Below are 121,896 nucleotides of genomic sequence, written 5' to 3' on the forward strand. Positions count from 1 at the left end.
GGCAGCAAAACCCCCCTGCTAACCTCTCATGGTCCCTTTATAATTTATTATTGGCTATATGCAACCATACTAGATGTGTTTGCTTATATCTTTTCTTAGAAAACTCAAGATTAGCGATGCCTTACAATCTTTACTACTTAAACATAAATGCATATTTGGATCCCAATTTTTCTGTGGGAACTTAGTCAAATTTTCACAATACATTAGGTAAGAAATAAAGCCTACTTTTGTTTTTGGCACCCCTCAGTATCCATCGTGCTGCTTTCAAATTGAAAAACATGTAAATTCATTTTATGTAAAACCAGAAAACCTCACTTTTATGGTAGAACAAAAGTTCATCAAACTCCTAGTCTAGTTTTCCCAAATTCTAATATGTGGCTTTAGCTCTTTCAGGGTGTAATAGCGGCAAACAAAAGTGCTTCAGTTTTTCTCTCTGTAAAATAAGAATTTTGTTATTTCTTTCCCATTTACTTCACAAAAATCTCATGGGGAATAAGAGTTAAATGATTAATGACTGAAAGTTCTTGGACAAACACAAAATGCTTAATAAAAATAATCCTTCATTGCCACAGTGATAGGCACCAATGACATGATGCTAAACCTTGACCGAGATTGAAGGCAATTCAGATAAACCTTGGGATCTTTCCATGAATCTGGATTCCTTTTCCCCTTGTGAAGATAATCGGGGCTCATGTTCCTTGACTTCCTTCACAGAGAGGCCCTACCAGACTCAAACTCAACCCCCCAAGTAACATGAAATCTTGCTTCCTGGTTGTGGAGAAGCGAAATGTGGGGAACTGTAAAACGCACCATCATGAGGTCAATATAATTTTATCCTCCCTTTCTCAGGGAACATGCCTGCTCAGTCCATACCACAATATTATTAGAAAAACTATTTGAGATCAGAACTCAATTTTTCATCTAGTGCAAGCCCTTCCCGAGAGAAGCTTTTGAGTAACTCTGAAAAGAGTCTCCAAGTGAAATAATGTTTCCTGTCATGACTGAAAGAACTGGGGTGTGCTTGAAGAGTAAATCCATCTCTATTGATAGAAACTGCAAAAGTTATTTTAAAAGGGAACAAGGGATTCTGGCGTATTCTTAGTTTATCGTGTTTAATAACATAATCTCTCCCTGGTCTTCAGGGATAAAACAGCCACATGAAATCACCCAGGACTTGAATCTGATCCCCGAGAAATCCAGAAAACTCAAGATGCATATTTATTCAAACTGCCTTGTCCTAAAATGACTTTCTTTTTATTCCCTTCTTTAAAAGGATGAAAGAAAAATAAGAGAGAAGAACCTGCTAAGTTCTTTCCCTTTTCGAGAAAAGAACCACTAAGTTTCATTATGCATTATTGAATGGGACAAAGCAATACAAGAAGCTTGGGATTTGGAATCAGATAGAACTGAGTTTGGAATCTCAACAGGATCAGTTACTAGATGTGGGACCTTCAATAAGGTTTATTTAACTCCCCTGAACCCATTTCCTTGTCTGTTGTGTTCAGCTGCTTCAGCCCTGTCCGACTCTTTGCAACTCCATGGAATGTAGCCCACCCGGCTCCTCTGTCCATGGGATTAGCCAGGCAAGAATACTGGAGTGAGCTGCCATATGCTTTTTCAGAGGATCTTCTCCACCCAGGGATCGAACTGCATCTCCTGCACTGCAGGCAGATTCTTTACCACTGAGCCACCAGGGAAGCCCTTCTTTGTCTATAAAAAGGGACTAAAAATCTCTATATCATAGAGCAACAGTGGAGACTGAACGAGATACTGTATAGAGTTCCCAGTAGAGTGCCTAACATAGACAGTCACCACATCATAGCTAGTCATCATCTTACTAGTGAAGACAATAATATATTCCTGGACTAACAAATCTATTATAACAAATCAAGACATTATTTTGAGAATCTACATGCTGGGCACTACAAAGGAAATAAAATGACTTATACAAAATGAAACCTACCCTCAAAAATCTGACCATTTATTTTCAGTTTTGAAAATGTGAGTAAATTATCAGTGACTAGATTTACTTTGCTATGTCAAAAAAAAAAAAGAACAACAATAGCAACAAAAAGCTTAGACAAATATATGAATCAAACAACAGCTCTCAAGATATTGGAAATAAGCAATGAAGACTAATGATCTCTGAGTGAACCCTAGGATTGCTTAGCTTACTGTCTGAAGAGTTTCCAGTCGGTGACAGAGAGAGAAGAGTTGCGGAGATGAATTTGGGAGTCCTGGTAAGCTGACATGGCTAGAATTCTCAGACAGAGAGCAAGAGGAGAGAACTGCTCAGAGAACTGAGAACTACTGAGAGTCCCTTTCAAACTTTCAGTAGGTAACTGATGAAGCATGTCAGTGAGTAAACTACCTAAGACTAGGTAATGAACCTGCCTTATGGAATAAGAGCAAACTATTCAGGGGTTCATACAGGGACTGGAAAGTGGCCATTCCCATCAGCCAGCATGGAAAGTTTCAGAATTCCTGAGGCTGAGATCAGTAACAAGAAGTTTCTTGCCTCAGTAGTGGGGAAAAAGTAACCCAAGGCTAAATATTGTTCTGGTCCCACTAAACAAAGCCTAGAAGCAAGACCCAAAATTATCATACTGTTTCCAAATAGTTCAACCACATCTCAGAACAAAGTGGGATGATATTTTTAAGAATACAAAAATGTCTGATATCCCACAAGATAAAATTCATAATGTTGGGCATCTAATAAAAAATGCCCAAATACGCAAAAAAAAACAAAAAAAAAGTTAGAAAAATAAAACCCATAATGAAGAGGGAAAACCAATCAGTCAAAATATACCAACAATTACGCAGGTAATAGCACTAATAAAGGACAGTAAAACATTTATGATAACTCTAGTCCATTGTTCAATAAAACCAAAAGAAAGATTGAACAAGTAAAGACAGGGAAGATTTTTTTTTAGCTGAACTTCTACAGATGAAAACTAAAATATCTAAAATAAGAAATACCCTAGACAGGATTAAGAGCATATTAGATATCATGAAAGAAAAGTAAGTGAACTTGGAGACATACCAATAGTAACTATCTATCGATAAAATGAAGCACAGAATTTTTTAAAAGAAAAGAGCAAGAGAAAAATAAACCACTCAGGTTACAGTGTTCAAAAGTTACCTTAATTCTTTTTAGCTGCAGGGTTATCAACTTGATAAAGGGTTAGGTTTATTTTTTGTGATTGTATTCAATTTTAGGGGTCTCTTCTTTCAGTCTTTTCAAATTAATCTATTTTTGAATTTGGAAAACATCTACGTAATTCAAAAATTCAAACTATATTACAGACTTCCTTGGTGGTACAGTGGTTAAGGATCTGCCTGCCAATGCAGGGAATACAGGTTCAGTTCCTGGTCCTGGAAGATCCCACATGGCACAGAGCAAGGAAGCCCATGCACCACAACTACTGAAGTCTGAATGCCCCAGAGCCTCTGATCTGCAACAACAGAAGCCATCACATGAAAAGCCACGCACAACTACAGTGCAGTCCCCGCTCGCTGCCACTGGAGAAAGCTCACCCACAGCAGGAAAGACCTATCGCAGCCCCAAATAAATTAATTAATTAGACTAAGACTACAGTAAACATATACTCAGGGATAACACACTCCCATCCCTATTTTAATGAACTCATTACCTACCCTTTATCCTATATCAGGTACCATTGTCATTTTTTATTTTTACTCTATTTTGTGCAAAAATAAGCAAATACCCACATATTTTTATTTTTCCTTCCTTCTAACACAAAACATAATATACTACATATATGCTGTAGCATCTTGCTTTTTCATTTTGTTTTGTTTTCACTTAACAGGATGCCCTGGAAATCATTTCATAGCAGTTCACAGAGGTCTTCCTCACTGTCCAGCACAGCTGCATCAGACTCCATTGTGTGGATATACCATAGCTTACCAATCTCTTGTGGAGGGAAATTATGATGTTTCTGCTTTTTTGCTATCACAAATATTATCACAATGAACAATTTTAATTATACATTGTTTCATTTTTTGTGGTAGAAATATACTGAGTATGTATGTATGTATCCAAGAGTGTATTAGTCTGCTATGGATGCCATAAAAAAAATACTACTGACTAGGTAGCTTAAACAACAGAAATTAATTTTTTCACAGTTCTGGGGGCTGGAAATCCAAGACTGAGGTGTTGGTGAGTTTGATTTCTTCTGAGGCCTCTCCTCGGCTTGCAGATAGCCACCTTCTTGCTGCGTGCTCACACGGTCTTTCCTCTTTCTGTCTGTTGTCTGTGTCCTAATATCTCCTTACATAGATAGCAGTTGTACTGGATTAGGGTCTACCTTGCTGTTGTTCAGTTGCTAAATTGTGTCCAACTCTCTCTGACCCCATGGGCTGTAGCCTGCCAGGCTCCTCTCTCCATGGGATTCTCCAGGCAAGAATACTGGAGGGGGTTGCCATTTCCTTCTCCAGGGGATCTTCCCAATCCAGGGATCAAACCCACGTCTCCTGCGTCTCCTGCACTGGCAGGAGGATTCTTTACCACTCAGCCACCTGGGAAGCTGAGGTAGCACCTATATAACCTAACCTCATTTGCCTTAATTATTTCTTTAAAGATCTTATTTACAAATACAGTCAAATTCTGAAGTACTGGGGTTAAGAATTCTAATATATGAATTTGGGAGGGGACAGTTTCTGGCCCCAAATCAATGCTAGGTACTGTTAAATTCCACTTCATCAGTTTATACAGTTTGCGCTACCACCAGCAATCAAGCACTTATTTTTAAATTTCTTAAGGTACAGCTGAAAGAACTATTGCTTAGCAGTAGCCACACTAAAATTTCTTTCTTTCATACCGAAGGTTACAATTTTCTTCCAGCTACTCTAGGTCTCCTTATCTAGGAAAACCAAGTTTCAGTTCCACTAATCCCATGTTAGTTTCTTATTTACCAATTGCATATGAGATACTTGACGTGGCAGAAACATCTTTTGTAGCAGACCAAGTTGGACTTTAAACTGTTATGACATGGATGTCTTATCCTGAATTTGAGTATTGTTTTACAAAGAATTCTTGCCCTGAATAAAAACCTCTTCTACTACAGTAGTGATTCTGAGAGTAGGACATGTTGGTTTTCTCAACTAAAGAAAATGTATAAAGCTGGGGATAGATCCAAGTTTTCCAGCCTATGTGAGGGAAAAGGAACTGAGCAGACTTTATTCCCAAAGAACTTAAAATAAGAAACACAGATTGTACTGTCCTTAAGCTTGTCCTTTGCATTATATGTGTAGCTTATAAAAATTTTTACAGTAAGCCCTATTCTATGGATAACAACCTCATGGGAAAAGAGCAACACTGCAAGAGATTTACAGCTGTCTCTGGGCTCCTGCATCTGGGTACACAGATTATCTCCTCCAGTTGTCACAGGTGAGTAGCCCATGAAGTGTATTCCTTTCCCCTCCTTCAGCCTACCTGTATCAGACAAAATTCTGCCTCCAACTGCTCTCTCCCATGGTCTTCTTTTGAGAATGGTCTCACACTCTGGGTTTTACAAGTGAAATTCTATCCCCAAATGGTTACAAACAAGCATTTGGAACCTTTAATCTTTTTTAATTACAAAAGAAAACATTGTCACTGTATCAAATTTGCATAGGACAGATATGTATGAAAGCAAAAGGTGCAACCTATGAGAGTGTTTGTATGTTTTTTATAAAAACAAATTTCTAGTGATGAGAGCAGGCGGGAAACATACTGTCATGCACTGTTGCTGGATGTACACATAGGTTAACATCTTTGGAGATAAGTGAGGAGATAGTTTTCAAGATGCAAATACACGTTATTTCAGAATTAGTCATTTCATTTTTTGAAATTCACCTTGTAGATATTAGATTTATTTTTTATATGTACAGACATGCATTTATGAAAGTGTTCACTGAATCACTGTTTGCAATAGTAACAATCTAAAAGCCAATCCAAATGTCTACCAAAAAGAGATTGTATAAACCGATAAAGATACTCTCATTCAAAGGAAAACTATGAAGCATATCGCTTTTTTAAAAACTGAGTTATAAATGTTTACTGATATGTTAAGATGCTTGTGACACAATAAGGGGAAAAAATGAAGTTGTGGGGTTTGTAGGGAAAGAAAATATGTGGCTATTGTGACATCTCTATCATTTACATAGAATATTTTCAGAAGGATGCATGACAAATGGCTAATACTTCTTTGATTCAGGATCTCAGACAGGATTGGAAAAGAGAATTTTTTGCTCTTGTTTTGTATTTTTCTTACAATTTGAATTATTTTTGTTTACCTTTTAAAACTGAAAAAAACCCAGATATTTTCAAGAAGCCATTTCCGTGTTCTTGGGCACGACTCTTACTCATAGTCCCAAGTTAAGTAAATCATAATGCATTTGTTTCTCATTTTTCCCTGAAAGCTTTTTTTTTTCTACAACCTTCCTTTTCAGTAGCCATTCTACATAATGTTAGAAAATGGTTAAGTTTTGTCTAAGATATAGTAGGAGTGGAAGGGGAAAGAAAAGCAAGTTGGGGTTTGTCTTACATAATTCTTTTCTGTGTTATAATAACACATCTAAACTCCCAGGCAACACACCAAGATATGCTTAAATAAAAAGAGTAAGAAATTTGAGGTGGAGAGCTTGGGATGGAGATGCACAGAACATCTGCCTCCCCAACCATGATTCTAACATTCCTAATTATTTGTTAAATGTTTACTAAATAGATCTTGGAGACCAGGAAATAGTTTTCTCATACTAAAATTACATTACAGCTATAAAATGTGGATGCTTAGTTATTTTGTTATTGGAGAATATCTCACCAGTATTTATTTGAGAAAGATTAAGAACTGCTAGAACTCATTAGAATAAGACTTTATGGAATAATATCTGACCATCTTGAACCTACAAAATTTTTTTACAGCCCCACGGAAAGATAATATTTATCTTTGTGTGGTTAAACCTCACAGCTGGCCAAGGTGAAAATCAACGCTGTATCATAGGACTATCAGCATCTTATTCTGAGGACTCACAGCTGTATGTCAGAATTGAAACATACGCTGGCTGGCCGTGTCATTCCACAGTACTGACATCTTGTAAAAGTACTGGATGGCATACGTAAATTAAAATAAAATGAATATTTAATTTCATTTCTAGAATATTTAAAAGTATTTTGCAATTCCCCTGGAGAACTGCAGTCTCTCTGGACTGTTGCAAAGCCAGAGCTAGCGATCCCTGCCAGGGAAGACAACTGGCGCCAACTGCTTCTGAGAAGTCAGGGATGGGATGAAATGGCACCAAGACATGTCACCGTCACTTGTTTGATTGGAATTTAAAAAAAATGAATCAAGCAGTTGATCTTTCCAAGTAGGTACCTGAACAGTGTTATTGTTCAAAGATTTCTTAAAAGCCTGCATTGCCAATTCAGTGAAAGCACAGCCTAAGCGCTTCCCCCACCAATTCCAGCGATGGAAAACCATCTGCATTCTGGCTAAGCCCAGAACAATTGAATTCTCTGTGCGGAAAGTATCCATTCCTCCCACCATTCCTGTATCCCATCCAAACACTGATGTCTGCTTCAGTCTGCAAGGGAATAAGCACACAGAGGCAGTTTGTTTCAGTTGTGTGAAACATAAACCAAAGTCTGCGGCCCACTTGAGAGTTCTTAAAGCATTTCCCCCTCAAATATTGTGTTCCTTCTTTACATACAACCACAAATTAGAGGGCAATTAAAATATAATTTTCTATTATGTGTGCAACCGACCTTTCTTCCTCAGTCTCTCAAGTCAGGTTGAAAATGTCATCAGTCTATATTAACTTGAGAATTGTGTGAACATTTTTATGTTTCCTTATAAATAATAAGGCTTCCCAGATAGCATGATGGTAAAGAATCCACTTGCCTATGCAGGAGGCTCAAGAGACACAGGTTCGATCCCTGGGTGAGAAAGTTCCCCTGGAGAAGGAAATGGCAACCTACTCTAGTATTCTTGCCTGGAGAGTTCCATGGACAGAGGAGCCTGGCAGGCTAACAGTCCATGGGATCTTGAAGAGTTGGGCATAACACAGCACACAAAAGTAATAAATTAAAATTGAAAATGATTTATCAGCCATCCAAAAAGAGAATTTGACTTCAGATGTTTCAAAATTTGCCCAAATTAGCATCTTTGTTGTTTTATAGTATTCAGTGCAACTAAGCAAATGCATTTTGAGCACTGCCTGCATGCAGGGCCTGCACCGTACAACCTCAGGTAAACTGGTGGCTGCTCTAGAAGGGTCTTGGGAGTCCATGGAGAACACAGACAGTCACGGCATTGGGACAGAGTGTGAGGGACCCTCTAAGATATGGGAGCATAGGGTGCTGAAGGGAGCACCAGCTGGCACGCTCACCTCATCTTTCGGAGGAAAACATGTCTCAAGGGGCTTTAAAATAGATGTTCACCACATCTTCACAGTATGTTAAGGAGAAACATACTGCTTGGATTATGGGAAATGGTGTGAAAGCATCCTGTTTGGCGAAAGCAAATGAAAACATGCATACTTCCCCCTTGAGTTTGTCCACGTTCATCATGTTTTCTTCCAAATCCCTCCCATATCTCATCATGAGCTGTGGTTCCTTTTGAGCCGCACAGGATGTTGGCTCTAAGTAAATTCCTGGGAAAAGGGCCTGAAAATGTCTGTGTCATGCCAGGGAATGGGCGGCAGGGAGTGGAGGGGCCAAGGAGGGACAGTAGGACAGCGGGGAGAAGGCACCCACAAAACAGCTGGCTCTGGTTAGCAAAACACCCGAGGCCAGGGATAGGCAAACTTTGATAAGGATCAGACCTCTGAATTGAGATATTACTTCTGGGATTCTCCAATAGCTACCCCTCCACCCCCGTGCTGTCCTCCAGGCAGAGTTCATTTCCCCCTCTGGGCCTCCACCAAAACCCTGCTTTCCTCCCTGGTGACACTTGCTTGAGGAGGGACAATCTGATTCTCTGCTCACTTGTCACCCCTATAAAGCTCTAAGTGTATGTAGCTGAAGAATTTTCTTTTATCTCTAGGATCTACCATAGTATGTGGCTCAGAGTACCTCTCAGAAAATTGTTTTTATGGGCTTCCCTGGTGGCTCAGTGGTAAAGAATCCGCCTGCCAGTGCAGGAGATGTGGGTTCGATTACTGGATCAGGAAGATTCCCTAGAGAAGGAAACGGCAATCCACTCCAGTATTCTTGCCTGGGCAATCTCATGAACAGAGGAGCCTGGCGGACTACCGTCCATGGGGGTCGCAAAAGAGTTGAATATGACTAAACAATGGAAACAACAATCTTTTAAGTTAAAAAACACTAGATATCTGCAAATTGAAACAGAACAAACACACATACTTAATCCCACAGCTTAAAAAAAAATTACACAGTGATCTAAAAATTCCTTTTTCATATCCTTCCTTTTTCTTTTGCTAAAATAGATTTATATATACATATATAGTAAATGTTGGTTGAGTGAATAAATAAATCTAAGAGTGGAAGAACCTGAGGGAAAGAATGTCAGAAGTTAAGCCAACAGTCCAAAGGATCATCTCCCCATCTCAAGATCCTTAACTTCATCACATCTGCAAAGGTCCTTTTGCCACATTTCTTGGCTTTAGGGTGTAGACATCTCTGGAGTCTATTATTCTGTCTACCATAGAGCCTAGGGAGCAGAGAGACAGAAGATCTAAGTCTTACTGTGTCCAGCCTCTCCTTCCAAGGAGTACTCTGACCTCATTTACTTTCCCTGTTTTGATGTTAATTTCTTAATCCATAAATAGAGAAATTCATCTAATAAGTATGTTGCTAGCCACACACTTTCTAAATTTTAGGTATAGAATAAAACAGACGAAAGTTCCAGCTCTTATGATGTTTATATTCTAGAGAATGAGAAAGTAAACTAAAATATGTTAGATGGTGATACGCACTGAGGCCTGTTGAGGAGACCAGTATGTCCAGGGTAGAACCAGGTAAAAGGAAGGCAGTGGGCCCAGAGGCCAGAAAGGGAGGCTGGGATGGAGAAAGCAGACCATGGGGGCCTTATAGATCTTGGCAGGGCCTTGGGTTTTTTCCAAATGACATGAGAAGCTAGCAGGTTTTGAACAGAGTGGCCATGATCTAACACAATTTTAAAGGCTTACTCTGGCTGCTGGTTGAGAATAAACTGAAGAGGACAAGAACGGATGCAGGGAGACGTGTTAATACCTTATTCTCCTAACTTCAGTCCTCTGTTCACTTTTACATTTGCATATCCATGCTTCCATCATGTGGTTATCGCTCCTAAAGGCATCCAGATCCTTTTTCCAATTTGAAATTCCACTTAGCTCCTCCTTCATGAGCCAGCTCAGCACTCATCTCAGAGCTGTAAGGGCATGTAGGAACTCATTATCTTTGGGTGAGGAGAGTGTGGTAAATACCCTGAGGCTGCCTGTCCAAGGTCATAGCAAATAGTAAGTAGTGGACCCAGGACTGTCCCTAAAGTGTGATTTGAAGAAAATTTTTAAGATCTTCTTGATGCAAAGATATTTTCCCTGAAATTGTTTGTGTTTGCAGTTTCCCTCATTAAACTGAACTGGAAGAGCATCGACACTATCTTATTCATTTTTGTGTACTTACTGCTTAGCATGGTGACTGGCATAGGCTAGACACCCAGTAAGTCTTTGCTAGATGAATAAGTAACAGAATGTCAAGCCCTGAGGAATGTGTTATTAGCATCATGTTGTCAAATTTCACCCCAGGGCCTCCTGGCATTGATTGTCAGACAACTTTAAAGGTCTAAGACTCTCCAAGACCTAGGTTGAGTGTTCTAGGAAAAGGGGTCTTATTATTTAACATATGGATCTGCAACAGGATTGGGGCAGGATCTTCCTGACACAGTAAAGATCAGAGCTAGAGAACCCTTTCTTTACCTTCCCTCCTTGATTCCCAAGTGGTTCTAAGACAACAGGAATAAAATAAGCAGCAATAAAATAAACTCTAATGGAGTGTTAGTCCTTGAGGAGAACCCACGGTCTTATTTTGTGTGAACTTCTGTGCCTTAGGCGTGTGGATTTTGTTTTTATTTAGATGTTGTTGTAGTTGTTCAGTCACTCAGTCGTGTCCGATTCTTTACCACCCTATGAACTGCAGCACCCTAGCCTTCCCAGTCCTTCACCATCTCCTGACTACAGTGATAATAGAACTGGTCAGTGTAGCTGGGGCTGGTATAAGAGCTGTGTGTGTCAACCAGGAGAGAAGTCCCAAGAAGTGCATCCTTGTTCTGTCAAGGGCTTTGGGGACTCATATTTAGTGATCTGGTTGCTAATATTTTAGAAATTGGGGTACCTGAGAATGGTTCCGATGCTGTTGTATTTTAACAAGTTTATAAGTAGGCTTCCCTGTAATACTCAGGTTCTCCATGATGGAATCCATGTCCTGATACTCTGCGGGTCCCCAGCACTTCAGACAGTCTCAGGTTAACAGTAGGTGGTCAACAAGTGTGACAAGGAAGTAGGAAGGAAGGATGGGAGAGAGGCAAGAAAGAATGCTGGCTTTCCAATTCCTTTCGTCTCTGAGGTTTCAAAGTGGGAACTAGAAAACTAGAGCCAAACAAAGGAGGTGATACATATGATAAAATATAAGAAGTATCACATGGTACTTGTAGGGACAGAAAGATTACATTCTTAGTCCTTTAGTTTTATGGAGTATGTATGCAGTAGGCACATATTAAATGATTTTTCAAGGCATGAATAGTATGAATCAATAAAAGTAATAGTACATTTGTCAGACAACTTTACAGCTAAATGGTTCTCCTATCTCTTCCAGTTCTTCCTCTGCCTCCAGGCTCTCTCCCTGGCACCAGCTCCCAAATACCACCTCCCCCTAACCAAGTGCATGTGATAATACTAGAAGACTGGTTTGTTAGAAGATATTAGGAGAAAATACTAGAAAATATTTATTTGTTAGAAAATATTAGAAGACTTTTTAAAAATTTATTATCTAATGATGTTCTCACTACCAACACTCTCTTCAAGTTAGTCACAATTTGGTTCAATGCCTCCAACACAGTACTCAAGACACAGTTCCTAGATCTTTCATAGACTTACAATGAAATGATGACAGAGTCACTGAGCTGCCAGTGGAACTATCTGACAAACTGTCTGACTATCTGACAGTTCAGCCTACTGGCCTGTAGACGTATTTGCAAAGCACTAGGAGACCTCTGGGTTGAACATGTAACACCTGCATGACTATAAGCTTATATAGTTAAGGGCTGGAGGGAGTTTTGAACACGATCTGGTTCAACCACTCCCATTTTTTTCAAATAAAAGGCAAGCTGAGAGGTTAAGGACTTTCCAGTGTCACTCTGCTAGTTATGGCAGAGTTGGGACTGGTAATGAAGTCCATTCAGAACTCTCATCACTTCCTGGAACAGTCTCTTCTCATACAATCTCATCTCTCTTGCTTCCCATTGCTTCAGCCTTCCTGATGGAAGTTTATCCTCTAAGATGCAAAACTGATACGAACAAATCCTTAAAAAGAGATGCTGGCAGAGAACTTGGTGATAAATAAGGAGATGATGCAAGCACAGAACTGAATCCAGAAATAAATCATATCTTCACATAGTGTTTACTGAAATTGCATTCTGAATAATTTCCAGAGAAATTATTTTACCCACCGCAGGAATGTTACTCCGTCCCACAGGGATCTGACCAAACAGAAAGAGAAGCAGAATGGAGGAAAAGAAGTAATTTATATTTATATATAAAACATTAGTTGGAACCTGAGTTATAAGCCTCAACTAATCAGAATATTTTATGCATTCTGCCTTTTAGTGGAAAAAGCGAACCACAAGAAAGAAAAGTATATATTAGAGATTTAAAAAATGCTTCCAGGACTTATTTTAGGCTTTACATTTTCCCCCCCAATTCCCTGTACTGTCTCTTTAAACTATCCCACTGGACACTCCCCCTCGTCCTTCTCACAAGTGTTCATTTATTCATTTAATTAATCTGCCAATATTTATGGAACCCTTCTCTGATGTCCCAGGTATTAGAGATGAAAACATGGTTTTCCCTCAAGTTTAATGCCCGATGAAATGTTATCCTAAGAAGACTGGGATTTTTTTTTTTTTTCACTTTTTAAAGTTATGTTTCTAGTTCTATAAATGGATTGTTCTGTATTGAGTATTTCATTTGGCCTTCCAGATCTACACTGTACCATTCTGCAACATGTTCTGTGCTTCCTGGGGAGTAGGGATCTTCATGTCCTTTTGCCCTGGAGTTCAGAGAATGACAGAAATCAACAGATCAGAAGATAAGAACGTAGGAGGAGAGACAGGCAAGGCTATTCTCATTCCCCATACCTGCCAAGCTGTGGGTGGACAGTGGCTACATCCCTCTCCTAAAGATTACAGCACCTGCTAGGTAACCCTCTCCTAAAACTCTTGGATTAGCAGCTGTCCTATAAATCACTGACATAAATACAGTTCCGAGAAATATAAAAAACCAATGTAGTTGGGAGCAAGGTGAACTGCTACCTAAAGTCACAGGTCAAGATACTCTGCCCGCCTACCCTCTGAAAAGAGATCTTTGCAAAGCCACTTCATGTTCACAGTTGGGTGTGAAAAGTTTCATATTCTCTGTTTTTCATAAAGATAACCCTCCCAAACCAGGATGACAAGTAGGTCCAATTTTATTTGGGTGAAAGTAGCTGCCTGGGGCACAGTACTGAAAAAGTTTTGAGGCCTGTTCTCAATATCTGTATCTCAGTATTATCCATGGGTATGGGTCAGGGCATAAGCTCTGAAATGCAGATCCTGACTGTATCTGATCTGGGACAATTAGATTCTCTGACAGAAACCAGTTCCTAGAATTCCAAGAGTTACAATGTGTGTCATTTAGCCCTCCTATTTTTTTTTTTTTATTCATTTTACTTAAGGAAAAAGAGGTACCTGATGATTAAATGGTTCACTGAGATCAGTAATGGAACTGCCATGCAAATTTTCTCCAAATTCATGCTCAGTTCTACTTATTAAGGACAAAAAGTGAAAAAACAATCACTGATTTTTAGAGAAATTCAGGTATCTTTTGAGATTGTTTTTAGAAAGATCAAGACCTAAGAGTTATGTCTGACTTTCTGTGCTCACAGCTAGGATCCTGGAATCACACCAGATGGGTACAGTGTGGGAAGGAATATGATGTAGTTTGATTACATAGACAAAATAGAAAAGAGCCTATCTAAAGACACTCCAGGAAGCTTTTTGGAGGCCTTGCTATAGTTCTTTTTGTAAAACATAAATCCAAAAGAAGTGAGTCTATTCACCCCAGTGATGAAGTAGCTGAGAGCGAAGAGTGGCGATTTAAAGACAGAATGACTGTGCATATTACATATAGAGCTTGTCTTTAGGGCCACACCACTTGGAAAAGATATGGCATGCAAAAACGGACAGCAAAGTAAGATGCTCCTTCAAAACTTTAATTTGCTCATTTCTAAGCTCCATTTCCTGCAAGGAACATATGTCCTACAATTGCGGGTAAACAGTGGGGGTGGGAAACATTGAAAAAAATCTTACATTTCTCCAAAATTATTCTTGTCATTCTAGACCCACTTAATTAAGGAAATTAAGGAAGCAATTCTCTATCTTCTCTGAAAATCTGTATCCTAATATTGAAAAGGCAGTTTGAAAAAGAATATGGAGAGAAAATATAGAAAATGAACAGGAATCCCAGGGCCTGTAACATCCTCATATAAACAGTTTTCTAGTATTGCACAAAAAGAATTCTACAGGTAGTGCAATTAGTTGTCTGAAGATCAATAAGTTATTCACTTATGTCTGCTCTGGCTTTCCCCATCCTTATCACCTTCTCCCAACCCCGATCAAAATGTCTTCATTGTTGTGCACTAAGAAAGAGTCCTTAAGGTAAGAAGTTGAATCTGAAAAACACTATGACCTTGATCCTTAAACTTTTTTTTTTTTTTTGATCCTTAAACTTAAGAAAAACATACTTTGAGAAAAATTCTACTTTGCAATCCACATCACCTAGCCTCTCCCTTGATTTTTACTAGATGGCATCTTCCAGGAAAAAAGTGATAGTACTGCACCCTTAAAGCCATAGCTTTCCTAAAGACCAGATAAGCCTCCTAATTACTACCTTCACTCAAAGAAGATGCTACAACCTGCACGTCCACAAAAACTACTAGGGAAAAACAGCATCTTTGAATGTTAGGGAAGGAAAGATGAGCCCATCAACCCTCTAAGATTCAGCCATTTAGTTACTCTGAGTTTGAAGTATGACAAGGATGTGCTTTCAGGTGAAGCTGTCCCCTGCTTGGACCAGCATCAGTCTTATCTCCTTCAGCTTCACAGTGGTGTCACTTAAAGTAGAGCACTCAACTGGAGAACAAATTCTTCCTATTTCTGCTCTTATCTGTTGTGTCATTATCAGCAAGGTACTGAGTATCTCTGGACCAGTTTCATCAGATATAAAATGAGGTGTAAAACTAGAATTAAACCAAAAGTATAAAAGAACATTGTTCAAATCACTGTTATTATTTCCCACGTATTTTAGTGACTCTTGGAAGCTGTCTCACTTTAAGGTAGACTCTGCCTCACTTTGATTTAGATCATAATGAGTCCAGGAAAAGATGGTATGACCAGAGAACTGTGGTTGTATATCCAGATTATGGAGAAAAAGGTTTGCCTTCATTGTGCAATTTCTCCCTCTGTATTTTAAAAACATATTCAATATAAATGAAAGGTCAGAGGTGAATGGATTGCGCTTCAAGTAAGTTTTGAACATAGATGCCATCTAGTCTTTGCATTCTGCAAAATTCTTCTTTAAGTGAATAAATGTGTAGGGGTAACTCTCCATTACCTTGATCAGCATCTAATACCAACCTGACACTTAGAATTAAATTAGAGAAAACAAAATTGGATACTTTGAGACTTGAGGGCTGATTATACTACAAGAGCTAAGACTGGACTTAAACTCTTTCCTTATCCCATTTAAATCTAACTAGATATAAACTCTCCATTACTGAGGAATAGAGGTGTGTCTACAGAGGTGGAGGTTTCCCCTTGATGTTCTTGGACAAGGAAACCTAATCCTTTCTTCTGACACACATGGTTGCAATAGAAAGCCTTCCCCAACTGCCAGTCTGGTTTTAATCTATTGTTTCAAGCAAGATGAGATTTGCAGGGAATGTTAAGGAAAGAGCAAAATTACCAGAACTTACTATAAAAGTGTTGATGAGAAATCAAATTTTAAACAAGCTTTCAATATTGTAAGCATGAACATATGTAGACATACAGTGCACGCTGCATATATTACACAGTAAAAGGTTTTAATTGTAAGTATATCTAAAGTCTGCTTTTAATACATTTATATCTCATTTTACTAAAGCTCTTTGGCTTACCAAATGATAGCCGTGGTAAAATAATACCAATAAATACAGTGGCACCTCATTTAAAAAACACTGTTGCACAATGAAATACTCTATAAGAGAACTTCCCATGTAACCAAAGGAACCCTGCCTTATACAAAGCTTTGAAATGTTAACCATTTTACATGGAAACTTTCCCAAAAGTTACAAATTTTTCTTTAAAAGAAGACACTGAATAACAAATCTTTCCCTGAAGTTTCAGGGTTAAGGTTTAAAATGCTTATTAAAATATGCTGAATATGCTGCACTTCTTAGAAGAGCAGAAGATGGTGAGCTTTCTGGTGACACTTTCACCGACGCCAAAATGTTTCAGAATGCCATTGTGAAAGTGTAAAAGCAGACAAAATTAGCTTGCTTTCACTAGTGTCTTCTCTGCTGTCAGTTGTCCCTTCGGTCTAAAGGTGTATCAGCCTGTCGATTATTTGCTTGCCTACTTTGTCAAAATAAAATTTAGATTTAAAAGATGTGCCTACTCTGTGCAAGGTACTATATACTAGATGCTGAGGAAATTTAAGAAATACAAAAGGAATCACCACGCTGGTTAAGTGACCTCGGTTACCAGGTCACCACTCTGGTGGGAAACACAATTTATTCTATGTTTGAAAATAACTTTTTTTTTTGAGAAATAGTTGATTTATAATGTTAATTTCAGAAGTACAGCAAAATGGTTCATATATATATGTGTGTGTATATATTCTATGCTCATGCATATATTATATATACACACATGTATATATATACTAGTTGCTCAGTTGTGTCTGACTCGCTGCAACCCCATGGACTACAGTCTCAGGCTTCTCTGTCCATGGAATTCTCCAAGCAAAAATAACTGGAGTGGGTTGCCATTCCCTTCTCCAAGGGATCTTACCAACTCAGGGACTGAAGCCGGGTCTCCTGCATTGCAGGCATGGGAAGCCCCTACACACACACACACACTTTTTAGAAGACTTTTTTCCCCTTGTAGTTATTACAAAAGATTCAGCACCCTGCACTATACAGTAGGTCCTTAAGAAAAGAACTTACTTTTAAAAAATATATACTTTAGTGATTACACTGCTGCTGTCCTGACAAACCTTCCCCAATGGAAGTGTGTTTTGGAAATATGTCCCATGAAAATATCATCAGTCATGTTGAGTCTTCAGAGATAAAAGAGTAAACTTAACTGCTTGAGGAAGTAGAGTGGGCAGGTCCTGTGACAGCCAAAACCTTCCTCTTCAATTGTTAGGCATTATCTTATAATTCAGATGGCTGAGGAAGTCAGAAGTCTAATTTTACTAATTCCTAGGGTCATTAAATCTAATTAATAATATACCAATAAAAAAAACCTTGTGTTTTAGAATGTTAATGCTTCACTGTACACACGAGTATAAAACATCAAGGCATTTATAAAACTGCACGTTTATAAGTTTACATCTTTATAAGGATCAATCATCACTTCTACTGGCAAGGTCTCTTTCCTGGGTTTCAGTAATATCACATTTGGGGGACTTTTAAACATATTTTGGCAACTCCTTTCAATTTCTATCATCTGACTACTTTTATTCCACAAACTCTACCTCCTAGTCTCAAAGGTTTCCTTGGATTCAATTACCATCTGTTTTGTAGCTCAGACCTCTTTCCTGAGGTCCAGACCTATCTATCTAATTGGTGCCATATTTGCAAGTACTACAAGCACCTCATATTTAACAGAGACAACCAAACAGATTAGTTCTGTCGAAGAATGAGACTTGATTTCCTTAGTGTTTTTGTTTGTTCTTTTTGCCCTCATTCCTATGATTCCTTCTCTGCTTATTTCCGAATTACATCAATTATGCTTGAACTTCACCAGTACTCTGTACCTCTCTTAGGAGACTTTTACTGTATGATTTTAGTTGAATAGTTTTGTCTTTGTTAGATTTCAGTTCCATTAAGTGTATCGGTATCTTTTTATCTCCTGCATTTATCTCCTACCTCTCGCTAATTAATAAATACAACAAAACACATAAAGGAATTCTAACAAATCTTTCCCAATTATATTTTTACTGACAGATTTTTGGGTGCATTAACAGAGTTAGGAGTACCCTGTTAACTCTTCTCATAATTTAAGCTAAAACTCAAAACACTTTCTTCTATAAAGTATCTTCTTCCTTCTGAAGTCTTCTTTAGGGGAGGCTGAAGCACCACAGTCTTTACCATCCCACTTTCCCAGTGTTGGCATTTACTTCTTTAACACCTACAACAGTGCATCATTTATCTGCTACCCCATTACCCCATACACTACTTGAAGGCAAGATTATGTCTTTCTTCGCACTTTTCAATACCTAGCAGACGGCCGGGTTCAGCAAACGTTTGCGGATCAAATGCATTAACGAGGCCACAGAGGTCTCAAAAGACCACCTACTGCCCTCTAAGAGGATTAGGGAGGTCCCACTGCCAGAGAAACTTCTTAAAAGCTTGCCTCAGGACGGTTAGGATCCGAAAGGCTTTTTTACTTTCTTCCAGTTTAAAACGCTGTTACTAATATCCCGTCCTTCAAGAAACCTGCACAAATACTAAGTCTCCATGGTAAATACTAAAGTCAAGACCCATCCGGACCCTAACCCACACCTGCTCTGCGAACGCCGGACTCCCCCAAGCACCAGCTCAGAGGACCGCTCGAGAGCAAGGGCGCATGCGCAGCAAGCACACGCGCGGCGAATCTGGGACTTCCTCTGACCAGATGTCACTCAAGACAAGACGGCTCCGCCCTTTTCAAGATGGCGCTGCACTCAATGCGGAAAGCGCGTGAGTGCTGGAACTTCATCCGGGCACTTCATCAAGGACCCGACGCTGCTCCCGTTCCCCAGGTAACCAATGCTAGCCCTTCTTCCGCCGGTTTCCCATCTCGCTAGGTCCTTCTCAGCCCCCTTTCCTCCCTCCCTTTGCTTCACCCTTCCCGTTTTCTCTGGAGAGTACCGAGCTCTTCCGTTCCTAAGGTTGATTCGCCTAAGACTGCCTTCCTACTCGGAGCGTGGCGACGTTGCAAAGATACGCGTGACGTAACGCGCCCCTGGTGGGAGGAGCGCGCCGCCGCTTGCCCACTTGGCCTTAGTGCCCTCCGCTGTGAGCGCCGCATCTCCACAATTGCCGGGCAACCCGGGAAGCTCTTCCCTGTGTGACGTTGTCAGACACCAGAGAGCTAGTCCCTCCGACACTGCGCACCTGGTCCTGATGTTGTTGCTGTTTTTACTTTCCTTTCCCGAACAGTAAGCCAAGGGACCTGGCGGAGAAATTGGAGAAGACATCTCATTAGTAACTAGACTGTTTAAGGTGCACCCTTTTGGCATCCTCCCTCTGGCAGTGCGATACTTGAGCAATGTCAGTGTATCTTCCACTCTTGATTTCTCCCCATTGTCCGGAAGCAGACCTGTATCTAGAAGGTTCTATGAAGGAATTTAAGCAAGCTTTCCAAAAGTGTGGTCTTGTCCTGGTAGCAGTGCTGTTACTAGACTCCTCTGTATATGGAATTCTCCAGGCAAGAATATTGGAGTGGGTTGCCATGCCCTCCTCCAGGGGATCTTCACAACCCAGGAACTGAACCCAAGGCTCCCGCATTGCAGGCGGATTCTTTACCATCTGAGCTACCAAGGAAGTATGACATGACAAATCACTTTCTCTCTCTGGACTTACTTTCTTTAGCAAAATGGTTGGAGGAAGGATTAGACTGATGGCAGTGTTACTTCACGCTTTGAAAAATGAGTGGCTCCACGATAATGAAGCCAAAGTAAAGCACTGATATTAATATCAAAACCCAGATATAAATTCAACTTGGTTTTCTAATCGCCCCATAATTACTTAACTTTCTGTACTTAAGAGTTCTTCATAGATATTGGCCTAACCAGATTCTTATAAGAATAGAGAATATTACGCTGGAAAGTTATTTATCAAAACAGTTATTTAAATGTGGTTTTAAATTGCGGGTGGCATAGTTAGGTAAGAATTAATTGCGAATTAGATAAATACAGCAAATATCCTTCACTTTGAAGTTTGGAGATTTGATTCTTTAGTACCAGAATTGGTTGATTACTGGGAATTCTTGGCGGTCCAGTGGTTAGGACTCTGAGGTTTCACTGCTGAGGGTGTGGGCTCAATCCCTGGTGGGAGAACTAAGATCCCACAAGCTGAGGGTGGGAGGAGATTTGGTTGATTGCTATAGTTATACTATATTTCTAGCTAATATTAGCATAATAAAACCTGTGAATCCAAAGTTACTAAATCTTAGACCCAAACTCCCTCTCATAACAAACTCGAGTTGTGAATGTCATGAGAAACAGAATCAAAGAGAAAAGAAAAACTATAGTCTGCTAATGCTTGTCCCAGGAAGTTTAGGGCATTAAATCAGTATAAACACTAAAGAATAGAATTTGAAATCTCTGCTATTGTTTCAGTGGCATTTATGAATACAGTTATCTTAATCAACTGTTAATCTAGATTGTTTCAAGATGTAGATTCTCCAAATTGGTGTTCTCAAACCTATAATTTAGCTTTTGGTAAATTAAATATAGGAAAGAGCACTTCTTAAAGCGTAATTCTACATATAAATTTTAAAATTCTTTTTCAGATTCTTTTCCATTGTGGCTTATTGCTGGATATGGGATATAGCTCCCTATGCTATACAGTAGGACCCTGTTATCTGTTTTATGTATAGTAGTTTGCATTTGCTAATTTCAAACTCCTAATTTATCCCTCCACTGCCTCCTATAATTTTCAGTCATTAAAAATGATGGTTTGAAGGACTTGTGCAGTCTTTTGAAAGACCAATTGAGAAAAGATATAAAATTACATTCACAATGTCGTTATAATATTATATTTGCAAATATTTATGTAAGTATCTATGTACAGGAAAAAAGACTAGAAGGAAACAACTATTCTTAACTTTTTTTGCTTTCTCTTTGTCTTCCTAAATAATGGATTAAAAGTGATTTAAGTGTTCTTCTTTAAACTTTCTGTATTTTTCACATGTTCTAAATTGAAGAGATACCACTCTCAGACCCAGAAAAAAGTCTTAAAACATAAATCTTCAGATGAATGCATAGGCATTATATCATCTGTGCTATTGTAGATCTCTGAGGGAGAGTTTGTGGGACAGTACTTGCCCCACAGTGCTGTTATTTAAAATGGCCTTAGAAAAGTTATTAAAATGGCTTTAGAAAATGAAAAATTTATGGCCGTTTTTCCTGTATGTATCTTCTTTTTCACTTGAAAAGTTTCCTTTGAAGTCAAAGAGATTTTGTGAACAGATGCAGAAATATGTGAAGGAAGAATTGGATTCTTAAACCAGATGCATTAGACACTTTTATGATATCTCATAACCTTTGTAGAAAACAAAAATTATTTTGCAGGGCTATAATATAATGGAAAGAAATGTATATTTATCACGTGAATGATTCTATCAACAAGTAAGAAATAGCAATTTGCTTCTTATTAGTTTTGGCTGTACAGTTACTTCCTGAGGTGAGGAGCAAAAGTGGATGAACCACGGCAGTACGTTGCCAGAGTATTGAGATTCATAGGTTGTTTTAATGATTTCCTATGAAAGCAAAATCTTGGCTAATAACCTTGGCATTGGGGACCTTTAGTTATCTCAAGAGGCTTTTGCCCTTCAAGGCTAAATGTAGAATCAAGTTTAAAATGAAAGCTAGAGAGAAAACAGAAATAATGGTATATCAAGCCTTACTCATTAGGAATGTCTACAATTTATATGATAGCGGTTTATTTTGCCAGGTGTTACCTGACAGAAAACCATTGAAATCTGACAAGATGAGAGTAGTCACAGAGTCAGAGGAATGGAGATCTGACATTTTATGCTTAAACACTGATGGCATTAGGTATATTTAAGCCTGTCATCATTGACCAAACCCAGAATCCACACTTATTTAAGCACTAACTTATGATTGTATTGTGCAAAGAGTGAAATACTGATGGTTCGTAGACTTTTGCAAGAATATTTGTTATCATTCAGGTGAAGTATAAAATGTCCACATTTTATAACTGTTGAACAACACTCTTCTTATTAGCTGTCCCATCCTGGGTTTGGCCAGTATTAACATACTGTTTCTACTGTTTATGGTCACTAAATGTGACCTGTGGTTATTCAATGAAGAAATCATGCCTGCAGAAAAATAGGCAATATATTAGATTTCTGATCTTGTGTGTAGTTCTTACAACAAGGCTTTTTCAAATTTGCTCTCTTTTTAAAAGCATTTAAAACAATCATTTGGGATAAAGAGTCGCAAAATTAGTACAGAACATTCCTGTATATGCTTCACCAAGCAGCTTCATCTTGCATAATATATTTACCAAAGCCAAGAAATTAACATGGGACAATTTCACTTTTCACCATTTTTTCCACTAGTCACCTGGTTTAGAATCAAATCCGGGATCCCATATTGCATTTAGTTGTCATGTTTCCCCCCAACCTATTGACACTTCCTCAGTCTTTCATGACCTTGGCCTTTTTGAAGAAGAGAATTCGTTATTTATTTTGTAGAATGTCTCTCGGTTTGGGTTTGTCTGATATTTCTCTCATGATTATACTGAGGTTATGGATTTTGGCAAGAATCCTCTAGAATACTTCATAACAAGGCTTTAAGATAGGTATTAACACCTTATTTTAAGCATCCAAAGTAGACTTTAGTTAAGTAACTTGCCTAATGTCACAAAGCTAATTAACTATGAATTAGGATGGTAAAATTGACTGTTGGCATTTCATTCTGTATTTTGCAATTAGTATTTGTTGTTAGAGATTTCTATGATCTTAATGGCATTAAATTGGTATAGTATTCCCAGTGACTCTTCCCTTTAGCTTTTCTCTGCCTTGCATTGTTTGTCCAACTGGCAACATGAACTAATCAGCCTGGAAAGCTGTCAGGACTGCTACGACCCTCTGGATTGTGCTAGCTGCTCACTGTGCCAGTTTGATTTGGCTACCTCCTCTCTGTGCTTTTCTTAAATAAGGATGTTGTGTGGATTGACTCTAAAGCTCCTTTTAAACTCAGTCTGAGTTCATTTGTTTAAAATGCTTTTTAGGCTAATTTTCCATGTGAACTGACTTAGCTTATTCAAAACAATAATATTTAAAAATCTTTGAAAATCTCTTTGTGTAGCTGATGAAAACTGAGGGTAACTGCTGAAAATACAGAGGAGAAAGTGTGACTCAATGCTGAGCATTTATACTAGCAGCCACATTCAGGAAATGCTGAAGAGGGTGAGGCTGCTGACTGCCAGAATCTTTCTCAGTGTACCTATTGCATGTCTACAGGTTATAGAACTGTCTGCGGAGGCTTATGCAAATGTGTGTGTGTGTGTGTGTGTGAGCACATGCATGCTAAGTTGCTTCAGTGGTGTCCAACTCTTTGCAACCCTATGGATCATAGCCTGTCAGGCTCCTCTGTCCATTGGATTCTGCAGGCAAGAGTACTGGAATGGGTTGCCATGCCCTCCTCCAGGGGATCTTCTCAACCCAGGGATCAAACCTGCATTTTTTACATCTCCTGCATTGGCAGGCAGGTTCTTTACCACTAACACCAACTGGGAAGTGTCTTTCTGTATATATCTATACACACACACACACACATATATACACACACACACACACACATATATAATGTATCTATATATTTAAGCCTATATGTATGCATAGCCTTCTGTTTTTCAGAGAGGGAACTAACATTTAGCTAAGGCTTGTTATGTGCTAAGCCTTCTTGCTATGTACTATACAGCTTTATCTCATTTACTTCTCACAAAAATCCTATAAATATTATTCTATTCATTTTATAAAACTGGAAACTAAGGTTTGATGAGGTTAGGAAATATTCCCATCAGAGAGCTGGTAAATGGCAGTGCCAGGATTCCCACTCAGTCTTTCCTGAGCTTTTCCTACTTGACCAGTGGTCTCTTATCAAATAAAATCCTGTATGAATCCCTCTTAGATAAAGTAAATTAAAGTAGAGCATTTTTCTCAGAATGGGTGAAAATAATTGCAAATGGAGCGATTGACAAAGGACTAATCTCCAAAATATATTACTACAAGCAGCTCATGCAGCTCAATATCAGAAAAACAAACAACCCAATTAAAAATGGGAGAAGACCTAAACAGACATTTCTCCAAAGAAGACATTCGGATGGCCAATAAACACAAACAATTCTCAACATTGCTCATTATTAGAGAAATGCAAATCAAAACTACAATGAGGTATCACCTCCTGCCAGTCAGAACAGACATCATCAAAAAATGTACAAACAATAAGTGCTGAAGAGGATGTGGAGAAAAGGGAACCGTCTTGTACAGTTGGTGGAAATGTAAACTGACACAGCCACAGTGGAGGATAGTATAGAGATTTCTTTAAAAAATATAGGAATAAAACTACTGTATGCCCCAGCATTTCCACAACTTGGCATATACCCTGAGAAAGCCATTATTCAAAAAGACACATGTACCACAATGTTCACTGCAGCACTACTTACTATTTGCAGCAGTTAGGACCTGGAAGCAATCTAGGTGCCCATCGACAAATGAGTGGATAAAGAAATTGGGGTACATATGTACAATGGAGTATTACTCAGCCATAGAAAGGAATGGATTCACGTCAGTTCTAGTGAGGTGGATGAACCTAGAGCCTGTTATACCGAGTGAGGTGAATGAGAAAGAGAAAAATACTGTGTATTAGTGAATATATATGGAATCTAGGGAGAATGATAATGATGAACCTATCTGAAGGGCAGAAATAGAGACAGACGTAGAAAGCAGAGGACACAGAGGGTTGGACAAATTGAGCGAGTAGCGTTGGAACATATATATTACCGTGTGTGAAATAGACAGCCAGTGGGAAGTTGCTGTTATAACACAGAGAACTCAACCCAGGGCTCTGTGACAACCTAGGAGAGTAGGAAGAAGATTCAAGAGGGAGGGTACATATGTATACTTACGACCGAGTCACATTGTCGTATGGCAAAAACTAGCACAACATTGTCAAGCAATTATCCTCCAATTAAGAATAACAAGTAGAGCTTTTCTGACTTAATCAATAGTAAAGTAGCTCTGGCCCCACTTACTTGGCCCCTCCTATGCCTTTCTACCACCTTCCCTCCACATGCAACCAGGGACTGCTAAGACGGTGCCATGGTGTCTTGGGTTTCTTAAGATGAAGTTTGAAAAATACTTCAGCTTCCTTAAATATCCAGGTGAGTTTGTTGGCTTAGGACCACATATGATGGGTGGATTTCTAAGGAGCTGCTCTATAAATGAGTTGGTATGTATGTATTTTTTTAATAAAATGCAACCTTTGTTCCATTTATCTTAAGCTAGGAGAGTACTTGAGATAATAGCAGTCAGTTTTCTTTTTTTCTTTTCTAACTTCTTTCTTTCATCCAAACACAATTTACTTCTGCATAGTGTGCAGGTGCTTATGTACAACCTAGCCTCTGTGCATGCGTGCTATGTTGCTTCAGCTGTGTGTGACTCTATGTCAGCCTATGGATTGTAGCCCGCCAGGCTCCTCTGTCCAAGGGACTCTCCAGGCAAGAATACTGGCGTGGGTTGCCACACCTCCTCCAGGGGATCTTCCCCATCCAGGGATCGAGCCCAGATCTCTTATGTCTCCTGCACTGGCAGGCAAGTTGTTCACCATCATCCCACCTGGCCTCGAGCCACCTCCCAAAGAGTACTTTCTTCAGCTCTACTCTTGATCCTGTTTTACCACCACCTGTCAGGGGTTCAGAAATCTCTTATATCACCGTGAGGCCTAAGCCTTCCTCCTGAATTTCCACAGGATAAATGTACAGGCTTACGATAGAAGCTGCTCTGCTCATGTGAGACACTAGATGCAGAAAGATAACTTATAGGCACAGAGGTGATACATTGACTCCAGCATGACTGAATTTAACCCTGCTCAGGCATTAACAGTTTTCTCTCTATATCATTTCTTAGCAGTGAAAGTGAAGCTGCTCAGTTGTGTCCAACTCTTTGCAATCCCATGGACTGTAGCCTACCAGGTTCCTCCGTCCACAGAATTTTCCAGGCAAGAATACTGGAGTGGGTTGCCATTTCCTTCTCCAGGGGATCTTCCCCACCCAGGGATCAAACCCAGGTCTCCCTCATTGTAGGCAGATGCTTTACTGTCTGAGCCACCAGGGAAGTCATACCCTACCTCTTATTCCCAGTCAGAAGCTTAACACTTTTTCTTTTTTTTAATTAATTAATTAATTTATTTTACTTTACAACATTGTATTGGTTTTGCCATACATTGTCTTGAATCCGCCCTGGGTGCACATGTGTTCCCCATCCTGAACCCCCTCCCGCCTCCCTCCCCGTCCTGTCCCTCTGGGTCATCCCAGTGCACCAGCCCCGAGCACCCTGTATCATGCATCCAGCCTGGACTGGCGATTCGTTTCACAGATGATAATTTACGTGTTTCAATGCCATTCTCCCATATCATTCCACCCTCGCCCTCTCCCACAGAGTCCAAAAGACTGTTCTATACATCTGTGTCTCTTTTGCTGTCTCGCATACAGGGTTATTGTTACCATCTTTCTAAATTCCATATATATGCGTTAGTATACTGTATTGGTGTTTTTCTTTCTGGCTTACTTCACTCTGTATAATGGGCTCCAGTTTCATCCACCTCATCAGAACTGATTCAAATGAATTCTTTTTAATGGCTGAGTAATATTCCATTGTGTATATGTACCACAGCTTTTTTATCCATTTGCCTGCTGATGGGCATCTAGGTTGCTTCCATGTCCTGGCTATTATAAACAGTGCTGTGATGAACATTGGGGTGCACGTGTCTCTTTCAGATCTGGTTTCCTCGGTGTGTATGCCCAGCAGTGGGATTGCTGGGTCATATGGCAGTTCTAGTTCCAGTTTTTTAAGGAATCTCCACACTGTTCTCCATAGTGGCTCTACTAGTTTACGTTCCCACCAACAGAGTAAGAGGGTTCCCTTTTCTCCACACCCTCTCCAGCATTTATTGCTTGTAGACTTTTGGATAGCAGCCATTCTGACCGGTGTTAACACTTTTTCCTAACTACCCTCCTTACTGAGCAAAGCAGGGTCATATATAGGTTCATCCCACTCCATCATCTGACTGTTTATGGTTCTGTAATCATTTACCAAAATTCATCTACTGCTCTCTTTTTTCTTTGGCACAGTCTTCCTCGCATTGAGCCTACTTCTGGTTGGCTAAGAACTGCATTGTTGACTGCCCTTTTGTCTCTTCAAAAGCACAGTTTGACTACCCTGATTTCTAACCATAGAGGTTCTCTCAATTTCCACTTTTACATTCCCTGCCCTCTAGGCTGGAACACCAACCAGTGGACAGACAGAGATGTCAGTTTCTCCTCTGCATTCCTGTCCTGGTGTTCTAATGAGATTCTACAGTCCCAGATAACTCCACCATGGATGGAGCCCCTAGTGACCCTGGTTACACTGCTTCTTGTTTAAGGTTCTTGGGATAATGATTGTAGATTTTTCATCAGTGCTTTCAGAAATATAAAATAACATCAGTTCAATTCAGTTTAGTCACTCAGTTGTGCCCAACTCTTCGAGACCCCATGAATCGCAGCACGCCAGGCCTCCCTGTCCATCACCAACTCCTGGAGTTTACTCAAACTCATGCCCATCAAGTCGGTGATGCCATCTAGCCATCTCATCCTCTGTCGTCCCCTTCTCCTCCTGCCCCCAATCCCTCCCAGCATCAGGGTCTTTTCCAATGAGTCAACTCTTTGCATAAGGTGGCCAAAGTATTGGAGTTTCAGCTTCAGCATCAGTCCCTCCAATGAACACCCAGGACTGAGCTCCTTCAGGATGGACTAGTTGGATCTCCTTGCAGTCCAAGGGACTCTCAAGAGTCTTCTCCAACACCACAGTTCAAAAGCATCAATTCTTCGGTGCTCAGCTTTCTTTATAGTCCAACTCTCGCATCCATACATGACCACTGGAAGAACCATAGCCTTGACCAGACAGACCTTTGTTGGCAAAGTAATGTCTCTGCTTTTTAATATGCTATCTAGGTTGGTCATAACTTTTCTTCCAAGGAGTAAGAGTCTTTTAATTTCATGGCTGCAGTCGCCATCTGCAGTGATTTTGGAGCCCCCAAAAATAAAGTCTGACACTGTCTCCACTGTCTCCCCATCTATTTCCCATGAGGTGATGGGACCAGATGCCATGATCTTAGTTTTCTGAATGTTAAGCTTTAAGCCAACTTTTTCACTCTCCTCTTTCACTTTCATCAAGAGGCTTTTTAGTTCCTCTTCACTTTCTGCCATAAGGGTGGTGATAAAATAACATAACGTATCACAAATAACAATTTTCAAGTGAAATCTGTTATTTCCATTAATAATATTCTGCTCTAATATAACACTTTGTAGTTTTCATAATGCTTCCCATATTCTTTTTTAATCTTGAGGACAACATACAATCTTTTGTTATTTAGCTGTCTAAAATTTTTACTTATTGATTAAATTTTCATTGTATCTTCCCATTTTTATTATCATCATCATTTATTGTTAGAAGAATCCACTGTATATTTATTTGCCTTTCTCTAAAAAATAAGACAAAAAATTAGCTTCTATGGAACAACAACACATTGGCCTTTTTAAACAGTCAGTTCTATATGTATTTCAGCAGGTGGGAAAACTTTTTAAAACAAAAGTATCCATATTCTTTCAGTTACTCAAAATCTTGGAATTGTGGAGGCAAGCTTCAAATGTGTTTCCTTGTAATATATATCCAAAGGAGGGTATGACTTTACAAATGTGTTCTTTTGTAACTAATAGTACATATATCCACCAGTGCATGCTCAATTTAGGATGATAAAAATAACTGGAACCAAATCAGCAAAATATGAAGCTGTCTTGAGGTTGAATGTAACAATTCCCAGAAAAGAAGCCTGGCGATATTGGCAGTTTCAATGATGAAACTTTCACTTCCCAGCAGCGGGGGTTTCTTGGAACTGTTTACATATTCAGTATTGGGACATTGCTAAAAAAGATAAACTGAGACACAGGATGGAGTCACCTTTGTCCTAGGGCTCAGGCTGAGGACACAGAGGGGACCTGGCCATTCTCTGGAGCTCTCAGCCAGCTGGGCCCAACTTTGAGCTGAAGCCCAGGGCACTCCTGAGCAGTAGGGCTATTAAAAGCCACACAGCCCTTCTATGCTTGACCTTTGTTTCTTCCTGGAAAGACTTTGTTCACTCTAGATATACATGTTTCTAGAGCATAGAATGTTCAGAATTGTGCCTGGCCCTCAAAGAATTTATTTATTTATTTTTTTACCAATTCTGTAACGATGATGAATTAAATAAGTCAATGTCAATATTCTTTAAAACTTTAGTTCAATAGGTATTATTTTCTTATTTGTACTAAAATTATTTCAATGTTTAATTCATCTTGGGACCCTGGTCTGATGGGACTGTGATCATTTCAGTTATTACGGAATATGATGAAACAGGAAATGATACCAGCACACTTGTATTGAGTGTTTACCATGTACCATACATTGTTTGAAGCACTTGACATGCATTAGCTTGTTTAATCCTAACAATGCAATGAGGTCATTGTTAATATTAGCCCCATTTTACAGATGAAGCTACTGAGAGGTTAAATAACTCACCCAACTTTACATAGCAAGTATCAAAGCCAAGATGGGAACCCTAGGCAGTACTGATTCCAAATTCTGTGTACTAAATGTATTAAAAGACGTTAAATTCTGAAGCAAATTACCCATGTTAATATGCTGATAACTGCCATGCAAACTTTTAAATCTGTTCTGTGAAAGTCACTTATATATCTTGCCATGATAACATGCAGAGTAGAAATTATAAATCATCCTCTGTTGTTGCTGAACCTACAGTCTTGTTTGGCTCAATGAGTTATGAGAAAGGAGCAAAGCTGTCTTATAAATTTATCTCCATGTCTCTCTTTGGCTACTGCCACTAGGATTACCCTGTGTAAAATAAGGGCTTTTAACACATAAGTCCCTAGGTGCATGTAGGAAGTTGTGTTTATACACAGTCTATAGCTGCAAGGTCAACCTGTGCAACCCCTGCAGGCGGAGGGGAGGTGGTGAGTGCTGAAGCTTATGGATGGCCAGGGGACCACTATCTAGGGTCTAGTTGGGATTTATGGCTAGAATACTTTCTTCAAAAGTAACAGAGGTGCAAAGTGAGAAGATGGGAAAGATTAAAGTAATTAGTGTTGTGTGGCATTTCTACAAGGAATAAGTAAGAATTTTATTCTAAAAGATTCTCATTCCAGTAAGTTCTTAGTAGAGTCTGTTATGAATTGAATTGAAGTGTTATTACTAATTAGTACATTAGTTGGGATGCTGTTGAGGCTTCACAATTACCAACATTGAATAGAATTTATTTTATACACCAGACAAAGGGCTTCTCATGAACATTTCCTTATAACTCCCATGAACAGAGACTTCGCAGGGGCCATTCTATTTTATATTCATTCAGCCTCACTCTTTTAATAGTTTGAGCCCCTTTTGGGGAGCAGGAGAATGTAATTGTGAAGGGAAATGGAGCTGTTTACTTAAATCCCTGATTTGGATTCCTGTCCTCCCAGGGGGAGAATGGTCTGAGCAGCCAGTTCATAAATTTACTGGAAGAGAAAAGAGCCTCTTGGGTTGGGGGTAAGTGTGCAGCGTGAAGGTGGAGTCCCAAGGGAGATGTTAAGGACCAGATGATGTGGAGCCCTTGCCAATTCTGGGGAGAGAGCCAGGTTGGCCCTCCATGGGTACTGGTTACCTGGCCATCTTGGTTGTGAAGGAAATTCCTTCTGTGCAGGCAATATTGGCTTCTCCCATGGCTGGCAAGCTTCCAGGCGCCCCCATGCTGCCAAGCTGTGAAACTCAGTAACCCAGAGAAGCCGGTGTCTAGAGATTCAACAGTCATACAAACATTACACTTGTCATCTTAAACTTGACTGACTGCTCACGAAGGGGAAGTGTGGTAAAGCAGAAGGGACATGGCTCTTGGGATCAGTCAGACTACATGCTGACTCTGTGATGTCAGTGAGTTATGCAACCTCACTACACCTCAGTTTCCTCATCTGCAGAGTATTAATAGTAACACTCATATGGTAAAACTTTTATGTGGATTCGAAGTTCTATCATATGTGTAAAGTCCTCTGGCCAGTGCACAACACCTGGTGGGTACGCTGTGCTTCATGATGATTATGTCTTCAATAATATATAATTCTTATCACCTACTTTGCTCTCCTCTACCTCTTAGCAATCTTAAGAACCTTGTGATTCTTCTCATCTCCATGCTATCCTTCCCCTCATCCTCCCCCAAAATCAATCTGAGCAGATTAGCCTCCCCAAAGCACTGTGCTAATGATGTTGTTCTCTTGTTCAGAAATCTTTGAGGACTTCTCATAAAGTTTAGACTCCTTATGACCCCACATGCCGACCTTCCTTCCACAGTCCAGATCCAAAACACTTCTCCAGGTCACTGCTGTCCTGCGTGGGTCCTCTGCCCTGGAGTTAATAGAATTTCCAAGTTTGCTCAGAGCTATTTGCTTTGACTTCTTTGTTAATGTCACTGTCTTGTTCTGCCCGTAGTCCGAGTCCCCGGTTGGGAAAGAAGACTCCTCGAGACAATGCAACTCGCAGTAGGGGAATTTATTACTGACTCGAGCCAGGGCCTCCCGCCCTCACCATGGGTGTGAGGAGGAAAAGGCCCCAAGCCCCAGTTCTCTCGGGTATTTATTGGGTACAATCGGGTGGTTGGCGCAAGCGGATTGGTTACACAGTTGCAAGGCAATTTTTGTTGGCCCAATCCTTGTGGGCTTTCAGCTTTCCCCTGATAGGTTCCCTTTTTCTTGCTAGGCACATGTTGATTGGCTGGCTCCAGGTGGCCTGATAATTATGTTACCCCGGGAAACCAGGCCTACTCCTAATCTAGGCTGCCTGCCATGACGTTAGCTGTGACAGCCTCATAGTCTCTCCTTGTAAAAACCTTTCTTCCCATTTTAATTTGTATGTACCCATCAATCTTTAAAGAGTGGTGATTCTTTAAAATAAAAAACAAGAAAACAACAAAAACAAAGCTCATGTGTGGAAAACTGTTCTTAAGCTAGAAATGATTGCTCCCATTTTGAAATTTTATAGGACTATGTACATTTCTTATAGAAATTAACAAATCCTTCCTTATATACTCTCTCTGTTTATGGACATTTGCTTTAAGACAGATGGAAAGCTTGATTTGGGGAGGGAGTTGTTTTTTATTCAGACTTTTTTGTGAACACTCCACTAAGAAACAGTTTATGATATATACATTGTTTCACAGGTGCAGCTTCCGTTTTTCATAAGTGTATCTAATTATACTGGGGTTTGCTAACTCTGTAAATTATACTAAGGTTTGTTACCTTTGTATATAGAAGAGCATAAACAAACTGAGAATTAAGATGAGAAGGTTTTATTTTGAGTGTAGTTTTGCCTCAAGAGACTGTCTAGTTCAACAAACATGCATATTATCTATACAACAATGACATCGTGCTTTGTGGTATTAAGAGTATGCTTTCAACTCCTGAAGGAAGTAAAATGTTCATTTATTGTATCAGCATTGCCTTTTTTCTTAATCGTTCATTGTAAGTTCCTTTAAAGCAACCTGTAAAGGCATGCCTCAGGACCTTTGCTCTACAGATCTTGATACGCTCTGCAGAGATACAGAAAACAGCCCTAAGCCTCATTGTACTGTTACACTGTGTAGACAGTAAGGCCATCTGTAAGCTTCTCACCTGGAGAAGGAAATGGCAACCCATACCAGGATTCTTGCCTGGGAAATCCCATGGACAGAGGAGTGCAGGTTACAGTCCATGGGGTTGCAAAAAACAGGCATGACTTCAGTGACTAAACAACAATAACAAGCTTCCCATCTAGTGCTATTACATTTTTCTTTGAACCATGATAGAGTACAGTGGGGCTTCCCAGGTGGCTCAGGGGTAAAGAATCTGCCTCCCAATGCAGGAAACGTGGATTTGATCCCTGGGTTGGGAAGATCCCCTGGAGAAGTGAATGGTAATCCACTCTAGTATTCTTGCCTGGGGAATCCCATGGACAGAGGAACCTGGTACCCTATAGACCATGGGGTTGCAAAGAGTCAGACACAACTTCCCGGAGTGACTGAGCATGCCACACACACACACACACACACAAGTTCAGTAGTATATGGTTCAAGAAGAATTTTTATCTACATTACAAAGAACTTGCATTTTCTTCTTGTAAAATGGCCTATTGACATTTTAGTAGTTCTTAAGGAAAGTTTATTGTTATACTTCCTTACCAATTTATCATGTACATGTTTAATAAAACCCCAAATCAACCTAGCATAATCACAGAACTGTTTTATGATAGGATGTCTGTCTGTTAGATGGGGTTTAGTTGCAGCATCTTCCTGATAAGTTCGTGACTACAGTGGCCAAATATCTTGTTAAACCCAGGATGAGTTGTACCCATCAATCTTTAAAATGTCTTGGAAATTCCAATGTTTCAGCATCCACATGACATCTCCCACATTGTTTTTCACATTCTAAAATAGAACAGAAATTCTTTAGCAGACCATGTGTCCTTAATTTTGATTGGGAATACATTAACATATCTATGACTCAAACAGAGACACAGCTTTCCCCTCATCTTACTTTCTGTCTAAATAGCAGACTCTTGGTCAGTGTTCCATGACTCCTGTCTTCCTGAAAGTCAAACGCCTGCCTTTACACTGACTGTGGAGAGAGGGTCACCCAGCTTCCATGTGGACCACATGGAAGAAGGAATGGGGAGAAAGAAGGGGCTCTTCCAAAGAAAAATAACAAAGCCAAGATCCCTGACAAGATAGCTGTCAGCTGAGTAGCACTTTAAATTATGTGTTTAGAGAGATCATCAAGAGAAGCACATAAAGTGGGGAAAATAATTTTCAAAAATTAGCAGTTTTTAACCCTTCATAGTGTTAAACTGAGAGAGATAGTCCAGAGTTGAAAAATCCAACAGAGAGATGAGAGAAGAATCATTAAATTGTGGGTCGAAGGATTCCAAGGGATAGAGAATTTCAAAGGAAAAATGAAGAGCAAAATAGTGCTATAGTATGATACAGACTAAAAATTAGCTCTCAGGGTTTATAACTGGTGTATCACTAATGATATCAGCAACAACAGCAGCTTTAGAAGAGTCATTGGTGCAAATTAATGAGATGAGAGGTGAGGAGTTGGGGACTGCTCTTGCGAGGAGCCTGAATGAGAATGACGTGCCAGAGAGGGAGAAGGGAGCTTTAAAGAATGGTCTGACCAAGAGAATTTTTTGGAGGTAAGGTCTTTGGGGATGGTGGAGACTTGAGCATGATAGCAGGAGCCAGTAAAGATGGAGAGGTTGCAGACACAGGAAAGAGATGGAAAGAAATGCAATCCAGAGCAAATGATTGAACACCAGGAAAAACAGATCAACTTTGAGGCTGGGAGAAAGGGGGTAGAGATGACTGTGGGTCTAGATGAATTTGGGGTGGGAAATTCAGGAACCCCAAAACCTGATGGGTGTAAATTCACTCAGGGAACTTAAGTCCTGAGATAATGGAATCAGGTAATGGTTTAGCAGATGAGCACTAAAAGTCAGACTGCCTGGGTTCAAAGTCAAGTTCTATTTGGCAATTGGAAGTCCTTGGGCAAGTTACTGACATCTATACTTCATTTTCCTCATCTGTAAGAAGAGTTAAAAGCTTGAACTCCATAGGCAGACTGCCAGAATTTGGAGCTAGTAAGCTCTCCTGCCAGCTAGCAATACGTACTTGGCAAGTCATTTAACTTTTCTATACCTTAACTTCTTCATCTGTAAAATGGAGACAATAAAAATGTCTACCTCCCAGAATTACTGTGAGGATTAAGTGAGTTAATATTTATGTGTCTGGATCAGTACCAGGCACATCGTTAGTACTACGTAAGTTTTTAAAAATGGTTCATTAACCAGTGTTGAGAGTCGAGGGTCTAAGAAACTATAACTTAGATTTATGGGTAGATTCTACATTGTTTTCAGATTTCTCACTAAAAGTGCTCAACTACCAAAATATGTAAGTGAAGAATGAGCTTTTTAGCCTTGACCCAGGATTGGAGTTTCTGCATGGCTGTCAGGACATAATGGGGGAATGAAATGAGATGGCTAACAGGAGGGTGGACGTGGGGAAGACAATTGTGTAGTATCTAGAAACAATTATAAAGACTTTGTCTTTTATTAGGATTGAGTTGCAAAGCCATTGGAAGGCTATGTTTAGGGGAAGGAAGGCTGACACAGGTTTTTAAACTTACCCTGGGTGTTACATTAAAAACAGAAGAGCAAGATGAAAGTAAAACCAATCAGAGGCCAGTACAAGATCTGCACAAGGGATGATAGTGGCTTGGATAAGGATGAGTAATAAAAATGTGCTTGTGTGTTTAGTCGCTTAGTCGTGTCCAACTCTTTGCAACCCCATGGATTGTAACCCACCAGGCTCCTCTGTCCATGGGATTTCCCAGGCAAAAATACTGGAGTGGATGGCTATTGGAGTAGATGGCCATTCCCTTCTCCAGTGATCTTCCCGACCCAGAGATCAAACCTGGGTTTCCTACGTTGCAGGTGGATTCTTTACCATCTGAGCCACCAGAGAAGTTCAGTAAGTTGAGTTTATCTAAGATGAGAAGTGGTCAAATTCTTGATATTTATTTTAAAGAATGTACAGTCAACACGGTTTTTTTTGTTTGTTTGTTTGGTTTTTACTGATTATCTAATCAGTACGATGGGAGGAAGGAGTCAAGATTGATTCCAAGGTTTTCGGCTAGAGTAAGTATAGGAATGAATTTGCCACTTGCTGAGATGGTAAAGACAGCAAGAGGAATAAGACGTTGGGGATTGGGTTGAAGATCAGGAGTTGAGTTTTAGACATTAGGAGTTTAGATGACTAGTTTAGATCAGGAATTTAGATGACTAGTGAACATTTGAATGGAGATGTCATTGTTGAATATATGAGACCCAACCTCAAGAGAGACATCTAGATGCAGACATAAATTTGTAAGTCGTCAGCGTATACTGTGCTTAAAGCTATAAAATTGGGTGTGATCATTTAGGCAGTGTTTTTAGAAAGAGAAGAGGTCTAAGTACTAAAGCTGTGAGCATTTCAACATTAAGAGATTGGAATGATGAGAACTAGCCAAGATAATAGTAGCCAGGTAGGTAGGAGTCCAGTTCACATGCATCTGTGTGTTTGCGCAGCACACACAGACAGGCACACACGCAAGTTTTTGCACATGCATATGTGCACACATCATATCCTTTATGAAGACGGAATGATCAGGGTTACCAGCTACTTTTCTTTACTGATTACTTGCAGGAAAATTTAATTTCTCTACTTGTAGGAAAAATTAATTGGGAAACCAGGTGATTAAATAAGGTAGCTTGATGGGTGAGGAATCAGAACAAGGTGTGTGGGAGTGGGAAGGTGGTCTTTGGGTCACCTCACTGGTGACTGTAATTAAACTGTGATAACCCAAAACTCCACCCTCACTTTGGAGCATACATGCTCCTTGGACAACATATTCCTGACTGGTGTCATAACACCATTTCCCTTGGACGTGGCTTTAAAACAGATGGCCGAAGTTTTCCCAAAGGAGCTGCTTTTTCTAAGCTTCCACCCCTCCAGGAGGCATATTCTTTCTTTAGATATGTTAATGTACCTCATCTTGTTTCCATTAGGTCTTGTCCTCAGAGTTCTTATACTTTGGGGGGTGGGGGCATGTCACTATTTCCTTTGATTAAAATATGGACCTTCTACCTAGAAAAATATGTACATAAACTCTCAAAATTTTGTGTGCAGTTTTACAAGTCCATGAACCCAGCTTAGGAACTCCTACTTGAAGTTGACCTTTCTCTTTTGTTGGCCCGTAGAAGGTAAACTCATTCCTTTCTTTGAAAGCCCTCTTCCTAATTGTTGTCTCCTGTACCACTTACTAGTTACAAAGCTGGTCTTATGATCTACACCATAGGATTTTTATGTGAAATTCAATAAGTGAAATCTTTTGTCTGAAGAAGGAGGTAGACTGTCATACCACGTGCCTTCCTGTACAAAAGGACTCAGTGAAGTTCTAGTATGTGTGTATACAATAACACAAATGTGCAAGGCTCATGCTCACCAATTCTGAAATTCAGTCTTTAGTAAGTGGTGTGTGACTCTTACTATAAAATTCTCCTGCCTAAACATTTAAGAATATATATATATATATATATATATATATACACACACACACACACATATATATATAAATAAAATTAAAGTTTAGAGGAAACAGAGGAAGATTGAAAATACTTGCTTAAAAGGTGGGGAAAAAAAAGCTGTCCAGAATATTAAGAGCAACACCCATCTGAACTTCACAGAAAGTGTCATGAGAGTGCCAGTGATTAGAACTGATCAGATATTTGGCTGTCCTTTTCAACCAGAAGATGGATTTGAACCAGATTACTACATCTATGGTTTAGTTTTGAAGGGGGGGGGGGGAGTCAATTATTTGTCTCTTTGTTCAAAGGCCTTTTTTGTATTGTAGATCCCTGAAAGCTGGTGGAGAAGCCAGCCTTTCACATCCATTAAGGTTAGCTCTGAAACTGTTGAATTTGATCTCTTCCATTTGCCATCTGGATACAGTAGAGAAAAAGCTATTCTGCATTGGGTTGCTGGACACCATCCAGAAAATAATATGTCAGGGGCATCAAAGGCTTGAGGCACTTGGTCCAGTCTGTCTAATGATCACAGGCAGGGTCTGCTCTCCAGTTTTGTAGTATGTTTTATTTTTGCAGTGACAATATATATCCCAGTAAAATAGATCACAAGGATTACTGCCAACTTGTCAAAGCTAGGATTCTTCCATCATACACTTCAAAAAAGGGGGCCAGATTTTAATTGGGCAAAGCTTGACTCCCAAAACCGAGGAAGCTTCATCTCATCACAACCTGTACCCTTTCTTAAGGAGAGCACTTAATACAAGGAGGATTTTAATTCCTCAGATTGTTTCATCTCACACCCAAGTGCCACATTTTTAAAGTCTCCTTAAAATTGACCTCATTTAAAGTTGTATTCCTTACCCTCTTTATAAGTGGGCCCAGTATCTGGCCAGCTAATGACCAAGCTGGCAGCTTTCCAGGATTCTGACAGCCCCATCTCATTATTCACACCAACTGGAGCCAATTGTGGCTGGATTTTTTTTTTTTTTTTTTTCCGTTTTATTCTGTTATTTAAAAATGTGGGTAGGAAGCAACAGCAAGCAATGGCATGTCATTTGGTATCCCCTGGGATTGGGAGGAGCCTTGCATAATAGGTTCTGTAATATCAGGGGCATATGGCTGTGTTTTAAGGTAGCTGGAGGCCATCTAACTCTAAGCTCTGATAAAGCAAGATTAGTTTGGGTCTTTGCAGATTGTACTTAGGGATGAATTTATAGCTTCTGCAATAGGTATAACTGTAGGACAATACTGTTCTGTCTCTTATGCTGGTAGGGGGCTGCAGGAAGAGTTGCCAAGCCCTAATCATGGACATTAATTTTCCTTGTGGACAGGAATGGTCGCCAAGCAACTCCCAAGTCTCCCATGCTGATCTCGGAAGCTGGAGAAACCTTGGCTGGATTCTGGCTAGCTTACTGAAAGGGGTGTCATGGACAGTAGCACTCTGGTTGTGTACCTTGTTCGGGTTATCCAGTAGATGGTGGTGGTGGTTTAGTCGCTAAGTCCTGTCCGACTCTTGTGACCCCATGGACTGTAGCCTGCTAGGCTCCTCTCTCCATGGGATCCTCTGGCCAAGAATACTGGAGTGAGTTGCCCTTTCTTTCTCCAGGGGATCTTCCCAACCCAGGAATTGAATCTGGGTCTCCTGCATTGTAGGCAGATTCTTTACTGAGCTATTATTCTGCTCCAAAATGGTACCGTCCACACTCTCATTGTTTAGGACTTTATTCTCAGAATCTTCCTGTTCTTTTCCATTTAGATACTGCATTAAGAACGACAAATACTTCTCCTCTGTTAAGAAACACATGTGAAATCTCCAAACCACACATCAAGCAAAGCAGCATAATCCCCACTGAGCTCTGTACATGCTCACAGCTTCTGTTTGGTTACTACCAGGATGGACTGGGGGCTTCCCTGGTGGTTCAGTGGGTAAAGAATCCACATACAATGGAGGAAACACAGGAGACTCAGGTTCGATCCCTGTGTCGGGAAGATTTGCTAAAGAAGGTATATGGCAACCCATCCCGGTATTCTTGCCTGGAGAATGGACAGAGGAGCCTGGCAGGCTACAATCCAAAGGATTGCAAGAGTCAGATATGACTAAGCACGCACACACTCATGTGGGCTGGACTAACCCTTTTTGTAGTTGGCGAGTTGTTTTTTCTATAGTTTTACCTGCTCTCAGATCTCCTCCCTCGCTTAAAAGCAAAATAAAGGGAAGGCGGTGATGTCAAGTCATTATCAGAGCCAGACTTCCTGGCTCAGCCACCTCCTTCCCAAGTTACTTACCCTCTTTGTACCTTAGTCCCCTTACCTGTGAAATGGGACTAGTTATAGCACCTACTGGTTTGTTGTAGGTTTGTTGCAATAGTTACACAGCAATGTGAAGAAAAGAGCCTGGCATACCACAGTACTAAATATATATTTCCTACTGTTGTTATTATTTGATGTACTTTAATACGAATGGATTTTATTATTTTTACTTCAACCAAATATTTAGCACTTTGAGTCCTTTTTTATTCATTGAACATGAAAAAGATTTTGAGTTCTGCTAAAATAATTTCAGGGATGCATAAGCAGGAAAGACTGGAGCTGGGGAGGGTCTTCAGATCACGTTATTGCCCTGCTGGCTCTGAAGCTGCAGTAGACCACAGTGAGTAGAAGGAACCGAGTGGCCCCATCTCTTATATAAAGTCCCTATAGCTATAGCTGGGGGCTTGTCCTGGGGCTCAGTGGTAAAGAATCTGCCTGCAACGCAGGAGTCACAGGTTCAATCCCTTTGCTGGGAAGGTCCCCTGGAGGACAAAATGGCAACCCACTCCAGTCTTCTTGCCTGGAAGATTCCATGGATGAAGGATCCTGGCAGGCTATAGTCCATAGGGTTGCAAAGAGCCAGATGCAGCTGAAGCAACTGAGCATGCATGCTCAGCCCACTGGAAGATAAGCTCCAAAAATGCAGGGATTGCATCTTTTCCTTCACCTTTGTTTTATTAGTGTCTAGAACTGTGCCTGATTTCAGCTCAGCCCCTCACAGAGTCCTGTGATTTTTTTTTTTAATACTTATTTATTTGGCTGTGTTGGGTCCCAACTGCACATGTAGGATCTTCCACTGCATGTGGGATCTTAGTTCCCTGAATAGGTATCAAACCTGAGTTCCCTGCACTGCAAGGGGATTCTTAACCACTGCACCACCAGGGAGTCCTTTTTAAAAAGATATTTATTTACTTTTGTCCTTTAAAGAAAATTTTATTTAGTGCCATTATCTGTCTGGGCCCCTTCTTAGTTTTAAAGTACCCCCTCTTTGTGAGCTTTGCTGGGTACGGTGGCCTATGAGAATTAAAATACTGTTTTATCATCAACTTAGCATGGGCTTGATACCCTAATGTGTAGCTCTGATAAACTTGATTAGGCCAGAGATTCTTTACCTAAACCGAGACCCAAATGTTGGGATGTGAATTACCAGCAGCCTGAAATAGAGGGTGCAAGAGATCAACTTGACCTCTTAATGAGGGAAAAGGGGAGTCTAGGGAACCTGGCTCCAGACAGGCTCATAGGGATGGCAGAAAGTACAGAATTCACCTGGTAACAAACAGGACCCAGGCGTAGTCCTTGAAACTGATCAATTCAATGAGCCATTCTTTGACCCAAGCTGGGAGCAAGAAAAGGTGAAGAAGGGAGTCTCTTCCTTCAGTGAGCATTATCTATTATAGAAGAACAAAGGTAAAAACAGCTGCTGTGGCGTAGGACCCCATTTAGCAAGTAAGAATGGAAAATCAGGAATCAACGAAGTAAAAATTGGAGATACCAGGTAGGCAAACATACAAACAACACAGTGTAGTTTTGTGGAAATCAAGGAGAGCGTTTTGAAGTATGATAATAAAGAATGTCAGTTGTTAGATTCAAAGAGGTCATTGAAGAACAGCAAGGCAGATGAGTCTGTTGGAGTGAAGGATTAAGGAACCATTATTGATTTAGAAGAGCTGTAGTAACTTAGTGGTTGAGAAACCACTTTATGGGAAGTTAGAGTGGTGGTAGCAAGTACAGGGTTCTCATGGTAATTTGGGGGAAGAGTAGAAAAGGGAGAAATAGCTCCATATAGGGCTAGATCTCTTTCTGTACTTCTACACAATGGGAAAGACTGTATAACAGGTAAGATTTAAGGTGGAAGAAAGCAAAAGAAAACTTGATGGCGAAATAGTCTTAAGAACACAAGAAGGTATAAAATCGGTAGCACTGTGGGAAAATATTAATCTTAGAGGGATTTTCCTCTCTAAAACAAAAGAGAAAAGAAGATGGTTATCTACATGGAAATATTTGGCTGTACAGAGTAGGGAAGCTGATGCTACATATTAACTAAGTAAAAATGGATTGGAGTCATCTAATAAGAGGGGAGCTCCTGGGTCTTAAGTAGACTAGAGATTTAAAATTCAATTCAGTTCAGTCGCTTAGCCGTGTCCGATTCTGCGACCCCATGAACCACAGCACGCCAGGCCTCCCTGTCCATCATCAATTCCTGGAGTCCACCCAAACCCATGTCCATCGAGTCGATGATGCCATCCAGCCATCTCATTCTCTGTTGTCCCCTTCTCCTCCTGCCCTCAATCTTTCCCAGCATCAAGGTCTTTTCCAATGAGTCAGCTCTTTGCATCAGGTGGCCAAAGGATTGGAGTTTCAGCTTCAACATCAGTCCCTCCAATGAACACTGAGGACTGATCTCCTTTAGGATGAACTGGTTGGATCTCCTTGCAGTCCAAGGGGCTCTCAAGAGTCTTCTCCAACACCACAGTTCAAAAGCATCAATTAATTAGCTATAAATAAAATGGACCAGTGAATTGCTAGACATGGCACAGTAGTCACTGAGCTACAGAATTCTCAAGGGCAGGGATCATGTATTGCTCTTGTATCCCCACTGATACAAGAGCACAGTGTTTGTACCGTGGTTACTCCTCAATAAATATTTGAATGGATGGGTGGAAGGATGGGTGGATGGATGGATAAATGGATGGGAGGAAGGAAAAAAGAAAGGAAGGGAGAAAGGAAGGAAGGAAAGGAGGATTGGTGGATGAATGGATGATCTGTTACCTACATGTGCGTATTGAAAGTTTACTTTAATTGAATTAAACTATTCTTGACTCTAAATGAGGACCTAGGTGAAATCAAGTATAGTCATTAGACTAAGCCCTTAACAGTTTGCAGTTTGGAAACAGGACTTAATATATGACACCTTTTCTCTAAACCCTCAATTTTTGTTCACTTTCCTTGGGATGAGGGATGGCAGTGGTATTTTGGCAATGCTGGCTGATTGAGTTGTTAGATCTAGCATACATTATTCTGCTGCTTATAGCTTCTGGCCCAGGTTCAGAAATGTCGTATTTGGGCCCCTATTTGCAATTTCAGGGTCCCCCAAAGAATCTGTACCTTCCTGCTTTTGCCTCCTTTTTACCTTCCTGAGTTACTAAATTCTGGTAACTTAGATAATTCAGATGTCCTTACTTAAAGTTGAATGATTGGCTTGTGTGTTAGAGAGACTTGGAACCCGTGTTAGGAATTCTGTATCAGATGTAATAAGTGAATATCCAGATTTCAGATTTAATGGCTTGTGCTTTTACAAGTAAAAAGTAAAAGATGGAAGGGAAAGGAAGGCAAGGACAGACAGTGCCTGAAAAAGAAAAGAAAAAAGACTTCTAGTCTTTTGTTTTTCTAAGAGAAGAAACTGGTGATGACATTCTCCTTTAGTCAGTGATTATAGTTGGAGCACCTGTGGTATACAGAAGCATGAGACTAGTCAAGTGTAACTTTTTCACTGGGAAAACTGTTTTATTATCTTTTATTAAAAAAATAGCATGGGCTTGTTTTTATTTTAAATCAGTGAACTAATATTCCAAACTGATTATTTCCCAGTGAGGGGAAGTTGAAGTAATTCTGATACTAAAACATACATTTCTGCTCAACTTGCCAGTTAACGCCAGGAGTTTGCTGTTTCATTTCCACCAGGGACACTAGTAGGACCAAAGCATTTTTCTCCAGGTTGCTTTTGGTTGTTCGGAAATGTCACAGTGGAAGCCCTGGCCCCTTGAACCAGAGCAACAGCAGGTGAGCAAAGGAGGAACTGGATTTCAAAATATTTTGTTTTAAGAGGTTATTTGTTATGTTGAAGTCATCACACAACATCTGATGTTGATTTTGAGATTGTTAATGTACCCTTTTTAAGCATTCAGATTAAAAAACATAAACACATTTCCACTCAGTTTTCCCATAAATCCCATCCCCTCACTCAACTCAAAACATCCTGATCCTGCAGTGTTCTGTTGTGTTTCTGCCCTTGCGGGATTAGGCGTGCTCCTGGGTTCCTTGGGGGCGGGGCAGGGGCGGGGGCCAGCGAGGTGGGGTGTGAGCAGGGCAGGCTGTGCTTGCCTGAAAAAGGAACTAGTGCTGTGTCGTGGGGTAGACACACTCTACTTAAAGGCAGAACTAGTCAAAAGTCAAATTGAATTTCCACTACGAGCTCCTTGTATACTTGCAAATTGCCTTCTGACTGTACCTTGTTAAAATCAAGAAATTATCACATAAAATCCATTCTGAACCTTAAAGTGAAATTGCTTACATTCTGAGCAGAGTTGAACTTTATCAAGGGTTCATAAAAATAGTTTTTTCAGCACATTTTATTCTAATAGTGTGTTATTATAGATTCAACTAAGATCGCATTACAGGGACTTCCTTGGCCGTCCAGTGGTTAAGACTTCGCCTTCCAGTGCAGGGGGTGCAGATTCCATCCCTGGTCAAGGAATTAAGATCCCATACGCCCTGGGGCCAGAAAACCAAAACAGACAACAGAAACAAGAATGTAACAAATTAAATAAAGAATCAAAAAAATCTTAAAAACATTGCTATACATTAAGAATTCAGAAAGATATTCTGATAGCTGTAGGTGTTGTTGACTAAAAGATGCATAGGTAACCTGGGAAAGGAAGTCTTGTGAATATCCTTCCCTCATTCTCTTCTTTCCTGGGGATGCTGAGTAAGATAAGACCAGACTTCCAGCTCCTGCACTGTAGAAGTATCATACAGTTAGTATTCATTTCTACCTCACTTATATACATATATTAAACCTCCAGTCTGTTGATGTTAAGAATGTTAAGAAACGTGGATCTTGCCCTTGAGAATTTCACTGGCTTGTGAGGGTAGCAGACTTGCTGGAAAAGTAAATTATAGCACCATCAAATGCTGTGCTAGAGGGAGAACAAAGCATTGTGGGTACTTAAAGGAGCAGGTAACTCAACTTAAACCTAGGGAAGCTGGTAAGACTTCATGAATGTGGTGACAACTGAACTGAGTCTTAAAAGATAAATTGAAATTTGGCAGGTGAAAGGCACACCAGACAGAGAGAAGTGAATGAAAATTGAAGTGAAGTGAATTTCAATTTTGGAAATAATATGGCTTCTTCAGGTTATTGAAAGAAGTAGACAATTCATGGAGTAAAGCAGTGAGGAAAAAAAGGCTGAAAAAATACACTTAACTTCTTAAGTCTTAAGTCTTCTTAAGTCTTCTTGGGTCTTCTTAACTCATCAGTGCTGGTGGAATCAGTTCAGTTCAGTCGCTCAGTCGTGTCTGATTCTCTGCGACCCCACGAATCACAGCACACCAGGCCTCCCTGTCCATCACCAACTCCCGGAGTTTACTCAAACTCATGCCCATCGAGTCAGTGATGCCATCTAGCCATCTCATCCTCTGCCGCCCCCTTCTCCTCCTGCCCCCAATCCCTCCCAGCATCAGGGTCTTTTCCAATGAGTCACCTCTTTGCATGAGGTGGCCAAAGTATTGGAGTTTCAGCTTCAGCATCAGTCCTTCCAATGAACACCCAGGACTGATCTCCTTTAGGATAGACTGGTTGGATCTCCTTGCAGTCCAAGGGACTCTCAAGTCTTCTCCAACACCACAGTTCAAAAGCATCAATTTTTCAGCACTCAGCTTTCTTCACAGTCCAACTCTCACATCCATACATGACCAATGGAAAAACCATAGCCTTGACGAGACGGACCTTTGTTGGCAAAGTAATGTCTCAGCTTTTTAATATGCTATCCAGGTTGGTCCTAACTTTCCTTCGAAGGAGTAAGTGTCTTTTAATTTCATGGCTGCAGTCACCATCCACAGTGATTCTGGAGCCCAAAAAAATAAAGTCTGGCACTGTCTCCACTGTCTCCCCATCTATTTCCCATGAGGTGATAGGACCAGATGCCATGATCTTAGTTTTCTGAATGTTAAGCTTTAAGCCAACTTTTTCACTCTCCTCTTTCACTTTCATCAAGAGGCTTTTTAGTTCCTCTTCACTCTCTGCCATAAGGGTGGTATCATCTGTATATCTGAGGTTATTGATATTTCTCCGGGCAATCTTGATTCCAGCTTGTGCTTCTTCCAGCCCAGTGTTTCTCATGATGTACTCTGCATATAAGTTAAATAAGCAGGGTGACAATATACAGCCTTGACGTACTCCTTTTCCGATTTGGAACCAGTCTGTTGTTCCATGTCCAGTTCTAACGGTTGCTTCCTGACCTGCATACAGGTTTCTCAAGAGGCAGGTCAGGTGGTCTGGTATTTACATCTCTTTCAGAATTTACCACAGTTTATTGTGATCCACACAGTCGAAGGCTTTGGTGTAGTCAATAAAGCAGAAATATATGTTTTTCTGGAACTCTTTTGCTTTTTCGATGATCCAGCGGATATTGGCAATTTGATCTCTGGTTCCTCTGCCTTTTCTAAAACCAGCTTGAACATCTGCAAGTTCTCGGTTTATGTATTGCTGAAGCCTGGCTTGGAGAATTTTGAGCATTACTTTACTAGTGTGTGAGATGAGTGCAATTGTGCAGTAGTTTGAGTATTCTTTGGGATTGCCTTTCTTATAGGAACCAGCAAAATTGCTAGAAACACAAGAGAACTTGCAAAATACTTTGTTATGTAATTCTTCTAATAGGTCATTGGGCTATTTATTCTCCAGCCATGCTTTAAAAAAAAAAAAAAGTCATCAAGATGGAAAATAAAAAAAGAAAATCATCTCCGTATTATACTTTAGTATAACTCAACTGATGACATTTCAATAGCATCATTTTTACACAGCTGGGGCTCTGCCTGTCTACACAAAACAGCTTTGTTTTACTTGGTACATACATTTCTCGCTCTTCACTATTTGATGGTTACGACACAAGCATCTGCGGTTATTTACTTAATAACTGTGATTCTTTAATAGTAACATAAAAAGTTAGTGTTATTTTTCATAAAAATGTTAGAACTGAGGAAGTGCCAGTGTCGTTTGTAGTACTAAGTATTTCATCATTAATCATTACTCAGTATATAGTAATTTGTCATCTAAGTAGTTGAAAAATAAGGTACCGCTTTCAAGATATACTTTCAAGCCATCTGATTGAAACTGTTGAAGATGGGAATTTTCTGTTACTTACACTAATTATTTTACTTACTAATATTTAGTCATAAAAAAGAATTAGGTACAACCAGTAAATTTCCAGTTGCAGAGGAAAGGGTCTCAACAATGCCAAGGGAAATTGCATTTAAAATCATTACAATTTGAATGTGCGTGCCAATGTGTGGTGAAGTTGTTGAAAATTTTTCATTTTTGACTCAAAGTATGTTTATAAAAATAGAATATGCTCATACAGATACATAGACTATGTAAAAACAGTCAGATTTGGAAATTTATTGGAAAACAGTGTTTACTGCAAAAGGGACATGATAAATATTCATTGATGAATAAAGGTAGGTTTTTGGAATTGAAAATCAAACTAAAATATAAAGGAGAATAATTATTTTGGTTTCTATTTTACAACTTGATCAGCACAAAAATGCACAAATTCTAAATAAAATAATTGGAACCAGAGAAATGAATCTATGACACTGCATTCCTTTATAAATGAGATAAATGTTTCTTCAGCTTAGTTGATGATAGATGATGAGACAATTTAAAGCAGAATGAAAAAATGTCATCAATTTGTATAAACAATCAGAAAAAGCAAGTCTCCCTTAATAAAGAAATATTCTTGAATTTCATTAGGCACAATGAGACAACTGACTAAGGAATGAAGAGTTATTTTGTACATGTATACACACACAGTGAGTGCAAATCAGAACTAAGACATTTCCATTAAACTTAAATAGAAAATTAAATGTGAGGGTGGTGAAGTTTTAGAGGAAGGGCTAAAAACTCAACTGTGAAAAATTCTAAGGTTTATTAACAAGAGTGGGGCTTCTCTGGTGGCTCAGTGGTAAAGAATCTGCCTGCAATACAGGAGATATGTGTTCAATTTCTGGGTCAGGAAGATTCTTCTGGAGAAGGAAATGGCTACTCACTCCAGTATTCTTGCCTGGGAAATCCCGTGGACAGAGGAACCTGGCGGGCTACAGTCCATGGGGTCGCAGAAAAGTCAGACACACATTAATAAGCATAAAGAATTGGAAACTCTGAAATGACCTCTATGCTGACACTTCTTTGACAACACAGCCTCTGGATCTACATAAGTTACCAGATTTTTCAGAACGTGTAGAAGAGGCTCAAAAATGTGACAAGCAGGAAACTATGTGGCATGTCGAAAATATGTTGGGTTATTTGTTCTTCAACATTATGGGCTATCATTGATAACTTCCTGAGATCTTTCAGATATAAAGAGGGATGATGAATTAATGATCAGCTGACACTGGTTTCCAAATGTGAATTTTACCCTTTTCCCCCCCAAGCTTATTTCATACAAAGCATTATAAGAATTCTTTCTAGGAAATTCCCTAGTGGTTCAATGGTTAGGGCTCCACATTTTCACTGCTGAAGCCCAGGTTCAACCCCCGGTTGGGGAACTAAGATCCCACAAGCCCCATGGCACAGCCAAAAAAAAAAGATCTTTCTAAAGAGCTTCAAAGAAAGATGATAGATGTGTTTTCTTAGTTTTTAAGAGAAATAGTTCATTGTTTATTATCTAAGAAAACCTGTATCTCACAATGATTTGGGCCAGGGTCATTATGCCAAAAAATAATCTCTTAAGGTTTCAAAGGAAAAAAAAAGTCCTTTCAGAGGAGAACAGCGGTGTTTGTTATTGTTGTTCAGTCGCCAAGTCATGTCTGATTTTTTGTAACCCCATGAACTGTAGCACACCAGGCTTCCCTGTCCTTCATTATCTCCCTGAGTTTCCTCAAACTCATGTCCATTGAGTCAGTGATGCCATCTATTCATCTCATCCTCTATTTTTCCCTTCTCTCGCCCTCAATCTTTCCCAGCATCAGGGTCTTTTCCAAAGAGTTGGCTCTTCGCATCAGGTGGCCAAAGTATTGGAGCTTCAGCTTCAGCATCAGTCCTTCCAATGAATATTCAGGGTTGATTTCCTTTAGGATTGATTGGTTTGATCTCTTTGTTGTCCAAGGGACTCTCAAAAGTCTTCTCCAGCACCACAGTTCTAAAGCACCAAATCTTCAGCCCTCAGCCTTTTTTATAGTCCAACTCTCACATCCATACATGACCACTGGGAAAACCATAGCTTTGACTAGATGGACCTTTGTTGGCAAAGTAATGTCTCTGCTTTTCTTACATGCTTTCTAGGTTTGTCATAGCTTTTCTTCAAATAGTACGTATCATACTGCTTCATCAAAAGAATGGTGCACAATCAATATTTTTTGGACCAAAGGAAATGGTATTTGCTAAGAATAAGTTTACATTTTCTGAGTTATTATTCAATTCAGTTCAGTCGCTCAGTTTGTCTGACTCTTTGCGACCCCATGAACCGCAGCATGCCAGGCCTCCCTGTCCATCAGTAGCTCTCGGAGTTTACCCAAACTCATGTCCATCGAGTTGGTGATGCCATCCAGCCATCTCATCCTCTGTCATCTCCTTCTCCTCCTGCCCCCAATCCCTCCCAGCATCAGGGTCTTTTCCAATGAGTCAACTCTTTGCATGAGGTGGCCAAAGTATTGGAGTTTCAGCTTCAGCATCAGTCCCTCCAAAGAACACCCAGGACTGATCTCCTTTACAATGGACTGGTTGGATCTCTTTGCAGTCCAAGGGACTCTCAAGAGTCTTCTCCAACACCACAGTTCAAAAGCATCAATTTTTCGGCGCTCAGCTTTCTTCACAGTCCAGCTCTCACATCCATACATGACCACTGGAAAAACTATAGCCTTGACCAGCCGGACCTTTGTTGGCAAAGTAATGTCTCTGCTTTTTAATATGCTATCTAGGTTGGTCATAACTTTCCTTCCAAGGAGTAAGCATCTTTTAATTTCATGGCTGCAGTCACCATCTGCACTGATTTTGGAGCCCAAAAAAATAAACAGTCTGACACTGTTTCCACTGTTTCCCCATCTATTTCAGTCATTATAGTGTGGGGAAATTTCAGATCTACTGTTTAAAGGGAAGGAATAAAAGGAGCAAAGCTAACTATATACAGTAATTTTGTAGAAGCAATGCAAATATGATCCTAGAACTTTGATTTTTCCCAGAACAAAGTAACAGCAACTCATTACATCCCTGTCATTGATCTTAGCTATTTGTTTATTTGATGTGGTCTACCTAATAAAAATGCTTCCTGCACCTCAGCACCACTACCTCCGTATGTGTGGTTGTGGTCTGACCATTCACAATAGCCAATGCAGAATGCTCGTGTTCTAGTCTGCCTGGCCCCAGCATGGGCTTGGGCAGCTCTGGAGAAGAAACTCGGTATCCTAACAGACTGACCCTGAAAGACTCATTGTATTAGTTTACCACATTATCCAAGTGTATTATTCTTTAAGGCTGCGTTAACTGTGTCACAAAACAGATGGCTTAAAACAACAGAAATGTATCCTCTCACATGCCTGGTGGCTCAGAGTCTAAAATCAAGGTGTCAGCAGGGCCATGCTGTTCTGCAGGGGCTTTAGGGAAAAATCCTTCTTGGACTCTTTTCTAGATTCTGGTGACTTGTTGCAAACTTTGGCATTCCTTGACTAGTAGCTACATCACTGCCATCTCAGTCTCCTTCGGCACATGACCTTTTCCCCTCAGTATCATTATGTGTTGTCTCCTATCCTTACAAGGACAGTATTCATTGGATTTAGGTCCTACTCTGATCTGGTATGACCTCATCTTAGTTGATTACTTCTGCAAAGACCCTACTTCTGTGTAAGGTAACATTCTGAAGTTCTAGATGGACATGAATTTGGTGGAGGGACATACTCAACCCACTACACCCAGCAGTGGAAATGCTCTAAATTTAATTTGACCTAGAATAATATCAGTTGGCATATAAATGTTTTTTACATTTGGGTTTTTTTTTTTCAAACTAGATAATAGATCCTGAAGATTGCTCTTGTGGTTTTAATTGAATATGATATTGGCTCTGATGCTAAGAATGATAAATGAAAAATAGCATGTTATAAAATGTTAACTATAAATCATTAACCTGGAATTTCTCATGAGACTTCTCAGTTGCTTAACTAGGGTTCCTTCAGGGAGCTACTTGCCCCTAACCAGGTCTGTTATCTGTATGTGTGTGAAGTCAGATTATGAAGGATTTTATACACTAACTTGAGGGGTTTGGACTTGATCCTGTAGAAAAGCACAAACCAGTGGAGATTCACTCTTTTAAAAAGATAGTTCAGATAGTGATATGGTAGATATAGATGCTAGATAGAAGCCCCTGAAACAGCACAGGTGAAGTGATTGGAGATTAGACTGTTGATGGAGAGGGAATAGTGAAATTGTGTTGGAAACTATCCCTGAAGATTTAGTGACTGGTTAGGTAATGTTAATAATAACAGCTTATTTTTTCCACCTTCAGCTATATTTGACATATTGTATGTTTAAGGTGAACAACAAGATGGTTTGTTACCCATATATATTGTGAAGTGGTTACTGCAATGAATAGTTAACACATCCACCACCTCATGTAATTTTATGTGTATAAATGCAGTGAGCACATTTAAGATCAATCATAGCTAATATTTATTGAGTACTTTCTTTGTGCCAGGCACTATTCTAAGCACTTTTTATGTACTAATATATTTAATTCTTATAATGACCCTATGAAGTAGTATTAATATGTTAAATTGTTGGTTCAGAGGAAGAAACTGAGGCACAAATATTGTGTTGGCCAAAAACTTCGTTAAGGTTTTTCCATACACTATTTCAGAAAAACCCAAATGAACTTTCTGTTCAACCCAATACTTGCCAAAGATCACATATCTAGTGATTGAAGGAGTTAGGATTTTAACCCACAGAATCTGGTGGAGGAAACGAAAGAATCTGGGTGGCTGCTACATTTGGGAGACTGAGTGGATGGTTCTGTCATTAGCCACGATTGAAAATATGGAAGAGCAGGTTTGTGGGCAGTTTACTGGAAGGTTGTGAGTCAGTAGATCTAATTTTGGATATCATATTAAGTTTGAAGAGCTGCTGGTGGGAAATCCAAATGAATATACCTTGTAAATAGTTGATAGTAAGTACTAGAAATAATATTTGGTATTCAAACTCATCTTTTCTCAAAAAGATAGTACTGTGTTTTAGTACATACATTATGTAGCTGTGGTAAAACATGACAAATTGATGATACCGTCTCTCAGCTCTAAAGAACTAAATGAGTGCCATCATTGGGGTGAAAAGTCTTTGTGAGTATATTCCTCTGTCCTCTTTACATGGTTAGGTAAGTAAATATCTTACCCAGAACTTTATGACATTTTTCAGCCAAGCAGACAGAGGAAAGGAATTCATTCATTATGATTTGTACCCAGTGATCACAAGTGAATTTAATTCATTACAAACTCCCCTTATACCCTCACCCTTTGCTCCACACATTCCACCAAATACACCCCTGCCTTGCTCTAACCACGGGGTATTCCAGTTCAAACCCAGCTGTTTATGGGAACTGCTTTTGTTGAAATCATTAAAGAAAGAAAGGCCTGTGAATTCTCCTTCGGAAGCACCGCCTGTTTTCTGTGTCATTTCAGTCTCATTAATCAGCGTGGCCGCAAGGTAGACGTTGTGCTGTGTATTTTACTGTCCCCGGCACAGCAGCTCCTGCGTCTCTGCCCCCAGGCCGACGCACTGGGGAGAAAGGGAGAGGGAAGCCATCAATCTTGCCAGTTGCACATGTCAGCAGTGATTCCTTCCCCCTTCCTGTTGGCTGTCTCTCTCACCACCTGTGTTTAGAATTAGCACCGAAGCTGCTGCCCAGATGAATAAGAACCACTGTCCCTGTCACCTGCCCTGTACTGGCCACCACTTCTAACGGAAAACAAGAAGTACACAGGGCAATTATCTTTACTGTGTGCAGTGCAAGAGAGAGAATCACACATCCCCATAGAAGCTCATTATGTGAACATAAAATTACGGCAGATTTGAGGTTGTACAGTCTAGGAGGTAGCATCATTTACTGAAGCAGAGGGATAAAAGCAAACAATTTACCGAGTGCTTTGGTATATTCTCGTACACTCCGTCTGTAGTATCTGCAGGAGCCTAGTCTCACAGGGAGGCGTGCTGGTGGTTCCAGGAGTCCACTCTGTCCTACGGTGGGTCCCTCTCCTTCATGTGCCCGCACCGTCTCTGGACTAAAGGGAAGCATGCAGAGCTGAATTTGATCTGCTTCTGTTTAAGCCCTGACTCCACTATTTATTAGCTATGCACTGCTCACTGGACCCCTCTGTGCCTCAGTTTCCTCATCTATGAAACAGAGTTGATAATACTACCTACCTCATAAGGCTTTTTGTAAGGGTTAAATGAGATAATGTATTCAGAGCTCTTGCTAGACTATTTGCACACAGTAAGCACTCAACAAATATTAACCATTATTATTATTAACCTCATTGTTCAGATGATCAAACTGAAGTTCAGAGAGACTGAATAATTTGCACAAAGTGCTGGGATATGTCGAAGGAATTGAACCTAATACAGGACTGTCTGATCTCCAAAATGTGTTTTCTATTACAGTACGTTGTTTCCGTTCTAGTTCCATCTTACAGATAACTTCATGTGTGATCTTAGTCAATCACTTCACTTTATTCATGTCTTTATATCCTACTATGTAAAATGAAAATGATAATACCTGACATTCCTGTTGGTATGAGACTTTGTAATTATATGTCAGTTAATCATCATCAAGCCATATGCAGTAAAACTAGGCATATTTTTTTTTAAATTTGGCTACAAAAAATGTTCATGCCCTTAAAAAGAGTTAAATAAATACAAGAGTGTCAAAAAGGTAATCACTGCATATTCCCACTCTTGGAGGTAACCACTGTTAAATGTGTATTCGCCTTCCTTGTCAGCATTCGTCTGTTTAATAAATGTCTATATAGAACTGCTGTGGGCTAAACATTGTTCTCAGGCCTTGAGGAGGGTGCTATTATTACACCCATTTTACAGATGAGAGGGTTCGGTGACTTGTACAAGGAAACACAGCTAGTATGTGCAGAGCTGGTATTGGATTTGGCCCTTTGACTCCAGAGTTGGGTCTCTTCACCTCCACTCTGTGCTCTTAGTACTTACATTCTTATCGTTAGTATTCCATCATATAAAAATGAAACTACTGTTTCTTTAGTATGTTCCCTAATGGACATTTAGTAGCGTGTAGTCCTTCTGTCATTAGTCGTATAGGGAATGCCAGGTAGACTTACATTCTAATATAAGTATTCCTGTAGGACGCATTTCTGTGTGTTGGATGCATATGTACATCCTAAATCGCATCAGTCATGTCCAGCTCTTAGTGACCCTATGGACTGTAGCCTGCCAGGCTCCTCTGTCCATGGGACTGTCCAGGCAAGAATACTGGAGTGGGTTGCCATGCGCTCCTCCAGTGGATCTTCCCGACCCAGGGATCAAACCCGCTTCTCTAGCGTCTCCTGCATTGGCAGGTGTGTTCTTTACCACAAGTGCCACCTGGGAAGCCCTATTGTTGGATGGTTGGGTAAAAATATTTAAACACTTAAAAATTTGACCTCCATCCATGATCAGATAACTTCTGGAGAGCTCACTCCATGCCAGGCACTGAGCACTTTACACTAATAAACTCATCACAATCCTGTCATCTACCCTGGGAGTCTGGTATATTATTATCCCCATTTTGTAGATGTTCAAGACCATATAAGTAATAAAGCCAGGACTCAACCCAGGCAGTGTGGTGCTAAAGCCTACTGCTTAACCACAATAAATAACCAGACAAGTTATCACAGTCATCATATTTTACTGCTTGACTTTGTCATTTTTCTAACTTATTCTAAAGTTGATTTAACACAATGAGCTGACAGAAGGATCTGAACTGAAACAAATGCTGTTCAAACAACCCTGGGAATTGTATCAGCCTACAGGTTGGAAGATGAGAAAGGGGGCCATGGGTCCTGCAAAATGAGACTTCTTTCACCTAGTAGTATTAGGACAGTCAAAGAGTTTTTTTGGTGAAATATTTTTATACCAAGAAAATAACTTTAGAATTTTTTTTTCTCTGTTTGTAGTATTGTGTGTATGTGTGTGCTCAGTTGCTTGGTCGTGTTCACCTCTTTGCGGTCCCATAGACTGTAGTCCGCCAGGCTCCTCTGTCCATGGAATTCTCCAGGCAAAAATACTGGAATGGGTAGCCATCCCCTTCTCCAGGGGAACTTCCTGACTCTGGGATCAAACCTGGGTCTCCTGCATTGCAGGCAGATTCTTTACTGTCTGAGTCACCAGTGAACCCTGAAAGATATTCATGCTGTCTCTCAAAGTTTCAGAACACCGAGGTCATGGAGTTCCTTCATTTGTTGGGTATAAGAATTTCTGGCATCTTGGTTTCACTTATCCAAGGCCACCAGTGATTGGTTCAGGTTTTCCTCAACTGACTGAGCTGACCATGAAACCCAGCTACAACTGCCTGAGTGTTGAATTCAGACTCTGTAGGGGTGAGAGGAAGTTAGAGAGTTTTTCACACAGGGAAATAGGTAGAAAAGAGCATCCTATACAGTGATGATTTTGTATTCTATCCATTACAATTCTGAAATCAAAGTCTTAGTGGGATTATTTCCTTGTCAATGTCTAGGCTATATATGCTTCTTGAGTCCCTGCTTGCATGCTAAGTCACTTTAGTCTTGTCTGACGCTTTATGACCCCATGGACTGTAGCCCACCAGGCTCCTCTGTCCATGGGATTCTCCAGACAAGAACACTGGAGTGGGTTGTCGTGCCGTCCTCCAGGGGATCCGACCCAGGGACTGAACCCGCATCTCATATGTCTCCTGCATTGGCAGGTGAGTTCTTTACCACTAATGCCACCTGGGAAGCTTCTTGAATCCCTGAGCGTAAGGATTTATGAAACTGGGCATTACCAAGTAAGTTTGCCTAATGGTGGAAAGTGGTGTGCTTACTTGGTCTTTTCTCACCAACGTAGGGACTCTAGCCACAACTTCATGATCTGTTGACCATAATTTGCTGAACTTCTGCCTGAAGCCAAAGGGATCCTTGACCATGGATTAATGCATAAATGCTCGGGGATTTTATTACCTTGAAATGTAAATTATAAGCAAGTGAACTTTTCACATTTTTATAGTCCATTTGTATGTTCGTGTGTGTGTGTGTGTGTATGTATTTGTTTATGTGTGTGTATTTCTATGTTTCCAATCAGGTTGGCAGTTTTGGAGAGTAATTATGTAGTAGTTGGCTGGGAATAGTGGTTTTTCAATCTTGGACACACATTAGAATCACACAGGGAACTTTTAAAAATTCCCTGTGCTCACGCCAAATCTCAAACTGATTAAATCAAAATCTCTGAGGATGAGACCCAGGCATTGGTATTTTTTAAAGCTCCCAGGTGATCACTGTACAGACAAGATTGAGAACTGGTAGCTAAGAAAGGTATCTTCTTTTATTCAAATATTTTCATCTGCACCTCATTTTATGTAGTTGAAGTGAATTTTAAGACTACATATGAGTGCCCCCAAAACCCCTCTCAAATGAACAATCATTAGAGTCACCTGGAAGGCTTGTCAAAGCACAGCTTGCATAGCTCTTGTAAGTTTTCTCCTGGAATAAGCCCACCTTTGGTAAGTCTGGATTGCAGCCCAGGTATCTGCATTCCTAAGAGGTCCCTATTCAGGTGATGTTGCAGGTACAGAGACATAGGGTGGGGAGCTTTGCTCTAGTGCCTGCCTTCCACCTTCTGAACTTTCTTCTCAACAATGGCAGCCAGGGCAGCCACCTCCAGGACAGACCATATACACACAATATCAGTGTTAGGTAAGCTGATAATGCTGCAGGAAGCTCCCACATGTTGCTCCACCTCCAGTTCAGTTCAGTTCAGTCGCTCAGTTGTGTCCGACTCTTTGCGACCCCATGGACTGCATCATGCCAGGCCTCCCTGTCCATCGCCAACTCCTGGTGTTTACTCAAATTCATGTCCATTGAGTCAGTGATGCCATCCAACCATCTCATCCTTTGTCATCCCCTCCACCTCCAGATAATCATAAATCTAGCCTCAAAAGTCTGTATGCAAATACTGCCTGCTCTTCCTACCAGATTGCTCCTTTAAGTGCTTTCTGCTCTGAAGGCAGAGACACCACTGGGTAGGTAGTTCTTGTGTGTCCCAAAATAGAACTTGGATTTCACTTTCCCACAGAAACAATTTTATGAATGGTGTTTAGGTGCAGCTGAAATAGCGCTGTTAAAACTGTCCTTCAGGAGTACTGTGGGTTCAATGAGGCTTCCATGGGCTGCCTTCCAGGAGTTTAACCGCCTTTTAAAGAATTGAGTTTCTGAGTTTCAGAAAACCAGTTTTCAAACATGAACATAACTTGTTTAGGAACTCCCTATAACTGGAACATTTGGTTCATTTTGTGTATAGTTACTTTGCCCTTTACATGGAGCCAAAGTCAGGGGTAGGAGTGGGAGATTTGTCATTTATTCCACTAATACTTATTAGATTCTCACAATGTACCTGGCACTGCTATGTACTAGGGATATAAAGATGAAAAAGACAGCCCCAGCCCTGGAGAGCTCATATTCTAGGTGGGAAAATATTTACTAAGCAAATAAGAAAATATTTACCAAGTTACCAGTGTGATATGTGCAATAATGAAGAACTGATGAAAGAAGGATCTGTTCTGCCTGGAGAGAGTGACTCTATGTGGTGTGTGTGTGTGTGTGTGTGTGTGTGTGTGTGTGTGTGTGGTAGGGAGAAGGTATATTTAGCAAGTTTAAAATCAGGGAAAGGTTGTTTGGCCTTGAAGACTATGAGGGGGTTCTCTAGGCAGAGACGAGGATGAAGGATATCCAGGCTGAGGGAAGAGTCTGAGGGCAGAGGGGAACGAGCAATACAAGAGTGGCAAGTAACTAGGTCAGCTCCTCATGGAAGATAGTGGAGGATGACTGGGAAAGGGATTAATGGTCACATAATGGCTGAGCCTTACCCCAGAGGAAGAAAGGAAAAGATGTATACATACAGCTAAGTCTGTGTATGTGGTATTTACATTTTTATCCCAGCCTTTTTTGTGTGAAAACTTTCTTTTCTGTATATTTCCTGTTACCCTGATGAGGAATATTTTTTTCAACAGCATATTAATATTTTGAAAATATACTGGATCAGGTTGTTTCCAAAGCTGTGCTCTAGGAACATCCTCAAGAGGCTGGCTGGAGTGAAGGCAGAAGAGCCCACGGGGCGCTGACTACTGGGGCTCCTTCACTGACTCTACTGTTTTTCTTTGGACTTTTCTACACATTGGGCATATCTAGTAAGAATATTACATTTGAAACTGAGACTTGGGTTCTATCCCTGGGTCAGGAAGATCCCCTGAAGGAGGAAATGGCAGCCCACTTCAGTATTCTTGCCTGGAGAATCCCACGGATGGAAGAGCCTGGTGGACTACAGTCATAGGGTTGCACAGAATTGAACATGACCAAGCATGCACGCATAAGCCTGTATTTTACCAAAAAAGACAATGATAAAAAAAAGTCATATCTTTCTAGGCAATGATTTGTCTAACACTTTAAGATCAATGTTCAAATTTTCTTATGGGGAAAAACTAATGTTTTCTTAAGCATTTCAGATCATTCTTTATACTTAAAAAAATTTAGTATTCTTGATCTCTTGCCTGTATTTACTGTTCCATTCAATGTAAAAATAAATTATGTAGTGGTGGTTAAGATGTTTATGTCAAGAATTTGACCCTGGCTCACTTGGTTTAGGAAGCAATATTATTGTTAGAAATTAAAAATGTTTCTCACTACATATCATGTTATAATTATTTATGTTGTGTTTAGATAATATATTTGAGTCACTCTTCCAATAAAAACTAAAAGGACTTGCCAGATTATTCTGTACCTACATATAAGTTTTGCATTTCAACATAACTTAACTTCCCTTGGATGACAATGCATTCTCTCCTAGGAGCCAGAGTCCCTAGATTTTATATTTCATCATCTGATGAAGAGACATTGACTGAGGTGCTATTCACTGATGTGTAAGAAAGAAAACAGAAGAGAAAGGCATGAAGGAAATAAGCCCAAAGATATGCTGAGGTACAAAAGAAATAGCTGCAGGAGAAAGGAATGTGATAAATGTAAATAGAAAAGCATCATGTGGTCTGGTGAGCCTAGCTCTGGAGGTCTGGATTCTGGTCCCAGCTATGCCACCAGCTGTTACCTGGGCCTCTCAGGAAACATCTCCTTCCCTTTTTGAGAAGCGTGTGTGTAGAGACGGGAGCTGTGGGTCGGAGTGAAGGTAGTTAAAATTCAGGCCAGTCTCTAAGTCAAGAAGTTCTAGCCTGAAAGCAGACCAGTGAGACGGTGGGCGAGTCCAGTTCTGAGAGCTGAGATTCAGATCTGACCACCTGCCTGTGACCTTGTGCAGGTTACTTAACCTTCCAGTGTCCTCCCTGGAAAGTAAGGCCAGTAATCCCTGCCTCGGTCACATGCAGTGAGGTCCATGCAAGTGCCAGGGACTCTTTCTGATTGCTCGAGTTCAGCACAAGAATGAAAAATACATCTGTGAAAGCATTCTGCTGCGTGATGGAAGGACAGCACAGTGCATGGGGTGGCGAACAGATGCACAGCTCTTAAAACTTGGAGGTGGCTTAAATAAGTTTATAGAAAACTGTTTTAAAAGCTCAAGTTTATTCCTTTCAAACTACTTCCCTGGCCTAACAATATGTGGAAAGTGCTTCTTGTCTCTGCCCTTATGGAACTCGCAGTCTAATGGATTAGTCAATCCTCTTTTTTTCTTTTCGGTAATGATTTTTTTCCTACAGTTTTAATTGCTGGTCTACATATTGCTTCTGGTTTGAGGATGACATAAGACCTGTTTTCTCTTATATTGAATTAATATTTACTATATTGATTCCCAGGTCTGAGCATCTGGTTTCATTTCTAAGCAGAAATGAACCCAATTTTTTTCCCTTGGTGCTGAGTCAGCATTTTCTCACCAGACTCACGGCTCTCTGTGCTTTCTGAAAGAAAGCGCTGACTGTGGCAGAACAATGCTGAGCCGTGGCCAAAGAAAGCTTCAGAGAAACACCTGGATCCTCCCAGCCAGGATGGAAGTGCTGTTTTTCTATGCTGGGTCTCCTATGTTTCAGCTCTTAAATCACTAGTTGGTGGTAGAGACATTTTCAAGGAAATGTTGAAAATTAGATGCAAGGGGCCTAGATATACATGATGGGGTGATATACGTGATAGAATTGAGAAGCCCTGACTGAGAGCTCCTTAAGCTGTATTTTTTATTTAGCAGAATAAACAGACTTACAAAAAGAGATTTTCAACCTAATTAGTTGATAATGCTGATTCCTTTCTAATCACAGTCTGTGATAACATGCTTTTCATGGAAACAGTTAGAAATGATGGTTGTTCAGCCAAGTTTTTGGTCTACCATTGACTATAGTTAAAACAGGTATGATGAATACACAATTGATGCCCCAGCTGGACACAAGCAGGACTTTGTAGTAAGAATCTTGAAATCTTTAGTCAAAGTCTTTGGTTGCCACCTCCATGCCAAAGTTGAAAGTGTTTCTAAGCTTGTAGGCAAGCTTTTTTGGATGTATATTATGCACTTGGGAATAAAATCAGAAGCTCTCTTTAGTTGATCAGAAAAATTATCTTTTGCCATAATTAGCAGCTTGGGATTTTTCAACTGCTTTTGGATGCAATCATTGAAATTATGATAATTACGAATTTGGAATGTGCTCAGTACCTTATAACAGGAATGATTTGAGCTACGTCTGTCAGATTGATAAATCTGTCCTCCCTCTGATTCAAATTCAAACTGCAATCCTCTCTTCTGGAATATATCAAATCTCAGAACTGAAGTTGCCCACTGGTGATGCTAATTCTGTTAACAAAATTAGCTAAGGCCTGCATTGACTGGAAGTGGTCTTTGTTATAGAAATACATCTGAAATAAAAATGAAGACCTATTTTGTAAAACGAACCTTCTTTTTAGTCTCCGTGCACTGCAAAGGGATTGAAGGTTGATGCTCCAGGCTGCCCGAGGAGTGAATGCCTGTGGGCTGGTCTTGAAGCTGTTTTCTTTGTGGTTTGCCTCCCATCCACTGGGAAGCCCATGCTCCTTTCATTTTCATTCTTTTCCAGCTCTACTGCTTTTGAACACAGAACCCCCATCCTCCCACCACCCAAACTCCACATTCCAGCCCCATGATTTCATGGTACCAGGCGTATCTCCCCTGCCATGCCGTCAGGCTGCCTGCTGACTCTTGCAGGGGGAACAGACGGGAACATAAACTCACCACATAAGAGCAAGACACTCTCTGTATATTTTTAAGGCCAGGAATCCAGTTCTCATTTAGAGCCTGTATTTTCTTAATAGCTCCTTGAAAATTGAACAAACCATTTCTTGTTGCTCTTACTTCTTGATAACATCATTCCCTCTGCCTGGATGTATAGAATCACAGAAACTAGAGAATGAAAAAGATGTATTAGATCATGTCTAGTTCATTCCCACTGGTCACAGTTCTTTTTTCCCCACAGTCTGTCCTCTAGTGCTTTTCTCTTCTAGTTTTCTCAAGAATTAGTGTCTCCATTTGTCCTGGGGGATAATTCCTGAACATGGAGGAATTTGGGTGGAAATATTCTTTTTTTTCCCCCAGCTTGATAGTCCTGGTCCTTATAATCTTTAACATGACCATAAACAGTCCCCTTTCATCCTGGGTCAAGCGTTTCTGGACGGTATTTTTTTTTTTTTTCCTTTCCATTTATTAAGTTCAGAGCTTGTTTTTCTGCTTTGCTTTGTCTCTTCATCAATCAGTCCCTAAAGCCCATTAATCATTTTTAACCTCACTGAAAACTCCTTTACTTATTCCCATATCAGGAGCCCAGGTCTTACTACAGTCCCAAGGCACTAGAGGAAGCCTCCCTGATAGGTACTTATTCTATGCTAACTCCTCTCTCCCTTTCTTTTCTTTCTCCCCTTCCCCCTGTCCAATCCCTACCTCTGTCTCTCAGCCTCAGTTCTCAGCTACCAACTATTTTTAAAATAATGTCTCTAAATTATGATTTCAGGAGTTAGTCATTGAGGTCCTCATGTGGAGTGTGTGTGTGTGTGTGTGTGTGTGTGTGTGTGTGTGTGTGTGTGTGTATGTGTATGTACATGTGTATGATTCTAAATGTAAGATCGTATTTGTTCTCAGTTACTTAAAAGGTATTTTTCATATTCTCAGAGCCACAAATCTTTTAGGTCTCCTGAGTGCTTGGATCAAGCACAATTCTGGATCATGGAACTATGATGTAGCATTCTATTTTATAGCTGTCATCTGAAGAATAAAGAGGAAAATAAGCAGATATGGGGGAAATAGACTGTATTTTAGGATTTGAAATTCTAGGGAATAGGAAAGGGCAAAATTTAAGTAGTCTTGGCACTCCCATATCTGAAGTAGATTAGCTCTTAGGAGCTAATGTTATATATAAACTCTGTGGTAAATGTTACATTCTTTTTAAAAAATTTTCAGCTTTTGTTGATATATATCAACAAATAAATTGTAAGATATTTAAAGTGCACCTATATCATGGTAATCTGATATATATTGTGCAAAGATCCCCCCTTCTGGCTCTGTGATAACCTAGAGGAGTGGGATGGGGTGGGAAATGGGACGGGGGCTCATGAGGGAGGGGCATATGTGTAGCTGTGGCTGATCCATGTTGATATATGGCAGAAACCAACACAGTATTGTAATTATTCTTCAAGTAAAAGTAAATAAATTAAGGAAAAAAAGATCCCCCATCTAGTTATTATTACCACAACCAACACCTTACATATTTGTGTGTGTGAGAGGACATTTAAGAACATTTAAGTTCTACTCGCTTAGCAAATTTCAATTATACAACACAGTGTTATCAACTATAGTCATCATGTTTTGCATTAATTCTCTTTTGCTGTATGGTTTTCAAGATTGGAGAACCCCATATTATAAAGATGTTGGTTCTCCCCAAAGCAATCTATGGACTCAATGTAATCCCAATAAAAAATCCCAACAGGTTTTCTTTTTCTCTTGGAACTTGACAAGATGACTCTAAAATGCATTGAGAAGTGTAAAAGACCAAGGGTGGGTTAGATACTATAGAAGATTAAGGCAGAAAGACTTGCTCCACCAGGTCCCAAGACTTATTAAAAAGACAACTGTAATACTGGTGCAGAAATAGACAAAGAGACCAGTGAACCAATGAGACAGAATAGAAAGACCAAATACAGACTCAGACATAAAGAGATATTTGATTTATGCTGAAGTGGCATTCTAGAGCAGTGGGGAAAGACAATCTTTTCAATAAATGGTGCTAGAATAATTAGGTATACACACAGGGAAAAAGAAAAAGGAGAGAAAATAAAGCAGATGCTTGCCTCACACCATACGTAGAAATCTCCAAATTGATACAGACTTAAATGTGAAAGATAAAAGTTTAAAACATGCACATACATATATGTTTTATATATGAATACACATATCTTCATAAATGTGCAATTTTGGAAGATTTGTTCTATGACATAAAAATCTGTAGTCAAGATTGCGTATTTGGTAAAATTAGGAACATCTCTTTATCAAAAGATAACAAAAAGCAAATAGCCACACAATGAGAGAATATATTCACCACACATGTAACTGACAAAATAGTAGGATCCAGAATATACAAAAATTCTTAAATCAATAAAAACATTTTCCAACTTCAGAAAAATAGACAAAATAACCTGAATAGGCTCTCCACAGGGGAGAGCAATATGGTTATTAAAATAACAATAACCATAAGAGTTCTCAGCTTCTCTAATAAATAATCAAAGAAATGCAATTAAACTGTAATGAAATTCTACCTTATATCACCAGTGAGCTAAAATTAAATCTACTGGCAAAGTGTTGGTGAGGATGTGGACCAACAGGAATTGATGGTAGAAGCTGCATACTCAGAAACAGTTTAGCACACCTTAGTACAATTGAAAATACATATGCATACCTTGAAGAACTGACTCACAAGAAAAAACCCTGATGCTGGGAAAGATTGAAGGCGGGAGGAGAAGGGGACGACAGAGGATGAGATGGTTGGATGGCATCACTGACTTGATGGACATGAGTTTGAGTAAGCTCCAGGAGTCGGTGATGGACAGGGAAGCCTGGCATGCTGCAGTCCATGGGGGCGCAAAGAGTCCTATATGACTGAGCGACTGAACTGAACTGCATGCATACCTTGAAGTGACCCCATGGACCATAGAGTCCATGGAATTCTCCAGGCCAGAATACTGGAGCGAGTAGCCTTTTCCTTCTCCAGGGGATCTTCCCAATCCAGGGATCGAACCCAGGTCTCCTGCATTGCAGACAGATTCTTTCCTGGCTTGGCCATATGACCCAGCAATTCAGCTCCTAACTATGTACACTAGAGAAATTTGTACAGAAGTAAACATAAGAATATTCTTTTTCACCATTTTTTTTTTTTTTTTGCGACAGAAGTTGCAAAATAATGCTATGAACATAAAAAGTTTTAATAGTTGGTGGCTAAGCAAAACATGATAGCCAGTGGAAGGAGCATACATGAGCTCTGAAGTCAGTGATACGTGGCTTGAAATTTCAGTCTCATGTATGAGTTGTGTGACCATGGTCAATATCTCAATATCTCTGAACCTCAGTTTTCTCATCTGCAAATTGGAGGTAATCATATGCCTACCATATTGTGTATTATAAGGGGTAAATATATTAATGCATATAAAGCACTGAGCATAAATGCTAGCAACATTGTAGTTATCCAGTAAATTACAACTGTTATTAGTAATATTTTTACTATTGTTAAAAATGATAAGGATACATTTTATTTTTTCAGAGCCTTTTAGTTATAGCACATTTATTTATATACATTCATTTTTGATTTTTCACTATAGAATGCAAAATGATTAAAAGGGAACATGGCATTTTTTCACTCTGTTTTAGGGACAGAAAATATTTTTTGAAAAAAATTTGCAGGGGAATTCCCTGGCAGTCCAGTGGTTAGGACTCCATGCTTCCACCACAGGGGGCACAGGTTCAATCCCTGGTTGGGGAACTAAGATCCCACAAGCCATGTGGTATGGCAAAAAAAAATTTTTTTGCATTCAAAATCTTTCAAATACTGAAGCACATTTTTTTTCTCTTCCTATTATGACTTCAATAACAGCAAATTAGGTCAGTGGAAAAGCATGTCAAAAATGATTTTATAATTTAAAAATTATGCAAAATTAAAAACTTCTTTTGAAGAAATAAAAAAAAAACAATATGATTTTATCAAAAGTCAAAGGAAACCAAAACATGAAAATGTTAAATAACTTTATCAAGAAGTAATATCAGAAATGAAGTATCAATTCAGTTCAGTTCAGTTGCTCAGTCGTGTCCGACTCTCTGCGACCCCATGAATCGCAGTATGCCAGCCCTCCCTGTCCATCACCAGCTCCCGGAGCTTACTCAAACTCATGCCCATCAAGTCGGTGATGCCATCCAGTCATCTCATCCTCTGTTGTCACCTTCTCCTGCCCCCAATCCCTCCCAGCATCAGGGTCTTTTCCAATGAGTCAGCTCTTCGCATCAGGTGGCCAAAGTATTGGAGTTTCAGCTTCAGCATCAGTCCTTCCAATGAACACCCAGGACTGATCTCCTTTAGGATGGACTGGTTGGATCCCCTTGCAGTCCAAGGGACTCTCAAGAGTCTTCTCCAACACCACAGTTCAAAAGCATCAATTTTTCGGCGCTCAGCTTTCTTCACAATCCAACTCTCACATCTATACATGACCACTGGAAAAACCATAGCCTTGACCAGACGGACCTTTGTTGGCAAAGTAATGTCTCTGCTTTTTAATATGCTATCTAAGTGGGTAACCCAAGATTCTGCACATTAAATTATATCAGCAAGAAAACTGAATTAAGTAGCAGTAACCTTTAGCCCTCATGCTATGGCCTTCATTGCCTTACCTGCACAATGAGTGAATCATGTCATAACAAACCCTTGGAGTCCCTTTAACCTCCAGTGAAATTTCACTTCTATGTCTGAAGTCTTTGTAATGACCACCAGAACCACAGTCATCTTTTGCTCTTGGGAATTCCTGCCTGTACCCCACTATTTATCTTTCCAAACTGGTTATGACTGTGTCATCATGTTGTATCGTTCCTTTTATTTTCATAAGCGTATCTTCTCTCTCCAATTAGATTGGAGATACAGACCTTTTCTTACGTGCCTTTGGATTTGTAAGGTTTTGAGTGCAAAAAGAAAAAATATATATATTATCATCTTCTGTCCCCTAATAGCACCAAACATAGTGCTTTGCACCAAGTAGGAACAAAATAAATGCATAAGGATGATGACTGTCAGATTTTATTAAAAAAAAAAATAGGAGTAGCCATCCTAACTGTGGTAACATGGGTATCAGATTAGTGGATTCTGCTTCAAAAGCAATTTTGTTTGTTCTCCTTTGTTTCAGAAAGATGCTGTGAAGCGAATATTCTCAGGCATTCAGCCTACAGGAATCCCCCACCTCGGCAACTATCTGGGAGCCATTGAGAGCTGGGTGAGGTTACAGGATGAGCATGACTCCGTGATGTATAGTATTGTTGACCTACATTCCATCACTGTCCCCCAAGACCCAGCCATCCTCCGGCAGAGCATCTTGGACATGACTGCTGCTCTTCTCGCTTGTGGCATAAACCCAGAGAAGAGCATCCTTTTCCAGCAATCTCAGGTCAGCTTCTCAGATTGGAACTGAGAGAACTTTTATTTTCAGATTATTTGAGGAAAAAATTCAGTGGTTTATACAGCTCCTGTTTGTGGTTTTTTTTTTTTTTAGCGTTCAAAGGTGACTTCATAAAATGTAACTGTTTCATTTTCATTTTTCCTTGTGTTCATGTCATTGAGTATTATTATAATGCAATAATATTTTCAGCTTTTTCCTCAACTGTACTTGGTAAGTTTATAGTGCTTCATATACCAAAAGATTGTATCCTATTATTACTTCTAACTCAAGAATTGTTTTTCTATATTGGGTTGCATTCAAACTGATGAATTCATGCTGTTGACTAGTTTCCTGGTGATGAGGGATAGAATTTAGCAACTGATGGTTTTACGTAACTCCAATGTTGCTTTGCTGGGTATTGCATTTGGAAGGTCTATTGGATGATTTCTATTGTTCATTCTTTGTATAATAACTCTTGAGAAGATTTGAAAGAGCTAGCTGGGAAATTGGAAGACGATGTCCAGTGTCTTGAGTCCAAGCCAAGAAAGGCCTCAGAACACAGCCAGAATATTTGACTCATATCTTTACTATGGATGAATCAGTTTGCTCTTGGACAGGCAGATAACCTGGCCTAGAGACAGAGCACTTAAGAGACTCCCTAGCAAAGAAGATGAGAGTTTTAACTGAATCATGCTTTACATTACATGTTTTCTTTAACCTGATGACAAGTCCCAGCCAAGGAATAGTATGTTATATATGTTTTGGCATAATTTAACATGTATGCAAATGTGGTACGTGTTATACATGTGTACAACTCCTTTCTTGATCATAAACTTCTGACACTCATTTTTAGGCATATTTAATCACCCACAGAACTTAATATAATGATTCACACACAGCAACCATTTAAAAATATGTAATGAATGAGAAGAATATCTTCAAAAAAATAAATGCAGTTATCAACTTAAACTTGTTGCCAGCTTAGAGATAACCTGAAAGAATAATAGAATCTAATCATTAACGTGACTTTTTTTTTATCCCTTTATTATTTTTTTTCATTTATTTTTATTAGTTGGAGGCTAATTACTTTACAATAGTGTAGTGGTTTTTGTCATACATTGACATGAATCAGCCTTAACATGACTTTTAAAGGCAATTTACCTCAATTTCCTTTTTCACAGTTGGTTAGGAAGGCCTTCTTTATGTATGACTTTTCAGATTGAATCTTGGACAGATCTAATTGTTATCAAGAACTTGCTTATGTTTAGTAAACATCTGCCTTCCTGTAATTTTCAGCCACTCATTTAACTTCTCTCTGAAAATACATAATAAATAAACTCTGATTCCACATGACTGCTATTCCAATACTTGGAAGTATTGGTTGTGCATCATCCTTACCCTCCAGGTCCTTGTTCCATAGGACTTACCTTCTTCATACTAGCTGTCCTTAGATATCTCACCCTCTTGGTTGAGCTACCTCAGAAGTATTCCTACCTTTTCTCTGAAAAGATGGTGCCTCTCATATTTCATGCACCAATGTCTATCCAAACCCTTCGCACCCCTCTCTCACATTATAATTATCAGAGCCAGTTTTTGAGTCACCTAATGCATTTTCCAAGGCATACCATCTTCACTCCATCTTAGCTGTTTTTGATATAAGCTCTTTTGATCCTTATATGATACTCTTTTATTAAAGAATTTATTTTTATTAGAAGATAATTACTTTATAATACTGTGATGGTTTCTGCTATGAATCAACATGAATAGGTCATCGGTATGCTTATGTCCCCTCCCTCTTGAACATCCCTCTCACCTCCCTCCCCATCCCTCCCCTCTAGGTTGTCGCAAAGCACTGGCTTTGGGTTCCCTGTGTCATATAGCAAATTCCCACTGGCTATTTATTTTGTATATGGTGTTGTGTATGTTTCAATGCTACTCTCTCAAATCATCCCACCCTGTCCTTCCCGACTGTGCCAAAAGGCTATTCTTTAAGTCTGAGTCTCCTTTGCTGCCCTGCAAGTAGGATCATCAGTACTCTCTTTGGGGATTCCATCAGTTCAGTTCAGTCGCTCAGTCATATCTGACTTTTTTGTGACCCCATGTACTGCAGCACACCAGGCCTCCCTGTCCATCACCAACTCCTTCTTCAGCATTACTGGCCAGGGCATAGATGGATCACTGTGATATTGAATGGTTTGCTTGGAAAGGAACAGAGATCATATATACATGTTAATATATATATATATATATATATTACATATATACATGTTGATACATGACATTCATTTTTTTTCTTTCTTATTTACTTCACTCTATATAATGGCTCTAGTTTAATCCACCTTATTAGAACTGATTTAAATATGCCCCTTTTTATAACTGAGTAATATTCCATTGTGTATATGTACTACAACTTCTTTATCCATTCATCTGTCAGTGGACATCTAGGTTGCTTCCATGTCCTCGTTATTGTAAGCAGTGCTGCAGTGAACATGGGGGCACATGTGTCCTTTTCAGTTATGGTTTCCTCAGGCTATATGCCCAGTAGTAGGATTGTTGGATCATATGGTAGTCTTATTCCTAGTTTTTTGAAAGAAATCTCAATACCGTTCTCCATAGTGGTTGTATCAATTTTTAAAATTATATTCTATTTCCATAATTCTTCTAGGTGAAAATGTCCAGTCTCCACAAAGTAGCCACTTGTCAGACTGCTTTTTAAAGCAACTTTTAAAATTAAAGGTTTATGTACAACTGCATCCAATACTTGCACTTTGAGCTCGTAGCCCCAGAAGGAACTCTTCTATTTTAAATATGTTTTCTGTTGTAAAGAGTTTTTGGCAGTGACCTCCATAAATATATAAAAATTTGCAATTATTGAGGTATCTTCTTCCACATGGTATAGTGTTGTTCAAAATAGCAATTGAGAGAGTAACCCACAATATGGGGAGCTTTATAAGAACTCTTTCATAAGTGAGGGATAGTAAAATTCACCTTCCCTTTGGTTTTTTTATGTTACACAGTGAGCTCTCTGGTTCCCCAACTGATTGTAGGTCTAGGTCAGAGAGCGGAGGCAACTTGTGCCGCCTGTTTCCTCGGTGGCCTGTAAACTGTCTCACATGTCCCCTCCTACTATCCCTGACTTCAGCTCCCTTGGGGGAATTTCAATAGTTTGCCAGGTAAAATTTGAGAAGAGTACTCATCAGCCCATATTCCATAGTTTGTCACACAAAGACAGTATGAAAGGCCTCCTCAGATGTCTTTCTGTCCTCAAGACAGTCTTGGTCTGGGCCATTTCCTTCTTGAACTCAGGCAACCAACATTATTACAGCTCAATGGGTAGACTGGTTATTGTATCAGATTCTCTTTCCTGTTTAAAATATTTAATGAAGAAAACTTGAAGTATATTTGGAAGAGTAGGAGAATAGTATACTTTACCCCCATCATTTATTAACATTTTGTGATTAGTCTCTCCAATTTTGTTTTCTTTCTTTTTTTTAAATATACTTCTTCATGGTTATATTTGCCAATTTTATTTATTTATTTATTTGGCTATGCTGAATCTTCACTGTGGCCTACAGAGGCTTCTGGTTGCTGCATGCAGGCTTAGTTGCCCTGAGGTATGTGGGATCTTAGTTCCTGGACCAGGAATTGAACCTACATCCCCTGTTATTGGAAGGCAGATTCCTAATCACTGGACTACCACGGAAGATCCCATGTTGTTTTCCTTGCTGAAGTATTTTCTAACAGATATCACACATCATGACATTTTTTTTCATGCCCTAAATATTTTAGCATGCCTTTCTATAAACTCAGGAAGTTTTCTTACATAACCACAATAGTGTCATCAAACTTAACAAAGTTAATGATAATCCCATATTATCATCTAATACCCAGTCCATGTTCAAACTATTCTAGTTCTCCCAAAATGTGTTTTATAGTTGGCCTTTTAAAATGATGATCCAACCAAGGTCTACAAATAACATTTGATTATGGATCTTAAGTCTCTTGTTTTTCATGCCTTTTGATTTATTGATCATTTTATTTCTATAAAGTTAATCTTTCCTCATTTAAAACTTTTGAGTTTTGTGCTACCACTTTTTTCATGCCTTTAATATGTTAATCAGCTTTTCTTTTACTCACTATAAAATTAGCCTTTTTGGACATAAACATGAACCTTAATTTTCTTCCTAAGGCACTACTTTTGCAAGTTATTTAGACAGTTTCTGACTTACAGTGGTTAAACTTATGATGGTTTGAAAGCTATATACATTCAGTAGAAACTGTACTTTGAATTTTAGATTTTGATCTTTTCCCAGGCTGATAATGTGTAGAAGATACACTGTTGTGATACTGGGCAGCTCCAAGTCAGCCACAAGATCACCACGGTAAATGACCAAGACATAACCAATCTGTTTTCCACTTTGAGTACAGTGTTCAATAAATTACATGAGATATTCAACACTTTATTATAGTATAGGCTTTGTGTTAGAGCCCCTGGAGAAGGAAATGGCAATTCACTCCAGTATTCTTGCTTGGTAAATCACATGGAGAGAGGAGGCTGATGGGCTACAGTCCATGGGGTCACAAGAGTTGGACACGACTTAGCGGCTAAACCACCACCACCACCACCAGGGCTGATGTAAGTGTTCTGAGCATGGTTAAGCTATGATGTTGGGAAGGTTGTGTATATTGTATGTATTTTCGACTTGGGATATTTTCAACTTAATGGTGTGTTTATCAAGACGTGACTCCATTGTAGGTTGAGTACTCTTGGAGAGAGAACTTTATTCTGTCTCCCACCATGCCTTTGCCTCAGGAGCTGATGGCAGAGAGGCAGTACAGAGCCAGAGTTGACCTCCAGGCCCTGGACTACTAAATTACCCTTTCACTCCTGCCTCAGTCTCTCCAATCAATGGTCCATTCCCCACGTTGTAGCCATGTGCTCTTTCTACTTAAAATAAACCAGCACCTCTATCCTACCCTCAAGGCAAAAATCTAAACTCAGTTTCTAGAAAACCCTTCAATCATAAGGTCCCTGAGAACATCAGGTCAGTGTTTCTTCCATTCCACTACTTTTTATCCCAAGTTATTTTGTGTTCAAATGATCTGATTAACTTTTATCAAGAATTCTTTAAAGCAGAAGTTAAAATATTTTCTTGTTTTATTTTGAGAAAACTTGATAAATCAATTCTTAACTTATAAAACAGATAAATTAGAGATCAGTTATGTAATTATAACAAGGGCTTTTTTTAATATTGGGAATTTTGTAGTGCTTTTAAGCATTTAGTTGATCATAAAATATGATAGGAATTTAGAAAACAAAGTATTAGGAACCAGTGCCAGTTAAAATTGGTTATTTTTGCATTTGCACACACACAATTATTTACAAGTAAAAAGAAGAATTTTTGAAATTGTGAGTTAGAAAAGAAATTTTTTTTACATTATGTAAGTGTTCTTTTCTTGTTCATCTACTGTGTTAAGCAAAGTACTTACAGATAAATATAGAGACCAGTTCCCTGGGCCATTGTTGTCTACCAGAGTAAGTTCTAGTAATTGTTTGAAATAGGGAAAGAATTTAGCTATGTTGGGATGCTGATTTTATCAATTATTTTTATCTCCATTCCTTTGCATTCTTTCTCAGCAGTCTGACTGGAACGATTGAGACTTATTGAAGATTTTTCTCATTTTCTTTTTCTTTCTTTCCCACTGGCCTCTAGTCATGGTTCTTCCCCTAAAATATGTTTGCCATATGTGGGGAATTCTTCAGTGCCTCTCCTCTAAAAGGTGTGCCTATGTGCATGCGTGTGTGTGTGTGTGTGTGAGTGAGAGAGAGAGAGAGAGAGAGAGAGAGAGAGAGAAGACGCCTGTGTGTGTGCTTGGCAGAGCTTTCTGTCTGAATGCCAAAGTCAGTGGTCTTTTATTTCTAGCAGGCTTGAGTGCGGATCCAATCTGATTCCTGCAGCTGTCTCTGAGGTGCATGTCTCCACATCTCTAGTTGTTACTTTGCTTGGGATTTAGTCACCCTGCAGATGGAAGATAAAAGCTGGAGTTCATAGCTTTAGGCACTGGCTTTCTGCCAAGGCTAAGAGAAAAGGACAGCTTTGGCTATCAGACCTCCTGTTACAGAGGGACCGAAATAGTCCAGGGAAGAGTCCAGGGCAAAGAACGAAATCTGCAGCTTCAGAATGTGGCCTCCTTCTCTTATGAAAGCGAGGTTTGGTTTCCCAGGAAACAGAAATCAATAATAGTAATACAGGAAGGGGGACTATGAAGGAACCAATTTCCGAATGAGGGCCAACGGAACTGACTACATGAATCTTGGCTCAGTGAATACAAACAAGAGTTGTACCTGACCCATGGTGCTTGTGTTAGAGATACAAAGCCAAGGCCTAAACTAGGACAGGGAATCTCTTGTGTTTTCATTTATCCTCATAATTTTGGAAGCATGTTTAAGTATGTATTTATATTTGTTAAACTCTCAAGTTGTTTGGCCACTGACAACAGGTATACGTTCAACTCAGAAAGAAAGCAAACAAACCTCTATATGAGTCAATGGTCTTGAGGAATCTATTTATGAAATTGGCATTACTTCCAGAGTTTCCAGGGAGAGGCAGAGGTTCTAAATGACCCATGGAATAAATAATAAAGAGAAGTTAGGAAAATTATTAAAATACCCAAACGTCTCATGTTATTTCCTTCTCTAAAAGGTTTCCACTAATATCACTTCCTTGCCTAGATCTATACTCATGTGTGGTTTGATGAGAAGCTATTGTATTTGTGTTGCTTCCATCCTGGAGCCCAGAGTTAGGTCATATCTTAATTACACCTCCAAGAAGAGCTTTTTTACTATCAGGGCAATGAGTATAGGCTCTGAAGCCAGATACAGTTTGAATCTCACTGTGATCTCTTCTCATTGTGGCATACTGGGCAAGTTACCGAAGCTCTTTGAACCCCCTTTATAACGTCTGTAATAAGGATATTTAAATAATATGATGTATATATATGATTCCTGACAGATGTTAACTTTCTCTCTCACCTTACCTCACCACATACATACTGTCCCTAATCCAGGCTTCTTGATTTAAGGATGGAGTGCATTTGTAAGATGAAGATCAAATTAGTAACAGTGCCTCTCTTTATTCCCAATGACAAAATATTTTCACAAGAGTTTGTTATCAAGAAATATTTCAAACATTGAGAAGAGTTTGAGTATGGATGGCTGCTTTTTAAAATGCTAACCTTTTGGCATACTTGCTGAATGCAGTTTTTATTTTTTAAGAAATAAAACATTACAAGTATAGTCAAAACTGTTAAGCTCTCTCTAGTCTCTTCCTGCTTTCTGCCTCCCCAGAAAATGTGTGCGAACGTTAGTCACTCAGTCATGTCCGGGTCTCTGTGACACCGTGGACTGTAGCCCACCAGGCTCTTCTGTCCGTGGAATTCTGCTAGCAAGAATACTGGAGTATTTCTTCTCCAGGGGATCTTCCCAACCCAGGGATTGAACCTGGGTCTCCCTCATTGCAGGCAGGAGATTTAATCATTTTGCCTGCTGTATGATATCCCATTGTCCGGCTCTACCACAATTTATTTATCTATTGGTTGTTTTCCTGGCTAAAGATACTTGGATTTTTTTCAACTTTTTGTTACTGTGAATATTATTACAATGGGCATACTTACATATGTTTCTTATGCACCTCTGAAAGCCTCCCCAGAGGGAACCACTCTACTGAATTTAATATTCATCATTCCCAAGTACCTGTTTACATTTTTATTGCATATGATTTGGCCATAACAATCCATATTATTTCTTTTGTATGTTTTAGAACTTTACATAAATAGCCGCATGCTGCACATATCTTCCTGAATCTATATTTTTTGTATGCAGCATTAATTATGTGTTTGAGATTTAATCATTTTGATGGCTGTATGATATACCATTGTCTGGCTCTGTCACAATTTATTTAATTTATTGTTATTTTCCTGGCAAAAGATATTTAGATTTTTTCAAACTTTTTGTTACTCTGAATAATACTACAGTGGGCATACTTACATATGCTTTTTGTTCACCTCTGAAAGGCTTTTCTAGGTGTATTTACCCAAGAGTGGGATCACGAGGATATATGACATCAATGTTAGTGAATTATTGCCAGCTCAGTTCAGTTCAGTCACTCAGAAGTGACCAACTCTTTGCAGCCCCATGGACTGCAGCATGCCATGCTTCCCTGTCCATCAGCTTGCTCAGACTCATGTCCATCAAGTTCGTGATGCCATCCAACCATCTCATCTTCTGTCATCCCCTTCTCTTCCTGTCTTCAGTCTTTCCCAACATCAGAGTCTTTTCCAATGAGTCAGTTCTTAGCATCAGGTGGCCAAAGTATTGGAGTTTCAGCTTTTAGCATCAGTCCTTCCAATGAATGTTCAGGACCATTGCCCTTTAGGATTGACTGGCTTGATCTCCTTGCAGTCCAAGGAACTCTCAAGAGTCTTCTCCAATACCACAGTTCAAAAGCATCAATTCTTTGGCGCTCAGCTTTCTTTGCTGCCCAACTCTCACATCCGTACCTGACTATTGGAAAAAATATTCCAAGGAATATTGCCAGATTGCTCTCCAAACTGGCAATATTCCAAGGAATATCGCCAGATTGCTCTCCAAACTGGCATTCCAACTTCTGTTTCCACCAAAAGAAGAGTTCCCTTTGGTCTATGGCAATATTTGGTATAATTAGACATTATTTTTGCCATTATAAAAGATGGAATATCTTGTCTCATTGTTGTTTTAATTTGCATTTCTCTGACTACTGGTAAGGTTAAGCATTTTTTCATGGTTAAAACCTTTCGTTTTCTTCTGTGAATTACTTATTCACCCCTTTTTCCCACTTAAAAAATTGCATTTTTTTATTGTTTGTAGAAGTTATTTCTTTATGTATCCTAAATATTAATCTTTGTCTGTTTTACATTACCTTTTTTCAGTCTATGGCTTGTCTTTTTAAATTTGTAAATGCTGTCTTTTATTATATGGAAGTATTTATTTTAATGCAGACAATTCAGCCTTTGCCTATATGGTTTTGTGCTTCTGGTTGTCTTTTCAAGAAATTGTTCTCTGGCCTAATGTCATAAAGCTATTCTTATGATTATTTTCTAAATGTTTTAAAGTTTTGCTTTTCCCATTTAAGTATTATCTACAAATAAATCTTACCATCTTTAGATCATACACATTTTGGCAGATTTTATTTGCATTATTTAAAAAAAACCACATTTGAAATTATCAGCACAGATCATATCAGGAGTGTCTTTAAGTATTGGGAAGATGTCTAGCACATGTAATGGATGCATATTTTCCAAAATTCTAACTTTTGCTTGAAATCTGATGTTTTATCATTAGCAACACTTTTTGTGAATTTTCTTTGAGATTCCCATCTTCCCTTTTTTCCCTTGATGACTTTTGCTAGAGGCTACTCTGTTAATCTTTCTGGAGCACAGATTTGGTTTTGTGAGACTCTACCGTATCTTGGGCTTCCCACATGGTCTAATGGTAAAGAACCCACCTCCCATTGCAGGAGATATAAGAGACATGTGTTTGATCCCTGGGTCAGGAAGATCCCCAGGAGGAGGGCATGGCAGTCCACTCCAGCATTCTTGTCTGGAGAACCCCACAGGCAAAAGAGTCGAGGGCACCGTCTATAGGGTCGCAAAGAGTCGGACATGACCGAAGCAACTTAGCATGCATGCACTCGCTGTTGTATCTTTCTTTTCTATTTCCTTAGTTTTGTTGTTTCCTCTCTTGCTTCCATTGTCTTTGATGTTACTTTGTTGTTATTTTTATTAAGTGGACCTCATTAATTTTAGCCATTGTCATTTTCTAATATAAATGTAAATATTCTTTTCCTTGTAAGTACTGCTTTGTCAGCATCCACAAAGTTGCGATATGTAGTATTTTCACAGTAACTTGTTTGTGAATGACTTCTAGTTTGTTATTTCTTATTTGATCTGTGATTTATTTAGAAGCAGGTGTTTTAATTTCCAAATATATGACTCTTTTTTAAAAACCATTTTACCCATTTGAATGACTAAATTGAAAAATACTGATATGGCTAAGTTTTGGTGAGGATATAGAGCAATGTGAGTTCATACATTGCTATTAAGAGTATAAAAAGTCAGCTTCTTATAAAATTAAACAGATACTTATCATGTGACCCAGCAATTCCCTAGGCATTTACTCAAGAGAAATGAAAACATTGTCTACAAAATGACTTGTGCTTCCCTTGTAGCTCAGTTGGCAAAGAATCTGTCTGCAATACCGAAGACCCAGGTTCAATTCCTGGGTTGGAAAGATCCCCTGGAGAACGGAGTGGCAACTCAGTCCAGTATTCTTGCCTAGAGAATCCCGTGGACAGAGGAGCCTGGCAGGCTACAGTCCATGGGGTCACAAGAGTCAGACATGACTTAGTGACTAAACCACCACATAAATGTACATAATGTTTTTGCTTGCAGTAGTCCCAAAGTAAAAACAATACAAATGTCCATCAACAAATAAATAAATGATTGTAGAATATTCAAAGTGAAAGCTATTCAAATATTCAAAGCTATTCAAAGTGAAAAGTAGTATGTAACAATACGAAGGAATAGCAGAAACTTTATGCCGAGAGAAGCCTATGAGAGAATAATTGATATTATATACTAACATTATTTGATATTCTAGAACAGACAGAACTAACCCATAATAACAAAAAGCAGGTCAGTGGTTTCCAGGAGCAAGGGTGAGAAAGGGATGAAGAATTAACTGCAAAGTGGTATGAAGAAACTTTCAGGTGGCATTGAACTGCCCTGTGTCTTGATTGATGTGGTGGTTACACATGTGTATGGATTTATTAAAATTCCTAAGAACGAGCAGCTACAATGGGTCTGTCTTACTGTTTGTACATTATGCCTTACTAAAGTTTATTTAATGTTAAAAATTTTTTATAATGAGTAGGCACTTAGAATGTTGTATAAGTCAAAAGAACAAAAAGAGAAAAGCCCATGAAACTGTATGAGAACATTATAGATAGTTCAATGTAGTTGTCTTTCAGACATTTAAAATGATAAAGGCAAAGTAAATATGGTATGAAAATGTCATGTGAGCTTCGAGACACCTATTCACTATGTAACTAAAAAACAACTTGCTCACAAATTTAGTCAGTAAGCTAATTATTTGATATGTTGTTGTAACATGCTCCATAAACATCTTGTAAAACCAGCAAGAAGCACTGTGAAACCAAGTGTTGCAACTGTTGACCTCACTCCAAGGGAAGTATTAAAGAAAGAAGCTTTGCCTGAGATAGTGCTTTGAATTAGACTGACAAGATCTTTTTCTGCCAAGAATTTTAGGGAATTTCAGTTAAGAGATAAAAGAGTTTAAGAATATGAGAATCATCTTGTGATTTAAGACTTCCATCATTTTTGTTTGTTTTTAAATTATTTTTAATTCATGGTTTTCCTTGTTTAAATATTATTTATCCCAATCAAAACAGCAACAAATATATGTAGGGAGAGATACCTTTTAGAGACATATTTTGTACTTACTTGTTGTATATTACAAAGTAAAGAACACAAAGAACACAGCTCAGTGTTTGTTGGTTTTTAATGAAGCACGATGTGACCTCTGATTTACCTGTCCTTAGTCTTTTCTTCTTATACTTCTTTACTGCTCTGACTCATTGATGTATTGATTCCCTCATTCCTTTTAGGATTTTCTCTTGATCCCAATGTTAAGGCAGTAACTTCATTTTTCTTCTACTCTGATAATTCATTTATTTCCTTCACTGATTCATCTTTTATCTCCAGAGTTCTGTCCTGAAGTAGTAGGTAGGTAGGTAGGTAGGTAGGTAGGTAGGTAGGTAGATCTATTATATATATTCTGCCCTCGTGAAGTTTCATCTGCTTCTTTAACTTTCAGCTATTTCTCTCAAATTTTGTTTCTATCCTTGACCTTTCTTCCTAACTTCACACATTTTTTGTGTGTGTTTCTAGCTATCTTCTAGACATCTCTCTATGAGATCTTCCAAAAAATCTCAATGTGAACATACCTGAAACCACGGATTTGGCCGCTGAGCAGCAGTTTGCTAACCCCTACTGTATGAGGGTTATATGTCCTCATCCGCTGCCATGCAACCAGCAGGCAGTGTGTCAGATAGGAGAAACATCTGGTCATACTCCACTGTTGTTGGGCTTGTGCACATGACTTGTTCTAGACAATGGAAAGTGAGTGAGCGTGATACACACCATGCCCAAGCAGAATCTTTAAAAGCCATTCCATGTTTGTTCTAACTCTCTTGCTCTTTTCCCTTCCTCCTCACTCAGTTTAGGTCCTGGAATGAGAAGGTAAATAAAGCAGAGTAAACTTCCCAAGTAGCTTCCCAGGTGGCACCCGTGCTAAAGAGTCCACCTGCCAAGAGACCCGAGTTTGTTCCCTGGGTTGGGAAGATCCCTTGGAGGAGAAAATGGCAACCCACTCCAGTATTCTTGCCTGGAAAATCGTATAGGCAGAGTCTGGTGGGCTACAGTTCATAGGGTCACAAAGAGTCAGACATGACTGAGCGCGCGTGCGTGTGCACGCACACACACACACACACACACACCAGCCTACAGCTACTAATACATGATGTGAATGAAGAAGAAACCATTGCTGTGAGTGGCTTATTTAGGGTTGTTACCCAGCATAAGCTAAAAAAAAGCAAACAAATATACTGCTATAGATTTTTAAAAAATGCATATGTTTACAGATACACATGTATAAATTAAGCAATAGAACTTAGAGGGAGGTGACTTTTCAGTCTGGAGTAGACTTAAATAGCTACTTATTTAGCTTTGCAAGTATTAGACTAAGAAAAAAGTATAGAAAAATCCAAATGTGTACAGATAGATATTAATTGGCAAAGAGAAGTACCAACAGGAGGCAGACCAGTTGAAGAGAGTGAATGAAAGTTTATCAGTGATAAACTTAATTTTAATTAAAATCAGAGTTATTTTAATTAAAATCAGATCCCCAAACAAGGCCCCTGTTAAGGGGATTTGTGATGGGGATGATAAGAGTCTAATAAAGATAACTCAGCATGAAATTGCTAGTTTTTGAGAGAAAACAATAAATGGGAATTTGTATCTGAACAGTCTTTCAAGTGCCCAAACCAAAATTGAAAAGTACCTGATTCCTGGGAAGATAACATTTATGTAGGAAATAGTAAAATCCCAAGGGGCACTTAGATGGTTGATCTAAGATTTATTGAATTAGCTAATTGCTTGAATGGATTTGATCAATACCTAGCAACTGTACTTTTTTTTGTATCATGCTCTGCTGTACTTGTTAATTAAATATTTTTGAAAAAATTTAAATTCAGCAAAACACAGGAAATAGTATAACAGACACTCATGTTCCCAACACAAAGGATGAATATTGTTGACATTTAGTCATATTTGCTTGATCTCCTGTATTAAATCTCCTGTATTAAAGTTGAAGGAACCTTTCCTTCTTTCCTTGCCCACTCCTCTCACCCCTCCTCCCTGCATCCCTTTTCTCTATCCCCAAGCAATGAAATCTTGGACTTGGCCTGTATCAATCTAGCCAATTTGTCACACCTGTTTTCATGTGCAATCCCATGAGCAATATACAATAGTTTTAATTGTGTGCTTTAAAAAAAATAATACAAGTGGTGCTGTATTGTAGAATCTTTTTGCAATTTCCCTTTCCCACATAGCAGTATGTTTTTGTGATCTCATGTTAATTTTTTATATTTGGTTAGTGTGCCATTATACAAGTATGCCACCTTTTATCTAGATATCACCCTGTTGATAAACCTTTAATGTTTTCATTTCATGCATTCATTTAACAAATATTTATTGAATACTTACAGTGTTCCAGATCCTGTGTCAGATACTCATATCAATGAAGAAAAGAGACAAAAATCTTTGCCACCATGGTACTTAAATTGTATTTAAGTGACACAACATAAATAATGACTATAATAAATAAACCAAATAAAGTATATTGGAAGGTGATAGGTTATAGAAAAAGGCTAAGGGGAATTGGGAGTGGTGTTGAGGGAAACAGGTTGTTATTTTAGACAGCATGGCTGGGTAAGACAAGGTAAGATAAGATAATATTACAGCAAAGACTTAATGTGAGGGAGTTAGTGAGGTGAGTATGTGGGGAAAGAGAATTGCTATCAGAGAAGAATCAGTGCCAAGCCCCTAAGGGGGGAGTGTGTCTGGTATATTCAGGAAACATAAGCAGGTCAGCATGGCTGGAGAAGGGAGAGCAAAGAGGGTGAGAAGGAGGATTAGAATCCAGACATTATAGGGTTGAGTAGGAAGAGATGGTCGTGATAGACCATGGTAAGGACCATACAATTCACTCATTTAAAGTGTACAATGAAATGACTTTTAGTGTTCACAGTTGTGCATCCATCACCACAATCAATTGAGAACGTTTTCATCAATCCATGATGAAACCCAGTACCCATGAGCAGTCACTTCCTTTGCTCCTCTCCCCTTTCCATGGCAATCTCTAATTCACTTTGTTTTCTATGAGTTTGCCTGTTTTGAACATTTCATACAAGTGCATTTTGTGATTGACTTCTTTCACTTAGCATCGTGTTTTCAAGGTTTGTCTATTTGGTAATATTTATCAGTACTTCATTTGTTTTTATTGTTGAGTAATATTCCATTGTATGGATATACCACATTTTGTTCATTCATTCATTAGTCAGTGAATTCATTAGTCAGTATTTGGGTTGGTTCCACTTTTCCAGGGGGCTTCCCTGGTGGTTCAGAGGTAAAGAATTCACCTGCCAATGCAGGAGATGTGGGTTCGATCCCTGGGTTGGGAATATCCCCTGGAGAAGGAAAAGGCAACCCAATATTCCTGCCTGGAAAATCCCATGGACAGAGGAGCCTGGGAGGCTACAGTCTTGGGGTCACAAGACAGTAGGACATAACTTAGCAGCAGAACATGCGTGCATTTTTTCCAGATATTTTCCAGATGAAAAATGCTACTCAGAACATTTCTGTAAAGTTTTTTTATAGTTGTATGTTTCAGTTATCTTGGTGTAGATCTAGGAATGAGATTGCTGGGTGATACAGTAACTCTATATTTAATATTTTGGGGAACTGTTAAAAAGGGTTTTGAAAGTGGCTACACTACTTGGTATGAGAGTTCTACCACCAGTGTACAAAGGGTCCCTGACAGCATTGTTCAACTTACAGTTTTTCAACTTTACAATGGTACAAAAGCAATAAATATTGTAGCAGAAATGGTACTTTGAATTTTGAGCTTTAATTCCACCCCCCTGCCCCCCGGGCTAGCAACTCTCATGATGCTGGGCATCAGCCGCAAGCTACAACTTCCAGGCAGCCCCACCATTATGGGGGCAAACAACTGACGCACTTACAATTCTATATCTATACAACCATTCTGTTTTTCATTTTCAGTACAGTATTCAATGAATTACATGAAACATTCAACATTGTACTATAAAATAGATTTTGTCCTAGATAATTTTACCCAAATATAGCTAATGTAAATGTTCTGATCATGTTTAGCGTAGGCTAGACTAAACTATGATGTTCTATATATTAGCTGTATTAAATGCATTTTCAACGTAGGATATTTCAACTTGATGGATTTATCAGGAAGTAACCCCACTGTAAGTTGAAGATCTGTATAGGAGTCCAAATTCTTTATTTCTTTCTTCAAACATTTTTGTTGTCCGTCTTTTTTTTTTTTTAATTTTAACTATCCTAATGAGTGTAAAGTGATAGCTCAATGTATTGTTTTTTTCTCAGCGTAGTTTTGATTTGCATTTTCCTAATGACTAATGATGTTGAGCAGTTTTTCATGTGCCTGTTAGTCATTTGTGTGTATTCTTTGAAGAAGTGTCTTTTCAAATCCTTTGCCCATTTTAAATCGGATTATCTGTCTTTTCATTGTTGAAGGATGAGTTTTTTACATAGTCTGGATACAACTTTCTTATCAGACATGATTTACAGGTAACTTCAATGACACCCTACTCCAGTATTCTTGCCTGGAAAATCCCATGGATGGAGGAGCCTGGTAGGCTGCAGTCCATGGGGTCACTAAGAGTCAGACACTACTGAGTGACTTCACTCACTTTCTCCTGTTTTATAAATTGTCTTTTACTTTCTTGATGGTTCCTTTGAAACACAACATTTTAAAATGTTGATGAAGACCAGTTTATCTGTTTTTTTTTCTTTTGTTATTTGTGCTATTAGAGTCATGGACTAGCAAATCACTGATTAACACAAGGTCAAATAGGAAAATTTACTCCTATTTTTTTCCCAAGCAGTTTATACTTTTGGCAGTTGCACTGAGGTCCCTGATCCATCTTGAGTTAATTTTTATGTGTGGTGAGAAGTAGGGGCCCAGCCTCATTCTTTTGCATGTAGCTATGTGTCTACAGATATTCAGTTGTCCTAGCATTATTTGTTGAAGAGACTATTCTTTCTGAGCTCTCACTTCCTTTCCATTGATCTATCAGTTCAGTTCAGTTCAGTCGCTCAGTCATGTCCGACTCTTTGCAACTCCATGGACTCCAGCATATCAGGCCTCCCTGTCCATCGCCGACTCCCAGAGTCCACTCTAACTCATGTCCATCGAGTCGGTGATGCCATCCTACTATCTCATCCTCTGTTGTCCCCTTCTCCTCCTGCCCTCAGTCTTTCCCAGCATCAGGGTCTTTTCCAATTAGTCAGTTCTTTGCATCAGGTGGCCGAATTATTGGAGTTTCAGCTTCAGCATCAGTCCTTCCAATGAATATTCAGGACTGATTTCCTTTAGGATGGACTGGTTGGATCTCCTTGCTGTCCAAGGGACTCTTGAGTCTTCTCCAACACCATAGTTGAAAAGCATCGATTCTTCGGCCCTCAGCTTTCTTTATAGTCCAACTCTCACATCCATACTGGACTACTGGAAAAACGGTAGCTTTGACTAGCTGGACCTTTGTTGACAAAGTAATGTCTCTGCTGTTCAATATGCTGTCTAGGTTGGTCATAGTTTTTCTTTCAAGGAACAAGCGTCTTTTAATTTCATGGCTGCAGTCACCATCTGCAGTGATGTTCTATCTTTATACTAGTACTACATTTTCTAAATTAATATAGTACTACATTGATTGATTTTGGGGTGTTAAAACAAGCTTGCATTTCTGGAATAAATCCCACTTGATTATGTTGTGTAATGCTTTATGTTTGTTGCTGAATTTAATTTGCTAGTGTTTTGTTGAGGGCTTTTGCATCTATATTCATGTCATCGGTCTATAGTTTATTTTGTTATGATGCCTTTGCCTGGTTTTGGTTTCAATGTAATACAGGCCTCCTAGAATGAGTAAGGAAGAGTGCCCTCTTCTCTTATTCTTTTGGAAGAGATTGTGAAGAACTGGTATTAACTTTTTCAATGTTTATAGGAATTCACTAGTGAAATCTGCTCTCTACCTACCACCGAGGGTTAATTTAGTTGTTGTTGCTGTGTCTGCTTATTGACTTTTGTGCAGCAAATCTATAAAGTCCATCTTCACAGTCCTGTGTGGTCACTACAATCTCTGCTGGGTTAGCTTAGTGTTCAGGTAAAGATTGAGCTTGTTGTTGTTGTTGTTTAGTCATGTCCAACTCGTTGTGACCCCATGGACTGTAGCCTGCCAGGCTCCTCTATCCATAGGACTTCCCAGGCAAGAATAATGGAGTGGGTTGCCATTTCCTTCTCCAGGGGCTCTTCCCAACCCAGGGATCAAACCTGTGTCTCCTGCATTGACAGGCAGATGCTTTACCACTGAGCCCACCAATGATTGAGCAGAAATGTCTAAATGCTTTGATCCTATATTTCAACCCTTTGCTGAGGGGCTTATACAGAGCCTCAAGATGAGCCAGAGGGAAGAGATTGGGGTTTTCTCACATTTTTCCTGGGCATTCCTTGCCAGAGGCCCAGGAACATGTCAGATCTTTTCAAAGCCCTCCATAAGCATATCATTTCCCAGCTTTTCTCCATAAGATTTTTTAGCCAGCCTCTTGTTTTTCTCCTCCTGGGATCAGCTCCTCAGGCAGCAGTAATGTTAAGTCATTGCTGGTGATTATTTTTGAAACATGTCCTAAGGAGAAGGCTCTTCTGACTGAGTGAACTCTAAATCAGGTCAAATAATCGCCAGCCCTGCAAATGAGGGGCTTTTCCCCATTTTCCAAATGGGCAGCTGTCTGCTGAGTAGTGAGGATTCTCTGTGGTTGGGTCTTTATGAGGAGCTCCAGACCTCTGCTTTCCCTACCATTGGCTGCTAGGCTGCTGTTTTCATGGCCTCACAGACACGGGGAGAGACTGATGGGGATCAGGCAAGTTAAAATGCCACCAGGCTCTCTGTTCTTACTGAGACTGTAATGTTTTTCTGAATTATTCTTCAGATGATTGCAAGACTTTGGTTAGTTTTCTAGAGTTTTATACAAGTTGACTTTGACAGTTTTTGCTTGTGTTCTCATAGTGTTTATGGAGGAGCAGATTTTCAGAGGTTGTTACTCTGCTGTTCCAGCAGTCCCTCCACCTTTTCTAAGCACCAGAAAAGTTTTCATTTTATTTTATTCAAGACCAAATGTAGTTAGATTTACAAGCCTTTTGCCTATTTTCACAAGCTGAACACACCCATGTGCAGGTTACATGGGTAATTTGTGTTGATCTTTATTCCCCTTTCCATTTACTAACCATCCCTTTCCCAAGATAACCTGTTTTTAAATTCAATATAATTTAGTACATACTCTTTTACATCTGGCTTCTTTCATTCAACATTATGTTTATGAGATTCATTCATGTTGTTAAATGTAATTTAGTCTTCCCCATTGCTGTACTATTCCCTTGAGTGAGTATACCACAATATATGCATTCTATGTAGGAGGACATTTGGATTACTTACAATATGAGGCTATTACTGTACATTCTTGCACATGTATTTTTGTGAACATATGTAAACATTTCTGTTAAGGTATATACATAGAAATGGAATACCAGGGTCATGTGTTATATGAATGCTGAGTATTAGTGGATATAGTCAGCATTCGAAGGTGGTGGAGCAGTGTTTACATTCCCACAGCACGGTATAAAGGGCTTCCTTGGTGACTCAGATTGTAAAGCATCTGCCTGCAATGCAGGAGACCAGGCTTCAGTCCCTGGGTCAGGAAGATTCCTTGGAGAAGGGAATGGCAACCCACTCCAGTATTCTGCCTGGAGAATCCCATGGACCGAGGAGCCTGGTGGGTTGCAGTCCGTGGGGTCGCAAAGAGTCCGACACGACTGAGCTACTCTCACTTCAACTCAGCACAGTATAAGACCTCCGTTTACTCAGTATCCTGGCCATACTTGGCAGTGTTTTGGGTCTTTCAGTTTAATCATTCTGGTGAGTGTATAGTGGTATCACTAATTTGCACTTAGAACATTTGGTCGGTTTTCATGAGGTTATACTGCTTTTTTCTTATCAATTTGTAGGCGTTCTTTACATATTCTGTATACCAGTGTATTCTCTTTGCAAACATCCCTTCCCACTCTGTGACTTGCCTTTTTCCCCTCTTTTTTAAAAATAATTTTTATTTATTTATTTTATTTTTGGCTGTGCTGGGTCTTCATTGCTGCATGTAGGCTTTCTCTAGTTGCAGCGAGTAGGGACTACTCTTCATTGCAGTGCGCTGGCTTCTCACTGCAGTGACTTCTCTTGTTGCAGAGCTCTGGCTCTAAGTACCCAGGCTCTAGTAGTTGTGGTACATGGACTTATTTGCTCCCCAGCATGTGGGATCTTCCCAAACCAGGGAGTGAATCCATGTCCTGCATTGACAGGTTGATTCCTAACCACTGGACCACCAGGGAAGTCCCCTTTCCCCTCTTTTAATGGTTGAGGAGACTTCAGCATCAGGCGAAGAAGGACAGGGAGTGATCCCTGAGAGATGGGAGACAATGGCTCCAGTTTACTGCCTGAAAAGAATTCCCAAGCAAAGTGCCCAGTGTGAAAGTGTTAGTTGCTCAGTTATGTGTGACTCTTTGCAACCCCATGGACTGTAGCCCGCCAGGCTCCTCTGTCCGTGGAATTCTCCAGGCAAGAATACTGGAGTGGGTTGCCATTTTCTTCTCCAGGGGATCTTCCTAACCCAGTAATCGAACATGGGTCTCTTGCATTGCAGGAAGATTCTTTATTATCTGAGCCACCAGGGAAGCCCCTTTTAATAGTGGTGTTTGATAAAAACATGTTATTAATTTTAATCTAGTTGCAATTACCAAGATTTTTGCTTTCTGTTTAGTGCTTTTCAGATCCTATTAAAAATTCTTACTGACCAAAGAAAATTAAAGATGCAATGAACTGGTTTATTTTTTCTACAAATTTTAAAAAATGTTTAGGCAAAAAATTTTAGCCAACCCTGAAGAATACCAGTGTTTCCTCATGAGTGTATTCTAAAGATGATTGTCCTCTTTCATTCAGAAAAGCACCAGAAAAGAATCAAGTCTTACACAGCTCTATTCCAGAATAGTTTTTTTCCTTCCTATCAAGCCCAGCAATTCCATTGAGTATATTTCTTAGCCCATTTGTAATCCCCCTGTCTTCTGTTTTCAGACATAACAGAGCCCATTAGAGTTGAAGTTCTCTCACTTTCTGCTCTCCACTGTTATCCCACAAGATAGATCCTCACCTGTATTTATTTCTCTTCTTCATGTGTCAGAGGAAGATGTAGGTTTATCCCACATTAAAAAAACAAACAAATTTTTTGTTCTCAGTCCCTACCACTTACCTTTGTTTCTGTCCTCCTTAAAAGAGAAATGTCTTACACATGTGATAAAATTGCATTGAACTAAATACACCCACAGAATGAGTGCATGTAATACTGGTGAAGTCTAAATAGGGTGGATGGATTGTATCAAATTCTGTTTCCTGGTTGTAAGATTGTACTGTATTTATGCCTTTGGGGGAAACTGAGTGAAGGGTATACTGGATCTCTCAGTAGTATTATTTCTTACAACTATGACCAACCTAGATAGCGTATTAAAAAGCAGAGACATTACTTTGCCAACAAAGGTCCGGCTGGTCAAGGCTATGGTTTTTCCAGTGGTCATGTATGGATGTGAGAGCTGGACTGTGAAGAAAGCTGAGTGCTGAAAAATTGATGCTTTTGAACTGTGGTATTGGAGAAGACTCTTGAGAGTCCCTTGGACTGCAAGGAGATCCAACCAGTCCATCCTAAAGGAGATCAGTCCTGGGTGTTCATTGGAAGGACTGATGCTGAAGCTGAAACTCCAATACTTTTGGCCACCTCATGCAATGACTCATTGGAAAAGACCCTGATGCTGGGAGGGATTGGGGGCAGGAGGAGAAGGGGGCGACAGAGGATGAGATGGCTGGATGGCATCACCGACTTGATGGGCATGAGTTTGAGTAAACTCCGGGAGTTGGTGATGGACAGGGAGGCCTGGCATGCTGCGATTCACGGGGTTGCAAAGAGTCGGACACGACTGAGTGACTGAACTATGAACTATAAGTAAATCTATAATTATCTCAGCATAAAAAGTTAAAAGATTCTTTCTGAAATTTATATAATTATAATAACTGAATCACAAGCTGGAATCAAGATTGCTGGGAGAAATAACAACCTCAGATATGCAGATGACACCACCCTAATGACAGAAAATGAAGAGGAACTAAAGAGCCTCTTGATGAGGTGAAAGAGGAGAACAAAAAAAAACTGGTTTGAAACTCAACATTCAAAAAACTAAGATCATGGCATATGATGCCATCATTTCATGGCAAATAAAAGGTGAAAAAGTAAAAGTAGTGACAGATTTTATTTTCTTGGGCTCCAAAATCACTGTTGATGGTTAACTGCAGCCATTAAATTAAAAAATGCTTGCTTCTTGAAAGAAAAGCTATGACAAATCTAGACAGTGTATTAAAAAGCAGACATCACTTTGCTAACAAAGGTCTGTATAGCCAAAGCTGTGGTTTTTCCAGTAGTCATGTAAGGACATGAGAGTTGGACCATAAAGAAGGCTGAGTGCCAAAGAATTGATGCTTTAGAATTGTGGTGCTAGAGAAGATTCTTGAGTGTCACTTGGATAGCAAGGAAATCAAGCCAGTCAATCCTGAAGGAATTCAACTTTGAATATTCATTGGAAGGACTGATGTTGAAACTGAAGCTCCAATGCTTTGGCCACCTGATGCAAAAAGCTGACTCACTGGAAAAGACCCTGATGCTGGGAAAGATTGAAGGCAAAAGGAGAAGAGGGCAGCAGAAGATGAGATTGTTAGATAGCATCACTGAACCAATGGACATGAATTTGAGCAAACTTCTGGACAAGGGGCTTCCCTGGTAGCTCAGAGGTTAAAGCGTCTGCCTGCAATGAGGGAGACCCGGGTTCGATCCCCGGGATGGGAAGATCCCCTGGAGAAGGAAATGGCAACCCACTCCAGTATTCTTGCCTGGAGAATCCCATGGACGGAGGAGCCTGGTAGGCTACAGTCCACGGGGTCGCAAAGAGTTGGACATGACTGAGCGGCTTCACTTCTGGAGATGGTAAACGATGGGAAGGTCTGGCGTGCTGCAGTCCATGGGGTCACAAAGAGTCAGATTCCACTTAGTGACCGAACAGGAACAGCAGTCATTTATCGAGTGCTTACTGAATGCTAGGTACTCTGCCAAGAAATGTCAGGTGAATACTGTTGTTAATCTCATTTTATACATGATAAAACTGAGGCACAGAGAGGTTAAGTCATTTATACAGGGTTATCCAGCTAATGAGTGGCAGAACTAGCATTCAGAAACCATGGCTTAACCTCAGAGAGAGAGCTCTTATGAGCTCTGCTATATTTCCTTTATTTCCTTTTTTTTCTTGTTCCATACTTAATGGATACTACGTTGACATTTCATATTTTCACAGGTGTTTGCCATGCATTTTGTTTAGTTACTCTTTTTTTAAATTAATTTTTACTGGCATATAGTTGCTTTACATGTACACTATTGATACTATATACAAAATAAATAACAAATGATAACATACTGTGTAGCACAGGGAACTCTACTTAATGCTTTCCTTGTACATCTGTCTTTATATGCTGCCTCCTAGTCACATTTCAACCACCGCTTTATAGTTCAGCGTTCATACCAGTCACTCCCCTGAAACTGATTTTGGCCAGATTACCAAGTCTGTTGCTAAAGCTAATGGATTCTTTGTGGTCCTAACCATTCTTCCTGCAGCCTTCGTTACTGTTCATACATTCACCAGATATTTATTGAGCACCTATAGTGTGCCAGACTCTTGTTTTACAGCAGTGGACAAGGTAGGCAAAATGACTGTAACTGCAGAAGACGTATGTCTTCACTTGTTATGGTTAAGAGGTCAGAAATCTTAAATCACTGCTGATTTGTTTGTGGATGGTCAACAGGCCACTTTATTGTTCTATGCTTTTGTTTTTCTGTGGCTGAAACAGGTTATATTTTTATTTTATTTGTGATTTCACAACAATAGTCAGCATGTACTGTATTTAATACCATTTTCACTTTCTCCAGATAGAAATCTGATCGCTTCCAAGCAGTAGCCATGAATATAAATAAATTAAGAGAGCCAAATCCTAAAGTATAGTACCTTTCTGATGTACTTATTAATGATAAATTATGAGCATTGTCTTTGACCAAAAGATCTTACTTTTTTCTATGGAAGAATAGTTGAATTAATTTTATGCCACATTATTTGGAAACACCAGGAAGATCTCTGCAGAATATTCAATAGGTCTCATTCCATATATCCAAATATAAAGCTACTCCAAGGAAAATACTTGACTTTATAGAGACGTCGCAGTAGCTGTTTGCATATCACCAGAGCTGAGCTCTTGAGCCCTAGTTGAAGGAAAGGGATCATCTTGTCTCTTTCCACATGTTCATGGTTATTTTCAGTGTTTTTATTCTTTTCCTAATTCAGTAAAGAAGGAAAAAAAAATCTCTCCTAGTTTTTCATGTCAAAAAACAGCTCTTGTTTTATTAGCTCAAGTGGGAATGTGTTTTGCTGGTGACTGGAAGCGACTAGAACCCTCTTGCTTGCAGCCAGGGTTCCTGTTTCTGTCTGATAGCTGTTTGTTTACAGCAGCAGTTAGCAATTTGCATGGACAACGCTGTCAAAGTCACTGCCCTCAGTGAACCCCAAATGCCTCTTGGAAGGAAGATGACAGATTCAGCCCAGCAACTTGCAAAACTTTAAAAGCGATTCCTTGTCAAACATGTGAAAAACAACTCTTCCCTCTCCATGACTTGAGGGAAAAAAAAAAAAAACGAGAAACTATCTTATGCCAGATGGCGATTCCTTGCTAGTAAAATAGGCCTGGACTGATTCAGCTTCATTCCTTTATGTTCCATTTGCAAAACCCACAAAGAACACATTTGGGGCCACTTTCCAGAGCTGGCAACAGTCTCTGCTTTTTAAGGAAATCAGATGGGCACACACACACAAAGCCACAATGGATGAAGGGCTCAGCATCCCCAGGGTCCTGAAATGGGATGCATAGGCCTTAAATTCTCGGTGACCAGTTAGAACCTGGCCCAGATCCAAGAATCATCCCAATTGTTGCCAGATTTGGTGACTTGATTTAATTTGGTTAAAACAAAAACAAATTGGGAAAAGGTTATATTTTCTTGTTGATTAAACCTCTTCTTAAAAAAAAAAAAGGATAAAATAGAAACTATAAAAACACCCTTTCAGATGATAAATTAACTCCTAAATTTCAAACTACTCTGGGTCTAAAGGACTCAGTATTTAATTTTCAGTCGAGTACCTTTTTTTTTGCCATTTACATGTAAGATGTTACAGCTGCTTTCATATATTTAGAGGATTGGACCAGTGTGTATGCATGTTTATGTGTGTGTATGGGTGTGTTTTCTCTTTGACTTTTATTTTTTTTTTACATATAGTTGACTTATTATATTAGTTTCAGGTATACAGCATAGTGATTCCATATTTTTATAGATTACACCGCATACAAAGTTATTATAAAATCCTGACTAGATCCCCTGTGCTGAAATAGATGCCTCAGGAAATACTGAAGTCCCCTCACTGAAGATGCTGAAGCAGTGTCTGGTCAGCTGCTGGCTAGGGATGTTGTGAAGAAGATTGAAATACTTGACTAGTAATGGTATTGGGTAGTTTTTAAGATGTCTTCTGCATCTAAAATTCTATGCATTATGAATTAACTCCCTTGATTTTTTAAATTACCATGATCTGGGATATTTTAGTCAAGTTAATACCTGTTGTCCATTTAGTTTTGCCTTACATGCAAGATGATATTGACCACCTTTGTTAATGTTCTATTTTATTTCTTCAGGTGTCTGAGCACACACAATTAAGTTGGATCCTTACCTGCATGGTCAGATTACCTCGATTACAACATTTACACCAGTGGAAGGTAAATGCCAGTGATCTGATTAATAAACAGAAAAAAGTTCAGTCCCCACTGCAGCTATTTTCCCCCTCTGTTTATTTTTGTGTTAGGCTCTGGGAATCCTGAGTTTTCTGGCTTGCTATGCACTAGTGGCTAGCAAGACCAGTATCTTTAACCTCATCGCTTCAGGGTATGAAACAGAAAATAAAAGGTTTCCAAGATTCTTTCGAACTGAAAAACTGGTTTAAAATATCCACAGATTTTATCTGTGCCTGGTCAGTCCTGAGTGACCGTTAGATAGACTTGGTAATAACTTTGAATGTGCCACATTCTAATTAACAAACAATCACCATTTCTGGATTACTAGACCCTGAGGTTGCCTCCATCAGAATTAACTGGCCATTAAGGCCTGAAGGTTATCATTGTGGGGAGAAAAGACTACATATTTTATTCCACATTTAAACAAATTGAGTCTAAGCAGCAGTTCAAACTCACAGAAAAATTAAGTCTGTTCTTCTTCTAAGAAGTGCAACTGAGAAATATAAATTGAGTAATTCACAGTATTCCCATGTAATTTTGCAATTGGATCACACCTGAAGGTACGTAGTTCTCCAGGACATCAACACTAATTTTAGTATCAGTCTTCTTTTTAGCATATTTTCAGGGCCACTGATTTCCTTAAAAGCTTGTTCAGAAGGCTTCACATACACTACAGAGAGAAACAGAGCTTTAAACTGGCAGTACTTGAATAAGACATACTGGTGGTGCTGTAGAATCATTACCTGCCAGGAGTTAGAAACAAAATTTGATAATGTTCTCTATCATATGTTGGTTTGCGGCAAGACTTTCCCATTTTATCATAATATGGTAATGCTAAACTGAACACTGAAATACTTTTAAAAGAACTGATTTAATGGGAAATGTTCCCACTTTAAAATAGTGTCTAAGGATCTCCTGGTACCATGTTGCCAGTGAATGCATTCTGAATCAGCCTTCCACTGGTCTGTGATTTCTTATTTGTGGGGAAAATATGGATTTCAAAGCTAGTCTTATCCTAGAGCTTGAAAATGCCTTCGAGCAACATTCTTTCATTAACAAATACTGATGATGCTTTCTGCTAGTCTCATAGCATGCTAAGTGCTGGAGATATCACAGTCGCCAAGATGGATCGATGCAGCACCTTTCGTGAGATTTGTAGTCTATTTTGGAACAGATTGCCAGGTGGCACCAGTGGTAAAGAACCTGCCTGCCAATGCAGGAGACTTAAGAAATGTGGGTTCGATCCCTGTGTCAGGAAGATCCCCAGGAGGAGAGCATGACAATCCACTCTAGTCTTCTTGCCTGGAGAATCCCGTGGAGAGAGGAGCCTGGCAGGCTACAGTCCATAGTGTTGCACAGAGTTGGACACGACTGATGCGACTTAGCATGCATGCACAGTTAAACAAAAAATCAAAGTATGAAAAGTTTTAAGAGAACAAGGTTCCAGTTCTATGGGAAGATCTAAGAACCCCTAGCTTGGTTTTGATTGGGGCAGTGAGGGGCAAAACAGTGGTGTAGAAGTATAGGATCAGGGCTGCTGAGGTCAGGGTTATTTGGAGGACTGATGAGATAACACAGGTGTGAGGCATCTGGGGCCCATAATAGGCATCCAATAAATATTAGAACTCCCCACATATCCCCACTTCCTTTGTAGTTTCAAGATCTAGTATTCTAATATAAAAAGACTATAAATCTAATACAGTAGCAATTTTAAAAGTTGGGTTCTTTTCTCATTTGTTTGTTTCCAAATTAAATTTTTGTTAGAATTACCTGATAATCAGTGCAAATTGGCCTTTATCGTGGACATTATAATGAGATGTACTGAAGGAATTGTATGGTCAATTTTCAAATTTCCTATGAACAGCCTATAGCAGTAATAGTGCTGTAAGCCAGAAACTGGGCTTCCCTGGTGGTTCAGTGGTAAAGAATCCTCCTGCCAATGCAGGAGACGCAGGTTTGATCCCTGGGTTGGGAAGGTTCTCTGGAGAAGGAAATGGCAACCTCCTCCAGTATTCTTGCCTTGGAAATCCCATGAACAAAGGAACCTGGCTGGCTACAGTCTGTAGGGTCGCAGACGACTTGGACATGACTTAGAGACTAAGCAACAAAAACAAGCCAAAAATTGCTTGAAGTAACCAGAAAAGCCTGTAACTAAATTATGGAACATTAAGCCGATTAAAGGGAAAAACTATTGTATTCAGATCCAGCCTCAAAAGGTATGTCTGCATTTTCGTTTAGGAAGCCTGAGTTGTGAGGGCATGTATGAGCTTGATTCTCGGAATCACGCAAGTTTATAAATTGAGTTGTTCATTTCATTCAGGAATCACTGGATTTCAGAGAAGTAATTCATATTAAACAAATAAAACTTATTTACACACCAAAATATCAATTCAGCGTGCATGCCTAGTTGTGTCCAACTCTTTGCGACCCCGTGGACTGTAGCCCACTGTAGTCCTCTGTCCATGGGATTCTCCAGGCAAGAATACTGGAGTGGGTTTCCATTTCCTCCTCCAGGGGATCTTCCTGACCCAGGAATTGAACCATTGGCCAGCAGATTCTTTACTACTGTGCCTCATGGGAGGCCTCATTTATCGGTTTACAGGTATGAAATACCTAGACCTTGGAAGCAGTTAGCAGTGAATTGCACATAATAGTCCCTGCTAATAAGCAACTCTACCCAGAAAGCCACATTTCTTTAGCAAGGGGGTTAGTACCACTAGGGCTGATATTCATGGTGTGCATACCAGTAGTTTATAGTCAGCACCCAGTACTCACCAGTTGTTAAATATTTCTTATATCACCTCTGGTGTTTCCATTAGCTTCGCTGTTAAGGAAATATTTTGGTCTATACAACCTGTACTGTTCATTGAAATCACTTTACTCTCACTGCTTTCCCACCTGAAGATCATGACAGATCATTAGAATTGGTAAGATGAAAATTTCTCTTAGTTTCGTTGTTTTTTAATGCCATGATTTTCAGGGTTTTGTTTTAATGTGATGTTAAGGGGGCATTACAGTTTTGTCAATAGCACAGTATGAGACTTCCGGAAAGTTTCCACAAACAATTTTTTTTTTCCACAAACAATTTGATGTTAACTAATATAATTCCATGATATTTTCTGACCTCCCCTGTGAAATCTGAAATTTATCTGATTTGGAGTCTAGAAAATCTTCAACCTTTATTTTAATAAAATGGAAAAGAAATAGTGACAGTGTAGGATCGTTTCAAGGTACAGTGGGGAAGCGGATTCACCTTATTCCTGCCTAGGCCTGGAATGTGGAGACAAGCCAGCCGGAAGATGGCCAGATTTGCTAAAAGGAACTGAGTCAGGATGTTGTTACAGGTGGCTTCAGATCACCCTTTGCTTGCTTTTAAGATTTCTTAATTTAGCATTATAATTAGTCTCATGTCAGATTTGTTTCTCTCCGTGTCTTTTCACCCTACAGGCAAAGACTGCCAAGGAGAAGCAGAATGGAACCGCGGGGCTGCTCACATACCCGGTGCTCCAGGCAGCTGACATTCTGTTGTACAAGTAAGGAGCAGAGTTCAGCCAGCCCTAAATGCAGTCATGCTGGCAAGAGAGTGTCACTTAGCTCTGAAAGGTTTGGTTCACAGGGAAGGATGGTTACTGCAAGGGGCAGACACATGAATCTGTTTGCATCTATTCCCCAGTAATAATGCTAAATCAAACCGGTCAATCCTAAACGAAATCAACCCTGAATAGTCTTTGGAAGGACTGATGCTGAAGCTGAAGCTCCAATACTTTGTCCACCTCATTGGAAAAGATCCTGTTGCTGGGAAAGATTGAGGGCAGGAGGAGAAGGGAACGACAGAGGATGAGATGGTCGGATGGCATCACCAACTCACCAACTCAATGGACATAAATTTGAGCAAATTCCGGGAAATAGTGAAGGACAGAGAAACCTGGCGTTTTGCAGTCCATGGGGTTGCAAAGAGCCAGAGACGACTGAGTGACTGAACCACAGCAAATAGAAGTATGTTAAAATGTGAAACTAATAATTTTAAGAAGTAGCATTTAAATAGCACTTGCTGTGGGTTGCAAATGGTCATAAGTAATTTACATACATTAACCCATTTAATCCTCACAACAACCTTTAGAATCTGTACCTCATTTTACTGATGTGGAAACCAAAGCACAGAGTGGTTAGTAACTTGCCTGGGGTCAGGTGATAGCAAGACCTGGACCTAGGATTTGAGTCTATGAAGTTTAGGTTCAGAGTCTGTGTTCTTAACCACTATAGGATATAGCCTTCCCTAGTGATAATTTCACTTCAAGAGTGTTAAATATTGATTTCTCAGGTAATCTAGCCTCCCAAGAAATGCTATTCCATAGCACTTGCTGCAGCTATGGAAATGCTCTCTATCTGCTCTAAGACCAGAGCCGCTAGTCACATGTGGCTGTTAACACTTGAAATGTTGACGGGAACTGAATTTTAACTTTAATTTAGTTTTGGTTGGTTAAAGAGCTGCCTGTGGCTAGTGGCTACTGTATCGGACCTGAGAGCACGTTTTTCAACATGCTATAAGGTACCCTCACTTTTCCTGAACCCATAATCTATAAATCAGCTACTGCCGCCACTTACAGGTCTGAAGACTCTACAACCTGAGGATGCCAATGCCTTCCACTCTCTGTAGGACTGGCCAGGGCTTCTGACCCCATTCCTCTTCCAGTTCTTCCCTGCTATCTCCACATCACCTCCCTTAACACCTATTTGGCCATTTAGAGATAAAGCCTCCCAGTCAGCAGGCACTCATGGCCAAGCATTGTTAAAGTGAAAGGAAAAAGAGAAATTCTATGAGTGTTTTTTACTCCCTTCCCCTAAAGCCCTGACCCCCATAAAAGTGCCTCTTCTGTGGGAAAACTGGAATTCTTTGCATGTAAATGTGATAATAGCATGGAGATGATAGTGCATGTTCCTTGTGACATGACCCCAGAGCCCTTGTGCAATGATGGTGGAAACAGCTAGAAAAATAGTTGCTCAGCTTTGCATATAAGGAATGTCCATTAGTACATACAAGCTGTCTTCATTTCATTAAATTTAAGTTTGATTCACGTTATGATTATGTGTCTGTTTGCTATTTTAACTTGAATGCTGGGCCACTGATAGCATTTATTATTTATAATAAGTAACTTTTGACTTATCCTGGGAAATCTAGCACATTTTTCTCCAGGAGCAGCAAATGAAAGTCTAAGAAGGATCTAATAATATAGTTCCCCACTGAAGTAGCATATTTGCTTAGAAAGGTTCTACAAAGAACCTTGATTTTGTCACCTGTAAACATGAAAAAAATGCTTCCTAAAGGATTGTAATGAAATACGTCCCTGTCTATGCTTGATGGTGATATCTCTGACTATCACAGTCTTAGGTCTAGTTCCGTTTTCAAGGGCTACTTCTACATAGAACCAGAGGCTGATTTTTCAGCACCAGGATCTGGAAGCACACAAACATAGCAGATTTCTTTAACAGTTCAGGAGTTCTCATGGGAGAGTCCTCTAAACTCAGGGCTATGAAAAAAAGGCGAACTTGAATAAGAACGATTGGCCTTTTTGTAATACCATGGAACAGAGAGTGGGAGGGAGCTCTCAAGGGCCTCTTCTCCAAATCCCTTGCTCTGCTAATGTGGCCCAGGCGGGCTAAGCAATCTGTCCAAAGCTGTGGAGCCAGACAATGGACAGAGGAGGCTCAGGGTGTGATCATGGTCTCCTGAGGCCAGTGCGCACCCTCCTTAAGGAGCCAGTCATAAGTTATGTTAGGAGGCAAGATCATCACATGAATAACCAGAGCAGTATGAGATCATATATACCAAAGTGATTGTGAATTTGTTTCCCTCAGTTGCCCAAAAATATAATTGGCAGAATGATAAAAATCCTACAGTTTCTTTCTTCTCTAAAGTGGGTTAATGGTACATAGCTCAGGGTCTTATTAAATTCTGCGTAAATTGATATCACCTACTATATACTCAATACAGAGATTTCAAGAGTACAAACAACAATTTAAAAGACTGACATTGGCAAAAGTAGCTCCTTAACATCCTCAAATTTATCATGTCATCTACCTTTCTTTCAACCCAAGTGTGAGGTTGAGAATGTCCTCTTTTCTTACATAAAACAATAGTTATTTCAGATGTAGCAGGTAAACACCAAGAGCTTTCCAATAGCTTCCTGTCTGTCTCACTCTGCCCAATGTCAGCAGGTTCTCACAGTTGGTTAAGACTTAAGGATTAGTAGTTCTTTTCCACCCTCAATTATCCCCCTGTAGCCAAAAAAAAAAACAAAAAACAAAAAACAACACAAAACTCATACTATAAATATTCCTTCTTTAACTCTTCCTGATCTATTTAGTGGTTAGAATATACACTAAGAATGCCATCAGATTCCCTCATTTTTCCTATTTTCTGAGAGGAAAATTACGGTGGCAGATTTTTGCCTATTCCTGTCAGGATTCTGATATATTAATTCGTTAAACAAAAGTATTTTTCCTTAAAACTAGGAACTGGAACTTCCTGGGTGGTGCAGTGGTTAAGCCTCTGTGCTCCCCATTCAGGGGGCCTGGGTTCAATGCCTGGTTAGGGAACTGGTTCCCACATGCCGCAACCAAGAGTTTGCATGCCACAACTAAAAAGACCTCGCATGTCACAATGAAGATCGAAGACCTCACCTGACACAACTAAGACCCAGGGTAGCTAAAATAAATAAATAAAATTTTTTTTTTAATCCAAGGTAATTATCTATATTCAAGCTGATTGTCTCCTACCTTAGCCTAGAAGCTATGTACCTGTAATGCCACAGTCAGATCAAAGATGTGGAGCTAGAAACTGCATGCTCCTTTTCTTAAGAGAAACAACCCTATGTTTCTGTCCTGTCTGGTCTCAGGCCAGACATTCTGTTACCACCACACATGCTCCAGCTCACAGACTCTGTCCCTTTGGACTTTTTTCTCCTGCCATCTTCCTTCAGACTATTCCCAGGAGTACTGTTGCCACACTATGCACACCCCCCATTTCCTGGGCATGTGTGTCCTTGGGGCCACTGCAAAGTGTGCAGACAAGTACAGTAAACTCAGCTCTGCTTACTACAACATTTACTCTGCTGACATACATGTCTCATCTGTCTTACTGTTCTTCCTTCCAAAGTTTAGAAACTCCTAATTGCTTGATAAAAAGTACCAGAGGCAGAACTCAACCAGGTCTAATTTTTAGCCTGTACCATTGTTTTCCCTACAACAGAGCTCAAGCACTTGGGGTATTTTTTGTTTGAGGTATTTCTGAATTTTGAAAACTATGATAACTAGATGTTTATGAATATATACATTATAAATATAGATAAATACAAAAAAATAAAAATATATACCAAAAAATTCATATTTTTTTCTCACGAGCAAATCTATATGTGGCCCCTCATAATATGTTGATGTGCAGAGCTATTATAGATTTCAAGTTTCTTTTGTCAAAATCAGCATTAGGATGAGTGGCCCATGATGGGCTAGAGAACAAACATGAGGGAAGGCAGTGGAAGAGGAACTTTCCAGTTAAGTGTATGAAAGATTTACGTAAATGTTTTGGCAGAACTCGGTAAGAACCCGAGGAGGTTTTGAGACCATCTTAAGCTTGAGAAAGTGAAGTGAAAGTGTTAGTTGCTCAGTCATGTTCAACTCTTGTGACGTCATGGGCTGTAGCCCTCCAGGCTCCTCTGTCCATGGGATTTCCCAGGCAAGAATACTGGAGTGGGTTGCCATTTCCTTCTCCAGGGGATCTTCCCGACACAGGGATCGAACCCTCATCTCGTGTATTGGCAAGCAGATTCTTTACCACTGAGCCACCTGGGAAGCCCCAGACAATTCAGTATGCCCTCCTAAAAGCAGGGGGAAGGAATCTGTGCACTTTTAAGAACAGAGTGAAATGATCTGATTTATACTTTTAAAAGAGAATTGATTAATATACAAAGGATGAGCTGTAGGGGCTCAGCCAAGGTAGGTAGGCTACTAAGAGGCTCTTTCATTAGTCCATTTAGGTGGCAGTGGTGATGAAGGGAAGAGACAAATTTAAAAGATGCTAAGATGTAAGATGGATAAGACTTCATAATGGATTGGATGTGTATGAGAAAAAGCCATCAGGGATGCCCCCAGGTTTCTGACTTAAGCAGCAGGACTGATGATGGTGTTGCCATCCACTGAGATAGGGAATACTGTAGGAGAACTAGCCAGAAGAATTTATAACTTCACGTGGTGTTTTCTCTTCTCCTGGAAGCTTTAGCTCCCTAGAAGTTAAAACCTTCTTTATGTCCCGCATAGTCCTGACACCAGGCCTTCCACATCGTGGATCTTCAATAAATAATTGCTAAATTAAGGAGTCATTACAGTATATCAGACAAGCAACCAGTGGTGGTGATTTCATCCTTTATGAAAGGAAGAGCAGCACCAGAGCCCTATTCCAGCCAGGTTGGTTAAAGGCGGCAGCACTGAAAATGCACAAACACAGCCAAAGAAGTAGGGGGAACAAAAAGGAACAAATTTCTGTGAGCCGATGCATTTGAGCAGTGATTATTCATCTGGACACTAATTCTGCCTGTGGGCTGGGGTGGATCCCAAGTGAATGTAGATGCAACAAGGAACTAAGCAAAAGAAACATGGTTTAGTCACCAAAGAAGATCAGACGCATTGCTGTGTGACAGAAGTTATAACAATCAAAATTATGAAAGACTTTTGTTTTATGTTGTGTCTAAGAAAGTACAGTCAGGGTAAGAAAAAAAAAAAGAAAATGGGGAAAAAAAGAAGACATTAATATGGAGATCATTATGTAGGGTATAAATTTTAAAAGAACAGCACTAAATTATTTGAAGTGAAAGGAAGACTGTGAGGAGAGAGGTTGAAAATGTGAAGAGAATAAGCCCCATAAGTGAACAGAATCAAAGACAGGCTGAATTAATGTAAAGTGTAAACTCAATGGATGCGAAGGAAGGGCCAAGATAAATTATAGGAGGTGAAAGGAGCAGCAGGAGCAGAGGGAGGAAAGACTAGAAACAAACAAACTAAAATCAGATGAAAAAGCCAAGTGGAGCAATCGGTCCAGGTGAAAAAAATTAAAAAAAATTTTAATCCCTTTTTGTAAAAGCAAAACCTCTCAGGATTGTTAGCAAAGAGGCAAGGATCCGACAGAAGGCAAAGACTTGTGCAGAGTCATTATGAAAACTAAATGTGTTTTCTGTTTAGTTTGGTTGCTTTGTGAATCTGGAACCATTTTGACATGTGGAAATATTCATTTTGATGTGCTTAAAGTGTATTGATTATGGTAATTGTTTTTTCTGTGTTATTTGCAGTCCATTGTGATTTCCTATGGGCTACTGTAATTGCTTTTTAACCTACCCTGTTGGCTAATTTGGTTTGGGGCAGTCAAGATGACCTCTGCATGTCAGCCTTACTATAATTACAAGACAGGAGTGCAAAGTCCAGTCACAGAAGAGAAATTTAGGAAGGTGTGGTGAGTACATGTACACCTCAGATAGGGGCATGTACAGGGTTGTGGATACTGCGGGAAACTTAAAAAGGAAGAATTTTGTTTTCATTTCTCATCAAGTCAGTAACTTTCTGCTCCAGGCTGTGTGAAAGGAGATCACTGGATATGATTTTGTAGAATTTCCTAAATAAATCTACTGACCTTCGAAGAAGAGAAATGACTTCCTGAACCTTTGTCATGGTCCCTGGATTTTCCCTTTCCCTTCATTATCCTGTCCCTATTTTCCTTAAATTAAAAGACTCCTCAGAAGTCCTATATCATACCATTTATATTTGGGGATTACCTAATCAGATATATGAACTGCCAGTTTGTAATATGTTTTCTACGCAAGTCAGGATTGCTGCCCAGGTCTGTGGCTGTCTCTGGGATTCTATGTTGATATTTACGTTTGTGGTATGAGTCTGCTATCAAAAAGGAAAACAGTGATGGTTTGAAAAAAGTCACAATGTACCACACATCAAGGTCCTAATATTATCATTCTTGTATCATTTTGTCCTTCATGCTGTCAGATATTAATAAGTTTACATTATACTAATAGCCCATGTATATTGAGCTCTTACTATCAAGGACTATGCTTGGTTAGCTTATCTAATCTTTGAAACAACAGTAAGAGGTCAGCACCATTATGATCCTCATTTTATAGAGGAAATGGAGGCTTTAAAACAGTGAGAAACTTGGCTATGGTAACTCAATAGTAGCTAACGGAGATATGATTTTAACTCATTCTGATCATGAGTGGATTTTATTATAATTTTCTCTTGGTTTAAACCTATATAGACTATAGTTACTTCCTCCTGAGATCATTCATTTATTGAATAAATATTTATTGAGCTCCTCCTACCAAGCAACTCTACTAGGTGTTGGAAATAGATCGAAAAGCAAGACAAGGTCTCAAAAAGCTTATTTGCTAGCAGGAGAGAAAGCAAGATACAATTAAATAAGCAAACAAATGAAGTAAAATTATTAGACTAGGATTAACACTATAAAGAAAATAAATAAGATATTGTGAAAAAAGAATAACAGGGAAGCTAACTTTGGAAAGTGGAGTTAGGGAAGGCTTCTCCAAAGAGGTGATATTTAAGCTTACACCTGAAATCAAGGCACCAGTAAGAGTTAAGAGAGGAACATTCTAGTAGAATACAAGAGCAATACATTCAACAGATCCAGTTCCCTGCCTTAAATATTTGAATTATAAATTTTCCAGGATTCATCATCTTGTTTTCTGTCTTTATAGAGTTCAGTAGTAGAAGAGTCAAGTCTCACAAATTCATTTCAATGTTCTGACATAATTTAAGCATTTTATATTCAACCAGGAAAAAGTGAGAAATCACTTCTACTATTTCTACGCTTTTTAACATATTGGTACATTTACCCCAGGTGGTGCTAGTAGTAAAGAATCCACCTGCCAATGCAGGAGACACAAGAGATGCAGGTTCAATCCCTGGTTCAGGAAGATCCCCTGGAGTAGGAAATGGTGGCCTGCTTCAGTATTCTTGCCTGGAAAAATTCCATGGACAAGAGGAGTCTGGTGGGCTACAGTCCATGGGGTCGCAAAGAGTTGGACACGACTGAGCACATGCACACAGACACAGACACAGACACACACACACACACACATACACACACACATGCCATTTCCTCCAAACCAGATTTTGCAGCTAACATTCCTTGTTTGCACACTACATACCAGGCACCAACTATGAACTTTGCATGCATTATTTTACTCATTCCTCAAGCAACTCTGTGAGTAGGAACTATTATTAGTCAGCTTTAAAAATTAAAAAAAAGGGATTTAGTTTAAACAACTCACCCAGGAACACCCAGCTGGTGAGTGGCAGAGCAAGAACCTGACCCCAGCCTAACACCAGAGCACTCACACTAACCACTATGGCCTCTTCTTTATCTGACTGCACATTATATATATTCTCCAAAAATTTTGCATCCTGAATGGGTTTTTTTTTTTGTCTTATGTTTTTCCACATCATTAAATATTTTATGTTTTTAATAATTTTAATGTTTTCTTTGTTTTGGGCCTTTTGCTCTATAGAGAGATTCTGTTTTCTTTGCTTTTATCTATTCCAGTGATTTGGAAGATGTGCTTTCTGGTTTTAATTCTAGTAGTGATCATCTTTAAACAAAGACCACCCAAATGAGAACAAATAGGCTTTCAGAGCTTGCCACAGCAAGAGACTCAGCCACCATCACTTGTGTTCTGCAGGCAGGTGGGGGAGTAGAGAGGCTTTATAGGAAAGGAGGTCTTCAGAGATGCTCTGTTTAGAGATTGTTGCCATAGGGAAGCTGGAGGCTAACTAGAAATGGGGCATCTTATGTGATTGGTTTGGAAAATATATTTGACTTTCTCTTGTTGGTCCTAAGTTGGACAAAGATTTGGGATGTTGGCAGTTATTAACCAAGTCTTGACCATGCTGGGTCCATTCCTGCAGAGACTGGTTTGTCTTCCTTGGTTGGTTGCTCCAGAGGTTTTGGGTCAGAGATTTTTGGTCATAGAATGTCTGACCATTTTCCATTTGTATACCAATTTGTCTCTTTTTGAAAATATGTTTTTGACTCTTTCATTAATCTTTTCAAGTTAAAAATGTTGTGATATTGTGTGGTTAAGATGGGTTATTCATTACACTTGCAGATCCTGAGTCTATACTCACACTTGCTTTGGATTTTGTAAACTAACCTGGGATTTTCAATTGACTATTGTTATATAAATGACTTGATTTCATCATTTTCTATTTCAAATTGTAACCAAAGTTTAGACTTTATGTGCTTAGTCTTTTCTGGCCAGTCCTTATACCTCAGCATCTCCATTTCTGAGTTCTTTAGTTCATAGATTCACTTCAAATTTTTTCCAGTCCTTATAATTTTTCTTCCAGTCTGAGAATTTCTTTCTGTTCAGCTTACCTCATCTGTAGAATTGATTTATGTACAATAAGAATGCATTAAAAATGCTTAGCAAAGTGTGAAGCATATAGGAAGTGTTCAATAATTATCAGTTATTTTATCATCATCATCATCATTATTATTATGAAAGTGTTAGTTGCTCAGCTGTGTCCAACTCTTTGCAACTCCATGGACTGTAGCCCACTAAGCTCCTCTGCCCATGGGATTTTCCAGGCAAGAATACTGGAGTGAGTAGCCATTCCCTTCTCCAGGGGATCTTCCTGAACCAGGGATTGAACCTGGTTCTCTTGCATTGCAGGCAGATTCGTTACCATCTGAGCCACGAGGGAAGCCCAATTATTAGTATGAAAGTGAAGCTGCTCAGTCATGTCCAACTCTTTGCAACCCCATGGACTGTAGCCTACCATGTTGCTCTGTCCATGGGTTTTCCAGGCAAGAGTACTGGAATGTGTTGCCATTTCCTTCTCCAGGGGATCTTCCTGACCCAGGACTCAAACCTGGGTCTCCCACATTGTAGGCAGATGCTTTACCATCTGAGCCATCAGGGAAGTCCTCAATTATTATTAGTATAGTTCACATATAAAACACAGCTTGGCTAGGCTTTTTATAAACATGGTTTCAATGTTGTATTATCAACCTTATTTCTCTTATTTCTGTCTTTATTTCTAACTATTGGCTTATAGGATTTTTCTTTAAGTTTGTAATTTAACATTTTTTCTGGATTGTGTTTTGGTGTGATTCTCGAGGATTTTTTTTCCTTTTTTTTTTGCTGCACCAGGCATGTGGGATCTTCTTTGACCAGGGATCAAACCCATGCCTGCTGCATTGGGACTGTGGAGTCTTAACCCTGGACCACCAGGGAAGTCCCAGGTTTTTTTTTTTTTTATAATTGAAACTTGCTGTGTTCCTTCAGTAAGTATACTCACTCTTGTTTGCTTACTTCTTTGTTCTTAATTCATTGATCTCTCCTTCTGTTTTAGGTTATTTCTTCTGTTCACACAGTCCTGATGTCTTCCTGAGGGGGACCATGTTGTAGGTCAGAGGATGGCCCTCCAGCCTGTCACTTGCGCATCATGCTTCTCTCTTTCTCCTTTTGCTCTGAGTTCTCGAAGAGTTTCAAGTTTCTCTTCCGGGTCACTGATACATCCTGTCCTTAGGATTCTGCTCCTACTGCTCCCAGTTCTTCTATTATCTGTTTGGTTTCCTTCATCATCTTCCTTTCTCTTCATTTCATGGTTTTCTGTCACCACACCTGTTTGTTTTTCTTCTATTGTGATTTCTCGCTCATGTGTAATAACAGCCATGCCCTTTTGAATCCTATTGAGGTTACCCAGCAGTTTTCTTTAAAAAAAAAACAACCCACAGTTGTTTCTTGTAAAAGTTCATTTTCAAAAGTTTGACCTTGCTCAGGGTCTGAAGGGTAAATAAAGTTCCCTTTGCGTCATTCTATAATATTTTTCATAGGCCTTGTATTGGGGTCTTTCACTTGTTTGTTTGATCAACTGATTTCTTTCTTTTTGGGGAGGGGGCTGAACTGGGTCTTTGCGGCTGCACAGGCTTTTCTCTCGTTGTGGGGAGTGGAGGCTACTGTCTAGTTCTCTACTTGTGTTGTGCGGCCTTAGTTGCCCTTCAGCATGTGGGATCTGCCCTGGTCAGGGATTGAACCCATGTCCCCTGCATTGGCAGGCAGATTCTTAACCACTGGGCCACCAGGGAAGTCCTCATAGATTTGTTTTTATGTGTTGGATTTTTAAAATCCATATCAGAACAAGAAAACTATAGTCAAATAGTGTTTGCCAGCAGACAAAAATCTATGAAGACTCTTGTGTCTGCCATCTGCCTACTGGCATGCTAGTTGAGTTCCCTGCTCAGAATTCAGCAGGAGGGCAGAATCGTGTGCTGTGCCCCAGCCAGTTGCTTGTGTTGCTCAACTAGGTTAGTATTTGTGCCTTAGATAGATTTTTCTCCCATTGCCTGCCTGGCTCTTTCATTCTCTGAGCAGTTGTATTACATGAAAAAGAACAGTCATCAGGCTACCTGCTCCCAGGTTTCATCCTGCTTCTGTCTCTCAACTTCAGCACTTTACTTTTAATTCATTCACACAGAAGCCTGTTAGTTTGGTACCATCTCATTTGTTTATTTTTGCTCTTGCTGTCCTTCCCTATGAAGTCAGATACAAAATAAATTTCCCTAGAACCAATGTCAAGGAGATCACCACCTATGTTTTCTTCTGGGAATTTTATGGTTCCAGGCTGTACATTCAAGGTTTTAATCCATTTTCAGTTAATTTTTGAATATGATATAAGATACCAGTCCAGTTTGATTCTTTTACATGTAGTTGTCCATTTTCCCCAACACCATTTATTGAAGAGAATGTTTTTTCTCGATTGTATACTTGCCTCCTTTGTCATAGATTAATTGACTGTACATGCACTTGTTTATTTCTGGACTCTATTCTGTTCCATTGATCTGTGTGTCTGTTTTTGTGCCAGTACAATATTGTTTTGATTGCTGTAGCTTTGTAATATAGCTTTAAATCAGGGATAAAGTAGGTAGTCTTTATGTTGGTCAAAACTACCTTTACTTCCTCATACTCTAGACAATTTTTTCAAATAAACCAGTAGCCTGTGGACAGTAATGCACAAGGAAAATAATCTCTTCCAGTTTTCCAGGGATCACTAATTAACCACGAAGCTAGTAGATTCTCTCTACAACAAAGTACCATAGTTTTCTAGCAGTTTTTCTTTTCTGTGGCTGTTTTGAAAAGTTATTATTTTTCCACTCATATGTATAATTGTCATTTAAATATTCAAGTGTACTCTAAGGCTGATGCTTCCACAGGCAGAATATTAAACATCCTTGATCAAGAAACTACAACACTGTTATTAACTGTATTATCAAATGTCAACTTCTAGACCAACACTACATACTTAAAATCACCTGTCTCCTTCCTTAGTGATATTTCAGTATAATGTTTTCCCCATCAAGACTTCTCTATAATGGTTCATCTTCCTTTGTTTGATATACCTCCTCATGTTCCAACACAGCAAACTTTATATATGGGATTAAAATCATTATAAACTATGTCTTTATATGTTGATAATTTTCATCTTACATCTCTCTTTTTTTTTTTTTTGGCTACACCACGAAACTTGTGGAATCTTAGTTCCCCCACCAGGGATCAAACCTGCACCTCCTGCATTGGAAGGGCAGAGTTTTAACCACTGTACTGCCAGAGAAAGTCCCATTTTCATTTTTTAATAAAACAAAATATTGCAGGGACTTCCCTGGTGGTCCAATGGTTGGGAATCTGCCCTCTCAATGCAGGGGGCCCAGGTTCGATCCCTGGTCTGGGAACTAGATCTCCCATGCCACATACAACCAAGAGTTCACATGTCACACTAAAAAAAAAAAAAGGATCCTGCATGCTGCAGCAAAGATCAAAGATCCCGCATGCTGTAACTAAAACATGGTGCAATCAAAATCAAATAAATTATTTTTTTAAATAAATAAAAATAAAATATTGCAGATAAAATCAAGATCTCCTTTGTTCCTTTCCCCAGACCCATTCTCTTTCCTTCTTTAGAAGCAGCTATGATCATGAATCTTTGGAGAAGCTTCCAGCATGTTTTTATATTTATATATGCATCTATAAACAATATGTAATATTGTCATATGTACTTTTAAGATAAATGTCAGTGTACTCTACACATCTTCTGTGATGCTTTTTTCACTCAACATTGTTTTTGAGATCGTTTACGTTGTACTGATAGATTTTGTTTAAGTTCCCTTAGCATATTGATTGTTCTATGATTGCAATTTACATAAAAACAGACAATATTCCAAAAAAAGACTTTGAGTCACTCCCTGTGTGACAGGGAGGGAAACTCTTGCCTGAAGAACTTTCTGCCATCTGTGATTTGAAGAGTGGGGTGGAGTGTCTTTCCAGTGTGAGTGCAAGCGCTGAAGTAAAAAGCATCTGGTCAAAGCTAGGATAATATGTGCTGACTGGGTGAGGGGAAGAGGAGTGGTTTAAAATACAATTATGCTTGGAGCATATGCTCTTTAGGATACCATTCCTCTCTCCCAGCAAGATCCTGTCACGCTGGTGCTGAAGGCTGTATTCTTCTGCTATGGAAGACACAGAACTAGGGTAGACAAACATCTCCTTGGCATCTGTCTGATACACAGATAAAGACTTGGGTCTCAACATTCCCTCTATAGCTGGTGAGCATTTGTTGAACACCACCAGTGACATAGGCACAGGAAATGCAGCTGCTTGCAATATCATTTCATTATAAGCAGGAGCCTTGCTGAGTTCTTCTGTCTGTCTTTTATTAAAGGTCCACACACGTTCCTGTTGGGGAGGATCAAGTCCAGCACATGGAGCTAGTTCAGGATCTAGCACAGAGTTTTAACAAGAAGTATGGGGAGTTCTTCCCAGTACCCAGGTCCATTCTGAGTAAGTAGCAAACATGAGATTGTCAAATCAAGTTACATTTTGAAGAGAGAGGATTGGAAGATGGAGTAAGAGATTTGGAACTTTCTTGGGACTATATTTGGCTTTGTCATGAACAGGCGTCAAGATTTGTAATGAGAATCCCATCTTTTTCTGTAATGTAGGACTGGTAGGCCTCATTGGATTATTGAATAAAATAACCAAGGAAGTTTGAAAAATATAAGAGAGACTAGAAACTACAAATAATAATTTTCATTATAAAATAGCATATATATATATATATATATACACACACACACATGGTGGGGTGTGTGTGTATGTACTCAGTCGTGTCTGATTCTTTTGCAACCCCATGGATTATAGCCCACCAGGCTCTTCTGTCCATGGGATTTTCCAGGCAAGAATACTGCAGTGGGCTGCCATTTCCTTCTCCAGGGGATCTTCCCAACCCAGGGATTGAACCTGTGTCTCTTATATCTCCTGCATTGGTGGGTGGATTCTTTACCACCGACACCACTTGGGAAGCCATATATATATATGTATATATACATATATACACACACACACACACACATACATATATATGTATTTATAAACACATCTTATTTGGTAGAGCAGGTATCTTTCCCTATCTTGTGGATGAGGAAACTGAGGTTTGGCAAGGCTGGCTTTGTGCCCAAGTCATGTTTCTAGCTGGTTGCAAAGCTGGACCCTACACCGAGCTCTTCTTGTTCCAAAGCCAGCTGACCTTGCCTTCTCTGTTCACAGAACAAAAATACAAAGAGTGAGACCACTGGATCATAATCTAGTTAAACCAAGAGGGCACTGATAATCCTCATACTTTGCCTTCTTATGCACAACATGCAACTAAGATGGAGTATACAGTTCTACCTACTGAGTCCAAAACCTCACCTGCAGCTTGCAAAGCTACATTAGTCTGGAATCTTATCGAGGAAAGAAGCTGTAAATCTCTATCAATATTTTGGTAGCAGTGTTAACTTATGGCAGGATCAGAGATCACTGAACCTAAACTCTGCCCATCTTTATTAAGCTGACAGCATTTTAAAGAATATAACATGTGCCTAGTATCAATTTAGAAGCAGAAGGTGGATATAAATTCCTAAGTTATTCCAACAGTTCATACAAATATATTTAGGGCCCCCCATGCATTGAAATCAACCTTCTTTTAGCAATAAGGACTATTCTCTTGCTTTGGTCAATTTTATTTTACCTATATAAACTTTATATATTTCTGTAATAGTCATAAATTAGGCAATTATTAATAATACTGGTTTTATAAAGCATGGCATAACATTTTTATTCTATCAGAGCAATAAAGTCACTTTTCTCACATTCGTGCGTGCGTGCATGTGTGTTTGTGTGTGTGTTGGTAATTTTAGGTAATAATTACCTAATTAATGGTAAGAAATGGAAAGATGCCACAGGTTGTGAAAACTGGCATGGAGGTAGGAAGGGCAGTAGTTGTCGGCAGGGGGTGATTAGCCAATAGGGAAGAGCAAAGAGGAAAGAAACAGAGAATACTTGTTAAACTATGCATGGCACAACAGTATAGTTGATACAAATTCACTTATATAAAATTATATGTTTTTATGTGCATATATGCATTAAAAGCTACATGAAAATATGATCAAAATAGTAACATTTTATTACATATAGTACACATTTACTTTCATGCTTGCTCAAATTGCTTGAATTTTTTACAATGAATGTTTGTTATTTATTTAATCAGATAAAAATAATGAAGTTATTTGATGTTCTCACTGCTTTTTAAGATCTAGACACTGACATTCCTATTGGTGTTTTGTTATTTTGTTTACATCTCCCCCCCCACCCCAACCCGGGACGTGTGTTGGTGTTTCTACCTAGCATCAATGAAGAAGGTAAAGTCCCTGCGTGATCCGTCTGCCAAAATGTCAAAATCAGACCCCGATAAACTGGCCACTGTCAGAATAACCGACAGCCCGGAGGAGATAGTGCAGAAGTTCCGCAAGGCTATGACGGACTTCACTTCGGAGGTCACCTACGAGCCCGCCAGCCGAGGGGGCGTGTCCAACCTGGTGGCCATTCACGCAGCGGTAACCGGGCTCCCCGTGGAGGAGGTGGTCCGCCGCAGTGCTGGGATGGACACTGCTCGTTACAAGCTGGTGGTGGCTGATGCCGTGATTGAGAAGTTTGCTCCAATTAAGAGTGAGATTGAAAAACTGAAGATGAACAAGGACCACTTAGAGAAAGTTTTGCAAGTTGGGTCGGCAAAAGCCAAAGAATTAGCATATCCCGTGTGCCAGGAGGTGATGAAATTGGTGGGCTTTCTATAAGAAGTTTCAGTGAGTCCCCGAAAGACTTTTCTATCTTGTGGTCTCTGCACTCCAATAAAAGCAGCTTTTCTCACAAGCAAACAATTAGAGTTTAGGGACATAATTTGGTACATCTGATCATTGGTTTCATTTGATGAATAATGATTTGTAGGTTTCAAATAAAGCAGTGTTCCGAATCCCAAATTCTCTAGCAAAAAAAAAAAAAAAAAAAAAAAAGCCCAGAAGGCATAACTATCTGAATCCTCAATTATTTGATGCATGCTCATTGCCTTAATTTATTCACACAAATGTGTTGACATAAGTAGTAGCTAATTTGGCCAATGAGTGTTTCATTTTTTGTCTCTTTCTGGAATCCTTACCATCACAGGTGCTCCCTTTATCTATCCCAACCTTTTTAAAAAGTAATGTGTAGAAGTCGTAGACTTCTAATCCTTGGAATGCCATTTGGACCAATTTGTGTTCAGATCTCATATCAGAGCTCATAAAAATAAGTCATTTGTCACTGAGATGATCCCTGCTCTATTGTATTTAATCTGCTTATTTCCCAAGAGACCACACTGATTTTTTTCTAAAAAGTATTATTATTATATTTTTTATTCAGAGATACATGATAAAACCTTCTGAGAAGGTTGAACTATTTCAAATTGATTTATTTATTGTACTAAAGCCCAGGTCCATGGATTATGTTCTTAATATGTATTGCCTTGCATTTGTCCCTCAGTTTAATGTCATCAACCCATCATGAAATCTATAGGAGAGGAACTGCCATTTTATATCTGAGGAACATGAGGCTCACAGAGTACTGTTAGCTTGTACAGTATCCCTCCATGCGTAAGAAGCAAGCCAAGATCAAAACCTTTACTCCTTATTCCTAAGTAGTGCTTTTTACATCAGCATGTAGAGAGGCAGCATGTTTGAGACCGCAAGCATTCTTATTTTGAAGATGAGTACTAGGAATATAGGACTCCCCCAGTGGCTCAGTGGTAAAGGACCCTCTTGCCTAGGAAATCCCCTGGACAAAGGAACATGGTGGGCTACAGTCGTTGGGGTCAAAAAAGAGCTGGACACAACTTAGTGAATAAACAACAACAACTGGAAATATAAGACCTGAACTACTGATACTGTTTATATCAGCAAATCAACTAATAGCTGCTAGATGTAAATCTGGATTCAGCCAAACTTGATCACATTTGCTACTCAGAATCCCCAAGGCAGGTCCCAAGTTTTGGCTCCTTATGCTTACCTTAGAAACATTTCAAAGTATATTCTGCCTGACTACAAGAGTGGTTGGCCTGAGAATACCCTGGCAGTCCAGTGGTTCACTCAAAGCTTTCACTGCAGGGGTCACGGTTTTGATCCCTGGTTGGGGAACTAAGATCCCCACAACCAGAAAAAAAGTAGTTGGCCCGATGAGTTGGATTTCCCCATTAAGTGGAAGCTTCACATCTCACATCTGCTTCAGTCTAAGTAGTAGCAAGTCGCTCTAAAACCTAGCTTCTCTGCACTTCCCTTTCCCACATCTGAAAATGGAAATAATAATTGTGATTCACCACACCAGGACCGGATTGATTTTGTAACAAAAATTGCTTATAAGTTTTTTGTCAGTGAGAACCATGTTCCCCATTTACACATGAGAGATGAGCTTGCTGGGCAAAGAATTTTTACTCGCATTTCTTAAAGAGAAGGAAATAGAGTGGTCCCTTTATCAGAGTAGATGTTAATACACCTAACACTGCCTCCCAGAATCCAAATTAAAAGATCCTTTTTGCATCTTTTCTTGAAAAGGGGTGTCTAGAGTCTTAGAGCCTCCTGGCATATTTATCCAAGGCTCTTTTTTTTTGCCTTTAAAAGAAATCCTAGTATGAATCCTGAAAAATGAGTGAATTAAAGGTGGATCTGTCAAACTGTCTGTGTTTTTTTTTAACCACCTTAGTACACCTTTTATCCAAAGAACTAAAGGCACCATGGAAAGAATCTCAGAGGAGAAAAACTAGAAGGCTTGTGGTAATTTCTAAGGAGCAAATCCCTGTGCAGATGAGGTTGGGCTTGGGAGAATCCTGTTGTTATTCTTTGAAAATGACCTGAGGACTCATCACATCTAATATCCAAGTCCATAATGATTGAGAGAGGTGACCCCTTGATTTCAGTAAGTTGATAAAGGAGCCAAGGCTAGAACCTGGACTTGTTTTCACATCCCTTCCACTTAGCATTTACAGGCCTCCACATAATCTTTTTATCAAGATGAAAAATTAGAGCGAAATTCAACTTGTGGCTTCTCTCAGAAGGTGATTTGAATTGTTTTTCCTGTATGTTTTGTGGAGAGTTGAAATGATGAAAAATATTTAGATGATGGTGATAATGTTCAGGTAACTTAGTGCTCTGTAGCTCTGCCCCCTGACAAGCCCTACTTCCAATCCATGTTGAGGGACTATCATTCAGAATACAGTGGATGTATCTTGCCTTTTGTAGGTGCCTGGTAAACATCTATCCAAATAATGTCAGAACATGGGCTAGAGAGTCTTAATGAAGTATGGATTTTTTTTCAGAAATCTTCTTGATGCAGACCATAAAAGTGCTAATCATAAAACAATAACTAATACTTGAGTCCTCACTCAATATCAGGCACTGTTACTCAACATCTTATAACAGTATGCTTCCAAATGTGGTCCCTGATCCAACAGCATGAGCATCACTTGGGAACCCATTGATTCTCTGGCTCTACCCCAGATCAGCTGAAGCAAAACTTTGAGGATGACCCCAGCAATCCATTTTAACAGACTTCCAGGGAATTCTGATGTATGCTAGAATTAAAGAACAACTACTTTTATATGAATTCTCTCATTTAGCTCTCATAACCCAATAAAATGAAACTATTGTCAATCTCACATTATTAAGGATGTAACTGAGGCATAGGAGGTTGAGTAATTTGCCTAAGAGAGTCTAGCTTCCAAGGGTTAGAGTCAGGTCATCTGATCCAGGGTCCTACTAGGCCACAATGGATCTTGCACAATGTCTTCTGGTGTGTTTGGGGTCATGTACTGAGGTTGAACTGTCCAATATGGTATATCAGTTCAGTCGCTCAGTCGTGTCTGACTCCTTGCGACCCCATGAACCGCAGCATGCCAGGCCTCCCTGTTCATTACCAACTCCCAGAGTTTACTCAAACTCATGTCCATTGAGTTGGTGATGCCATCTAACCATCTCATCCTCTGTTGTCCCCTTCTCCTCCTGCCATCAGTCTTTCCCACTATCAGGGTCTTTTCAAATGAGTGAGTTCTTCACATCAGGTGGCCAAAGTACTGGAGTTTCAGCTTCAACATCAGTCCTTCCAATGAACACCCAGGACTGATCTCCTTTAGGATGGACTGGTTGGATCTCCTTGCAGTCCAAGGAACTCGCGAGTCTTCTCCAACATCACAGTTCAAAAGCAGGTATATATGTCCATCTAAATTTAAATTAATTAAAACTAACTAAATAAAAAATGCATTTCCTCTGCAGCACTTTCGAGGGCCCAACAGCCTCAGTAACTAGTGACTAACATCTTGCACAGTACAGGTGGGAGTATCTCAGTCATCACAGGAATGTCTCTTGGACCCTGCTGCTTTAAGGCTTCAGCTTACTGATTTTGCTTGTAATAGGTCAAGCACCTACAGTTGAGGACTCTCCCTGGAGAATTCTTCAACTAGAGAATTCGTGAGGATAGCAAAGTGATTAGGTGAGAATGACAGACCTTATAGTTTCCCAAACTTCAGTTCAGTCCTTCGGTTATGTCTGACTCTTTGCGACCCCATGGGCTGCAGCATGCTAGGCTTCCCTGTCCATCACCAACTCCTGGAGCTTGTTCAAGCTCATGTCCATCAAGTCAGTGATGCCATCCAACCATTGTCCTGTCATTCTTTTCTCCTCCTGACTTCAATCTTTCCCAGAAGATACAGATACAACTTAGTATCTATAGTTTCTCAGTTTCTTAGATAGTAAGAATACATATGTACTTGCTATGTATTCTGGGTACTTGCTGGGTACTTTTTGTGTTTATATGAAATATCTCATTTACTATTTATATTGTAAGACAAACTATTAGTGCTACTTTTTCAAATAAGTAAAGAAAGATTCAGTAACTTGGCTAGACTCACACATTTGCCATTAATCTGTAGTTTCTTTTAGTCGGGAACTCAATGGTACCTCTTAACTCTAAGTGTGCCCAAGGAAGTGACATGCCCCTTCTTGACTACTCTGGGTTCTGTTCCTCTCCTGCATGTCCCATTATCTTAGCCTTCACATCTCCTTCCCTGCCTCCTTTCTTCCTTCAGTGCTCTTATAATAATTCCCTTAAAGGCCTTAGTTTGTGCACGCAGAGTGGTCCTTAGGCCGATTTCTCCCCGCCGTCATTTCCTGCAGTTCACCATGTCTAGCACTGCGTGCCTATGTTTCTAGGTAAAGGCACAGTACTGTGGGGCAGCACTTGGTCTCTTTGACATGATGACTCTGTCTGTTCTCATCCACTGTGTGTTCTCCCTGTGTGACTAATGTTCTCTTTTCACTCTGTCAACTGGAGGGGACTTTGGAAATTTTTTTGTCTGGGAAGAGTCCATTTCTCCCTGTAATTGAGCTGAAAACAGATTGCCTACTGCTAGCATGTAACATTTTCAAACACCCCCATAGACAGTCAACCTGGAGGCTTTACTGTTAATCATTTAAGCCCTCATATGTTAACTTTCAACAGTTCTGTTATATTGGCCAGGCTGGGATTATCTTATTTCTCCAGGAAGGAAACTGGCTCAGAGCATTAGTGACTGATCCTCGGATATGAAATTCAACTTGATGACAAAAGTTCGTGTAGGGCGTGCTTTGTGAAAGGCACAGGGGAAATGCAATGTGCCTATAATGTAGAGGAAGACACAGATATCATGCTCAGTCTCAGTCATGTCCGACTCTTTGCCACCCTATGACTGTAGCTCACCAGGCTCCTCTGTCCATGGGATTTTCCAGGCAAGAATACTGGAGTGGGTTGCCATTTCCTCCTCCAGGGGATCTTCCCAACCCAGGGATCAAACCTGCATCTCCTGCATTGCAGGAGGATTGTTTTTTTACTGCTGAGCCCACACACAGAGATATTAGCTAGCAAATATTGGATGAGCAAAGAAATGAGCAATTGACCAAGATGTTTAGGAAAGAAGACAGATATAGGATAGGAGAAAGGACTTTCCTATCTCAACTAGGAAAGGACCCAAAAACATGAAATTTGCATTTAGGGAAAAGCAAAGCTATACAGTATATGAACAAAATGAGAATGCAAATATTAGACTGAACCATATGAAACTGTCAATACTTGATTATACCAACAAAACTGGCAGTTAGTTGCATGTGGACCCACCCACTGTGTCCAATGAACAAGCATTTTGTGGCGTGCCTATTTTTCAGGCCCCATCTAAGCACCAAGAATTAGGAATGAGACACAATCCCCACCCTCAGAGTCCCTGTTTCCTCTGTGGAGATGAGCATGGAAAGCCAGTGAGATTCATGTCAATGTATGGCAAAAAACACTACAATATTGTAAAGTAATTAGCCTCCAACTAATAAAAATAAATGGAAAAAAAAAAAAAGCCAGTGAGAGGCAGATGAGCAACTAGAACCAAAGTCTTCTGAGTCTTGTATGCCTTCACAGTATATCAACTAATGCATTATTTGAAATATGGCTTCTAAGTGTTGTACTCAGTGGCTCCCAGACAGAATATTTAGTATTTGATATTTAACCATGTTGGCTCTATGGAATGCAAACTAGTTCTTTGAAATATTCCCTTTTCACTCCTGCCCACATACACTGTAAAACAGGCTGATGGTCTTCAATTTCTAGAAGTGTTTTCAAAAAGCAGATGATGTGACTTTATAGGACTCTGTTTAGAATAAAGTGATCTGATTTTACATAGTCACTGCCAACTCATCATATCCAACTTAATTACTTTTTCCAATAAGATTTTAAAGTACAGACTCTTCCTGGGAAGAAAGCCACGTCCCCAGTCCTATCTGTGAACACAGAATGAAGATGCATGTGGGCCTGGCATTTACAACCACATCCCATACTAGCCTGGCCCCCGAGGAATCTCATTGAGAGCAATTGTCAGTTCAAATAGAGTTTGTCCAGAGAGCTCCCTGAGTTTGTAGCAACCTCCACCCCAAAGGGAGGTCCGGTGATTTTTTTTTTTTTTAAACTCTGTGGCTTGTCCAGATGTGACATGGGAGTCAGACCTGGGGATAGATGTGTTCCCCCCATGAACCAGGCAGAAGGGTTATTCTTATACTGGAAGGGGAGGCAAGTACTGATGGGAATTCAAAACCACAAACTGCTTTCTGATAGATTTCTCTTCTAGGATTAACAAATAGTGGAATTGCTGAGGTTGGTGGTTCCCCAGTCAACCATTATTATATTACTTTGTTCTTAGGCCTGCCTTTTTTACTCGCTACTTTCTAATCATCTTTAAAACTCCTGCAAGCTCAGTACAAAGAATTCCGTGGTAACTAGTGTGTACCACATCATGCAGAAGAGGCATGTGCTTTCATCCTTGGGCATCTCCTCCCCACTCCCCATATCTGAATGGATGCCAGTCTAGCTACTGCTGTCGTTTCTCTTATCTATTACTTCTACTATTCTCTAGAGAGACAAATAAGCAAAACACACCTCCTCCTGAGACCTTTCAACTTTGGCACTCTGCTAGCTCTCCCACCCCTGCTGTTTCAAGATCTTCCCTGGTGCCTGTGTCTGTTTCATTTCTCTTCAAGTCGGCCTTGACATCTCACATTATGATAGCCAACATAAGCTCCTTCTGCCAGTTCCTGGGCATCTGTGTATTCCTCCTTATTTCCTTCCCACTGTTCTACAATAGCTACCATTGTGTACATCACTCCTACCCACTCTGTGCCCCACTGTCCTTTCTGCACCAGCCACTATCATGACTTCAATGCTGTTCTCACACCTTCTACAACTTCATATTCATCAAGCCACCTGTTCCTCCATATTCTTCCTTTTGTTTTTTTTCTTCCTTTTTTTTCATTTTTAGAATTAATTTAATTGGAGGATAATTACTTTACAATGTTGTGATGGTTTTGCCATACATTCACATAAATCAGACATAGAGGAATTGGGGAAAGAACCTTTCAATGTCCTTTTGATGTACTGGCATACTGACTTGTCAAGGTAAATGAAAGCGTTGTTACGATTTGATCCATCTTAATTTCAAAGTAAAAACCTCTGTATTAAGCATAAAAGTTTCTCCACCCCACCCCATCCCTCCTCTCCTCTCAGAAAATAATATGTGCCGATACATAAAGAACTCTCATTGTATTTTAGATTTTTGTCCCTTTATACGGGTTTGCCATAAAGTTGTGGCAGAGACTGCTAACTATGCCCCAGTATCCAGTCTCTTGTTCTTCCTTTTTGGAATGGAGCTCTCACCCTTCATTTTAGCAGAGCACATAGTCACAGGTAGGAACTACATTTCCCAGCCCATTCTGCAGGAAGGTATAAATTTATTCCAGCCAATGGGATGGAGCAAAGGTGTTATGTTCATTTTCCATTTTTTCAAAAGTCTTTATTGACTTTGTTACAATATTGCTTCTGTTTTATGTTCTGGTTTTTTGATTAGGAGACATATGTGATCTTAACTCCCCAAACAGGTTTCGAACCTGCATTGGTTCGATGCACCCCCTGCATTGGAAGGTGAAGTCTCGACCACTGGTCCACCAGGGAAGTCCCATGTGAAATTTCCAATTCACATCTTTTTAAACAGAAATTACTTTCTCCTCTCACTTCCTGGAACTGCACATTGGGCCCATTGATGAAAGCCACAAGAGAAAGATGGGAAGGGTCAACCCCCATCTTGGGTCCCTGGACTTGGCAAGAAGCACTGCCTTTCTATCCTGGATTGCCCATGTACCTTGGGACTGTTATGTGAGAAATAAACTTTTATCATATTTAAGCCACTTTAACTTGAGGTCTCTCTGTAATAGTACCTTAGCTATTACCCCAACTAATACCTTACTGGCCTCTTTGTCCAATGTCTTCCTGCAATTGGATTATTACGATTCAGCCAACATTTTATGTGAGCCTTCTATGTGGTAAGGTGGTGGTTTTCAAAGTATGGCTCCCAGACCAGCAGCATCATCCTCACCTGGGAACTTGTTAGATGTGCAAACCCACAGACTTCTTTCCAGACTTGCTGAATGAGAAACTCTGGGGGTGGGACTCAGCAATTGGTTTGAACAAGCCCTCCAACTGATCTGGATGCACATTAATGTTTGAGAATCACATACTGGGCAGATAAAAAAGGAATAAAACCCAGCCTCAGTTGAGGAGTTTACATTGAAGTAAAAGGCGTGAAAATAGATAACCAATCACAAAAACGTAATTATTGTCTTGACTTTCTATTTCCTGTCTACTCACCTTTTTCATCAGATTAACTCAAAATAATTTAACTTAGACTATTTTTCTTTATATATATGATTATATATAGACAGCCTAAAAATTTAGGTCATTTGGGTCTATGCAAATCCTAAAAGGGAAAATAAATGAAGGTACTTTTGTAGGTCAACACAAATTTGGTTATCAACATTGGAACCCATGAAAGTCTCCTGAAGCCAAGAGAGACAAATAAGAAAAGGGAGTTATTTTATACTGTGGGTAGTAAAATTACAGTACTTATTACCCTATAAAGGGTTATATGGCCTAGAAATAAAAACAGCTGAGTGTGGATTAAATTTATGAGTGAGAAAGTCATAAAATTACATTAAGCACAAGTTAGGAATGTTTAAATTATTTCTGAAAGTATCTGACGTCAATATCATGAACGGAAACTACAGTCTTTGCTGTCACCACACTTATCATCTTATCATCAGTGTCCAGAACTCCAGGCTAGGTCAGACTAGGCCAGTGTGGGCTTGGTGGTGGGATGGAAAGGCAGGTGACTGAGAGGAAGGACTCTTGTGCTTAGCGTCTTTTGTATAAAACTCGTACACACTTCAGATTTGATGGGTGATAAAAGTAGAAGAAATAAGGGAGACAATGGATGCAGTTCATAAAAACATGTGCTATGATTTCAGATTAAAGCCAGTTTATTATTCACATTAACAGGGACAACGCAGATAACTGAAACCTGTAGATAATCCAAAAGCTAAATAAAATATTATTACCACTATACACAGCAAGCTGATCTTACATTTTTAGCACAGAAGCTAAACACTCTGGATAATGCAGTAATATGGGAGAAGCATTAGCATGCCCTCAAACTAGCCAATCTTGAGACTCAGGAACTTTAGACTCTTTCTGATAATGAAGAGGTGGCAGTTAGCGTTGCCCAGCTTCCCCAAAGTCATGTGAATCTTTAGAAGAAAGGGTTTGATTCCATCACCTTGTATTAGGAACACAACATCATTTGCTGCTAGAGATTATTTTAGCCCTGGCTTATACACTTCCAAAATCTTGCAGGGTCTTTGAACTACCATCCAGTTTGGTAAAATACAACCACTTTATTTCCTTCATTTCCTGCTTTTTCGCTTTAAGGATATTTCATCCATCTTTTTCTCCCAAATCCTGTCAGTCAGGATTTCTATTCCAAATAATCTGGAGTCACAAGCATTCAACAGTCTGAAGGCAAGTGAGCTTTTTATTGCATTTTTATTGAGAGTAAATTGAACTATGTGGGCAGGCTAGAGAGGGGCTCCTCTGTGAGGCTCCAATATGCCCCACTGGTGCACCCCAGCGAGGAATCATGTTACAAGAATGACATCACAGCAATCTGCTTATATTGGCTGACGAGCCCCATCAGACCCCTGTGCACTGCCAGGGAGGTTAACTCCTTCATCCACAAGAGAGTTTATGTGACCCCAGATGTCTCTTAATTCTTGTGGATTTCTAATCTTTTCCTAATTTAACATATGAAGAAGTGTTTGGTAAACTATAACCATATTTCATCTTTACAAACCTGTATCAAGCATAAGGATTGTTATCCTCATTTTATAGATAAGTTTTCCCTGTGTCCTTCAGCACCAACTAACCTATTTAATGCATTTGAAGTTTGTGCCATAAATTACTATTATTTTTCTCTTATATATTCTTGTTTGTAATTGTTTTGAGCACATACCATTGCAAAAATATTGTTTTCTTTTTTAATTATTGATCTTATAAACTACTCATGGTCTGCGGCACAATACTGGGCACAGAGTATAAGTGCTAAATAAATGCTTATTGACTGAAAACAGTCCTGAGAAGACAGAGAGGGTTTAGAAGCTGCCACGTTCAATGACTCCAAACTATGTAAATTCATTAGCTAATTTAAAATTTTTTTCACTACTTACTATGTGCCAG

General features: G+C 39.5%; 1 protein-coding gene across 1 annotated transcript; it reads left to right on the forward strand.

Moving 5' to 3' along the window:
* The first annotated feature begins 19,149 nt into the window (after positions 1 to 19,149).
* Positions 19,150 to 119,472, forward strand: WARS2 (tryptophanyl tRNA synthetase 2, mitochondrial). The gene is made up of 6 exons (XM_065906045.1): positions 19,150 to 19,257; positions 66,591 to 66,848; positions 92,201 to 92,281; positions 95,744 to 95,829; positions 109,088 to 109,206; positions 111,091 to 119,472. The coding sequence occupies exons 1-6, from the start codon at positions 19,168 to 19,170 to the stop codon at positions 111,537 to 111,539; spliced, it is 1,083 nt and encodes a 360-aa protein (XP_065762117.1). The 5' UTR covers positions 19,150 to 19,167; the 3' UTR covers positions 111,540 to 119,472.
* Positions 119,473 to 121,896: the final 2,424 nt, after the last annotated feature.

Source organism: Muntiacus reevesi, chromosome 1, assembly GCF_963930625.1.
Source record: "Muntiacus reevesi chromosome 1, mMunRee1.1, whole genome shotgun sequence".
NCBI lineage: Eukaryota > Metazoa > Chordata > Mammalia > Artiodactyla > Cervidae > Muntiacus > Muntiacus reevesi.

Excerpts from the sequence above, each read along its gene's own strand:
- WARS2 (XM_065906045.1), top strand. The coding sequence starts at position 19,168 with ATGGCGCTGCACTCAATGCGGAAAGCGCGTGAGTGCTGGAACTTCATC. Across the intron at positions 19,258-66,590 it reads ACGCTGCTCCCGTTCCCCAG|AAAGATGCTGTGAAGCGAAT; the intron begins GTAACCAATGCT and ends CCTTTGTTTCAG. Across the intron at positions 92,282-95,743 it reads AACATTTACACCAGTGGAAG|GCAAAGACTGCCAAGGAGAA; the intron begins GTAAATGCCAGT and ends TTCACCCTACAG.